The 129,927-nt window shown below is 41.5% G+C and overlaps 1 protein-coding gene across 1 annotated transcript; it reads right to left on the reverse strand.

The window, feature by feature from the left end:
* Nucleotides 1–7,495: 7,495 nt before the first annotated feature.
* LANCL2 (LanC like glutathione S-transferase 2) lies at nucleotides 7,496–66,228 on the reverse strand. The gene is made up of 9 exons (XM_075827063.1): nucleotides 64,963–66,228; nucleotides 57,275–57,392; nucleotides 56,074–56,281; nucleotides 47,356–47,503; nucleotides 46,689–46,835; nucleotides 45,929–46,111; nucleotides 41,396–41,572; nucleotides 10,005–10,077; nucleotides 7,496–9,462 (listed from the first exon to the last, which is right to left on the reverse strand). The coding sequence occupies exons 1-9, from the start codon at nucleotides 65,149–65,151 to the stop codon at nucleotides 9,386–9,388; spliced, it is 1,320 nt and encodes a 439-aa protein (XP_075683178.1). The 5' UTR covers nucleotides 65,152–66,228; the 3' UTR covers nucleotides 7,496–9,385.
* Nucleotides 66,229–129,927: the final 63,699 nt, after the last annotated feature.

A 129,927-nucleotide genomic window follows, 5' to 3' on the forward strand; every position in this document is an offset into this window, starting at 1 on the left:
TAGGGAAAGACAAGTGGCAAAGCGCAAAACCACTCCTCCTTACCAACAAGGGAAGAAACCCAAGAACTTGGAGGTAATCAACCTGTCCTCGAATGCCCTCTCTGACACACAGTGTGACCTATTGAGTAAGGGACTTACGTTTTCTCCAAGTAACCCTTTCAAATTCTTGCAGCAGTGAAAGACCTGTATTTATTTTCCCGTAAACGGATTCTGAAAAAGCAACACAGAATGGGAGAAGTAGATGTGGGATTAAACAGTTAGATGGAAAGAGAGGCTTTGAAGGCTTTTGATGACCTTCTACAGGAACACATTTTTACTGAACCAGGTAGGTTTCCAACATCAGTGATACCCAGATCAACGAAGTTCCGACCCTTGTCTGTATACCCAAAAGTGGAGATTTTTACAAAATTGGTGGTGAATGACTTTAAACAGATCTCCATAAATAAACGAGGGGATAACCGGACAGCAGCCCAACGTGTAGCCCTGAGAGAGTTAAAATCTTACAATGATGTAGTTTAGAAAGCTGCAGACAACGGAGAGAACGTCGTGATCTGGCCAATAGACAAACACGAAAGGGAAGCCTTTCGTCAATTGAGAGACAAAGAAACATACAGTAAATTGACACATAATCCAGTGGGCTTGTTTTCAACAGCTATTAAGGATCCTATATATAGCTCACGCGAAAGGGATAATTTCGAAAAAAGTTCTGGATGGTTTGATTGTTCAGTACCCTAAGATCCCAACATTAGATTTTCTCCTTAAGGTCCACAAAAGCTTGTTCGACCCTCCAGGATGCCCTATGTGTATGTGTGGACTGTGTATGCCAGTCTGTAAATTCATTGACTATTATCTGAAACCCATGGTTGAATGTGTACCCCCCTTTGCGAAGGACACAACAGATGTGTTAACAAGAATAGATGGAATTTCTCTGGATCCCATGATTCTAGTCACGGCTGATGTAGAATCTCTCTATACCAGTATTCAACATATAGATGGTATCAATGTGGTTCGTCTCTTCCTGGGGATGAACAACTGGGACAGCCAAATACGTGAACTTGTATTGGACTTACTGCAATACATTTTGACCCATAATCACTTTGTTACATAGTTTGTACGGTTGAAAAAAGACACATGTCCATCAAGTTCAACCAAGGGAGGGAAAGGGGAAGTAAAAAATTTGGGAGCTAATATTTTTTTGTTCTAGGAAATGATCTAAGCCTTTTTTAAAGCCATCTACTGTCCCTGCTGTGACCAGCTCCTGCGGTAGACTATTCCATAAATTCACCGTTCCCACAGTAAAGAAGGCTTGTCGCCTCTGCAGGTTGAACCTTTCTTTTTCGAGACGGAGGGAGTGCCCCCTTGTTTTTTGAGGGGGTTTTACATGGAACAGGATTTCACCATATTTTTTGTATGTGCCATTCATATATTTATATAAGTTAATCATGTCCCCCCTTAGTTGTCTTTTTTCAAGGCTAAATAGGTTTAGTTCTTTTAATCTTTCCTCATAACTTAGATTCTCCATGCCCCTTATTAGCTTCGTTGTTGTTCTTTGTATTTTTTCCAACTCCAGGGCATCCTTTCTATGAACTGGAGCCCAGAACTGGACTGCATATTCTAGATGAGGCCTCACTAATGCTTTGTAAAGTGGTAATATTACATCCCTGTCCCGCGAGTCCATGCCTCTTTTAATACACGACAATATCTTGCTGGCCTTTGAAGCAGCTGATTGACATTGCATGCTGTTATTTAGTTTATGATTTACAAGTACACCCAGATCCTTCTCAACAAGTGAATCCCCAAGTGTAGCTCCCCCTAGGACATATGATGCCTGCAGGTTGTTCGTACCCAGGTGCATAACTTTACATTTATCTACATTAAACTTCATCTGCCAAGTGGACGCCCAAACACTCAGTTTGTTTAAATCCGCTTGCAATTCACGAACATCTTCCATAGACTGAACTATATTACATAGCTTGGTGTCATCTGCAAAAATAGAAATAGTGCTATTAATCCCATCCTCTATATCATTAATAAATTAGTTGAATAATAGTGGTCCCAGCACTGAACCCTGGGGTACACCACTTATTACCGGGGACCATTCAGAATAGGAATCATTGACCACAACTCTCTGGATACGGTCCTTGAGCCAATTCTCAATCCAATTACAAACTATACTTTCTAAACCTATAGTCCTTAATTTACCCATTAGACGTCTATGGGGGACAGTGCCAAATGCCTTTGCAAAGTCCAAAAACACTATATCCACAGCGGCCCCTCTGTCTAGGCTTGTGCTCACCTCTTCATGAAAACAAATCAGGTTGGTTTGACAGCTTCTGTCCTTAGTAAAACCGTGCTGACTGTCACTTATAATACTATTTGTCACATAATTCTGTATATAGTCCCTCAATAGCCCCTCAAACATTTTCCCCTCAATTGATGTTAAGCTTACTGGTCTATAATTACCCGGCGAAGACCTAGAGCTCTTTTTGAAAATAGGCACCACATTTGCCCTGCGCTAGTCCTTTGGCACTATACTAGTCACGAGAGACTCTCAAAATATTATGAAGAGCGGGACAGAAATAACTTAACTAAGCTCCTTAAAACTCCAGGGTGTAACCCCTCTTGTCCCGGGGCCTTGTGTATGTTTATTTTATTTAATTTAGCTTGCACCATATCTACATTCATCCAATTCAGTATATCAACTGATACATTAACAGCACTGGCAGCGGCTACATCAGCTGCTCTTTCTTCTGTTGTATATACAGAGCGGAAAAACCCATTTAGTAACTCTGCCTTCTCTTGATCCCCTGTGACCAACTCCCCATTACCACTATCTAGGGGTCCTACATGTTCAGACCTTGGCTTTTTGGGGATTTGTTTTACTATCCTTGGCCACCTGCCTTTCATTTTGTATTTTTGCTGATTTTATTACATTTTTACAGATTTTATTAAGCTCTTTATATTTTACAAAGGCTACAGCTGTACCCTCAGATTTGTATTTTTCAAAAGCCCTTTTTTTGTCATGTATTGCTCTTTTTACAGAAGGTGTAAGCAATGTGGGGTTTAATGTTAGTCGTTTATACTTGTTACCTATAGGAATACATTTTGCAGTATAATTACTCAAAGTAGATTTGAAAATCTTCTATTTATCATTTGTACCATTATTTTACATTAGTTCTTCCCAGTCTATATCCTGAATTGCAGCCCTCTTCTTGGGGAAATTGGCCTTCTTAAAATTAAGTGTTTTTGCCCTCCCAGCCTGTGTTTGTTTTTTACAGTATAGGTAAAATGTAACTATATTGTGATCACTGTTACCGAGGTTTTCACGAACATTGACATTCCCAACAAGCTCTGCATTATTAGAAATGACCAGATCCAACAGAGCTTCACCTCTAGTTGGGTCTTCCACAAACTGGCCCATAAAATTTTCCTGCAACAGGTTGAGGAAATGTCTCCCCTTTGCAGTTGAAGCTGAACCATGACACCAATTAATATCCTGGTAATTAAAATCTCCCATTATCACTACAGTACCCGGCTGTGCAGCCCGCTCCATCTGTTTATATAGCTGACCTTCCATCTCCTCAGTTATATTGGGGGGGGGGGGGGGGTCTATAGATTACACCAAAAAGTAATTTTTTCAGTGTTTACCTCCCTTTCTAGTTCCACCCACAAGGTTTCAACCTCCTCACAGTATTCACCCTCTAATGTCTCATTCACACTCGCCTTCTTATCGCTTCTCACATACAGACATACACCACCGCCTTTCCTATTTGTCCTGTCTTTCCGAAAAAGTGTAAAGCCCTGTAGATTTACAGCCCAGTCATGAGAAGAGTCCAGCCATGTTTCAGCAACACCAACTATATCTATATTTTCTTCCAGTACCAACGCCTCCAGCTCCCCCATTTTGCCTGCTAGACTTCATGCATTTGTGAACATACACTTTAACTTGCCTTTAAATGTTTGACTTTTAGTATCAGAAATGTGATTATTTGACAACATTTGGGCTTTTTTATTTTCACTGCTGTTTTGTAACAAAAGGATCTCCTTGAGTTTAAGGACGTATTTTATCTACAAAAGCAAGGCACTGCCATGGGGCAATGTGCACGACATCTTATGCAAACCTGTTTCTCTGTCTGTGGGGAGGCAGGTTTTTCATGGCGATGGCACCTGACCATGTGCAGTGCTGGCTGAGATATATTGATGATTTATTGATCCCAATCTAGGGATCTGGAAGAGAAATATTTAGTGAGGGGATATAGCCGCAGATGTATCAAACAAGGTTACAGACGGGCAAAGACCACCGTACGTAAATCACTACTGCATACATCGGAATGTAAAAAAATGGGTAGATAACACAATTAAGTTAATTTCCACATTTAACAATCAGTTGCAGTCAATGCGGTCCATATTAAATAGACACTGGCCCATACTACAAATGGAATCTACCATGGCAACAAGTTTATACCAAATCCCTCTAATGACAGCTAGGAGAAGCAGGAATCTCAAAGACATGTTGGTTAAAAGCTACTATGTACCCAAATAACAGAACCCCTTTTCCTCCAGTGGTGTAACTTGGGGTTGTATCCTCTGTGGTGATTGTGTTTCATGTGCCAACATAATCCGTACAACCATCTTTGGGTCAATGGAGTGATCGGCGGCAAGTCAAAATCCAGCATTATATATCTTGTAGTACCACCTTTGTGATATATTATGCAATCTGGGGCTGTTCAAAAGTATATGTTGGTCTAACATCTAGACAACTACGCATCAGAATCAGGGAACATGTGCAGGACATCACTGATGCAAAGGAGATTGACGATTTAACCCTACTTAAAACAATCCCAAAACATTTTAAACTGTATCACGGATGTGATCCAAGAACCTTCAAGCCATGGGGGATTGATAGGGTGCACTGTGGTGTCAAAGGATGAGATGTGAGGAAGTTGTTGGCACAGAGGGAGTGTAAATGGATAATAACACTTGGTACAATGGCTCCCACTAGCTTTAGTGAAAAATTAAGTTTTGCTTTATGTTAGGAAATGCCTGTTCCCTTAATATTACCATGACTACAGTTCTGGCTTCTGGGTGTCTGTTTTACCTTGAGCCTATCTCTTTTGTCGGTCCTTCTGACAGAAGTGGATTAGTATTTAATCCCACCTTCATCCACTTCTCCCTTGCTTGTGATTCTCCCATCTTCTGATCAAGTTCCTGACATTTCCTGACTTCTGGACCTCGTGAATACTGACCTCGGCTTGTCTCTCATTTACCCTCTGCTTACCGATTCTGATTATCTGCTCCCGGCTGGTTCTCGCCTTTGCTTTGCCCGATTACCCCTTGCTCTAGTTTTGGACTTTCAGTTAACTCTCTGGCTGTCTAGTTTCCGGCTCAGGTTTGCCTGCATTGCACCTCTAATCCATCACAGTACTCTGCTAAGATAACTTGGGCTCTAAGCAGCAAAGACCATCCCACCTTGCGGTCGGCTCTGGCGAACACCTTAGAGTAGCCTTAGACTGTCGATCATAGTAGTTGTTAGGTTTTATGTGCACGCCCTCTCCTAACAGACTCCAGCAGCATTTGGAAAAACGCTCAAACTTGCATTTCCATAACACTTCATTTTTGTAGTCTCTCTGCCATTCTTTTAATTATTTTTTTCAATGTGTTTGTGCTAATTTTTTGTTTGTGTTCAGTTTGTATTTTTAGATTCCCTTATATTACCTTATTGATTTAATGACGCTTGACTCTGTATTTTAATAAACAAATATCTTATCTTTATTCGGTGACGTGGGACCTGTTTAGGGATGCGTTGATAATCCTGGCATCCTCTTTATCCTATTTTCGTATTCTCTAATGAATATATTTGCATCCTTCACATTCGTCTGGGGTTTGCGCATGTGCTGTGAACTGTGTTGCAGAGTATCCGCTCTGGTTGTCAACTCGGACCCTCTGTGCCGTCTCCCCAGGCACGTCCCTGGGGAGCTGTGCATGCTCGATAGCGTTTGACAGCCTGGGATGGTATTCTCGCGCTACTTCGGGTCACGTGCATGCGCCGTTGACCGGACGTAACACTGGCCCAAATCATACCACCTGATTCATACAGCGCCGTATTTAAAAGGTGACATGAACACTCCCTCAGTACCCCTTGATAATGCCAATAAGCAAAACACGTCGGAGCGCTTCCTGGGCATACAGATTATACCTCATCAAAGGGTATGGCACTTTGTCTTTGATACCTCATGGGACTATTTCTTTTTTTAATTAGGGGTTGAGATCTTTTGCCATCTAATACTACAAACCTGTTAAGTATATGTAGTGAAATAAACCATATTATATTTTTGCTAGCCATTGACGTGCAGCTAACATCACCCCCCCCCCCCCCCACTCCACTCTTTCCTCTGTGGATTTACAAAGGTTCTCTGTGCACTGTTTGCAAATACGGTTTCTGCAGAACCTCTTCCCGTACAGCTATCTTTTGCACTAAGCACTTTTTTTGCTTGATTTTTAAACGTCCCAGACTAGGTACCCTATATCCGTTTGACTATGCAATTGATATCATATTCTCTGATTACTGCGATATACCTCTGTAATGGATATAAAACGTTGTGAAATTGATGTCCCTAAGGGTATGTTCACACGCTGAGAGGCAGTTACGTGTGAAAAGACAGACTGTTAACAGCTGCCTCGTTTCACACGTAAAAGCTCCTCCTCGTAATTTACGAGGCGTCTGAGACGCTCTGAGACGCTCGTAAACCTTGAGCCGTGCTTCATTGATTTCAATGAAGAATGGCTCAAATTACGTGGCAAAGAAGTGCCCTGCACTTCTTTGCCGAGGCAGTAAATTTACGCGTCGTCGTTTGACAGCTGTCAAACGACGACGCGTAAATAACAGGTCGTCTGCACAGTACGTCGGCAAACCCATTCAAATGAATGGGCAGATGTTTGCCGACGTATTGCAGCCCTATTTTCAGACGTAAAACGAGGCATAATACGCCTCGTATACGTCTGAAATTTGGCCGTGTGAACATACCCTTATCTGTGTAGCTCATATACAGTTAATCTTGTTTGGATCTTCTGTATATTTTATATTTCCCATTCTTTGTAATTCAATAAAATTAAGATTTTCTATTTTTTCATACTAATCATAGTGCATGACTCCTTGTTCTCTTTTGTATACATATGTCGTCCATTAATTGCTATTTGAATTATAAAGTATAGTCTCTACACTTTTCAATAGTTAAAAAAAATACAGCACAAAAGTATTGAAAAGGAAAACCTTATCATATGTCGGCCCATTATAGGGTATGGGTACGTATAGTTTATCGGACGTAAATGGCTAACATATACCCCATCCGTGGTGTGAACATAGCCTAACTGTTACTCCCACATCAACTGTGAATTTTTTTTTTTTTTTAGAGTTTCACTCCGAATATAATACAATTATTAATATAAGCACATTTAAGTGTGTTGGTGCAGAAGATTTGAATTTAAAGTCACAGGCAATAGCTGTCAGCTTTTTATATTTTGACCACAGCATTAAAGGTCACATACATAAAAACACAGAACACGTGAACATGTAAAAGACAGTGTTGCAGGTAATTAACTGCTAACATTTTAGATATGTGCCAAGCACCACAGATGCACGCATATTATACAAAAAGCAAAACACCAATCCCAACCAGCAAAAGCCATGGAGTTTGATAATGACTTGCAATGGATTTTCATGATTTCAGAGTTAAACTCTCAAATTAGAGCCAAAGGGAGTGCTGGGAACCCTTCATTGAAAGCATCAAAGCGGGTACCAACTCAAGCATCCCTAAATATCTTATCTTCTGAGAAGTCTAAATCAGAAGACATGAAAATTTCTCCACTATATTTTGTACATGTAGTCACCACACACTTGATCTCTGTCAAGTCACGTTTAATGCAAGTAAAATTCATCTGTAAAGTTTTGTGTACATCCCAAGTAGCTCAAATACATACATCCTCAAATCAAGCAGCAGGGTTCAATCCTTAGGCTCCAGACTAACACAAGCCACTTACACTAGGAGCTGCAGATTACAGAATTTCCAGCAAACACGCACATGAAGACAAAGCCCTCTTTCTATCCTAGCTCAGTACAAATGGTGCAGGCCGTGACATCCTCCGAGTAATTATTTTCACGACAGTGTGTTAGGGAGGCTGGAAAAATCCAATAAATCATTTGATCAATTATCTATGTTGTGCTTCACAACAAAATGTTCTGAAATTCTGTAATAAACGGAATAAAATAGAATAAAAGACGCCTCTTTTCCCAGACACAGCAAATGCACATGCAAATCATGTAAAGAAATGCTCGCAGATGGGATTTTTAGACCTTCTTTATGTGTTTTATGTATGTCAGAACATTATAATCCATATGCAGAGAGCTGGAACTACCACCAACAATATTGAATGGAGATTTCTACCAACCGCTTATGGAAAGCCTTTGATTTTAATGGCTTCTCATACCCTTGTAAGGACATCACAACATGATGATTGGAGATTATTGGAAGTTCATGGCATGGGAGGGATGGGGTAGTCACTGGTTGTGTAATCTCCTGTATTAAAAATACTTTATTTTTTTTTTTTACAAATGGTCTCCACACACTTTGGGCAGCAAAACAACACTCCGTATGTCCCCATGGGCATAATACACGGTGGGTGTCATGTATAAATCTGATGAAATTAAGAGGCATTGTTAATCCCTGCCCATAACACATGCAGGTGGTCCTTACATACACATATACATGTATTTTTCACACCATATCATTCTTCCATCATGACCCATTCAACACAAATGAATTTTGCTAGCTCTGTTTGTTGTAGAGTTTTCAGAAACCCGCATAGCAAATGTTATATTATACAGTTGTGGGGAAATGTGGACTACTTTATTTTCTTGCTTGCATATGTTTAGTTCTGATATTTTTTTCGTACGTTTAACAATGGTGCATCATATTACAAAGCACATGGTAATTCAATAGATCAAAAGAAAAATATACAGGCAATAAAAATAAGCTGCAACCCAAAAAGAAAATACTTGTCTTAATAGCAAGTGGATCACCCAGAGCATCCTAAAAAGGGTCAACAAATGTTACCAAAATTTCCAGCACCAAAAAGTAATAACAAATAACTAAGCATCTCCCGGTTTCAACAAGCATACAACAATATAACAGGGTAAATGACATAATTCAGGATAGCCCGTTATTTTGCAGTGGTGTCTTCAGAAGACACTGTGACTGCTCTTCTGTAAAATGTGTGGCAAGTCTAGGTTGGCAAGATGAGGTGGAGGTGCCAATTGTAACAAGTCTGAGCTCTTCATCTTCTCAAACTGCCGACACATCATTCCACTCCATAGTCTCCGGCCAGCCAATCAAAGTTCAAATGCCGGAAAGCGTGAAGTCTCTGGTGTCATCATGTCTGACAAGAAATGAACCGTGCCAGCCATTCCTGCAGAAAGGTAGAGGAACTCTAATGAAAATTTTGTTTAACGCAGGTATGTACGTGCATACATTATCTATATACACATACACACACACACACACACACACACACACACACACACACACACACACACACACACTGTATATGCACACAATTTTATTTTTAGTATTTAATAGAAATAAAACGTATTCTATGTTACGTTGCTTATCTAAGGCTCTGTTCACATCTGCCTGTTTACAACAGAAATTACAATGCAATGGCAGATCCGTTGTATGAAAAAGACCAACAGTGGCAGATGGACCTAATACACTTATAATATAGTCAACGAAGTCCATTGTAGTGTCTGTAATTGTGACAGAAAGAATAGTGCCAGCAGCAATGATGCCATCAACGCCAAACAGAGCCTCTAACACAGATGGGAACAGAATTTCATGGTACACAACATAGAACGGCAGAGCTACAGAGTTTCTACTGGCCTTTCACCATCTCATTTTCACAGAACAGACAACATCTAACCCATTAAGTCTGCACACTGCTGAATGGGTTACCTTCAAAGAGAGAGTAGGGTCTATCGGGGATCCGGCATCCATGTGTACCATAATCCAAACACCATTCTGCAAACTAATAAGAAAACGCAAATGTAGATATTAGTGTGAATAAGGAGGATACAAATTAGCACGGTCTGTCCAAATACAGCACTGGTGTTCTTAAATTCAATTATAATACATCTATATTTTAGCTATCAATTGGAACTCATGTCAAGGAACTGGGGTGGAGGCATTTAAATATTTTCTTCTCTGTTCCTGTAGATAATATATACTACACATTTGTGAGAGAAGGTGAACTTTCACCTTTAAACATCTTCTGAGATCACAGAGATGTGTCAGAAGAAGTCGGGATGGTGAGAGACTGTGCCCTGCGTCCCCCACCAATCACAAGGACATTGCAAATCCTAACGCAGTGAATGGGAGATTCGGACAACAAACATGGAGATCCAAAGATCAAACAAGGGGCACACTGATAGGAGAAACGCTATGGCCCCTTTGTTCCTAAAGATCGGTGGGGATAACAGGGCAGTCTTTTGTATCTCCCATTAAAAGTGGCATTGTGTTTAAAAGGGGTTGTCCCATAACAAATCCAGGTGATATGCTATACTAGGGCATATAGATGTCAATGAAAGGATGTTATGATGGAAGAAACCATTGTTACTTTCAGGAGCCTCCTTAACCCCTTAGTGACCAGCCTATTTTAGGCCTTAAGCAATTTTTTATGTTTTTCCATCATCTCATTCAAAGAGCTCTAACTTTTTTATTTTTCCATCGACATAGCTGTATAAGGACTTGTTTTTTGTGGGACAAGATGTATTTTTTAATAGCACATTTTTGGGGTACATATAATTTATTGATGAAGTTTTATTAACTTTTTGGTGGGGTAATGGAAAAAAACCAGAAATTTGTACATTATTTTTTGCGTCTTAGATTTCCGCCATTTACCGTGCGGTATAAATAACATAATAGCTTTATTCAGCGGGTCGTTACGATTGCGACTATACCAAATTTATATGGTTTTCTTATGTTTTACTTCTTTTACACAGTAAAAACACTTTTTCCTCCAAAATTATTTGTTTTTGTGTCGCCATATTTTAACCCATTAATGACGCAGCCTAGTTTGGGCCTTAACCCCTTCCCGCCATTTCACGTACAGTTACGTCATGGGAGATGGCCTTTTCCCGCATCTCCACGTAACTGTACGTGAAGGAGATGAAGCTGGCTCAGGAGCTGAGCCAGCGACATCACCGCCGGGTGACAGCTGTATGTTACAGCTGGCACCCTGAGGTATCAGCCAGGACCGGAGCTAGCCGACCGATTAACCCCTCACATGCTGCGTTCAATAGAGATCGCAGCATGTGAGGAGTTTATAGCCAACGGCGCACCAGCAACGTGATCGCTGGGTTGCCGGTGGCTGCAAAGGCGATCGGAGGGCTAATACTTACCTCCCGGTCCGTCAGTAACGGAATCCTCCTATGCCCCGTAGTTGGTCGGGGCCCAGGAGGCTTCCGGTACCATCGGCAAGATGGCGCCGGCTCAGCTTCCGGCTCAGAAGCGGAGCCGGCGTCATCAGCAGTGGGTGTCTGCTGTATGTTACAGCGGACACCCCGATCTATCGGCAGGAACCGTAGCTAGCTCCGATTCCTGCCATTAACCCCTTCAATGCAGCAATTCAATGCAATCGCTGCATCAAAGTGCCTTACATGTACCCCCACATTATAAACGGAAACACCAGTAAGACTCCAAACAAAACTACTACAAGCAAAAAGCCAAATGGCGCTACCTCCCTTCTGAACCCTACAGTGTGCCCAAACAGCAGTTTACTTCCACATATATGGCATCGCCATACCCGGGAGAACTCTTTTAACAATTTTTGGGGTGTGTGTCTCCAGTGGCACAAGCTGGGCGCCACATATTGGCATATCTATTGAAAAACCATTTTCACTCTGCAACATCGCGTGCACACCAATTTCTGCCAATCACCTGTGGGGTTAATATGCTCACTACACCCCTAAGTGAATACCTTGAGGGGTGTAGTTTCCAAAATGGGGTCACTTCTGGGGGGGATCCACTGTTTTGGTCCCACAGGGACTTTGCAAATGCGACATAGCGACCAGAAACCATCCAGCAAAATCTGTACTCCAAAAGCCAAATGGCGATCCTTCCCTTCTGAGCCCTACTCTGTGCCTAAACAGCAGTTTATGACCACATATGTGGTATTGCCGTACACAGGAGAAGTTGCTTTACAAGTGTTGGGGTGCTTTTTTTCATTTATTTGTTGAGAATATGAAACATTTTCAGCTAAAACTACGTCTTATTGAAGAAAAAGGATATTTTTTATTTTCACTGCCCAATTCTAATAAAATCTATGAAACACCTGTGGGGTCAAATTGCTCACTACACCCCTAGATGAATTCCTCAAGGGGTGTAGTTTCGTGAATCGAGTCACTTTTGGGGAGTTTCCACTGTACTGGTACCGTAGGAGCTTTGCAAAAGTGACATTATGTCAAGAAACCAATCCAGCAAAATCTGTGCTCTAAAAGCCAAACGGCACTCCTTCTCTTCTGATCCTTGCCGTATGCCCAAACAGCAGTTTATGACCACAAATGGGGTATTGTCGTACACAGGAGAAGTTGCTTTACAAATGTTGGGGTTCTTTTATTCCTTTATTTGTTGAGAAAATGAAAAATGTTGAGCTAAAGCAACGTCTTATTGGAAAAAAAGGATTTTTTTTTATCTTCACTGCCCAATTCTAATAAAATCTATGAAACCCCTGTGGGTTCAAAATGCTCACTACACCCCTAGATGGATTCTTCAAGGGGTGTAGTTTCCTAAATGGAGTCACTTTTTTGGTGTTTTCACTGTTTTGGTCCCTTAGGGGCTTTGCAAATGCGACGTGGTCTCCGCAAATTTGAGCTCCAAAAGCCAAATGGCGCTCTTTCCCTTCTAAGCTCCGCCGTGTGTCCAAACAGCCGTTTATGACCACATGCGGGGTATTGTTTTACTCGGGAGAAATTGCTTTACAAAAGTAGTGGTGCATTTTCTCCTTTTAGTCCTTGTGGAAATTAGAAAAAATTAGCTAAACCTACATTTTCTTTGAAAGAATGTAGATTTTAATTTTCACGGCCTACTTCCAATAATTTCTGCAAAAAACCTGCGGGGTCAAAATGCTCACTATACCCCTAGATAATTTCCTCAAGGGGTATAGTTTCCAAAATGGGGTCACTTTTGGGGAAAATCCTCTAGGTGTTCCTTTGTTTCTGAGGCCTGAGCTTCAGTCAATAAGTGCACTAGGGCCACATGTGGGGTATTTCTAAAAACTGCAGAATCTGGGCAATAGATATTGAGTGCGTTTCTCTGGTAAAACTTTCTGTGTTACAAAAAAAGATGAAAAATGAATTTCTGAAAAAAAAAAGAAATGTGAACATTTCACATCTACTTTGCCTTAATTCCTGTGAAACATCTAAAGGGTTAAGAAACTTTCTAAATGCTGTTTTGAATACTTTGAGGGGTGAAGTTTTTAAAATGGGGTGACTTATCGAGGGTTTCTAATATATAAGGCCCTAAAATCCACTTCACAAATGAACTAGCCCCTGTAAAAATAGCCTTTTGAAATTTTCTTGAAAATGTGAGAAATTGCTGCTAAAGTTCTAAGCTTTGTGATGTCATAGAAAAATAAAAGGATGTTCAAAAAACGATGCCAATCTAAAGTAGTCATATGGGTGATGTTAATTAGCAACAATTTTTTGTGGTATTACTATCTGTCTTACAAGCAGATACATATAAATTTAGAAAAATGCTAATTTTTGCAATTTTTCGCTAAATTTTGGTGTTTTTCACAATTAAATACTGGATGTATCGAGCAAATTTTGCCAGTAACATAAAATGCAATGTGTCACGAGAAAACCATCTCAGAATCGCTTGGATAGGTGAAAGCATTCCGAAGTTATTACCACATAAAGTGAAACATGTCAGATTTGAAAAAAATTGGCTGTGTCCTGAAGGCCAAAACAGGCGGTGTCTTGAAGAGGTTAAGGCTCAGAGCCCATTTTTCAAATCTGACATGTGTCAATTTATGTCAGGGATATCAAACTCAGCCGGGTAAGTGGGCCACATATAGAAAAAATGGGAAGTTGACAGGCCGCATTACTTTTAAATTTGATATAATACAAAATTATTGTTAATCAATTAGTTATTTAAACTACTATGATAATACTACATTACTATAACAATACCGCTAGGTTTAGAGAATTCTCCACGTACTTATTTCAACAATCTAGTTTTCCAGTTTAAGTGTCGCTAAATGCAGTCCGGCGGCTCAGTTGGCAGTGTTTGGCAGACACACATGTCAAGATTGGGCAGCCCCTTTTTATATAGTGCCACAGAGTTCTCTGTAGATAATGCCACAGTGCCCTCTGTAGATAATGCCACAGTGCCCTCTGTAGATAATGCCAGTGCCCTCTGTAGATAATGCCACAGTGCCCTCTGTAGGTACTGCCACAGTGCCCTCTGTAGGTACTGCCACAGTGCCCTCTGTAGGTACTGCCACAGTGCCTTCTGTAGATAATGCAACAGACCCCTAGATAATGCCACCAGTGTCCTCTGTAGATAATGCCACAGTGCCCTCTGTAGGTACTGCCACAGTGCCCTCTAGGTACTGCCACAGTGCCCTCTAGGTACTGCCACAGTGCCCTCTGTATCTGCTTGTAGGACAGATAGTAATACCACAGAAAATAGTGACTAATTCACATTTCCCATATGTCTACTATATGTTGGAATTATTTTTTGAACATGCTTTTATTTTTCTAGGACGTTACAAGTCTTAGAACATGAGCAGCAATTTCTCATATTTTAAAGAAAATTTCAAAAGCCTTTTTTTTTTTTAGGTACCAGTTAAGTTCTGAAGTGGCTTTGAGGGGCCTAAACATTAGAAACCTCCCATAAATCACCATATTTTCAAAACTAGAATCCTCAAAGTATTCAAAACAGCATTTATAACGTTTCTTAACCCTTTAGGCATTTCACAGGAATTTAAAGCAAAGTAGAGGTGAAATTTACAAATTTCATTTTTTATGCAGAAAATCATTTTTATTCCATTTTTCTCTGTAAAACAGAAAGTTTAACATTAGAAACGCAACTCAATATTTATTGCCCAGATTCTGCAGTTTTTAGAAATATCCCACATGTGGCCCCAGTGTGGTAATGGACTGAAGCACCGACCTCCGAAGCAAAGCCTCCTTTTTATTCGATTATATTTTAGGCACCATGTCAGGTTTGAAGAGGTCTTGTGGTGCCAAAACAGTAGAAACCCGCCAAAAGTGACCCCAATTGCGAAACTACACCCCTCAAGGAATTTATCGAGGGGTATGGTAAGCATTTAGACCCCACAGTTTTTTTGCTGCAATTTGTGGAATTAGGCTGTGAAATTGAAAATCACATATTTTTCTGATAAAAGGAATAAAGGAAAAAAAGCACCCTAACATTTGAAAAGCAATTTCACCCGATTACGGCAATACCCCATATGTAGTCATAAACTGCTGGGCTCAGAAAGGGTGGAGCACTATTTGGCATGTAGATCTTGCTGGATTGGTTTCTGGACGCCATGACGCATTTACTGAGCTTCTGAGGTACCAGTACAGGGGAAACCCCTTAAAAGTGACCCCATTTTGGAAACTAGACCCCTTGAGGAATTTATTGTAGTTTTCATGGGGTGCATGCGACTTTCTGATCAGTTTTTATTCTATTTTCTATAAGGCGTGGTGACTAAAAAAACATAATTTCTTCTATTGTTTTTTTATTCCTTTTTTTTACAGCGTTCACTGTGCGCTATATATGACATATTCACTTCATTCTGCGGGGTGATACGATTACGGCGATACCCTATGTTTCGAGTTTTTTTTCTATGTCTTATGGCATTTGCACAATAAAATACTTTTAATAAAGAATTATTTACTTTTTGTGTTGCAATATTCTAAGAGACATAACTTTTTATTTTTCCCAACAAGAAAGCTGTGTTAGTTTAGGCCGTTATGGACGCGGTGATACCAATTATGTATAGTTTACTTATTATTTTTTTAAATAATAAAGGACTGATAAGGGAAAAATGGGGAATTTTACTTTTAATCTTTTTTTTTGTCCCACTGGAGGACTTGAAGGCAGAAGGCCCTGATCGCAATTTTAATACACTGCACTACATGTGTAGTGCAGTGTATTAGAGCTGTCAGCTACTCACTGACAGCAAGCATAGTGGGTCCTGACTTTGTCAGGACCCACTAGGCTCCTGTAGATGGCATAGCCGGAGGCCATTCTTAGGCCTCCGGTTGCCAGAGCAACCATCAGCGCCCGAGATCATTCATGTCCAATTGTACTCAGCACAGCGTGATCTTGCGAAATCACACTGTGCGGTCACATACACCCACATTAACTTTACTGAAGTGTCTTGAGAGTGAATAGACATCACCTCCAGCCAGGACGCGATGTCCATTCACACTCCCGACACTTCGGTAAAGTTTGTGTGGGACTTAATCGCTGCACAGCATGATCTCACGAGATCATGCTGTGAATGAGTGCATCCTGACAGTAAACTTTACCGAAGTGTCGGGAGTGTGAATAGACATTGCGTCCTGGCTGGAGGTGATGTCTATTCACTCTCAAGACACTTCAGTAAAGTTAATGTGTGTGTATGTGACAGCACAGCGAGATCACGCCGTGCTGAGTACAAATGGACATGGATGGAGAGAAGCGTATGATGCGGACTGGTCAGCGTCATACACTTCTCTTCACAACACCCACTTGGTCAAAAGTTAAAAAACGCCCAGTTGGGCATTAAGAAAGTAATTAGCATAGATCTAAAATTGCTCATAACTTGGTCAAAAATTATAGTTTTTTAAAAAAAAAAAACACTTATTACCTATATTACAGCGCCGGTCAGATTATGTAGGAGATAGGGCACTTATAATGTGGCGACAGAGCCTATTTAAATAACGTAATAGCTTTATAGTTTGGGTCGTTACAGACGCGGCAATACCAAATATGTGTAATATTTTCATTTTTTTTCCATAATAAAGCATTTTGTAAGGGAAAAAGTGTGTTTTTAATTTTTTTTACTTGCGATTTTTATTTATTATAAAGTTTATTAAGCTTTTTGATAACTTTTTTATTGATCGCTTTTATAATACACTGCAATACTTCTGTACTGCAGCGTGTTATTGCCTGTCAGTATAAAATGGACAGGCATCTGTTAGGCCATGCCTCTGGCATGGACCAGCAGGCATCCACTACAGGCAGACCTTCGGAACCCTTCGATTACATTGCACGGTGCTGGTGGGGTGAGAGAGGGAGCACCCACCCTCCAAAACCACTTAGATGTGGTGCTCGCTATTGAGCGCCACATCTAAGGGGTTAAACAGGTGGCATCGATGTTGATATCAATCCCGCCCGCTAAAGCAGCTATCTTTAGACCGCCCAACACCCGATCTACCCGGCAAGGGATACTCGTGCTTGACTTATGTCACAGCGCTGTGAAAAGGAGGCGCTCTGGCATAAGTACCCTTAACGCCTGCCGTGAAAAGGCATATTGGCGGTCGTTAAGGAGTTAAACTATTCCTCCCCTCTCATGTTTTATTGCATAACCACAATGAATCACTGTTAATACCTTGAAACTAACCAACAGAAAATCTGTGTCATAAAAGTCTATATAAATCTACAGAGATACAATCTTGTTACCCATAAGACATGATAAAATGACAAAGGAGATTTTTTTTGTCCTGTATTTTTCTTTGTTCTGTGAATAAACAAAAAAAAAAAAATACCCCCAAAAAACCAGATAGGACTTCTATACATTTAGAACTTATGTAAAGCTCTTCACAGCTTTCAAAAGGCAAAGAATAAAAAAAAAGTGATCAAGCAGATGTGAAACGCATGTTAAATACCCGACAAAAAAACAAACAATACACACAACAGAAACGATCCATAAATCCCCACCCCAACTGGTTCTCCATCATCAAATTATTCATGTGCTTTTTTATGATGCCTGTTCTTTGAAGTGACAGCACCTGAAGGAATATAGCTTGCATTTTTAATAGCATGGTGAGAATAGGTCAATGTACCTCAATTTCACAAACTGGCTACTAAAGCGGGAATGTTTAGACCTAAACGCACCATGAAAGATCGGAATTTCCCCAGAGAGTTATTTCCTTGACAATAAAATTTATTGTATGAGCTTTCATATCCAATTTACATCTGCCAGACAGCCATGAAGCTCCTCAGAGCAGCAGTACATTTAGATACTCATTAGAAGTTTGGGAATCAGTGTACTCTAAATACCAAAAAAACACAGGTCAAATATACAGGGGTCTATAGAATCATACAAAAAAAAAATAGCTATCTCTTTTTATGCGTTGGGGTTTCTAAAATTAAAATCAGGAAATGGCTGTCATTAAATCTCCCATTACGGTTGTCACCCGGCTTTCCCTGATTCCTGAATGGCAAATTTGAAAGGCATCGATATAAGAAAGCTTAACTAGGAAGATTTGCTCTACAGAAATGCTCTAAACATCTAACAGTAGATTTTATAGACTCTTTGGAAAACATTGCGAATGTCTTTTTACCTTTTAAATTTGATTGTTGTGACAACCTTCAAGATGTATTTGCATGTACGCAATAATGATATCAACAATAGGGAAAAAAAAGCTTAACCCCTTAATGACCAGCCTATTTTAGACCTTAATGACCAGGCCATTTTTTATGTATTTTTACGTCGCATTCCAAGAGCTATAACCTTTTTATTTTTGCGTCGACATAGCCGTATAAGGTCTTGTTTTTTGCGGGACAAGTTGTATTTTTTAATAGCACCATTTTGGGGGACATATTATTTATTGATTAACTTTTATTAACTTTTTTTTGGGGGGGGAATAGAAAAAAACCTGAAATTTTGCCACTCTTTTTCGTGTCTTAAATCAACGGCGTTTACCGTGTGATATAAATAACACAATAACTTTATTCAGCGGGTTGTTACGATTGCAACGATACCAAATTTATATAGTTTTTGTATGTTTTACTACTTTTACACAGTAAAAACGCATTTTTTTCAAAATTGTGTTTTTGTGTCTCCATATTTGAAGAGCCGTAACGTTTTTATTTTTTAATAGATTTATAGTCGGGGTCGTTACGGACGCGGCGATACCAAACATGTGTAACTTTTTTACTTTATTTTGGTGTTTTAATAGTAAAGCAGTTTGTAAGGGGAAAAGCTGGGTTTTTCATTTTTTTTCAAATTTATTTTATTAAACTTTTTTTTCACTTTTTTACTAGTCCCACTAGGGGACTATAATATGCGATTCTCCGATCGCTATTATAATACACTGCAATACTTTTGTATTGCAGTGTATTACTGCCTGTCCGTTTAAAACGGACAGGCATCTGCTAGGTCATGCCTCCGGCATGATCTAGCAGGCATTCGCTCCAGGCAGACCTGGGGGCCTTTATTAGGCCCCCTGCTGCCATTAAAGACACAGACACTCGGCGATCTTCTCGCCGGGTGTCGGTGGGAGAGAGAGGGAGCTCCCTCCATCTCTCCAAAACCACTCAGATGCGGTGCACGCTATTGCGCACAGCATCTGAAGGGTTAAACAGGTGATATCGATACTAATATCGATCTCACCCGGCAGAGCAGGGACGCTCCCAGCCCTCAGCTGCCTCTAGCAGCTGAGAGCAGGGAGATTTGACGCTCCCTGCTCTGTTTACTTTATCCTGATGCAGTGCCGTAAAAAGGCATATGCATCAGAATAAAGCCCGTTAGTGGCCGCCGTTAAAAGGCGTATTGGCGGTCACTAACGGGTTAAAGTGAATGTACACTATATGGCCAAAAGTATGTGGACACCCGCACATCACAACTAAATGAGCTTGTTGGACATTCCATTCCAAAACCATGCACGTTAATATGGAGTTGGGCCCCCTATTAAGGCTATAACAGCCTCCACTCTTCTGGCAAGGTTTTCTTACAAGATTTTGGAGTGTGTCAGTGGAAATTTGTGTGTATTTATCCAAAAGAGCATTGGTGAGGTCAGACACGAGAAGGTCTGACCATTATCCCTCCTCCACCAAATATTACAGTAGGCATTATGTATTCCGGTAGGTAGGGTTCTCCTAGCATCCGCTAAACCCAGATTCCAGACTGCCAGACGGTGAAACGTGATACATTATTCCACAGAACACCTTTTTACTGCTCCAGATTTCAGTGGAGGAGTGATTTAAACCACTCCAGTCTACGTTTGGAATTGTGCATGGTAATCTTAGACTTGTGTGCAGCGACCATGCAAATTAATTTCATAAAGAACCCGACGCACAGTTCTTGTGCCTATTTTACTTCCAGGAGTAGTTTGGTACTCTGTAGTGAGTAAAGCAACAGAGAATAAGTGATTTTTTTACACGCCGTGCACTTCAGCACTCAGTGGCCTCGCTCTGTGAGTAAGTGCGGTCCAAAGCTTTATGGCCGAGCCGTTGTTACTCCTAGGCGCTTCCACTTCACAATAAGCTGAGCTCTTCAGTGAGACCCATAATCTTAGCCTATGGAGATTACATGGCTGTGTGCTTGATTTCATGCACCTGTTTGCTATGGATGTGGCTGAAACACCTGAGCTCAATCATTAGGATTCTAATTATTATTATAAATTAATTTTCCAGAACAGGTTTGAAAATGAACCCCTTCATGACCAGGCCTTTTTGGGCATTAATGACCAAGCACTATTTTTTTTCACCGTCACATTTCTAAGAGTCATAACTTTTGTATTTTTCCGTACATAGCCTTTTCCAGAATTTTTTATTGCGTTTTAAATTTACGCAATTCACTATGCGGCATAAATAACATGTCACCTTTATTCTATGGGTCGGTACGATTGCGGTGATACTAAATACGTATTTTTTTATGTTTTACTAAGTTTACACACTTAAAACACTTTAAAGGAAGCGAAAAAAAAATTTTTTATATAAATTTGCTTTTAGTGTGTTATTAAAATACATTTTATTTATTTGTGTTTTTGTGTTTTACTTTTTTCTTTTACTTCACTATGGGGGCTGCCATTTTTTTTTTCATCTCTGTATGTGTAGATTAACGACACATACAGAGATGGAATACGGCACATACATCCCCATAAAGAATGCGAACGGGAGCCGTTCCATTCACTATAGTGTACGCAGTCTGTGTGGGAGCGGAGCATGCGCCGCTCCCACAAAGTCCAAAAGGAAGGTCTTCGGCCGAGCGACATCCGGTGCCATTTTCATGTGGACTGGAAGCCGCGGCCGGACAGTAAGGGTATGTGCACACGGTAGCAGGCTTTTACGTCTGAAAAGACAGACTGTTTTCAGGAGAAAACAGCTGCCTCGTTTCAGACGTAAATGCTCCTCCTCGCATTTTGCGAGGCTTCTCTGACAGCCGTAAATTTTGAGCTGTGCTTCATTGAGTTCAATGAAGAACGGCTCAAAGTACGTCTGAAAGAAGTGTCCTGCACTTCTTTTGACGAGGCTGTATTTTTACGCGTCGTCGTTTGACAGCTGTCAAACGATGACGCGTAAATGACAGGTTGTCTGCACAGTACGTCGGCAAACCCATTCAAATGAATGGGCAGATATTTGCCGACGTATTGTAGCCCTATATTCAGACGTAAAACGAGGCATAAAACGCCTCGTTTACGTCTGAAAATAGGTCGTGTGAACCCAGCCTAAGATGACTACTTCCGGTCGCGGCTTCCGGACATATGTTCATAAGCAAGGACTAGGAGCGGAGGGAGTGGCAGCGGCAGGAGCAGGTAAGTTATGTTTGTGCATGTTCGTGTTTTACTGTGTGATTACCACTGTATGTAAGCCTACTACACTGTGCATCCGCTCCAAAAATGGCGGCACACAATGTAGGAGGTTTGAACATTCAACCCCCTCCTTTCTCCTGGCACTCGCCAGGAGAAACGAGGGGGATTGTTTGAGCACACTAGAGCGAGTGTGTCTTCTCCAATTTTGCAGCATAAAGCAATGAGGTTGCTTTACCACATGCCAATGCTGCAATTTTGGGAATTGCTCCCTCTAGTGACCAGCACATGGAAATGTTACAAATTAGAATCTAATTTATAATATTTCCTGACTTGTGAAAAAATTAAAAAAAAATTAGAACAATGTGTAATCATGTATATACTAACTGTTTAAGAAAAAAGGAAAAAAAAATTCTAGTGACACATTCCCTTTAACCACTTCCGGACCACCCATTGACTATTAACGTCCGGGCGGTCCTTAATTAACTCTGCAAGGCCGTTCTAGAAGATCCTGCAGAGATAGCCTGTTTGACGTTCTTTAGCGGAATTCAGCTCCATGATACAGATGTCTCTAGAAAGCGGATATCACGGAGCTCTGCCCAGAGACCAATCAGTGAGGTCCCTGGGCATGTGATCATTGTGACAATGGTCACAATGATCACTATACTTTCCCCATCATCGCGGCACCCACGCCCCCCTCGCAGCAATCCCCCGCCCATCTTCACGACACCCCGCCCCCCTCGCTGCACCCCTCTCCCCTCCCCCTCGCGGCACCCCCTCTAACTTCTCCCTCTCCTGGCAGGCTGTCAGGAGAGGGAGAACAGTGTATAATACAAATAAATAAAACAATAAATATATTTCTATCTATCTAACTATCTACCTCATATCTATCCATCATATCTATCGCTCTAGCTATCTATGTAATATCTATCTTTCTCATATCTATCTATCAGATAGATAGATAGAGATAGATAGATATGAGAGAGAGATAGATATGACAATTAGTAGATATACACACTATCTAATATCTATCTATCTATCTATCTATCTATCTATCTATCTATCTATCTATCTATCTATCTATCTATCTAATAGATACATACACACAGATAGATAGAAAGATAGATCTAGATTGTGATTTATTTATTTTTTGTGTTATACAAATAAAGATTATTATTATTATTTCTATCTACCTATCCCTTTATCTATATCTTTCATATCATATGTATAGATGTATTGTACATTTTTAGGGTGGGGCTACATGGCGACTTTGGCCGCGACACTGGTCGCATACACAAAGATCACTATGGAACCAGCTTTGGAAAATTTGCTCTCCAAAAGCCAATTTGCGCACCATTCATTGTAAGCTCCGCCTTGCGCCCAGCGTGTATGAAATGTACACATATTTGTTATTGTTGAAGTCGGCAGAAGTTGCCAAGTATGTATTCAGGTGTGTTAACCCAGTAGCATGCATCAGAGGTAAAAATAAGGTCACCTGAATTCACATATTTGGGAAAAAAATACCAGTTTTAATTTTTTCCATTAAAGTCAATGAATTATCTGGAAAAAAATAGAGGGCTAATATCTTTTATATGTCTCAAAACTAATACCTTGAGGAGTCTAATTTAACCCCTTAATGACCAGCCTATTTTAGACCTTAATGACTAGGCTATTTTTTACGTTTTTCCATCGTCGCATTCCAAGAGCTATAACTCTTTTATTTTTGCGTCGACATAGCTGTATAAGGTCTTGTTTTTTGCGGGACAAGTTGTATTTTTTAATAGCACCATTTTGAGGTACATATTATTGATTGACTTTTATTAACTTTTTTTGGGGGGGGGATAGAAAAAAATCTGAAATTTTGCCACTCTTTTGCGTCCTAAATCTACGCCGTTTACTGTGTGGTATAAATAACACAATACGTTTATTCAGCGGATTGTTACGATTGCAACGATACCAAATTTGTATAGTTTTTGTATGTTTTACTACTTTTACACAGTAAAAACGCTTTTTTTTCAAAATTATTTGTTTTTGGGTCTCCATATTTGAAGAGCCGTAACGTTTTTATTTTTTCGCTGATGCAGTTGTATGAGGGCTTTTTTTTTGCGGGAAGACTTGTAGTTTTTATTGGTACCATTTTGGAGTAGATGCGACTTTTTGATCACTTTTTAATAACATTTTTTTTAAAGTCAGGATTCACAGAAAACAGCAATTTTTCCGTAGTTTTTTATTTCATTTTTTACGGCGTTCACCGTGCGGGTTAAGTAATGTAATAGCTTTATAGTCGGGGTCGTTACGGACGCGGCAATACTAAATATGTGTACATTTTTAACTTTATTTTGTTTTTTTAATACTAAAGCAGTTTGTAAGGGGAAAAAGTGGGTTTTTCATTTTTTTTTCACTTTTTTTTTTAATGAACTTTATTAAACTTTTTTTTTAACTTTTTTACTAGTCCCACTAGGGGACTTCACTATGCGACCCTCCGATCGCTATTATAATACACTGCAATACTTTTGTATTGCAGTGTATTACTGCCTGTCCGTGTAAAACGGACAGGCATCTGCTAGGTCATGCCTGCGGCATGATCTGGCAGGCAGTCGCTCCAGGCAGATCTGGGGGCCTTTATCAGGCCCCCGGCTGCCATTGCAGACACAGACACTCGACGATCTTATCGCCGGGTGTCGGTGGGAGAGAGAGGGAGTTCCCTCCCTCCAAAACCACTCAGATGCGGTGCACGCTATTGAGCACCGCATCTGAGGGGTTAAACGGGTGAGATCGATACTTCTATCGATCTCACCCGGCAGAGCAGGGACGCCCCCAGCACTCAGCTGCCTCTGTCAGATGAGAGCAGGGATATTTGACAGCTCCCGGCTCTGTTTACTTATTCCGATGCCGCGACGTAAAAAGTCTATGGCATCGGAATAAGGCCCGTTAGTGACCGACGTAAAAAGACTATGGGCCGGTCACCATCTGTAATGGTTGTATGGTGTCAGCAAACCAGCTTTGGAAAATTTGGTCTCCAAAAGCCAGTTTGCGCACCATTCATTGTAAATCCCACACAAACGTTACCAAAGTGTCAGGATTGTGAATAGACATCCCGTCCTGGCTGGAAGCGATGTCTATTCACTGTCAGGACACTTCAGTAACGTTAATGTGTGTGTATGTGACTGCACATAGTGAACAACGCAGGATCACTATGTGCTGAGTAAATGAATGGAGAGAAGAGTATGACGCTGATTGGTCACGGATTGGTCAGCGTCATACACTCCTCTGTACAACGCCCACTTGGTCAAAAGTAAAAACACGCCCAGTTGGGCATTAAGAAAGTCATTACCATAAAGCTAAAATCGATCATAACTTGGTGAAAATAGATAGTTTTTCTAAATAAAAAACACTGCTGTTACCTACATTATAGCGCCAATCTCATTATGTAAGAGATAGGGCACTTATAATGTGGTGACAGAGCCTCTTTAAAGACGGCAGAAGTTGCCAAATATGCATTTAGGTGTGTTTACCCAGTGGCATGCACCAGATGTAAAAAAAATTAAAAAAAATTTACATATGTACATTTTTTTTTCTATTTATTTCCCTTATTTCCTTTTACATTTTTTAAAAAGTAAAATAGATCTATTATTTTTTTTATACAATATGGAAGCCCAATATGTTCTGAGAAAAACAAGACCAAATACATGTAGATTGGAAGCGTAATAGAAGAACAATTTGCTTTTAAATTGGCACATGGCTAAAACTTGAACATGTGGGGGTAAAGCCTCTGATCAAAAAGGGGTTAAAAAACAAAAAATTATTTGTTTTGGCATCGCTGAATTTCAAGAGACGTAACCTTTTTATTTCTCGGTCTATGTAGCCATATGTGGGCTTGTTCTTTATGGGACAAAGTTTTGTTTTCATCGCTACTATTTTGGTGTACATGGGGCTTATTGATTAACTTTTATTAGATTTTTTTTGGGGGGGGAATGGAAAAAAAAAAAAAAAAGGAATTTGTTTTTTGTTTTTTGCCATTTTTTTGTACGCCGTTCACTCAACTGGTTTAATCAGTGTGTTAACTTGATTGTTCGAGTCATTACGATTGTGGCGATACCATATATGTGTGTTTTTTATTTATTTTTTACACTTTTACTAAATAAAACCACATTTTTTATGGAAAAAAAGCTTAATTTTATTTTTACTGTCATTTTTTTCACAAATTTAAAAAACCGTTAAATAATAATTTTTTTTTAAGTCCCAGTAGGGGACTTCACAATGCAGTCTTCTGATCGCAGATAAAATGCTTTGGCATACTTGATATACCAAAGCATTATTGCCTGTCAGTGTAAAACTGACAGGCAATCTGTTAGGCCGTGCCTTATATGGTTAAAGTGTAGCTAAACGTTTGGACAAACTTCTGACATGCCATAGAGACATGTCGGAAGTTTGGATTGGTGGGGGTTCGAGAACTGAGACCCCCACCAATCTCTAGAACGAAGCAGCTGAAGTGCTCGTGTGAGTGCTCAGCTGCTTCGTGTCTGTTCGGCTTTTTCCGGAAAGCATATGTATCGGTGTACGGGCTCATAGACTTTCTATTGAGTCCGTACACAATACATTTATTTACGGAAATAGCCGGACACGAAGCGGCTGAGCGCTCACACGAACGCTTTAGCTGCTTCGTTCTAGCAGTTGATGCGGGTCTCAGTGCTCGGAACCCCACCAATCAAAACTTCTGACATGTCTCTATGACATGTCAGAAGTTTGTCAAAGGTTTAGCTACACTTTAACTGCACATGAACATACACACACCTGCTTCAACAGACTAGCTTATTACATTGGATTCCATGTACCCATGATCCCCAAGATGAATTTAGCATCAACCATTTACAAAGAGGTAGTGGTTTTACCATTGTCAGTTCAAGAACTCTATGGGACTTAGCAAAACTTTAATACTTTATTCTTTAATCATACAGATATTGTTACAATATTACTCACTGCAGCTAACAACAGAGGCTGTGATGCATAGACGGATTATAACCAGGGCAATCTGGGCAACTGCCCAGGGTTTAAGGATCCCAGGCAGGGCTGTGGAGTTGGTAAGCAAAACTACCGACTCTAACTCCTCTATTTTTTCTCTGTACGACTCCTTTATAAATGGCTCATGTAAAATAAGCCCAGTTGCCTGTTCGCTGTGTATAAAATGTATGTGTGGTTGGTAATGTTGTAAGAAAAGAGAAAGTAGTATGCACTCCATCTATATATATGTCCTGAAAATCAGGTGCAAGTCTGAATGGGAATAAAAGAAACATCTAAAGAGTGTTAACTGTATATGCTATATAGAAATAATACGGTCATCCAGTTCTCCCTAGAAGTTCGGAGATGACTGCAGGCATGCTCAGTAAGGGCCATTTTAACCATAGGGAAAACAGTGCACCTGCATCGGACCCCTTCTGGCAGCACCATTCTCAACTGTTTGTGTCCTCTATGAAGACACAGTTTTCCATGCTGCCAGGATAAGAGTGAGGAGGAGCACAACGCCAGCAGAGCAGTTTGGTTAGGTGCCGTGGAGGAAGGGGGGGGGTATATAGGAGAAGGCAAGAGGTCTGCACGGAAGAGTGGGAGACGGTGTAATATGTGCAGGACACTATAGCACAGCCCTTGGTGCCTATAAGAGCCCTAATCATAATCTTTCCCATGTCTCTCCAATGCTTCCTTCAGTGTCTAGTATCCAGCCCCCCGCAAAACCTACTTGTCCCTGAGGCTTCATTGTTTTCACCAGGAATTGTGCCGTGGCATATATACTTTCCTATGAGAGTCATTAACAGCACATGCAAGTGCCGGGACCACTAAGCACCATCATGAGGTGTCACTAGCAAAGCCACCCAAAAAAAGGCTGTGCTGGCGATGTCAGAATCCGCCCAGTGGTGCCCACGCACATTGTTACTAACGTCAATAGAAAAGGATAAAAAATGGGCCATGGCATATATCCTGCTGTAATCCAACCACACTGACTCCTGGGCCAATTGCAGCTCCTCCCCTGCATTATGCCTGGGGGAAAAGTAGGTTTTCGGGAGGGGGGGTGGGCTGGATACCGGGTAGGATTCGGGCAACAGAAGTGCTTGTCTGGCTGACCTTGCTGCCACGTGTAGAGGAAATTTGTTTGTAGTTTTTTTTATGGCAAATCGAATATCTTAGACTGAGAGTGATACAATATGTTGTTCTAAACCACACTGGAGCTACCTGTTATCTGTGAGGAAAGAAATCAAAACCTACGTTTCACTGTCTGGATGTTTGTTAAGAAAACTTTTGATGCCTCCAACAATAATCCCCTTTACTTTAACTTATTATACATGTACGGTCTTATTATGTTTTGGACTGTTTTACAATCCTTGCCTTTGATTAATTTTCTGATGAACTTTATGACCATAACACGTATTTTACAGACTACTAGACACACTTTTTATTCTAAGAACTGAGCTGTAATCTTCTGGTGCGTCTAATAGTCTAAATGCAGGCAGTTACCTGTGTATGAAGAAGCTGGAGACTGAACATCATGATTTAACCCCTTTAGGACACAGCCTGTTTTGGCCTTGTGGACACAGATGATTTTTTCAAATCTGACTTGTGTCACTTTATGTGGTAATAACTCCGGAATGCTTTTACCTATCCAAGCGATTCTGAGATTGTTTTCTCGTGACATATTGTACTTTATGTTAGTGAAAAAATTTGGTCGATAAATTCTATATTTATTTGTGAAAAACTTAAAATTTTAGCAAAAATTTGCAAAAATTTGCATTTTTCTAAATTTAAATGTATTTGCTTGTGAAACAGATAGTAATACCACACAAAATAGTTACTAGTTAACATCCCCCATATGTCTACTTTATGTTTGCATCATTTTTTTTCACGTACTTTTATTTTTCTAGGACGTTACGAGGCTTAGAACTTTAGCAGCAATTTCTCATATTTTCAATAAAATTTCAAAAGGCTATTTTTTCAGGGACCAGTTCAGTTCTGAAGTGGCTTTGAGGGCCTTATATATTAGAAAGTCCCCATAAATCACACAATTTTGAAAACTGCACCCCTCAAGGTATTCAAAACCACATTCAGAAAGTATTTTAACCCTTTAGGCGTTTCACAGGAATTAAGGCAAAGTAGAGGTGAAATTTACGAATTTCATTTTTTTTGCCAAAGTTCATTTGTAATAAAAAAAAATCTGTAACACAGAAGGTTTTACCAGAGAAACGCAACTCAATATTTATTGCCCAGATTCTGCAGATTTTAGAAATATCCAACATGTGGCCCTAGTGCGGTAATGGACTGAAATACCGGCCTCAGAAGCAATGGAGCACCTAGTGGATTTTGGGGCCTCCTTTTTTTAGGAATATATTTTAGGCACCATGTCAGGTTTGAGGAGGTCTTGTGGTACCTAAACAGTCGAAACCCCCCCAAAGTGACCCCATTTTGGAAACTACACCCCTCAAGGCATTTTTCTAGGGGTATAGTTAGCATATTCACCCCACAGTTTTTTTGCAGAATTTAGTGGAATTAGTCTGTGAAGATGAAAATCACCTATTTTTCTGTGGAAACATAGAATTTTTTCATTTTTACAAGGAATAAAGGAGAAAAAGCCGCCCAACATTTGTAAACCAATTTCTCCCGATTACGGCAATACTCCATATGTGGTCGTAAACTGATGTTTGGACCCACAGCAAGGCTCAGAAGGGAGGGAGCGCCTTTTGAATTTTGGAGCGCAGATTTTGCTGGATTGGTTTTCAGTGCCATGTCGGGTTTGCAACGCCCCGGAGGGACCAAAACAGTGGAAACCCCCCAAAAGTGACCCCATTTTGGAATCTACACCCCTCAAGGAATTTTTCTAGGGGTATAGTGAGCATTTTGGCCCCTCAGGATCTTTTTTAGAGCTAAGGTGACCAAAAAACAGCGATTTTGGCGCTTTAAATTCTTTATTTATTACAGCGTTCACCGTGCGCTATAAATTACGTTTTACTTTATTCTGCCGGTCGGTACGATTATGGCGATACCATATGTGTATAGATTTTTTTAAGTTTTGCACCGTTTGCACAATAAAATTAAGTTTCTATAAAATAATTTATTTTCTGGGACACGCTATTTTGAGCCGTAACGTTTTTATTTTTTAGTCAAAAAAGCTGTGGGAGGTCTTGTTTTTTGCGGGACGGGTTGTAGTTTTTATTGGTACCATTTTGGGGTAAATGCGACTTTTTGATCACTTTTTATTCTCTATCTTGGGAGGGGTGGTGACCAAAAAAACAGTTTTCCGTTTATTTTGTTTGCGGCGTTCACCGTGTGGAAAAATTAACATGATAGTTTCATAGATTGGGTCGTTACGAACGCGGCGATACCAAATATGTGTACTTTTTTTTAACGTTTTCATTTTTTCCCTATAATAAATGACTTATTATAGGAAAACAAAACCTTTTATTTTGACACTTTTATAAAACATTTTTATTAACTTTTTACACTTTATATTTTTGTTTATTAACTTTTTTTTTAACTTTTTACACTTTCTTTTTTTGACCTGCAGCTTTGATCGCTGCTAGAATACATTACACTACCTAGGTAGTGTAACATATTCCAACTGTCAGTGTGACGTCACAGTCACTCTGACAGTTGGTCTACGAGGATCAGCAGAGGCTGATCCTCATAGGCTGACATACATGGCAGACTTGGGGGCCGTTGTCTGGCCCCCGGGTGCCATCACAAGCATCAGAAGCCCCCACGATTGCATGGGGGCTGCTGATGCGCTACAAACCCGCTACATGCGGAGATCGCAATCGAGCCCCGCATGTAACGGGTTAATTGCCGAAATCAGCGGCGATGAGCCGCTGATCGGAAACACTGGAGAGTGTCAGCTGTCGGGGACAGCTGATCTCCAAGTTCCCGATGCACACTGTCGCCGACAGTGTGCATCGGGAACGGCACAGTGACTTTCTGTCACTCTGACAGGAAGCCTATCAGGACCAGCCGAAGGTTGGTCCTGATGGGCTTCCGTCCATGGCAGACCCGGAAGCCATTGTTTGGCTTCCGTTTGCCATACTAACTATCGGCAGACCCCGCGATTTCGGACGTGGGTCTGCCGATATGTTAGAAACCCCTAAAATTCGGCGATTGCACCCGATCGCCGAATTTAAGGGGTTAATGCGCCGAAATCAGCGGCAAAGGACCGCTGGCCGGCAAGAGGGGAGTGTCAGCTGTCGGCGACAGCTGACCTCCCAATTCCCGGTGCACACTGTCGCCGACAGTGTGCACCGGGATTAACTCAGTAACTGTACGTCCTCGTGCGGGAAGTAACCTCCTGCAACGACGGACAGTTACGTCCTGGTGCGGATAGGGGTTAAAGGTCCTTGCAGTGCACTGTTATGGAAGCATAAAGTATCTGTGTGTTATCTGCTCACTGAACTGCCATATCTTACACACAGAATTCTGTCAAATCTGACTGCTCATTAAGCAAACACCACAAACATTTGTACACACAGCACAGTAAATCTATGCAGGTACTAATCTGCACGGACCTTCTAGCCTCACAAACAAACTTGAAGAAGTGACCTGAGCATATTCATCACCGTTAACCCCTGTCTCTCCACACCTCTGATATAGCTGCTGAGTTTATTAGAGGATGAGGGCACCATTGCTTCCAATATATTGTACCACTGTGGCTGGCATTGTAGTGGGGTACTTTATCTGCACCATATCGCCTATTACCCATAGGAAATGTACAGTAAGAAAAATAAAGAATTCTCCTCTATTATGCTTCAAATTATGGGTGCGTCTTATGGTCCAGTGCGTCCTATAGTAAAAAAAATACAGTAATTTATATGTTCTATGTAATGTATAAATATGTGAATTGTACGGATTTGCCTGGATTGTTAAGATTTGTCTGGGTATGTGACGGTACTTATGTGCAGCATCACCTGATTGAAATTGTGTTCTTTTTTTTTTTACTTATTTGGATTTAATAATGATATGAATACATTTTACTTACCCAATTGAGTGCCAGTTTTCTTTCCCTTCTTCCCATCATTCAACTGCTTTCTCACCTTTTTATACACTCCTCAACATTGAAATTGCAACACCAAGAAGGGCAAACCGTAAGGTTATACAAAGCAAGGAAGTAGCAGATGTCACTAAGATCTGCAAACGATCAAATTTTCAAGCACCCAGCTCTAATCTGTGGCATGTAGAAGGAGTATGAAAGGCAGATTCAAAGCAAAATTTTTAAGCCACATGAAACCTCAATAATAGGATCAAGTGGTGTGGGATAATTGTGCGATGCATCCTGTTCGGCGACGTGCCAGTTATCGCCACTTGTCGCAAACTGAGAGGGACAGAATATTTGAACTGAGAGACCTTGGTTTATTACTCCGGCTGATCTCTATGCACCTAGGCCGAGATCTCAGAACGGTTCAATGTTGCATGCCCCGGAGGTTGGGAGAACAACAACGAACGAGAATGACAGAGATCATCTGATTGGATGAATGGCCCGTAGTGATTCATTCTGTGCTGCAAGTGAAATTGGACATCACATCCCCAGCCTAGGGCGGCAACACGGGTCAACACATACCAGAAGGCGTTTTCATGACATTGGGCTACGAGCCAGACGTCCAACTACAGGTGTTTCATTGACCACACACCACCGCTCTTAACCCTTTCACGCCGCAGCCCTTTTTCAGATTTTCATTTTCGTTTTTCCCTCCCCACCTTCCAAAGGCCATAACGCCTTTATTTTTCCGTCGATATAGTACTATGAGGGCTTGATTTTTGCGGGACAAGTTGTAGTTTTTCGTAGCACCATTTATTTTGCCGTATAATGTACTAGGAAACGGGAAAAAAATTATTTGTGGGGTAGAAAATGAAAAAAACAGTGATTCCGCCATGGTTTTTTGCGTGCCATTTTTACGGAATTCACTCTACAATTAAAACAACATATTCATTTTATTCTATGGGTCAATACGATTACGCCGATACCAAATATATATAGCTTTTTCTATATTTTACTACTTTTACAAGTAAAAACCTAAGTGTAAAAAAGAAAATGTATTTTGTTTCGCCAAATTCCGAGAGCCGTAACGTCTTTATTTTTCCGTCGATTAAGTGGTTAAGGGCTTATTTTTTGCGGGATAAGCTGTAGTTTTTAATAATACCATTTTGGTGTAAATGTGACGGTTTGATCACTTTTTATTTCATTTTTTGTGGGAGATTAGGTGAACAAAAAATAGAGATTCTGGCGTTTACAATTTTTTTTTTTACGGCGTTCACCCTGCGGGTTAAATAATGATATATTGTGATAGTTCAGACTTTTACGGACGCGGCGATGCCAATTATGTTTATTTATTTAATTTTTTACTATGCTCTAGGGGGAAAATGGGAAAAGGGGGGTTTTTTGAACTTTCAATATTTATTTTTTTTTACACAAAAAAAGCAACTTTATTTAACTCATTTTTAAAAAATTTTATTAGTCCCCCTAGGGGACTTCAACCAGCGATCGTTAGATCGCTTGCACGATATACTGCAATACTAATGTATTTCAGTATATCGTGATTCTGACAGTCTCCTATGAAGCCCTGCCGGAGGCAGAGCTTCATAGGAGTACCAAGATGGCGGACCTGGGGGACTTCGTCAGACCCCCAGGCAGCCATGTGAACCAACGGCTCCCCCCGATCTCGCCGCGGGGGGGGCCGTTGAGACGTTACAGGGGGTCACCCCCGTTTTTAGTCATTTAAATGCTGCGATCTCTATTGAACGCGGCATTTAACGGGTTAAACAAGCGGGATCGCGCTAAACCACGATCCTGCTCGTAACCCGGAAGTGTCGGCTGTAACACACAGCCGACACACTCGCTTTATGAAGCGGACTCAGCCCGTGAGCCCGCTCCATATTCCCTCACCCGGAGTGCGCCGTATATATACGGCGGATGTCGGGAAGGGGTTAAAGGCTATCATGGTGCACAGCAAGACGGCAATGAAGACTGGAATGGAGGTCTGTCCTCTTCAGCGATGAGTCCTGCTTTTGTCTCAGGCACAATGATAGCCAGGGATTGGTCTAGAGACCACAGGGGTAACGACATGAAGAGGCCTTCACAAAGGAGTGTCACACCGGTCCGACTCCTGGGATTATGATGTAGGGTGGCATAATGTATGGTAGTTGGACCCCTCTAGTTTTCATTTCAGGTACACTAACAGTTCGGTGTTACATTGATTTGGTCATGGGACAGCCATTTCTCCAAATTGTCCCAGAAGCCATTTTTCAACAGGACAATGCCAGGACGCATGTTGCTTGTGCTACTGTGAGCAGCTTGCGTGGCCTAAATGTGCTGCCATGGCCTGCAGCGTCTCCGGACATGTCGCCCATCGAGCACATCTGGGGTGTCATTGGTTGGCAATCTTGATGATCTGGTGCTCAAGTGCATTCAGCGTGGCATAACATTCCTCAGACAACCATTAAATACCCTCATTGATAGCACGCCAAGGCATGTAAGTGCGTGTATTTCTGGGCGTGGCACTCATATTCTGTACTGAATAAATCAAGATGTTTGGAATATTTTGTTTCCATTTTTTATCATTTGCATATCATTAACATGTCTATCGATCCTGTGATTTCCACAATCCCAATACTTTTCCTTCTTGGTGTTGCAATTTCAATGTTGATGAGTGTATTAACCTTGCTGCCACATGCGCTCCTATGCCTGCACTTCAATACAGGGCATTCACACCTGAATTAAAGACCAAATTAGCCCATGAGCTCCCTGGACTATAAGAAGGGCTCTGCCCCTTCCTGCATTTCCTGAGCGTTGTTGTCATTACCTTAGTTTGTCTCTGCAAATGGTCTCCTAAGTGTCTTCCAGTTCCCAGTGCTCCCGTTCCTGCTACTTGTCACCTGTATTCCGAGTTATCCTGGTTCAAGTGCCATATTGAGTTGGAGTCGTGCTGCACTGAGTACTACGCCTGTCCTGCTACACCACGTCTGCCTGCTGCCTAAGTCCCATCCGAGCCTGTCTTGCTACTGTCTGAAGCTACCACAGGTACACCTATACGAACTATAGACTTTGACCTGTGTCCTGTTGGCCAGCTGCCATACCGTTAAGGCGGTATGGCCTAGTGGGTCCGCGCAGCCAACGTGACAAAAACACAGTGCTTTGAGCCAATAAGAGCCTGCCTGATGTAGAATACTGCAGCCACAAGGCCGTCCTTCTCTCTTTGCCTTTATAATTGAAACATTCATGCCCTGTAGTGACAGTGAAGTACGATACCTGATCGGCCTTCCCCCCTTTCTGCCTCAAAGGCTAAGCAAATAATATAATTAATAAGTCAATTAATTTAAAACAGAGTTGTGCCACATATGAGACCCGCCAAATTCAATAGCCCTTGCACCATAAACCTTTACCCCCTGCCACCTCCCCGTGCACTACCGCCTTTGTCTTTTCAAGTTTTTTCCTCAACTGGGTCACAAACTAAGGCCCTATCTCCTACATAATCTGTGCTGTCCCATACTCCCACATTAACTTTACCGAAGTGTCTTGGAGTGAATAGACATCGCCACCAGCCAGGATGCGATGTCTATTCCCACAGCTGACACTTCGGTAAAGTTTCTGTGGGACTTACTTACACAGCACACCGTGATCTCGCAAAATCACGCTGTGCTGTCATTCACTGCGTGATCTTGCAAGATCACGTTGTGTTGTGATTAAGTCCCACAGAAACTTTACCGAAGTGTTGGGAGTGTGAATAGACATCGCATCCTGGCTGAAAGCGAGGTCCAATCACTCTCAGGACACTTCGGTAAGGTTAATGTGGGAGTATGTGACTGCGATTACAGCTAAAAATGAATGGAGAGAAGTGTATGACGCTGATTGGTCAGCATCATACACTTCTCTTTACAACTTGTTCTTCACAAATTGCATAATAGGGGATGTGGCACCCTTGAAATTGACAGTGAGATGGAAAGGGAGACCCTATCAGCATTAGAATAACTGCTATGGGAACAGAGAACTGCAATAAGTAAGTTTGCTATGTCGGCCTTACCTAAATCCACAAGGTTTCCACCCTTGTCACTGTGTCCCCAGGTGGAAATATTCACCAAACTGGTAGTAGATGACCTCAAACAAATACCTAAGTTTGGATATAGGGATAATCTCACAGTCCCTCAGAGACAAGCCTTGAGAGAATTACAATCTTTTGAGGATGTGGTCATCAAAGCCGCAGACAAGGGGGGTAACATTGTGGTATGGCAGACAGAGAAATATGAAAAAGTGGCATTTAGACAATTAAGAGATAAGCAGACTTATGCCAAACTTACATTTAACCCTATATCTAAATTCTCTTTGGAACTGAAGGAGATTCTGAATAGGGCCTTGGACAAAGGGATCATCACTAAGAAGATTTTTGAGGGATTAATGACAAAGAATTCCAAAATACCTACAATCTATTTCCTGCCAAAAATTCATAAAAACATGATGGAACCCCCTGGACGTCCCATTGTGTCAGGTATGGGAGGTCTATGTGCAGCTACATGTAAATTTATAGATCACTATCTAAAGCCGTTGGTAACAGAACTGCCATCACATGTAAATGACACAACGGATGTCCTGGGGAGAATTGACGGGATTCAGATTGAACCCGACATGTACCTTGTAACCGCGGATATTGAAAGCCTATATACATGAATAAGACATGGGGATGGTCTGGAGGCGGTCCGCTTCTTCCTGGGGACTAGCAACTGGGATGACGAATTATGCGAACTTATTGTAGAATTACTGCAGTATGTTTTGAGCCACAACATCTTTGTATTCAAGGATAACTTTTATCTGCAGACCCAAGGCACTGCCATGGGTGCGGCGTGTGCGCCATCCTATGCGAACCTGTTTCTCGGTTTTTGGGAGAGGCAGGTTTTCCATGGGGTTGGCGCATGCGCCACTGACCATGTGCAGTGCTGGCTCCGCTACATTGACGACATACTGTTTGTGTGGCAGGGCTCGGAGTGCGAGCTGAGGAACTTTATGCAGCAACTCAATATAAATCAAGTGAATGTCAAACTGACTTATTCATTTCATACCTCCAAGATTGAGTTTTTGGATTTATCAATATTTAAAGATGCATGTGGTTTTCTTCAGACGGACGTCTACCGCAAGTCAACCTCCGTCAACTCACTGCTGCATGCATCCTCCTCTCACACTCCATCTACTGTCAAAGCCATCCCAGTTGGTCAATTCCTCAGAATGAGGCGGATCTGCTCCACTGACCATCTTTTCAAACAACAATCTGAGGACCTCAGAGACAGATTCGAAAATAGGGGTACAGCAAAAGGTCCATTAAGGCAGGATATCGGAGAGCCAAAAAGACCCCTCGTGCTAATCTCCTGAGTAGCAAAACCCCTGAAGTGGGAAAACAGCTGTTAGGTTCATCTCCACCTACAACAGTAGATGGGATGAATAAAGGACTATCTTAGGACGACACTGGCCATTTTAAGGTCCGAACCCACCTTGGCTCTTTGCCTCAGTGATAAACCAACAATGACGGCCAGGCGGAGTAGGAATCTCCGTGATATCTTGGTCAAAAGTCACTATACCCCTAAAAAGGTTAACTTTTTCGGATCTCAGGGGCAAAGAAAAGGGTGCTATCCATGTGGCAACTGTGTTGCGTGCCCTAAAATTAGTAGAACAAATAAGTTTGAATCAGTTGATGGCACCAAATCCTTTGAGATTAAAGACTACATATCGTGTAGTAATACACATGTAGTTTACTATGCTGTATGTGGATGCCCAAAGATCTATATAGGCCTGACATCGAGGGAATTACGTATACGCACTAGAGAACATGTGCGGGACATTATTGGAGCAGGGGCTATTGATGACCCTATAGAACTTAAAACTATACCCAGACATTTCAAAATGTTTCATGGGTGCAACCCAAGATCCCTCAAAATCTGGGGGATTGAACGTATACGTTGCGGCATCAGGGGGGGGTAATGTGAAGAAGGTCTTGGCACAGAAGGAATGTAGGTGGATTGTGCAATTAGGATCCATGGCACCGGCCGGACTTAATGAAAAATTAAGCTTCGTACCCTTCTTATGAGGACGCTGGAACCACCTGACTATCATTAGAATATACTTTTATTAAATTTTAAATTGTGGATTGTTTGTGTGTCTAGTTTTTAACTATTATTTTTTTAGTAGGTATGTGACATATCGGTTGATCTAGTGAAGCACCTGTGTACCCCTAAATAAACCCCTCAAAGTTCGACGATTCTCTACGTTGCGGACCTTGATGTAGAGCTCATATATCCGGGACTTCACCTATGTAATTTTTTTGCGATTTTACCCCTATACGTGTCTGCATGAGCACTTTAATGTCGCCTGGTTTTTTACAGACGACCTTTCATGAGTGTTACCCAACAGTAACAGTCTCTTATATATTTTTTTTGCACTGTTACGAAATGTTTGTTATGTCTGTATGCTTTAATTTGGAGATTTATGTATCTCCCGTATTCATGTTCTTATTATCAATATTTTATGTGATATTGTTATGCCCGTAATGATATATTACACAATATGTATTTTCTCACAAAATCACTGCACTATAGTGTACACAATTATAAGTGTATCTTATAAGTATATTAGGTCATTTGGCGTAATTGCCATCTCAATAAACAAAATGTTTTTCTTTCCTTTTCTGTCAAACACTGTATTATGAGGGTAATGTCTCTTTTTGAGACTTGTCACTGTTTTTGTTTAAAAATGACTTTTTAACCCTATATATACACAAACATTAGAGTCATTACTAGATATTATAAAGATGCCACATTACATTTTACTTACTCACATCTGGTCTGCGCTGTCCAATGGGGTGCGCGCTCGTGACGTACGCGGCCGGGACTGGGACTGGCCACGCCCGAACCTCCGATGCGGTGCGCATGTCCGGATCTCTTGGTAAGCGTCGAGAATCCGGATGTGCGCCGCAGCACTGGAGGACGGAAGTGGGGCCTGCCACACTTCCGGTTGCGCCGTCGGATGCGCGCCATGCACCCTTGGACGGGGTAGAATCTACTTAGAACACACCTGGGCCACACATAGATGGGGTATATATAGGGTGCCCACTGGATAGACACACTACACCCCCTTGAGGAAGCGGACATTCGCGAAACGCGCGTCGGGGCGCACACAGTGATCATCAGGAAACACTTAAGGACACTCTATGGGTAAGAATATCCTGTTTTTCCCTGAAGTTTCTGGGTATGGTTTATGTCTATCTTCCCAGTACACTACACTTTTTTTTTTTGGACCATTTCTGTCCTCTACTAGCACTAATACGTGTACTGAGTGAAATTTTCCATATTTCATACCAGTGATATTCTTACTGCAACCCATACGAAAAAGGGTTCACCATTTATAACTCTGGTTTCCCTGATGTATCTCTATGTCGATTACTTATTCAGTTTCTCTTGTCATATATATCTTTTTAAATGTTTGTTGTTTTGCATATTTAAATAAAGCATTTTTTGATACTTTTTGACATATATTGGCTTTAGACTCTGTTTCTTCTGTATTAACATATCTATTATAGAGTTGCCTTAATATTACAAATGGGAGGATGTTCTTTGGAACAATACCTAGCCCAGTAAATTTGTTTGCTTCTGGAGGCTATTAATTATAATCACTTCTCTTTACAACGCCCAGTTGGTAAAAAGGTAAAAAACGCCCAGTTGTCTATTAAGAAACTAATTAGCATAAATCTAAAATTGCTCATAACTTGCTAAAAAAAAATGATCATTTTTCAAAATAAAAACCACTTATCTACATTACAGCGCCGATCAGATTATGTAGGAGATAGGGCACTTATAATCTGGTGACAGAGCCTCTTTAAGCCCTGCAGGAAGCAATGTAAAAAGACAGAGAAAACAAAAGAGAAAAAAAACATAATAATTGGTATCACCAGGTCCGTAAAAGTCTAAAATATATCATTATTTAATCCGCATGGTAAACGCTTTAAAAAAAAAAAAAAATATGGCAAATTTGCTACTTTTTGGTCACCTGGTCTCCCCCAAAAATGAAATAAAACGTGATCAAAAAGTCTAATGTGCCAAAAAATTTTACCAGTAAAAACTACAGCTCGCCCCGCAAAAAAACAAGCCCTTACACTGCTCAATCGACAGAAAAATAGGTTCTCAGAATATGGCGACACAAAACAATAATTTTTTTTTTTTTTTAATAATTTTTTGTAAAAGTAGTAAAACATTAAAAAAAATATATATAAATTTGGTATCGCCGTAATCATATTGACCCACAGAATATAGTGAACATGTCTCAAATAAAAAAAAACAATGGAGGAATCACAGTTTTTTTCCCATTCCACCCCACAAAGAATTTTTTGCAGTTTCCCAGTACATTATATGGTACAGTAAATGGTGCCTGAAAAATGTCATTCCCGCAAAAAACAAGCCCTCATATGGCTATATCGATGAAAAAATTAAACAGTTATCGCTTTTGGAAGGTGAGGTGGAAAAACCAAAGATGGAAATACTGAAAAATTGTTGCAGCGGCAAGGGGTTAACTAAGTGTGTGGATGCCTATATAAAGTGAGTGTGCATATATGTGAGTGCATGCATGTAGTGAGTGTGCATGGAAACATGCATTTATAGAGTGAGTGTATCTATGTGTGTGTGCCAGTATGTAGTGAGTGTATATATCTGTGTATCCCTATATGTAGTAAATGTACATATGTGTGCATTCGTGTATATAGTGAGTCTATAGTATGGGAGAGTGTATGGTATCTTTAAGTCCTGTGTATCTAATGAAGAGAAATGTTTTAAATTCAGGTTGCGTTTTCTGGGCCCTGTATGGTTGTATTATTTGGGCTCTTTATAGAAGTGTTTATTCAGCATTGCATTGCAGCATTGTTTGAGCACTGTATGATGATATTATTTCAGGACTCTTTGGGAATGATATTTAGACCCTTTTTGGAGGTAAATCCTGTATAGCGCTGTTATGTTGGCATTGTAATGCAGTAATATTTGGCACCATTTTTTTTCAAATTGTATGAGCAGTAATAACTGTACATTGTAAGGCACTATTATGTGCGAAGTGTGACGATCCTAAAAAAAATGTTTAGGTGTGCTGCGCACCTTTCAGTAAGTCCCCACTGGTGGCCCTTGGTTCTCACAGATCAAGTTTATGAATGAACCCATGTGTACATACTGTATGAATTTATGTAGGGAGTGTGCATCTTCTGTATGTAGTAATACACATATATGGATTGTGTGAATGAATATACTTAATGCGAGTTTGCGTATGTTTACATATGCAATTATACGGATTCTGTGGGAAGGCATTTTAAAATTCTGGTCTGAAGGGGGTCCAAATGGCCCAGGGCCCAAGGTACCCTTAATAAGCCCCTGTTGTGAGGTGACAATGGGCATATTCACATAAAGCAGTAACGGGGTGGCAGAGAGTTGCACCTTTACAGTATTGTCGAAAAAACACATGTAAATACATTCCTTTTTTCTCAGTTTTGCCGTGCTGGGGGTCACATCATATAATAGAAAAATAATACCTACCACTGACACCATAAGTCCCCTTACCTTGCAGGCTCTGTACAGATACTTCTTGTCTTGGGTATGGTGGTAGAGCGATAAGAAGGCATATCCATTCCCTGAAGTTCCATGACAGATGCCATATCCCTTTCTTAGAAGGCCTCTCTGCCAAATAACATCACTGCAATCCACAGCATCTTTTAAATACTTATCTTCTTTGAATAGCTTTGAAAAAATAATAAAATAGTAAATGTATACACTTTAGAAAAAGGGGAAAAAAACGAATTCCAAAACCCGTAGGATGGCAGAATTCATACATCACAGATTTTGCCATGAATTTAAATAAATCCACAGCTTCTCCTGAATTCTTCACAGACTTTTTTTTTTCCACTTTTGAAAAGATCATCCACATGTATTATCTCATCCGCATGTATTATCTCATCCGCATGTATTATATCATCCGCATGTATTATCTCATCCGCATGTATTATCTCATCCGCATGTATTATCTCATCCGCATGTATTATCTCATCCGCCTGTATTATCTCATCCGCATGTATTATCTCATCCGCAAGTATTATATCATCCGCATGTATTATCTCATCCGCCTGTATTATCTCATCCGCCTGTATTATCTCATCCGCATGTATTATCTCATCCGCATGTATTATCTCATCCGCATGTATTATCTCATCCGCATGTATTATCTCATCCGCATGTATTATCTCATCCGCATGTATTATCTCATCCGCATGTATTATCTCATCCGCATGTATTATCTCATCCGCCTGTATTATATCATCCGCCTGTATTATCTCATCCGCCTGTATTATCTCATCCCCATGTATTATATCATCCGCCTGTATTATCTCATCCGCCTGTATTAGATCATCCGCCTGTATTAGATCATCCGCCTGTATTATCTCATCCGCATGTATTATCTCATCCGCATGTATTATCTCATCCGCATGTATTATATCATCCGCATGTATTATATCATCCGCATGTATTATCTCATCCGCATGTATTATCTCATCCGCATGTATTATCTCATCCGCATGTATTATCTCATCCGCATGTATTATCTCATCCGCATGTATTATCTCATCCGCATGTATTATCTCATCCGCATGTATTATCTCATCCGCATGTATTATCTCATCCGCATGTATTATCTCATCCGCATGTATTATCTCATCCGCATGTATTATCTCATCCGCATGTATTATCTCATCCGCAAGTATTATCTCATCCGCATGTATTATCTCATCCGCATGTATTATCTCATCCGCATGTATTATCTCATCCGCATGTATTATCTCATCCGCATGTATTATCTCATCCGCATGTATTATCTCATCCGCATGTATTATCTCATCCGCATGTATTATCTCATCCGCATGTATTATCTCATCCGCATGTATTATCTCATCCGCATGTATTATCTCATCCGCATGTATTATCTCATCCGCATGTATTATATCATCCGCATGTATTATCTCATCCGCATGTATTATCTCATCCGCATGTATTATCTCATCCGCATGTATTATCTCATCCGCATGTATTATCTCATCCGCATGTATTATCTCATCCGCATGTATTATCTCATCCGCCTGTATTATCTCATCCGCATGTATTATCTCATCCGCAAGTATTATCTCATCCGCATGTATTATCTCATCCGCATGTATTATATCATCCGCATGTATTATCTCATCCGCATGTATTATATCATCCGCATGTATTATATCATCCGCATGTATTATCTCATCCGCATGTATTATCTCATCCGCATGTATTATCTCATCCGCATGTATTATCTCATCCGCATGTATTATCTCATCCGCATGTATTATCTCATCCGCATGTATTATCTCATCCGCATGTATTATCTCATCCGCATGTATTATCTCATCCGCATGTATTATCTCATCCGCATGTATTATCTCATCCGCATGTATTATATCATCCGCATGTATTATCTCATCCGCATGTATTATCTCATCCGCATGTATTATCTCATCCGCATGTATTATCTCATCCGCATGTATTATCTCATCCGCATGTATTATCTCATCCGCATGTATTATCTCATCCGCATGTATTATCTCATCCGCATGTATTATCTCATCCGCATGTATTATCTCATCCGCATGTATTATATCATCCGCATGTATTATATCATCCGCCTGTATTATCTCATCCGCCTGTATTATCTCATCCCCATGTATTATATCATCCGCATGTATTATCTCATCCGCATGTATTATCTCATCCGCATGTATTATCTCATCCGCAAGTATTATCTCATCCGCATGTATTATCTCATCCGCATGTATTATCTCATCCGCATGTATTATCTCATCCGCATGTATTATCTCATCCGCATGTATTATATCATCCGCATGTATTATATCATCCGCATGTATTATCTCATCCGCATGTATTATCTCATCCGCATGTATTATCTCATCCGCATGTATTATCTCATCCGCATGTATTATCTCATCCGCATGTATTATATCATCCGCATGTATTATATCATCCGCATGTATTATCTCATCCGCCTGTATTATCTCATCCGCATGTATTATCTCATCCGCATGTATTATCTCATCCGCATGTATTATCTCATCCGCATGTATTATATCATCCGCATGTATTATCTCATCCGCATGTATTATCTCATCCGCATGTATTATCTCATCCGCAAGTATTATCTCATCCGCATGTATTATCTCATCCGCATGTATTATCTCATCCGCATGTATTATCTCATCCGCATGTATTATCTCATCCGCATGTATTATCTCATCCGCATGTATTAGTCCACACTGTAAATCTGCAACAAATGTGCCACAGCTGAACTCTCCCTTAGTGTTACTATTCTTCAATATCTATCTATCTATCTATCTATCTATCTATCTATCTATCTATCTATCTAGTTTGCAAGATGAACACCATATGATACCTATATTTTAAATATGATAAAATGCTGTAAAACCATGGTAAGAAAAAGGACACAAATATTTAGCAAACAATTTTGGGGTAAGTCTTAATGCAGCACCATAGCAAAAACAAACAAACAAACAAACAAACAAACATATTTACACAAAGCTGGCATAAACCATAGTCTTAGCAAAAAGCCAAGAACGTTTTGCTAGGACTTTCCTAGAACTACTTGTATTTGCTTCTGACTGTAGTCTTAAGAGTTCTCAGAGATTAAAACAGGGACGTTTACACTGGAAACCCTGTGGGAGGATAACCAGGCAAAAAAAAAAAAAAAAGAAAAAGATGAAGAGTGGGTGTATTCAAGTAAACAGGAAAGTATGAGTGCTTTAACCCCTTAGTGACTACCCAAAGTGTTTTGATGTTGTGTGGTAAGGCTCCTTATAGTCTGGTGTGCCAATGAACATATGATCCATTTTAACCACTTCGGGCTTCTCCATCGCTGTATAGACCGTGCTCTTCTCGGTCATTTTTCCCCACATACTCCAGAATTAGGCTGGGTTCACACGACTTATTTTCAGATGTAAACGAGGCGTATTATGCCTCGTTTTACGTCTGAAAATAGGGCTACAATACGTCGGCAAACATCTGCCCATTCATTTGAATGGGTTTGCCGACGTACTGTGCAGACGACCTGTAATTTACGCATCGTCGTTTGACAGCTGTCAAACGACGACGCGTAAATTAACTGCCTCGGCAAGGAAGTGCAGGACACTTCTTTGCAACGTAATTCGAGCCGTTCTTCATTGAAGTCAATGAAGAGCAGCTCAAGATTACGGGCGTCAAAGACGCCTTGCATAATGCGAGGAGGAGCTTTTACGTCTGAAACGAGGCAGCTGTTTTCTCCTGAAAACAGTCTGCCTTTTCAGACGTAAAGGCCACTTCTCGTGTGCACATACTCTAAAACTCTATACGCTAACAAAATTGAAAATACAGAGTCATATAGTTTTTTTTTCTCTCATCTATTTCAGTCTACCTCAGACATTCCAGTAGAAAATTTGCTGTACTGTTTTTGGTGCATAGGATGTGATTCTCTGCATCCCCCTCATCTAATGTAAAGTATATAGGATCATCTGCCTATCCATCTAAATTGCAAGACTGTTTTCATGCGTGCAGCGCGGTTTATATAGGTGTCATAAGAATTTTGATTTGTAGTACACATGTACATGTGGGTTTCCACTACTCAGAATAAAGCTATCTTCAGGTTATGGATACCGCACCAGACGTTTAAAGGTAGGTGACCTGGGCCAATGCCTAGAATGAAGGGACGTTGACACTTGTGCTAAAGGACCGTGGCCCCTTTATCCTTGGCAATGGTGGGAGTCTTGGTGGCTGGATCCCCAATAATCAGACAATACCATCAATGCTTATGGTAGGAAAACATATTTAAACTTCCCACTGGAAAATGGCTTGATTTTAGTTGAACCCTAAGCAATAAATAATGTGTCGCTAGATGTGTACACATTGAAGTCTGCCTGCCTTTTACATAGCAACATTTTGAAGTATACAAATATATGAAGATTTACTACACACAAACCAAAGTACCCCAAAATAAAGGCTCAGGTATACCTTGTGAGCCAGAAGAAGCAGGTGTATAACTCCTGGTGCTCCATGGCACCAATGTACCAACCGATCTGTTTCATTGCTTAAAGATGACGGATAATTGCCAGACCTGAACTTCTTGTGGCGTACGTAGTCAATACTTGGCTTCACAAGCTCAGTCAATATTTCTTGGTCTACTTTTGCTAACGGCTGAAGAAAAAAAATAAAACACAACTTAATACTAAATTACATAATGCAGCATTTGTGTGTACATCCAAACAAATCATGGATTTCTATAGATGGGAAAAATAGGAAATGGATATTTAGCGAATGGCTAATAATTTCAGACGAGCTGCTGAAACTCAATATTTTAATATCCTGGAGCTAAAGGGTGAATTCCCCAATAACAGAATAAGAAGTCCCACTTCAAACCAAATACACACTAAGACGATGAAGTCAACCGAACATGACAATTTTGTCGGGATTGGCTGGCATTTGTTTATAGGGGCCTGCTTACTGCATCTCCCCCCCACAACAGATGTCAGTGCAAAGTAGTATTAGACACGTTGGATTTCAACATACCCAATCCTTTGTTACCATGGGAGATAACCCGCTACCAGAGTGGTCTGTCTGCAGCATATTCCCCTCTCCCCATTGAAATAAAGGTGCCCACTTGGCTGAATTGAGAAACATAGCTGCGGGCTGAAAGCATTTGTGGCCAGCTTTAGCAAAGATAACCAATTAAGATATTCCTCTGACTAAATCACCTCACCTACATACGGTTTACCTGCATGAGCATGTAATAGATCCCAGCCAATCCATGGGCTGCTCCCACATACTGCTTCTTGTGCCACTGATACAGCAGTGGACAGCGTTCCGTCTTGTGCTCTTCTTTGGACAAATTCTTCCCAGATTCTATGATGGCATCTACAAGCTATTGACAGATAAAAATACATATATAAGCCCTTCCTTGTCTTACCAAGTATAGAGAGAACACCATTTGGGCAAGCTTTCATTTATTTAGAACTGTACAGTAGTGGGACATTATCTCCAGGTATTTCAGATATTTGACAGGTATGGTTATATTTCTCTATAGTGTCCGACAGTACTTCTCCTCCAGCTGGTTTAAGTCATCTCATTCTACAATATGCTTTTTTGTAATCGGACAGAAGGCTCAGCCACTGCTGATAACCTTGGAATTACATAAGGTAGTGACAGGGGGTTATAAAGCTGCTTTCACATCCCTGTTAATAAACCATCACTATGAAGGGGGATTAAAGCACAGGAACAGTGGCCAGTTTACAGAAATTCAATTCATTTTTATTCTTCTGTGACCTTTCTGTTATCCCATATGATCTTGCATTGTAAATCAAATGTTTTTGAAAGGTCAGGCAACAATTCAGATCAATTAATTAAAATGAAAAATTCTACGTCAATGTTTGATAAATACTAACCTCTTTGATTGTAGATTGAGGCACAGAGTCGGGTCCAATCTCAGCATTTAGATAGAGTAATGCATAGAGATAACCAGCCCTTCCATATAGCAATTCATCCGGGAGCTCTGAGTCCGTGCTGACCACCCCTCGATGCAATGCCAATAACCTAAATTTAAAAAATTACAAAAAAAAGAAAATAATACTACAAAATCTGTATAACCAGCCTCTTCATTATTATTATTATAAACAAAATATACTTGAACTTTTAACATCCCTTCTACTTATGGGCAAAAACTGGATAATGTTGATACTTTTGGTGAAAAAAAAAAAAGAAGAACATTACAAAAATGAAGCCTTTATTAACTGACCATGAAAAAAAAACTTTCGGGTCACAGAGGACAACGAGGCAGGAAAATCCTTATTTCAATACTGAATCTCAAATCTGTGATCTTGACTACAGTAGCTCCTACACAGGAGGTATACCCATCGTTTGTTATTTATCATAAATCTATTTTTCTACTTTATTACCCCAGTGTGTCATTTGTTGCATAGCATCATGTATACTACCGTTAGTAATGTACAAGAGCAAACGTCTGTGATTTTATAACTCTGTTGGGAGTTGGGCAAGTGTACTGTGTTTTTCCTAGAGATGGGTTCATCTTCCAAAACCTCACTGATCTGTCATATATATATATATACACACACACACACACACACACACACACACACACACACACATACATACATACATACACACACTTTCCGACTAGATATGCTCACTGAAGAGTCACATTTTACACACAGATTTCAGTAAAGTGTAACTGTTCCATGTGAAAATAACTGACATTTGTATACATAGTATAGAAAATCTGTGCAGTGTCTGCTCTGCCAGGACCATTCCCCCCCCCCCCCCCCCCCCCGCCATGCTTATAACAGAAGCAGCCAAGACTCCTCTTCTATGTGGTTCTCTGTAGCTGCAATGTGATGGGGCACTGTGGCTGCAATGTGATGGGGCACTGTGGCTGCAATGTGATGGGGCACTGTGGCTGCACTGTGATGGGGCACTGTAGCTGCAATGTGATGGGGCACTGTAGCTGCAATGTGATGGGGCACTGTAGCTGCAATGTGATGGGGCACTGTGGCTGCAATGTGATGGGGCACTGTGGCTGCAATGTGATGGGGCACTGTGGCTGCAATGTGATGGGGCACTGTGGCTGCAATGTGATGGGGCACTGTAGCTGCAATGTGATGGGGCACTGTAGCTGCAATGTGATGGGGCACTGTAGCTGCAATGTGATGAGGTATTCTGGCTTTCATACATTACTGTTCCATATAAACTGAATATTGTCCAGGTATATAGTTTAGGTAGAAGATGTCAAGAAATTAAAGACCGGGTCAGGACTGAGATTAGTTCTATGTGCCAGACCCACCACTAATCTGACTAATTCATGTGTGATTAAACTATTATAGTGGTATTATTCCTACCTGAGACATTCTATATAAATCAATGGGCTCTAGGGTGGTTTAAATGTATGTGCCGGGTCAAGAGTGAGAGGGTCTCTCCACTCTAGTTAACAGAGAGGCAGTCACACCCACTAGTAACAGCAAAAATAATCTAATATGTTAAAACTGGGTACAGGAGAGGTAATGGAATTATAAACAGTTATTTAAAGGAGTTGCTCTCATTGGACAACTGCTTACCACATGTCCTATTAGGTATATGGAGGTAGTAGATGAGGAGTTCCTCAATCAGGACCATCTTAGTCAGAGCAGGGAGATCTCTCGCTTTGGAGAACCTGTTGTAAACATAGACAGCACTGCGTTTGCTGTAATGCTTCATTACACCTGCAGCTGTAAGCTAGGTCAAGGACACCGGGTGATCAAAGTGGTCAATTCCCTTAATAACTACAAACTGTTTTAGGTCTAAATTGGCTTCAGCGGTCACATGCCATGTGCATGTAAACAACCAACGGGACTGCCGCCGGAGCGACAACGCTGGATCGCAGGGACAAGGATGTTTAGGGAGAAATTGCTTTTTTGTTTTACTTATTTCATTTGCAGCCCCTAACAAAATATTTTCACCACCCGGATAACCACTTTAGGAGCAGGCTCATTTTCTTGTTTTTACCTCTCATTTTAGAGCAGTCATAACTTTTCTCCATTTGCCTTGTTTATTATCTTTTTTGGGGAAAAAAAATTTAGGCAGCAAATATAAGTACACAAACATGATTTATTGTAGTTATATTTTGTGAAAAAAAATCCTACGTTTTTGTCTTTTTTTTTAGTACAGCATTCATCCAACCCAAAAAATGATTTAATGTACTGTATTTTGTATTTATTGCAAGGTTTTTATGATTATAAAAATAGCAAACAAATGTATTATCATAGTGATGTAGTCCTTACAAAGCTTATTACTGAGAAAAATTTTACATTTTAGACTACTTAGTATGCCATAACATAAGCGAATATCGGGGGCATGGGGCATAGTAACAAATTCCCAAACATCAAGCAAAATTTTAACAGACAGACCTGGATACTCTCTAGGACCCACGACTGCCAGTTTATGTAGAAAACCCACTGTTTATTATTATCATTTGATAATAAAGGATTAAGGCCCTATTCCCATCACAATTTTGCCCTTCGTTTAATTTATACGCTAGGAAAAGCTCCTGACGTATACGTTATACGTAGGCTGTGGCAGATGCCTAACAGTGGCACCCGTTACCCATAGACTATTATGGTATACGTTAAACATATACGTCATGAACTCTCATGACGTATAAGTTAAGCGGAGCCCATAAAGTGTATAGGTGATGGATGGCATTGTTAGGCACCCATCACCCATATACTATTATGGCATCCATTTAACCTATTCGTCATGAAAAGTTACTAAATAGCTCATGAGGTATACATTAAACGGATGCCATACAATGGCATACATCACTCAAATGCTCCCAAATAAAGAGAAACAACATATATATGGAATAGCGTAATCTACTACACTATTCCATACCTCAAAATAAGGATAACCGAGTTGTACCAGCCTGACAAATGGCAAAAGGACACTCTTGGTAATGGGGACCTATGAACGTGTTTAGCGGGTACGTCAGGAGCTTCCCTGGCATACACGCTAAACGTACATCACAAACCTTACCCCTCTTTATTGTAATACACTGCCGTTCCTTGATTCTGAGGATTGGTGAGATTCCCAGCAGTCGGACCCTTACGATCTGTAAGCGATGGCATATTCTAGCGATATGCCATTCCAGACTACAATGGGAGAAATCACCTTAAAAAACAGACTTTATGGAAGTACATCTCCATTTCAAAACCTTGTAAAGTCCCCCCAAAAAAAAGAAAAGAAGGGAAAACATGTGCAGTGTAAGTTTCTTTAACCCACTATATACAGGACATAGATGAGATAGGTTTAAGAAGTTCCTGTTCTACTGACATGGCCCAGTTTTTAGTCAATCACATATCAAGCATATTAACCCCTTGCGTACCTTCGCCGTAATAGTACGTCGCTGGCCACTTATTCCAGCGTACCTTCGACGTACTATTACGGCGCAGGAATAAACTGTCACTATGTGAAATCACATAGTGACAGAACAGCGGCGGCAGCTGTCATTGACAGCTAACCGTCTCTGCTACCGGCCTGGGGACCAATTAGCAGTCCCCAATGCCGGCGATTGCTGTGATTGGTCAGTCTCTGAAGACTGACCAATCACAGGCCGTCTGTGACGTCGTCTGCAGGAGAAAGCTCCTGTCACTTTCTCTGATCTCCTCACTTCTGTGAGATACGTGAGGAGATCAGAGAAAGCGGTGTAAAAAAACAAAACACTATTTTTATTAACCCCTTCCCGAAAATGGGCGTATAGTAACCCCCTGAGGATGAAGCGGGCACAGGAGCTGTGCTCGCTCCATCTTCATCGGATGTCGGCTGTAATATACAGCCGACATCCCACTGCAACTACAGCGATCACTGTCCTCTCCGATCGCTGTAGTTTAACCCCTTAAATGCCGCTGTCAATAGCGACAGCAGCATTTAAGTGATTGATACAGAGAGAGGGGGCTCCCTCTGCACCCCATTGCCCCCCGCGCAAAAAATCGCGGGGTTCTGATGGTTGCAATGGCAACCAGGAAGCCTAGCAACGGCTTCCTGGTTGCCAGGTACGGGAGCCTATTAGGTCCTGCCCAAGGCAGGACGTAATAGGCTCAACTGTCAGTTGTAAAGTGACAGTTACAATACACTGCACTACATCAGTACATACAGAAGTAGTGCAGTGTATTGTGCAGGGGATCAGAAGATCAGATCTTCCAGTCCCCTAGTATGTGTAAAATAAAAAGTGAAAAAAAGTAAAAAAAAAGTTTTAGATAAATAAATACACATTTACCGTAATAAAAACAATAATCGCCTTGTTTCCCTGATCAAGCCGTTTATAATTAGAAAAAAAATGAAAAAAAAGACAAAAACTAGACATAATAGGTATCGCCGCGTTCGTATCGGCCTGACCTAAAAAAATATCATATTATTGATCCCGCACGGTGAACACCGTAAAAAAAATACCATAAAAAACAATGGCAGAATTTCCTTTTTTGGTCACGTTGTTTCCAAAAAAATGGAATAAAAAGTGATCAAAAAGTCGCGAGTAGCCAAACATGGTACCAATAAAAAACTACAGTGTGTCACGCAAAAAATGTATGTACTCCGCACAGATTACATATGCCCCCACATTATAAACTGAAACACCAGTAAAACACTAAACAAAACTACTACCAAGCAAAATCTGCGCTCCAAAAGCCAAATGGCGCTCCTTCTGGGCCTGGCAGTGTGCCCAAACAGCGGTTTATGACCACATATGGGGTATTACCGTACTCTGGAGAACCGCTTAACAATTTATGGGGCGTATGTCTCCAGTGGTACAAGCTGGGCCCAACGCATTGGGCACTGAAATAGCATATATGTGGAAAATGTCAATTTTCAATCTGCAACATCCACTGTGCACTAATTTCTGCAAAACCTTTGGGGGTCAAAATGCTCACTACACTTCTAGATGAATTCCTTGAGGGGTGTAGTTTCCTAAATGGGGTCACTTCTCGGGAGTTTTCACTGTACTGGTACCTCAGCGCAATGCAACATGGCGTCAAAAACAAATTTTGTAAAATCTCCACTCCAAAAACAAAATTGCACTTTTTCCGTTTAGACCCTTGCCGTGTGTCCAAATAGCCGTTTACAACCACATATGGGGTATTTCCGTAATCAGGAGAAATTGTGTAACACATTTTGGGGTGTCTTTTCTCCTGTATTCCTTGTGGAAATGAAAAATTCTGAGCTAAATCTACAGGTTATTGGAAAAAAAAATGTTTTCATTTTCACGGACCAATTCTAATAAAATCTATAAAAAACACCTGAGGGCTCAAAATGCTCACTACACCTCTAATTTAATTCTTTCAGGGGTATAGTCTCCAAATTGGGATCACATCTGGGGAATTTCTACTGTACTGGTACTTCAGGGACTCTGCAAATGCGACATGGCCCCCAGAAACCAATTCAGCAAAATCTGAGCTGCAAAATCCAAATGGTGCTCCGTCCCTTCTGAGCCCTGCCGTGGGTCCAAACAGCAGTTTATTACCACATATGGGGTATTGCCGTAATCAGGAGAAATTTCTTTACAAATGTTGAGGTGCTTTTTCTCCTTTATTCCTTATAAAAATTAGAAAATTCAGTGTTTTTTTCCAAAAAAAAGTCTCTTTTCATCTTCACAGACTAATTCCAATAAATTCAGCAAAAAACCTGTGGGGTCAAAATGATAACTATACCACTAGAAAAATTCCTTGAGGGGTATAGTTTCCAAAATGGAGTCACTTTTGGGGGGATTCCACTGTTTAGGTCCCTCCAGGGCGTTGCAAACGTGACACGGCACTGAAAACCATTCCAGTAAAATCAGAGCTCCAAAATCCAAATGGGGGTCCTTCCCTTCTGAGCCCTGCTGTGGGTCCAAACAGCAGTTTATTACCACATATGGGGTATTTCCGTAATCGCGAGAAATTGCTTTACAAATGTTGGGGTGCTTTCTCTCCTTTATTTCTTGCAAAAATTAGAAATTTTTACGTTTTTCCAGAAAAAAAAGTAGATTTTCATTTTCACAGACTAACTCCAGAAAATATAGCAAAATACCTGTGGGGTCAAAATGCTAACTATACCCCTAGATAAATTCCCTGAGGGGTGTAGTTTAAAAAATGGGGGTCACTTTTGGGGGTTTCCACTGTTTTGGCACCACAAGACCTCTTCAAACCTGACATGGTGCCTAAAATATATTCTGAAAAAAGGAGGCCCCAAAATCCAAGAGGTGCTCCTTTGCTTCTGAGGTCTGTGTTTCAGTCCATTAGCGCACTAGGGCCACATGTTGGATATTTCTAAAAACTGCAGAATCTGGGCAATAAATATTGAGTTGCGTTTCTCAGGTAAAATCTTCTGTGGTACAGAAGAAAATGTATTACATATGAATTTTGTAAAAAAAAATGAAATTTGAAAATTTCAGCTCTACTTTCCTTCAATTCCTGTAAAACGCCTAAAGGGTTGAAACACTTTCTGAATGCTGTTTTGGATACTTTGAGGGGTGCAGTTTTCAAAATGGGGTGTTTTATGGGGGTTTCTAATATATAGGGCACTCAAAACCACTTCAGAACTGAACTCGTCCCTGAAAAAAATCGCTTTTTGAAATTTTCTTAAAAATATGAGAAATTGCTGCTAAAGTTCTAAGCCTTGTAACGTCCTCGAAAAATAAAAGGATGTTCAAAAAACGATGCAAACATAAAGTAGACATATGGGAGATGTTAATTAGTAACTATTTTGTGTGGTATTACCATCTGTTTTACAAGCAGATGCATTAAAAATTGGAAAAATCATAATTTCTTCATATTTTCGCTAAATGTTGGTGTTTTTCACAAATAAGCAATGAATTTATCGACCAAATTTTTGCACTAAACTAAAGTACAATATGTCACGAGAAAACAATCTCAGAATCAATTGGATAGGTAAAAGCATTCCGGAGTTATTACCACATAAAGTGATACATGTCAGATTTGAAAAAATGGGTCTGGTCCTCAAGGCCAAAATGAGCTGGGTACTCAAGGGGTTAAAGGGGTTGGACATTAAAAGAAAAACATGTCTGCTTTCTTCCAAAATCAGCACCAAACCGGTCCATCGGTTGTATGGTATCGCAGCTCAGTCTCATTCACTTCAATGGAGCTAAGCTGCAATACCATAAACAACAGGGGCGTAACTAGGAAAGACTGGGCCCCATAGCAAACTTTTGACTGGGGCCCCCCTCCCCTGGGTGTCACACAATCCCCCCCTTGTAGATAGTGCCTTTTTTACAGCCCGCCCTGTAGATAACGCCATACAGCCCTCTCTGTAGATAGCGCCATACAGCCCCCCCTGTAGTACCAGAATATGAAAAAGCAAACCCAGATTTACTAGTATTAAAGTAGAAATAATAAGTAAAAAAAATCCCAATCATATTCTTTAGACAATTAAATAGTGAAGACTAAGGCCTCATTCACACGGCCACACCTGTAATCACGGGCCGTGATTGTGGGCACGGCCGGCCACGGACAGCCACGGCCCGTAAAAAGCAAAATATAGGACATGTCCTATCTTTTGTGGAACACTTCTACGGCACGGACACCTATCTGTAGAGATACGGAAAGGTGTCCGCGGCCAATGGAAACAAATGGGTCCGTAATTGCGGAGCGTATTACGGTCCTCAATTATGGAAAATTTTTACGGTCGTGTGTATGGGGCCTAAGAGTGGTCCAGCTCCAGGTGCCACATATAACCAGAAAGTCTTTACATGGCAGATTCTGAAATCTCTCTTCCCACAGGGACATGGTGTTCTTTTGAATATAAGCCTCCTTTGCCATGTTACCCAATATTAGATCTTTTAAAGGACTTGCCTTAATTTAACGAATGGTTTGCATTAAGAAAATAAATGGGATGTCCATGAAGTTTACTGCATTTCCAAGAAAAGGAATCACTTGGGAAATTAACGCATTTAGAAGAATAATTAGAACCACCAACAAAAAACAAGTTCAGTCACTTACGATTACCGAATAGACCAAAACAGTTTTATCATAGGCAAAGCAGCGTACTGTGAACGAGCAGTCTTGCTCTAGTCATCAGATGATGCTAAATTGAGGATCCCTCTGCCTTTTTTTTATTTAGCTCATCATTTCTATATAATTTCTGAGTCCTTCAATAAGTGTCACAAGTCTATTAGCCCCCCATATTTCTGCAATTGGTAGGGGGGGTGTGTGTCAACTTCTGAAAGGTTTCTGTGCTTTATTAGTATACTTATAAAACCAAATGTACAAGTGAAATGTTACGTTTGCATGGCTATATCTGTAAGACCATATCGAAGCAAAACAAGCATATGCAAACAAAAAAAAAACATCTTTAGTGACCACAAAGTGTATTGTGAGAATTGACAAGCACATAAACATTATGAGCTGAACAGCACAACTTGCATAGTTATCAATCTAAATCTCTGAATCAGTCCGTCACTGGCTAATGTGCTTGTATCAGCTGGATTTGCTATGGAAATAAAATGATGCCTTATTGATTAACACAAATTAGCTTGATATTGAAGAATAGGCAAATCTAAATTTCTGATTTTAAAATGAACTTAAATGTTAGCCTTAGTTTGTATTTTACTCATCTCCATATGCCCTTACTTTGTTATACAATCCTTGGATTCAGCTTGATTTTGCAGTTTGTGATGGACAACAGCACCTACAGCAAGAGGCCCAGCATCCCCGCACAGGAATGTGACTCTTCGCCCATTCAGGTTTCGAAGAATTCTTTTCACATAATCGAGAGACCTGTGCAAATGGGCCTGGTCTTCAGTGACACGATACAGCTGCAGGTAGAGCAGGGCTATGCCTACAAGGGAACAGCAAGGAACAGAGCTTCTTATATGTACTGTGGTCCCCATCTGTCATGATGTACATTAAATTATATATAATTTGCACAGTACTGTGCAAAAGTTTGAGGCAGTTTTTTTAAATCAATTAACAAAATACAAAGTGAATAAACAAAAGAGAAATCTAAATCAAATCCATATTTAGTGTGACCACCCTTTGTCTTCAAAATAGCATCAATTCTTCTAGGTACACTTGCACAAAGTCATGGATTCTGTCAGATTAGTCAGATGTATGGTTAACCAATTAAACTTTTGCACAGTAATGTAAATGAGGGTAGCCTTACTGATAGGGACATGAAGAGTGAAGTGAAAAGAGAACCAGGATATGCTGATTTAAAGGGTTCTTCAAGTGTTTTTACATTAAAAGGTGTTTTCCAGTCCTGAGAAACTGATAGCGTATCCTTGGGATAGGCCATCAATTTGCGATCAGTCGGGGTCCGACTTCTGGCACCCCCCTCTGATGAGCTGATTTGAAGGGGTCGCAGCGCTCGTATGAATGCTGCTTCCCCTTAATTTCCTTTACTGATCACACTGTGAATCGCCGAAACACTTGCAGCGGCGTTTCATAGTATTACAGTCTTCATCCCTTAAAGTGAATGGAAGAAGGCTGTAACACTGTAAACCGCCGCTACAAGTGTGTCAGCGATTCACAGGGTGAGCGATAAAGGAAATGAAGATTACATTCAACTCAGTCCTGCTATTTGAATGTGCTGAGCTGCAGTACCAGACACAGCTGCATGCGCCTGGATGTCGTTGTGTACTGAACACACATTTACAGCCTATCCTAAGCAAGAACATTTAATCTCCAAACTTTTCTTTTTTTTCTTTAAATACACATGGCACAATATGTGTTCTACCAACACATAAGCGCCTCTATATATGCAGGACAAACAAAACCTTCAAGGCGGCTAGCATGCGTATCCAGTGTAGTATACCTAAAGCCTAAGACCCACCTGTATATCCAGTATAAGTAGAGCAGTCATGTGGATCGGCAGTCTTTAGACCTTCCTCCATTTGTTGTAACAGGTCACTTGTTTTGGTCTGAAGGCGTCTTGAAAAGCGTCCTGTTATCTATAAGAAGGTATGATATACAGGGTTTTAATAACAAGACTTGTCCGAAAGTATCACACTTACCCTTTATTAGCGTCACTCAAGGATATGATATACGTCATAATAAATGTAAAAAAAGTTCCACCATATGCTGAACACACAAATACTGCGTTATACTGTACACACAAATAAACATGGCTATATACCGTACACACAAATAACGCCACCAAATACTGTACACACAATATATACAAACATCTAAACTTATAATAGGCAGCACTGTACATTTTATACATTAACTTCAAGCATGGGACTGGGACCACTGAATAGTATCAATCAGAGGTCGCAATAATGCCTCAGGCACTGCCACTCTCAGTCTCATGTGTATTTCTACGTGTGAGACTAAGGCTGGGTTCACACGACCTATTTTCAGACGTAAACGAGGCGTATTATGCCTCATTTTACGCCGGAAAATAGGGCTACAATACGTCGGCAAACATCTGCCCATTCATTTGAATGGGTTTGCCGACGTACTGTGCAGGACACTTCTTTCAGACGTAATTGGAGCCGTTCTTCATTGAACTCAATGAAGCACAGCTCAAAATTTACGGCTGTCAGAGAAGCCTCGCAAAATGCGAGGAGGAGCTTTTACGGCTGAAACGAGGCAGCTGGTTTCTCCTGAAAACAGTCTGTCATTTCAGACGTAAAACCTGCTACCGTGTGCACATACCCTAACCGTCACCAGGCCAGTAAACCAATGAGTGGCTGACTTGGTGACGTGTATTGCTGCAGCCCGGCGATCTCGGCACCCACGCGGGCTGTTACAGCTCTGCTAAGGGGAACTTGCTGGCCTGCACTCCCAGATCCTTACCTCCACCTCGGAAGTGATAGTATAGCCATGTATTACATACAGCACCTAGAGTAGTAGGTTACCTATTCCGTACACCTGTCTGCTCCACGTATCCCACCGTATACAATGTATATATACACCACTGACACCTGTCTAGGGCAGATGCTGCCAGGATGAGCGTTAGATCTGCTAGGAGGATGAGGCCCCACTCTGCAATGTTCTTCCTCAATGTCTCCCGCTGTGGGCCTCTTACCTTGCCCTTATGTTCCAGCTAGCCAACCTCCTCCCACCGCAGTGGCAGTTTTCGTGAGGGATCACACAGCTGTGCCTAGCCCTCAGTCCCAGCGCTTACCTATTATACATTTCTATAGTAGTCTTCGCTGCTCAGAGGGAGCATGGGGCCGCTGAGCAACTTTAGTATAACTGAGAAGTCAATTGAAGCCGCTCAGCAGTCCCGCGCTGACGGCTCAAGACTATAGTTAGGCCCTGTTCGCAAAGAGTATTTTGCAGGCAGAAATTTTATTTTTCAAAAATCGACCTCAGAAATCCTTTAGGAGTTATGAACTTAGATGTGATGGATAACAGGTGGATCCTGCGTGTCACAGACTTGCAGGAAACAATGTCACTGAACCCGTCAGGTCCGAAGGATATAGAGACTACAGAGCAGCTAAGCAGTGTTTGTAACGTTGCACCAAAGACACTGACTAACCTTTTTGTTAAAAAAATAAATAAAATTGCTTTTCCACAGGATATGTCATAAATGTCAGATAGATGAGGGTCTTACCTCTGGGACCCGCACCTATCTCTAGAACGGGGTCCCTAAACCCCATTCTACTGCTCTGTGTTGTGCTTGAAGTGTGTGATTTCCAACCATGAATTACGCTGTGCTACGCTGTTTCCTAAGTCCTCGCATGCTCGGCTGTTTCCGTAACTGCCATTCACTACTCTGGGAGTTACGGAAACAGCGTAGCTCAGCGAGCTACGCTGTTTCCATAATACATGGTCGGAAATCACATGCTTCACCCGTAAGACAGAGCAGTAGAACGGTGTTTAGGGGCCCCGTTCCAGAGATAGGAGCGGGTCCCAGATGTGAGACCCGCATCTATCTGACATTTATGACATATCCTGTGGGTATGTCATAAATGTCCCTAATGGGAAAACCCCTTTAGTGTATTCTTACTCACTATTATCATTCTTCTCAATAAATAAATTGTTCATTCTAAATACGGGCAAGATACAAATCTCCTGTCCTGACAGCAGGGCATGCAGATGATGCAGTTTATTTCTGGGGAGAGAAAGCTACAAGGGTAGAATATCTTTGGGGACGGTTTCATTTCACAGATGCTCTTCCTTGGAATCCTATCGATCAGTTAGGCTGATAATGCCAGGATAAAAGCCTCACAGACTTGACAACATGAAGATAAAGCACTGAATGTTGTTATTTAAGACATATTCCCTTTCTAAGGCCCAGTTCACACAGTTTTTTTTGGCGCTGATTTTGAAGTGGAAATAGGTTCCGAATCAGCACCAAAAAACGCTAGAAATCGCCCCCCCATTGATTTTAGCCGCTCACAAGAATAACAAGCAGTCTTTTTTTTGCGACGGTCCACATGCATTTTAATAAAATCACCAAAACTAAAGAGAGAAAAATCTGGGAAAAAAAATAAAAATAACACCTAATATAAAATAGGTATGACCTAAAAAATGACTTTACCCTGAAACCTTAGATATTTCCTGATTGAAGAGAACCTGAAGAATATAAAAGTCCTACCTAGTAATAAACACCTTCATTCAACTTTTGCAAAAATTCTATGAAAGTTTGTGTTTGTGTAAAAAGCTTACTAAAGCAGACCCCAAAAAAAATTCCAAAACGTAGGGTTAGCATATACCACACGTCTAACCAGACACTTAGTCATAACCACGTCAATGCAACTTTTTAACAAACAGAAATAATTAATTTAAAAAGAAAAAAAACAAAAACTTGACTGGAGCAGAATGTCAGGAACTCTATTGTGCAGGGAAAAACAGTGAAGGCGGAACATGAAGATTAAGGGTATGTTCACACAGTGTTTTCAGGCGTATTTCGGTGCGTTTACGCCTCAAAAAATGCCTGAAAAAAACGGAAGCTGAACGCCTACAAACATCTGCCCATTGAAATCAATGGGAAAAACAGCATCTAGTTCATATGCCCCAAACGATGCTCCGTAAAAAGAAGTAGCACGTCACCTCTTGAGGCGTTTTTTGGAGCTGATTTTCCATTGAACACTATGAAAAACGCCTCAAAAAAGCCTCAAAAGAAGCCTGAAAATAAGCCTTAAAGGCCCTGTTCACACGGAGTTTTTTGACAAGTTTTTTGGGGCAGAAACCACAGCAAAAAACTCCTCAAAAACCGCCCGAAAATGCCTCCCATTGATTTCAATGGGAGGCAGACGAGTTTTTTTACCACGAGTAAAAAAAAACTCGTCGTGGTAAAAAGAAGCTCGACGAGTGTTTTGACGAGTTTTTGTCAAACCACTGTGCAAAAACCTACTGGAGCAGTTTTTGCAGGAGGAATTTTCCTCTGTGTGAACACAAAGGGTATGCTCACACCCAGCATTTTCAGACGTAATTCGGGCGTTTTACGCCTCGAATTACGCCTGAAAAACGGCTCCATTACGCCTACAAACATCTGCCCATTGCTCGCAATGGGATTTACGGTGTTCTGTTCCAATGAGCCTTAATTTTACGCGTCGCTGTCAAAATACGGCGCGTAAAAAACATTTTTGGAGCCGTTTTTCATTGACTCCATTGAAAAACAGCACCAATAACGTCCGTAAAAAACGCAGCGAAAAATGCGAGTTGCTACAAAAACGTCTGAAAATCAGGAGCTGTTTTCGCGTGAAAACAGCTCCGTATTTTCAGACGTTTTTGGTCACTGCGTGTGAACATACCCTCAGACTGGGTTCACACAGAGTTTTTTGCAGGAGGAAATTCTGCCTCAAAATTCAGTTTGGAATCATAGGAACATATTGAATTTAAAAAAAGAAAAAGCCCCCCGACATGTTTCACCACCGACGTGGCGTCCTCAGGGGAAAATGGGGCTAATTAGAAACATGTTGAGGGGGAGGGGGCTTTTTCTTTTTTTAAATCTAATGTGTTGCGATGATTCTAAGTCACTTTTCAAGTGGACTGCAGCCGCGAATCTTAGTTGTTTCATAAAGGTAGTGCGGCCATCAGAGATGGTGGTTTGACTCTGCACTCAGACGGTACAGACTACAGAGTATTATCAGTATCATTGTATGGAGACTTTTCAGTTCACATTGCGCTTTTAATCTTCATTTGTATGCTTATAGTTATTCATAATAAGTTATACGTCACAATACTAGTAAGCATTCAATTGGTATCTGAGAAACAAGGCCTGATCTTTTTGCCTTTGGCGATATTGATGTGTTTTTGTGGTTACCTCAGCTCACCAGATACCTGGGTCCTCTCCTTGTTTTTTTGTATACTAGCGCTCTGCTCTGGGACTCCGGCTCTGGGGTCAAATAAAGTTTTGTTTTACCATTATGTCAGAGAGAGTTGCTTGGTACAGCACTGATATGTTGCAGGTTTATCGTTAGCTCTCACTGATCTATTGAGAGCAGTAAAATGGCAACGGAGATTGTTTATAGCTGGGTGTAGTAGGCGTGAGGAGTCCCTGCTGCCGGCGCATTGCGTGCTGGGACACAACCATTCCGGCAGGTTTCCGTTTTAACACCAGAATCAATAGCGAAAACTGGAAACCTGCCGGAATGGTGACGAACGGAAACCATTAGCGATGTTTCCGTCACCATTGCTATTAATGGTGACTGAAAGGAAGCTGTGGTTTCACTTTTCGTTGCGTGGTTCACCCGACGGAAACCTCCGATTAAACCCCGGAACGGAAAGCGAACGCTGATGTGAACAGGCCCTAAGAGACACACTGCCAATATGAATACAGATGGCATAGTCTCCAGGGTAACTAGAATAATGCTTCTAGTGGGCGATTAGGTCATTGGTATATAAGCTAATTTCAATGTTCCTCACAAGGATATATGACCAACATGCATGCCCTTAGAGATCTTCATCTGCCAGCGCTATTTATATAAATGCCATATTGTCAGGTCTAAAAGCACTTCAATTTGAGCGATAACATAATAATATTGGAATTACAAGAGAATGAGGAAAATTTAACAAAATTGGTATACAGGAAAAGTAGAGTAGTTGCCATAGCAACCAATCAGGCGCAAGCTCTCATTTCACACAGGCCTTTTTGAAAAAGAAGCAATTGTATTGGTTGCTATGGGCAACTACTTCACTATTCTTTTGCACCAGTTGTCATAAATCTTTTCCAGTGAGTAAATTTATGCAACTGACAACTGTATTGTATTTGTAAAAAAATTAACACTAAAAAGATATACCGACAGTCTGATGAATGTCAAAATAACACACTTGGCATCTGATGGACACATACGGTAGGGGTTTATGGTTCCATTGGAGGTATGCGGCAGAGGCATAGCGTGGCATACATTTTTCTTCAATAGGACCCTATGGGCGATATATTTCTCTGTATGTCTATACAGCCGGTTACCTCACAGCCTTCCGTTGGAGGTATACGTGGGGAAATCCTCCTAACCTGGTGTGAACAGAGCCTTAGTTTGATATTTTTCAGCCATTAAAAATCAAAATAATAAATCAAAACACAGGAAATAATGAGAAATTTAAAAATGTCAGACAGTGTCCATTTAAAGGGGTTGTCTCACTATGGCAGCCCCTGCTCGAAAAAAATAAAAAATAAGCTGACGTAGCGATCATCTGATCACTAAGTGACTGGCTTCTGGAACCTCGGATAATAAGCAGATATTTCTGGGGGAAGATTGATTTAGCCACAGGGGAAATGTAGTATTAGGCCTTATTTACACAAACGTGTTCCACGTCCGTGAAACGCGCGTGAAAATCACGCGCGTCGCACGAACCTATGTAAGTCAATGGGGCCATTCAGACATTCCGTGAAACTCACAGCACGTCCTATACTTTAGCGTTTTTTGCGCATCACGCACCCATTGAAGTGAATGGGTGTGTGAAAATCACGCGCACGCAGACGCACTTCCGTGTGCTGCGCATGATTCGCGCAAAAGTTGTTCACAAAATGAAGGGAAAAATAAAACCACCTCCTTCATTTCATTTTCTAAACCTCAAAACCGCGTGTCATAAGGATGGCATATGCGCGAAAATCACGCAGCCACGCACCAAACACTCATGACACACTGAACTGCAACGCACAAAAACGCAGCATTTTTTGCGTGCGCAAAACGCACACGTTCGTGTAAATAAGGCCTAACACGCAGGACAAATGAACAGACGGCCATGTAATACAGTCCCGCAGACGAGGAGCCAATCTTACTTAGCGGCTTTGGGATAACAGTGGGGGCTCAGAGCAGGGACTCCCTTTCTATGACATCCATATGTAAAAATACAAGCAAAACACAATTATTTTGGGTTTTTTTAAAATCGTGTTTTGGTCATTATTACAGGAGTTTACTCGGGATATTAACCCCCATGATCAGCAGAAAACAAGGGACTACGGTGCTGGCTGGAGCATTGCAATCCATGTACTATAGCATTGCCCACGTGGCTGTGGCTAGTACTGCAGCTCAGCCTCACTCAATTTTGCCTTTTTACAAATCAGTGTTCAGTTTTAGCACAGGTTGGGTGACATGGGGGCTCCGGTATCATCATTTTTTTTAATGTACACTTTATAAATGACTTCTGGTAGGGCTCCTTTATCTGACCTTGAGATACATAATTCATATCCAGAGCTGCATTCAGAATTCTGCAAACATTTCCTAGTAACCCCTGGTGGCTCAGTATCTGTTTACAGCTTACTCAAATGAAAAAAATTCTAGAAAATACTTGTTGGAAGTATGAAATGTGTAGGGAAGGCGAAAGTAGGCCTCGTTCTTCGTGATAATTGTACATTGCTACATTGGTCCAGTAGCAGCACAGAACACTGTCACCCATTCGACATGCTGAATTCTGCTGGTTACTGCTTGGAATCAGTCAGCGGTGTGTTGACAGATAAACCTCACGGTTTAGTTTGGCTGATATAATGTAATACACTCTTTTGGTGTAGTTAGAGTCTAGAGATATGCATTGTGGGGGATTTATTGTTTACTCCAGGCGTTGTACAGTAGTCTGAATCTGAAAAACGACACTTAAAAGAGTGCGTTACATTATATCAGCTGGACTAAATCCTGCGGTGAATCTGTCAGCACGATGCTGACAGATTCCAAGCAGTAACCAGCAGAATTCAGCGTGTCAAGTGGGCAACGGTGTTCTGTACTGGTGCCAGGCGTGTCACTTTTTTGTGACGGTATAGTTATCTAAATGAATGCAAAGAATTCTAATAATTGAGGGTACATGACAAGATTTGACCACACAGACCGGTCTGCACAATAGTACAAAAGGATATGAATACCACACACCGTGAAAGTTTCCATAACTCCTTTTCATTTCAGTGTGTAGCCCACCAAACTGCAGCGACCACGAGGGGGCGCTAGATGTATTCTTTCTGTAGATGAGGGGCGGAGCTACTGTGATAACAGCCCCGAGCCAGAGAAACCCTCAGGTGGTAGTGCCCACGTAGCAGGGCACCTGTGATATACACATTATACATAGCAGGTACGTATACATAGCAAGCTCTACCGTGTACAATGTTACTGGTGGTGCTGCAGATAAGCCTACCTTTCCATCTCTGTCAAAGGGCAGGTCCAGATCCCCCTCCTCAGCCGCGGCGGCTTCTTCTCCCTCCCCCTGCTCTACCGTTTCAGGGGGAGGCCGGTAGTCCGGGTAGTGGTTATTAAAGGAGCGTTCTTCCATCTCCGCCTCCCCGCCGAACTGCAGCTTGAGCCGTTTAGACATGCTCTCTCCCATCTCCCCAACCGAGAGCCGGTAGGGACAAAACACCCCGCCAATTACCGCAACGCGTCCCGGCGCTGGCTGAGCCGTGTGTCCAGAGTCTACACTGTCACTCACAGTGTCACCCTCCGCTCCTCCTCCCTGTCACCACACACAGCGCTGCTCACACCCGCAGGGTACAATGCCACATGTAAACCCTGGCATCTATGCTGTAACACACATGCCACTGAAATCAATGTGCGGGTTACACGAAGTAGAACGAATCGGTAATATACTGCTGAACTGTCTGCATATGGCAGATAGTGGGACACTCAGCAGGTGTGTTAGGGGCAGACTACGTTTCTATACTATATGTATAGTGCAATGATATTAATTCTATGGACGTATCATGACAATCGTGATATGTGTATGACAAGGTGAAGGGAGTGCTACATTGTGGTGACGAAGCACAAATCTCCCCCAGCAGCCACACTGCACACAACAGGCACCATCCATACATTCACCTATACCCGGCCAGCACATCGGGGATAGGACACAACCTGCCACAATTATCAGATATCCAGCTCCATTCATCCATCAAAGTTCTTCATCCTCAGATCCTTATTAAAGATCCATCCCGTAATCTGAACCCTACAGATCATCATATCCCTGTTGTGATTCTGAGGTTAAATCTGTATAGGGAACCCCAATGTAGAGATTACACAGCAGGGTTCCTGATATATATATTCAATGCAGAAGAAAATGCCAATGTCAGTGATGTCCAGCCTTCATCCAGCAGCATAGTAATGGCAGAGATTCTCCATCGCCCTCATTCATGAATTCACCTGGCACTGAGGAGGGTAAGACCCTGCAGATACTTTCCCAAATACCCTGGAAAAGCAGTTCTGTAATCCACTCACAGGCTTTGTCTTTGGAGGGGAAGTGTTGAATTTGTGTTCCCTCCCTGTGATCCACAGATGAGTAAGTGGGTAGGACAGGCTTGGGGGAGGAGGAGGGTTGCTGCCACACACTGTGCACAATTCTCACCCATGGCAGCATTCAGCAGACTGTCAGATCCATCAGCAGCCACACAACAGGCACATGGCAGATGCTGCTCCTGTAATATTTCTCATTTGCTGTATTGTTTTCATCCTTCTACGTCTCTAAATGATGGGTGGCGTGAGATCTCACAAGTACAGTAATGGGATTACAGCAGGTCTGCTGGAGCTCTCAATACAAAGGCTTCTTTTGGCAGAGCGGTAAGAGGCGCAGATGCTTATGGCAATACACAGTGAATAAAGATGTGACAATAGGGCACAAGCTAATAGAAGCGGGAAATGCGTCCAGATGTTGCTTTTTGGTAAATTAAAATAAAATTCTTTAAGGAATTAATCATATCCTGGTGTTTAGAGAATTATATCAAACCCAATATTGTCCCATGAGGGTTAAGAATCACTTTAACAACAGGCACCTAGGTCAAGAAACCCGGGTCTTGCTAATAAATGGGAAAAGGAAGCAACTGGTAGTTCCCTTCGCTTCATGAACCAACTCCTTGAGAATGTGAGATCCAACCTAATAGTTCTTGGTGCTAAACTCAAAGAACAAATAGATGTCACTCAAAAATTTAAGGGTGACCCTGATTTCTCTACTAAAGAGAACCAAATACAGAATACTCTGGAACATCATCTCAAGGAACGTAAACATAAACAGTTTACCAGAGATCTGCAAGATTTCAAAGATAACAAGCTTTATCTCTTTCTAGGGGATAAAACCCTGAGAGGGGACAAGGAGTTGGATCTCTCATCCACAGAGACAGATCTATCTGACCAAGAGGGATCTGGTAAAATGCAGCGCGTTAGGGAGAGGGGAAGAGGTAGAGGCCGGTATAGGGATATGAGGCAACAAACCCAACGACCTAGTTTTTTAGATCAAGGTTACTCTCTGAGGAATCTCAACAACCTCACCCCGAACAGCAGTTTACTTTAAAGACCCAAATGGTTAACCTGTCTGATAGAACTCTCTCAATCCATCTGAGAGTAGTATTCTGGAAAAGGGACTTTCCTTTGTACCTACTTCTGATATTTAAGTGTTTAGCTGGGTTAAGGACCTCAACCTATTTGCCCGACGTTTATGTTGGCATAAGTTTTTCCAACTGCAAGAGAAAAGGGAAGCCCTTGATTTCGGTGTACCAAGGGATATGGTGGCGGATGTTAGACTTATGGAGGGGCTTAGTGAGGGCTTCGGTGATCTGAGGGGCTGTGGCCGCTTTACATCCTTAACCCCTTAGTGACCACCAATACGCCTTTTCACGTTGGTCACTAAGGGGCCTTAGGCTAGGCTGACGCCTTTTCATGTTAGCCTAGTCTAAGTCCTGCACGGGTGTCCTGTGTAGGCTGGAGTCGGGGCTCTGCTGTCTGGTGACAGCTGGGCTCCTGCTCCAACACCCGCGATCGAAGTTTACTTTGATCACGGCCGTTTAACCTGTTAAATGCCGCCGTCAATAGCGACCGCGGCATTTATCTTGTTTACAGAGGGAGTGCGCTCCCTCTGTCACCCATCTGCGGCCCGCAAATGCAATCGCGGGTCTCCGATGAGGTGTTATGGCAGCCGGGGGCTTGATAAAAGCCCCAGGTCTGCCCTAGACATATGCCTATTAGGACGCGCCGGAGGCAGGTCCTAATAGATTGCCTGTCAGATTTACACTGACAGGCAATAATGCTCTGGTATACGAAGTATACCAAAGCATTATAGCATCGATCTGAAGATCGCACAGTAAAGTCCCCTAGTGGGACTAATAAAATAAGTCATAAATGTGAAATAAAGATTAATAATAAAAATGACAGTAAAAAAAAACAAAAAAAAACATTTTTTTCTATAAAAAGTGGTTTCATTTAGTAAAAAAATAAATAAAAGTACACATATATGGTATCGCCGCGACCCTAATGACTCGCAAAAAACAATGGCGAAATTGCAATTTTTTTCCATTGCCCCCCAAAAAAGTCATAATAAAAATAAATCAATAAGTCCCATGCACCCCAAAACAGTACCAATCAAAACTATGTCTCGTCCCGCAAAAAACAAGCCCAATAAAATCACTACATTGATGGAAAAATAAAAAAGTTACGGCTCTTGGAAAGCAACGATGCAAAAACAAATAATTTTAGTTCAAAAGTGTTTCTATTGTGCAAAAGTCGTAAAACATAAAAAACCTCTACATATGTGGTATCGCCGTATTCGTACCGACCCATAGAATAAAGGTTACATGTTCTTTACGCCGCACAGTGAACGGCGTCAATTTAAAAACGCATAGAACAATGGTGGAATTTCAGTTTTTTTTTTTATAATCCCCCCCAAAAAAGTTAATAAAAGTTAATTAAAAAATTATATGTACCCAAAAATGGTGCTATTAAAAAGTACAACTAATCCCGCAAAAAACAAGTCCTCATACAGCTATGTAGACGAAAAAATAAAAAAGTTATAGCTCTTTGAATGCGACTATAGAAAAACGAATAAAATAGCTTGGTCATTAGGGCCTAAAATGGGCTAAGGGGTTAAACAATAGGAGTACTAAAATGCTGCCTCAGGGGCATGATGTATTTATTAAAATGGTATCAGATGAGCTTATTAACCCCAATTGTGGAAGTACCATACGTAATTGCAACAAAAAGGAAATTATGGCATTATGCACTTTTGAAGAGGATAAGTCCATTACCATAAAGCCCTCGTATAAGGGGGGTAATGTAATTATGAACACCATAAAATATCAAGGGATGTGTGACAGATAGAGATAGAGATGGATAGGAGACCCTAATATGTACTCCCGCAGCTAAATTTAGGAAAGAACTTAAAGACATCTTGGAAGAGGCAAAGAGTACTCAGCTTATTGACTCGGCTGAGCTTGACTATGTTCTCCCTGGTGCCCCGCTTATGGCAACCTTATATTCCCTCCCTAAGATCCATAAGGGAGTTAACCCACTCAAAGGTAGACCCATAGTATCAGGAAATGACAGTCTCTGTCAAAATATTGGAGTCTATTTGGATAAAGTACTTTGCCCCCTTGTAACAGCATTGCCATCATATGTGCGAGGTACAACAGACCTCCTTAAATGACTGGAGGGTCTCTCCCTTGAGAAAGGGATGTGGTTGGCAAACATTGATGTAGAAGCTTTATACTCCTCTATTCCACACGACATGGGTCTACGGGCGGTGGAATTCTTTCCTAGAACTAGGGGGTTGCAGTATCGTGCCCATAGTGATATCCTATTGAAACTCCTGAGGTTTCTATTGACGAGGAATTACCTTTTGTTCAATAACAAGTTTTACCACCAGCTCAGGGGCACTGTGATGGGGAACCCATGTGCCCCCATGTATGCCAACCTTCTCATGGGCTGGTGGGAGGAGACTATGGTCTTTGGTGATGAAGCTATACCGCTTATTGACAAGGTTGAAATATGGGGAAGATACATTGATGACATTTTCGTCATCTGACGTGGCACCAGGGAAGACTTTGCTGAGTTTGTCAGCAGCCTCAACAGGAATATTATAGGTCTTAAATTCACCTCTGAGATTGATGTACACTTGTTACCTTTCTTGGATGTACTCATTCACACCTCCAATGAGGGCGTACTGCGGACGGAGCACTATAGGAAACCAACGGCCACTAATTCCCTTTTCAGATGGGAGAGTAACCATCCCCTCCCCCTAAAACGTGGTATTCCAAGAGGACAATATCGGAGAAGCTGCTCATCAAACAGTGGTTTATACGCCAAGCAAATGACCTAAGATCCTGCTTTAGGGAGAGGCTATCCTGATGACGTACATAGACCGGCATTTCAGATGGCACTCTCCAGAAAGCAGAATGATTTACTTATTCCTAAGGAAAAAACTGAGCAGGGAAGTGACATGGTTTCTATGGCAACCGGAGCCCCAAAAAAGGCCTCCGGTCTGCCATTTATGGGAGGCGATTAGGTCCTGCCAGAGACAGGACCTAATATGCCCCCTGTCAGTGTGAGACTGACCGGTATAACACCCTGCAATACTTATGTATTATAACAACGATCCAACTATTGGATCTTCAAGTCCCTAGTGGGACTAAAAAAAATAAAAAAGTTACAAAAAAATGTACAAAAATGAAAAAGTAAAAGTTCAAAATAATAAAATGATTAAACTATGCATAATTGGTATCGCCACATCCATAACGGCCTGAACTATAAAAATATAATGTAATTTATCCTACACGGTGACCGCCATAAAAAAATTATTAAAAAACGATACCAGAATCGCTATTTTTAGTCACTTCAGCTTCCAAAAAATTGAATAAATAGAAATCAAAAGTCGCATGTACCCAAAAATGGTATCAATAAGAACTACAGTTTGTTCCGCATAAAACAAGCCCTCACACAGCTTTTTTGACGGAAAAATAAAAAAGTTGTGGCTCTTAGGGTATGTGCACACGATGAGAGGCTTTTACGGCTGAAATGACAGACTGTTTTCAGGAGAAAACAGATGCCTCGTTTCAGCCGTAAATGCTCCTCCTCGTATTATGCGAGGCGTCTATGACGCTCGTAAATCTTGAGCTGCTCTTCATTGAGTTCAATGAAGAACGGCTCAAATTACGTTGCAAAGAAGTGCCCTGCACTTCTTTGCCGAGCCAGTCAATTTACGCGTCGTCGTTTGACAGCTGTCAAACGACGACGCGTAAATTACAGGTCGTCTGCACAGTACGTCGGCAAACCCATTCAAATGAATGGGCAGATGTTTGCCGACGTATTGTAGCCCTATTTTCAGGCGTAAATCGAGGCATAATACGCCTCGTTTACGCCTGAAAATAGGTCGTGTGAACCCAGCCTTAGAATATGGCGACACAAAAACGAAATAATTTTTTTAAAACCGTGATTTTAACGTGCAAACACTGTGAAACATAAAAAAAACCTATGTACATATGGTATCGCCGTAATCGCATCGACCCACAGAATAAATTAAATATGTAAATTATAATGCACGGTGAACACCGTAAAAAAAAAAAAAAACAATAAAAAACAATAGAAGTTTTCACAGCCTAATTACACTAAATTCAGCAAAAAAACTTTGGGATCAAAATGCTTTTTGGGGGTGTAGTTTCCCAAATGGGGTCACTTCTGGGGGGTGTCCACTGTTTTGTTCCCTCAGGGGCTTTGCAGATGTAACATGACACCCGAAAACCAATCCAGCAAACTTGAGCTCCAAAAACCAAATAGCGCTCCTTCCCTTCTGAGCCCTGCCGTGTGTCCAAACAGCAGATTTTTATTTTTACGGACTAATTCCACTAAATTCAGCAAAAAAACCTGTGGGGTTAAAATGCTTACTATACCCCTTGATAAATCCTTGAGGGGTGTAGTTTGCCAAATGGTGTCTTTTGGGGGGTGTTTCCACTGTTTTTGGCCCCACAAGACCTTTTTAAACCTGACATGGTGCCTAAAATATATTCTAATAAAAAGGAGGCCCCAAAATCCTCTAGGTTCTCCTTTGCTTCTGAGGCCTTTTGCTTTAGTCCATCAGCACACTAGGGCCACATGTGGGATATTTCTAAAAACTGCAGAATCTGGGCAATAAATATTGAGTTGCGTTTCTCTGGTAAAACCTTCTGTGTTACAGGAAAATATGGATTTTCTGACAACAAAAAAAGACATTTGTAAATTTCCCCTCTACTTTGCTTAAATTCCTGTGAAACACCTAAAGGGTTACAAAACTTTCTAAATGCTGTTTTGAAAACTTTAAGGGGTACAGTTTTTTGAATTGTATGACTTATGGGGGTTTCCAATATATAAGGCCCTTAAAGCCACTTCAGAACTGAACTGGTACCTATAAAAATAGGTTTTGGAAATTTTCTTCAAAATATGAGAAATCGCTGCTAAAGTTCTAAGCCTTGTAACATCCTAGAAAAAAAAAAAGGATGTTCAAAAAACAATTCCAACATCAAGTAGACCTATGGGAAATGTTAATTAGTAAATATTTTGTGTAGTATTGCTGTCTGTTTTACAAGCAGATACATTTAAATTTAGAAAAATTATAATTTTTGCACATTTTCTCTAAAGTTTGGTGTTTTTCACAACAAATACTGAATTTATTGATCACATTTTTCCACTAACATAAAGTACAATATGTCACGAGAAAGAAGTCTCAGAATCGCTTGGCTAGGTAAGAGCATTCCCAAGTTATTACCACATAAAGTGACACGTCAGTTTTGAAAAAATCGGCTGCATCCACAAGGCCAAAACAGGCTCAGTCCTGAAGGGGTAAAAGGATAGATTGGTTCATAGCCATCTCTCCCCTAATACCAAAGGCACATGGTTGGATAAAAAAATTAAAGGTTGTTTTAGGTGCAGTGAATGCATAGCTTGTGAATTTATGACATGCTAAAAACTTCACTAGTTCGGTTAATAATAAGAACTTTTTTATCAATGAATTCATCAACTGGTGTAATCTATAAAGCAATCTGTACATGTCAAATGGAGTACGTAGGCAAGACCATCCGTGAGTTCGGTAGAAGAATTGGGGACCACGGTGATAACAAACATAAAAGGGACACGTCCATCTCCAAGCATGTTAACACTGAACATAATGGGGACAATACCGGCCTAAGGTTTATAGGTATTGATCTCGTGCCCCCATCAAACAGAGGGAGAAACTGTGACAAAAAAGTTTTGCAAAGGGAAACGGAGTGGATTTTTAAACTGGGGGCAGATCAATTTTGGCTGCTTTTTATAATGCCCCCCCGCTTCTCCGCTTCTCTTTTTTTTTAAATGCGTCCACTATGTCAATTCTCACATGGAGTAATCTGTTTACATGGGGCTCAGATATGTAGTGGTTCTAGCACACATCTGCTACGCTACTTTGGGGAAATGGGGGCGTGCCAGTGTACCTGGACGATCTCCCTGCTCCCTACATCAGTGCCTCTTCCGTTATGTGAATGCATATACTCTCTTTTCGTTTTGCATTCTGACCTATAGCTGTTCATTTATCCAATTTTTAGATATACACTACCATTCAAAAGTTTGGGGTCACCCAGACAATTTTGTGTTTTCCATGAAAACTCACACTTATATTTATCAAATGAGTTGCAAAATGACTAGAAAATATAGTCAAGACATTGGCAAGGTTAGAAATAATGATTTTTATTTCGAATAATAATTTTCTCCTTCAAACTTTGCTTTCATCAAAGAATGCTCCATTTGCAGCAATTACAGCATTGCAGACCTTTGGCATTCTAGCTCTTAATTTGCTCAGGTAATCGGGAGAAATTTCACCCCATTCTTCCAGAAGCCCCTCCCACAAGTTGGATTGGCTTGATGGGCACTTCTTGCGTACCATACGGTCAAGCTGCTCACACAACAGCTCTATGGGGTTGAGATCTGGTGACTGCGCTGGCCACTCCATTACTGATAGAATACCAGCTGCCTGCTTCTTCCCTAAATAGTTCTTGCATAATTTGGAGGTGTGCTTTGGGTCATTGTCCTGTTGTAGGATGAAATTGGCTCCAATCATGCGATGTCCACAGGGTATGGCATGGCGTTGCAAAATGGAGTGATAGCCTTCCTTATTCAAAATCCCTTTTACCTTGTACAAATCTCCCACTTTACCAGCACCAAAGCAACCCCAGACCATCACATTACCTCCACCGTGCTTGACAGATGGCGTCAGGCACTCTTCCAGCATCTTTTCAGTTGTTCTGCGTCTCCCAAATGTTCTTCTGTGTGATCCAAACACCTCAAACTTCGATTCGTCTGTCCATAACACTTTTTTCCAATCTTCCTCTGTCCAATGTCTGTGTGTTTTTGCCCATATTAATCTTTTCCTTTTATTAGCCAGTCTCAGATATGGCTTTTTCTTTGCCACTCTGCTCTGAAGGCCAGCATCCCGTTGTCGCCTCTTCACTGTAGTCGTTGACACTGGCGTTTTGCGGGTACTATTTAATGAAGCTGCCAGTTGAGGACCTGTGAGGCGTCTATTTCTCAAACTAGAGACTCTAATGTACATGTCTTGTTGCTCAGTTGTGCAGCGGGGCCTCCCACTTCTCTTTCTACTCTGGTTAGAGCCTGTTTGTGCTGTCCTCTGAAGGGAGTAGTACACACCATTGTAGGAAATCTTCAGTTTCTTGGCAATTTCTCGCATAGAATAGCCTTCATTTCTAAGAACAAGAATAGACTGTCGAGTTTCACATGAAAGCTCTCTTTTTCTAGCCATTTTGAGAGTTTAATCGAACCCACAAATGTAATGCTCCAGATTCTCAACTAGCTCAAAGGAAGGTCACTTTTATAGCTCCTCTAAACAGCAAAACTGTTTACAGCGGTGCTAACATAATTGCACAAGGGTTTTCAAGTGTTTTCTAATCATCGATTAGCCTTCTCACACAGTTAGCAAACACAATGTACCATTAGAACACTGGAGTGATGGTTGCTGGAAATGGGCCTCTATACACCTATGTAGATATTGCATTAAAAACCAGACGTTTGCAGCTAGAATAGTCATTTAGCACATTAACAATGTATAGAGTGTATTTCTGATTAATTTAATGTTATCTTCATTGAAAAAAAACTGTGATTTTCTTGCAAAAATAAGGACATTTCTAAGTGACCCTAAACTTTTGAATGGTAGTGTATGTTCCTTGTTCCGCTTTCCCACTGCTATTTCCTAGCCAGCCCACTAATAGTTATTTTGTCCTGTAACACATACGCTTGCTGTGTGCAATGCATTTGTGTTTTTTGTGTAGCACCATTACAACGATGTCAGGTGCGTAGCTCCGCCCATGTCCACGTCTGATGTCAGGCGTTGTAGGGCGTGGGCACTAGTTTCCCTCCTCCCTCCCTCTGCTGTACATCTATGGACACTGAGGTTGAGGTGGAGTTGAGGGATATAAGTGGGATAGACAGATGGTGCCACTGAGTGCACATTTTTTAATGATTTAGTACTGCCTGTCACTACAGGAGTCAGAAATTGCTTGCTGGACTGTGGCTTTCTGGGAACTTGGTTAGCTTTTCGTGTCCTCTGGGACTTAGGTTCCACTGAATCCTGGCACATTACACCGTGTTCCAAATTATTATGCACATTAGATTTAAGTGTCATAAACATTTAATCATTAGTTTTTCAATTAAACTCATGGATGGTATTGTGTCTTAGGGCTCTTTGGATCATTGTAACCAATCTCAGACACCTGTGATAATTAGTTTGCCAGGTGTGCCCAATCAAAGGAAAACTACTTAAGAAGGACGTTCCACATTATTAAGCAGGCCACAAGTTTCAAGCAATATGGGAAAGAAAAAGGATCTCTCTGCTGCCGAAAAGCGTGAAATAGTGCAATACCTTGGACAAGGTATGAAAACATTGGATATTTCAAGAAAACTTAGTCGTGATCATCGTACTGTGAAAAGATTTGTGGCTGATTCAGAGCAGAGACGGGTTCGTTCAGATAAAGGCATAATGGGGAAGGTTTCTGCCAGACAAATTAATAGGATTAGGAGAGCAGCTGCTAAAATGCCATTGCAAAGCAGCAAACAGGTATTTGAAGCCGCTGGTGCCTCTGGAGTCCCGCGAATCTCAAAGTGTAGGATCCTCCAGAGGTTTGCAAGTGTGCATAAAGCTATTATTCGGCCACCCCTAAACAATCCTCACAAGCAGAAACGGTTGCAGTGGGCTCAGAAATACATGAAGACTAATTTTCAAACCGTGTTGTTTACTGATGAGTGCCGTGTAACCCTGGAAGGTTCAGATGGATGGAATAGTGGATGGTTGGTGAATGGCCACCATGTCCCAACAAGGCTGCGACGTCAGCAAGGAGGTGGCGGAGTCATGTTTTGGGCTGGAATCATAGGGAGAGAGCTGGTAGGCCCCTTTAGGGTCCCCGACGGTGTGAAAATGACCTCTGCAAAGTACGTAGAGTTTATGACTGACCACTTTCTTCCGTGGTACAAAAAGAAGAACCGTGCCTTCCGTAGCAAAATGATCTTCATGCATGACAATGCACCATCTCTGTAAAGGATTTGCCTGACACAGCTTCTGTTTTGACACCCGTGGTTAATCAGCCTGCATCTGTTCCTAGATTTGCTAGAGTGACTCGATCTGCTACCTCTCAGGCTGGTAGGCTGAGGAGTGGGAGAGCCTATCGCAGCCTGGCCAGACGGTTCTAGCTCCCGCCCTTGGTCTACTTATACCTTCATTTGCTGCTTGTCCTTTGCCTGTGATTCTCTAGCTTCCTGGCTCTGCTGTTTCTGCTGTTACCATTGACCTCTGCTTCATATTGACCCTGACTAGACTGACTATTCTCCTGCTCTGCATTTGTTACCTCGTACACTCCTGGTTTGACTCGGCTCGTACACTACTCTGTTGCTCACGGTGTTGCCGTGGGCAACTGCCCTTCTTCCCTTGCTTCTGTGTACCCTTGTCTTGTTTTGTCTGTCGTGCACATATTGAGCGTAGGGACCGTCGCCCTGTTGTACGCCGTCACCTAGGACGGGCTGTGCAAGTAGGCAGGGACTGAGTGGCGGGTAGATTAGGGCTCACCTTTCTGTCTCCCTATCCTGACATTACAATCTCATCCTGCAAAGAATACCTCTGTGTCATTGGCTGCTATGGGCATAAAAGGAGAGAAACTCATGGTGTGGCCCCCATGGTCCACTGACCTCAACCCTATTGAGAACCTTTGGAGCATCCTCAAGCAAAATATCTATGAGGGTGGGAGGCAGTTCACATCAAAACAGAAGCTCTGGGAGGCTATTCTGACATCCTGCAAAGATATTCAAGCAGAAACTGTCTAAATACTCACAAATTCAATGGATGCAAGAATTGTGAAGGTGATATCAAAGAACGGGTCCTATGTTAACATGTAACTTGGCCTGTTAAGTTTTTTTTTATTGAAAGAGCTTTTGATTTCTGTAAATATGACCTCCTGATGCTGCAAATTCAACAAATTACCATTTTAGTTCTCTTTACAACCTTTAAAATGTTTTGATCTCTGTTGTTCATAATAATTTGAAAGAGTGCATTTTGAGTTTTTTACTTCTAAAAAAAATCTGTTATCATTAGGAGATTCGTTCAATAAAATTCGCATTATACTCCAACGGTTGATGGCTTGAAGATTATACTGACTGTCATTTGCATCGACTATTTAGGAAAATCAGTGAAAAATAACATTTGCATAATAATTTGGAACGCGGTATAAAATAAAAATTTACTGGCATCACCGCTCTTTTCCGCTTCTCCCCTCCCGGTCCCCTCAGGCTCCATCGGTTTGCTGCGGCTCATACAAGGTCCTGATGGCGAGCAGCGTCTGAGCCTTAAATGTGACAAAGCACTCAACATCCTGAGTGCTGCATGACATACAGTGTCCTGACGCTGCCTTGCGTTAGGGGCTTGTATGAGCCACAGCATGCTGAGGGGACCCGGAGGGGAGGAGCGGTGAGGTGCTAATTTTATTTTTTTTTTTAACTGTACGATCGGGAAGAAGGGGGATGTTAAATCGGGGAACAAGCTTTTTTTTTATGACCTATGGCAAATCCAGCTCATGTGAACTTGACCTTACTCTAGTGGCTCAGTGGATTAATGGATAACATGGTGTATGGTTGGTGTATGGAGACTAGTGGAGAGAGGGTCACGCACGCGGTTAAGCAGAATGGAGAGAGCTACGTGCACGCGAAACCCTCTCTCCACTGGTCTCTGCCTGGATTCTGCAAGCCAGTTCTCGATATAGGTGCAAGTCCCACATCTATCAGACATTTTTGGCATTTTCTGTGGATGTGCCATAAATGTCTAAGATGAAAAACTCATATAAGTTATATGGTCTACAGAGCGCTTGTGTAGCACTGGTGTCTATCACTATATGGTCACTATGTGGTGGTAATATTGGTCGTTGGTTTACTACACACGTTTTATTACACAATTAAGAGTCGTCACATTATTTCTATATGGCTGAAGGGTGGGTCCCAAGAATTATTTCTTCTGGTGGGCCCAAAGTACTCCAGTTCGACAATGCATACATGTGTCTATGCCCATGACCCTTCCATGAGAAAATACTGTGTTTGCCCCAACAGCATACCGACTGTATATATAAACCTCCATATGTGGCCATATTATGTCTCTGTAGCACACAGAACTAGTATTGCATTTAGTTTTGTTAATATTTTGCATTTGCTGCAAGAAAGCTGCTGAATTTCCATACTGCAAAATAAAGACAGGTTGCTCTTTGCTGGACTTTTATAAGCTGTCGCCTTACCTCTTAGCCACTAAGACCGCTGTGTTTATGACCATTTTCTGCTAACTCCTTACAATTTCCAGTCATATGACAAAGTAAGGACACCCCATGTCAGGTTAGAACTTTTTGCTTATACCCTTAGCACCTTTTGATGGTGGCTGTGATCAATAGTGGCATCACAAGGAGGTCTCTTCAGTAGCTGATAGTCAGCCGTCGCAAATGATCGAGTGTGATCTCCTGTTAGGGCATACCTGAGGATATGTCTATGGGTGCAATCACATGTGGCAGATGTTCATTGCATCATAAAAAAAAAGTCCCCTCCTGGAAACACAAAAAAATAAAACAAAGTTTAAAAAAATAATTAATTCCAAAAAGAGATATGCACAATAAAAAACATAAAGAATAAACATGATTTAACTCCTTCGTGCACCTTGGCGTAAATGCAAGTCCAGGTGATCAGTATCTTTGCGCACCTGGGCGTGCAGTTACGTCCGCGCTTTAACAGTTGACCACCGTGCGGCGCTACACTGCAGCGGTGGTTAACTGTGCAGGGTGTCTGCTCCCTGTTGCCGATCAGCGGCCCATCGCCACTGTTTTTGGCAGTTAACCCCTTAGATACAGCGGTCAATTGCGATCGCGGCATTTAAGGGGTTTAGAGCTCATCGGCAGCCCCCACATGCAATTTCATGGGCTGCAGATGGTTGTCATGGCAACCGGAGGCCAGACAATGGTCTCCGGGCTGCCATGTACTAAAGGCTATGAGGACCAGTCGGAGGCTGGTCCTTAAAGACTTCCTGTCAGTGACTGTCACATCACAATGACAGTTGGAATACATTACACTACATAGGTATTCTTTTATTCTAGGAAAAAAAATGAAAACGTTAAAAAAAGTACACACATATGACCACATATGGGATATTGCCGTACTCATGAGAAATTGCTTTACAAATGTTGGGCGGCTTTTTCTCCTTTATCCCTTGTGAAAATGAAAAATTTCAACATTTTATTGGAAATAATTTTGATATTCATTTTTGTGGCCTAATTCTAATAAATTCTAAATGCTCACTATACCCCTCGATAGATTCCTTAAGTGGTGTAGTTTCCCAAATGGGGTCACTTTTGGGGGGTTTCCACTGTTTTGTTCCCTCCAATTCATTACAATTGCGACATGGCACTGAAAACTATTCCAGCCAAATCAGCGCTCCAAAATCCAAATGATGCTCCTTCTCTTCTGAGTCCTGTAGTGGGTCCAAATAGCAGTTTATTACCACATATGGGGTATTGTCGTAATTGGGAGAAATTGCTTTACAAATGTTGGGTGTTTTTTCTTCTTTATTCCTTGTAAAAATGAAAAATGTCTTCGTTTTTTCAGGAAAAAAAAGTTGATTTTCATCTTCACAGACTAATTCCAATGAATTCTGCAAAAAATGCTAACTATACACCTAGATAAATTCCTTGAGGGGTGTAGTTTCCAAAATGGGGTCACTTTTGGGGGGGTTTCCACTGTTTTGGCACCACAAGACCTCTTCGAACCTGATATGGTGCCTAAAATATATTCTAATAATAAGGCTGGATTCACACGAGCACATTACGTCCGTAATGGACGGAACGTATTTCGACCGCTAATCCCGGACCGAACACACTGCAGGGAGCCGGGCTCCTAGCATCATAGTTATGTACGATGCTAGGAGTCCCTGTCTCGCTGCAGGACAACTGTCCCGTGCTGTAATCATATTTTCAGTACGGGACAGCTATCCTGCAGCGAGGCTCTCCAGGAGAGCCTTCTGTAAAAATGTGGAGATTGATCTGTCCTTCTCCTCGGCCTTCCATCCTGAAACTAATGGCCAAACTGAGAGGACTAATCAGTCTCTAGAACAATATTTAAGGTGTTTTATCTCTGACTGTCAATATGATTGGGTCTCCTTCATTCCCCTCGCCGAATTTTCCCTTAATAAACGGGTCAGTAACTCGTCAGGGGTCTCCCCCTTTTTCTGTAATTTTGGGTTTAATCCACGTTTCTCCTCCGTTTCACCTGGTAGTTCCAATAATCCCGAGGTAGAGGTCGTTCATCGGGAACTGTGCACTGTCTGGGCCCAGGTTCAGAAGAACCTAGAGGCATCCTAGAGCATACAAAAGACTCAGGCAGATAGAAGACGTTCTGCTAACCCCTTGTTTGTGGTCGGGGATCTGGTGTGGCTATCTTCTAAAAATTTGCGCCTTAAAGTCCCGTCCAAGAAGTTTGCTCCCCGGTTTATAGGGCCGTACAAGGTCATTGAAGTCATTAACCCCGTCCGACTGGAGTTGCCCCCGTCTTTTTGAGTACACGACGTGTTTCATGCCTCCCTCCTTAAACGCTGCTCCCCGTCCTTGGCTCCCTCGAGGAAACCTCCGGTCCCTGTTCTCACTCCTGAGGGGGTAGAATTCGAGGTGGCCAAGATTGTGGACAGCAGTATGGTCCAAGGCTCCCTCCAGTACCTGGTCCATTGGAGAGGATACGGGCCTGAGGAGAGGACTTGGGTACCCGCCCGGGATGTTCACGCTGGGGTATTGCTCAGGAGGTTCCACCTTCGTTTCCCCAATAAGCCAGGTCAACCTAGAAAGGGTCTGGTGGCCCCTCATAAAAGGGGGGTACTGTAAAGGATCTGCCAGACACAGCTTCTGTGTCGACGCCCGTGGGTAATCAGTCTGCACCTGCTCCTATGTCTGTGAGACTGACTCCATCTTCCACCACTCAGGATGGCAGGCTTAGGAGTGGGAGAGCCTATCACAGTCTGGCCAGACTGAGCTAGCTCCCGCCCACTGTCTATTTATACCTGCCTTTCCTGTTCCTCCTTTGCCTGTCATTCTGCTCTGCTTGTTTCCTGGCTCTGCTGCTGCTGCTTGAACTACTGATCCTCTGCTTGTTATTGACCTTGGCTTTCTGACCACTCTCCTGCTCAGCGTTTTGTACTTCGTGCACTTACTGAGCGTAGGGACCGTCGGCCAGTTGTACCCCGTCGCCTAGGACGGGTCGTTGCAAGTATGCAGGGACTGAATGGCGGGTAGATTAGGGCTCACCTGTCTGTCTCCCTACCCCATCATTACAGTATGTTTACATGGTTAACAAAATACTGCTGAAAATACAGAGCTGTTTTCAAGTGAAAACAGCTCCTGATATTCATTCATTTTTTAGTCAAACAAGCGTTTTTCGCTGCTTTTTTACGGCCGTTTTTAGACCTGTTTTTCTATTAAGTCATTGAAAAATGGCTCCAAAAACTTCTCAAGAAGTGACTTGCACTTCTTTTTATGGGGCGTCTTTTTACGTGCCGTTATTTGAAAATGACACGTGTTTTGAAAAAACGCACTGTCGGAACAGAACACCCGTATTTCCCATTTAAATCAATGGGCAGATGTTTGTAGGCGTTCTGCTTCCAATTTTTCGGGACGTTTACGGTGTTTTTCACAAATAAATATTGAATTTATCGACCAAATTTTTTCACTAACATAAAGTACAATATGTCACGAGAAAACAATCTCAGAATTTGAATTAGTTGGATAGGTAAGAGCATTCCCAAGGTATTACCACATAAAGTGACACATGTCAGATTTGAAAAAATCAGCTTCGTCCTCAATGCCAAAACAGGCTCAGTCCTGAAGGGGTTAAAAAAACACAAAACAAAACTTGATTTTATTAAATAATTGTAGTAGAACATAAAAAAAATTATAATAGATCCTATTAAGGTTTTATGCACAGAACCGTGTTTTTCTGCAGTGTACTAGCTGCATTTTTTTGTGAATAGCACACTAACCCATTACTTTCTATATTTCCATACACACATTAGTGTTTTTTGTTCCGTTCCGCAAATTATAGAACATGTCATATTCCAGTCCGGCCTGTGCCACTATTCAAGTATATGGGTCCGCAAAAATAACGAAAACATCCGAAAATTTCAAAAGGCTATTTTTTTAGGGACCAGTTCAGTTCTGAAGTTACTTTGAGTGCCTTCTATATTAGAAAGTCCCCATAAATCACCCAATGGGCAGATGTTTGTAGGCGTTTTGCTTCCAGTTTTTCGGTACATTTACGGCCTGAAAAACGGCCAAAAATATTTGCAAATTCTCTAAATTTTGGTGTTTTTCACAAATAAATATTGAATTTATCGACTAAATTTTTTCACTAACATAAAGTACAATATGTCAGGAGAATACAATCTCAATCGCTTGGATAGGTCAAAGCATTCCCAAGTTATTACCACATAAAGTGACACATGTCAGATTTGAAAAAAACGGCTTCGTCCTCAAGCCCAAAACAAGCTCCGTCCTGAAGGGGTTAAAAAAACACAAAACAAATCCTGTTTTTATTAAATAATTTGTAATAGAACATAACATTTTTATAATAGATCCTATTAAGGTTTTATGTACATGACAATGTTTTTCTTCAGTGTACTAGCTGCGTTTTTTTGTGAATAGCAACTTCATTTCTATATTTTCATACACACATTGGTGATTTTTGTTCCGTTCCGCAAATTATAGAACATGTCATATTCCTGTCCGGCCTGTGCCACTATTCAAGTATATGGATCCGCAAAAATAACGGACCGCTCATGGAAGCCATCCATGTGCTGTCCGCATGATGCATATATCTAGCAAGGAAACACCTGGGAAATCTGATCACAAGACCTTACTATGCTTGTGGACCACGAAATACGGATTCCACACGGAAATAACACTGCCGTTATATACGAACATACGGAACGATTGCGAAAGCAGCTCTTAGGCTTTACGGACACCAGGATCCGTAGTTTGCGGCATGCGCAAAGTCAATGGTCATGTGCATCAGATACATTACAATCAATATAATAAAATTAAGGGGTTATCTGGGGACCAAAATTTGCATTGCAATAATATATTTATGTGAAACGAAGTAACTTACTAATGTACTTTAATTTAAAATTCTGTTCTAAATATATATCTAATAATAATGGTGATGCTCCGACACAGCACCACGTGACTGAGGCCTCGCTTCATTTGCTGTTCATGAACATTACCGCAAGAGGCTGTCACACTGCCTATTGTTTGAGTCCCGAGCAGAGCATCAGCTAGTGCTTTGCTCGGGACTCCAGCACTGCTCCTAACATCCATATTTTGTCAATTCAGGGGTCTCCTATCACTGGAGTTCCCGAGCAGAGCATCAGCTGATGCTCTGCCTTGAGACTCCAGCACTTCTGCAAATGTCACTGTCCATATGGACAATGACATCGGCAGCAGTACTGGAGTCCCCAAGCAGAGCATCAGCTGATGCTCTGCTTGGAAACTCCTGCGATAAGAAACCCCTGAAGTCAATGACCATATATGGACAGTGACATCGGGAGCAGGGCTGGAGTCCCCAGGCAGAGCATCAGCTGATTCTTTGCTTGGAGACAGAGCATCAGCTGATGCTTTGCTTGGGGACTCCAGTACTGCTGCTGAAGTCATTGTCCATATATGGACAGTGATGTTGGCAGAAGTGCTGGAGTCCCCAGATAACCGCTTTAAGGTGTTTGAAGAGCTATTGAATAAAAAAATAAAACTCAACTGTTATGCACATTCTGCTTAACCCCTTCAGGACTGAGCCTGTTTTGGCCTTCAGGACGAAGCCGATTTTTCAAATCTGACATGTGTCACTTTATGTGGTAATAACTCCGGAATGCTTTTACCTATCCAAACGATTCTGAGATTGTTTTCTCGTGACATATTGTACTTTATGTTAGTGAAAAAATTTGGTTGATAAATTCTATATTTATTTGTAAAAAACACTAAGATTTGGAGAAAATTTGCAAAAATTAGCATTTTTCGAAATTTAAATGTATCTGCTTGTAAAACAGATAGTAATACCACACAAAATAGTTATTAGTTAACATTTCCCATATGTCTACTTTAGTTTGGCATCGTTTTTTGAACATTCTTTTATTTTTCTAGGACGTTACAAGACTTAGAACTTTAGCAGCGTTTTCTCATATTTTCAAGAAAATTTCAAAAGGCGAGTTTTGCAAGGACCAGTTCAGTTCTGAAGTGGCTTTGAGGGCCTTATATATTAGAAAGTCCCCATAAATCACCCCATTTTGAAAACTGCACCCCTCAAAGTATTCAAAACAGCATTCAGAAAGTGTATTAATCCTTTAGGCGTTTCACAGGAATTAAAGCAAAGTAGAGGTGAAAGTTAAAAATTTCATTTTTTTTTTTACAAAATTCATTTGCCCAGATTCTGCCGTTTTTAGAAATACCCCACATGTGGCCCTAGTGCGCTAATTTACTGAAATACAGGCCTCAGAAGCAAAGGAGCACCTAGTGGATTTTGGGGCCTCCTTTTTTTTAGCATATATTTTAGGTACCATGTCAGGTTTGAAGAGGTCTTGTGGGGCCAAAACAACAAAAGACCCCCAAAAGTGACCTCATTTTGGAAACTACACCCCTCAGGGAACTTATCTAGGGGTATAGTTAGCATTTTGATCCCACAGATTTTTTGCTAAATTTATTTGAATTCGTTTGTGAAGATGAAAATCTACTTTTTTTCTGAAAAAACGTAGAAATTTTTAATTTTTTCAAGGAATAAAAGAGAAAAAACACCCCAACATATGTAAAGCAATTTCTCCTGATTATAGCAATACCCCATATGTGGTAATAGTTTGGACCCACAGCAGGACTGATGGGAAGGAGCACCATTTGGATTTTGAAATTCTGATTTTGCTGGAATAGTTTTCAGTGCCGTGTTGCGTTTGAAATGCACTGGAAACCCCCGGAAAGTGACCCCATTTTGGAAACTACACTCATCAAGGAATTTTTCTGGGGGTAAAGTTAGCATTTTGACCCCACGGTTGTTTTGCAGAATTCATTGGAATTATTCTGTAAAGGTAAAAATCGTTAATTTTTACAAGGAATAAAGGAGAAAAAGCACCCCAACATTTGTAAAACAATTTCTCCCGATTACGGAACTATGCCATATGTGGTAATAAACTGCTTTCTGGACCCACAGCAAGGCTTAGAAGGGAAGGAGCGCTATTTGGCTATTGGAGCTCAAATTTAGCTGAAATGGTTTTTGGGTGCCATGTCGCATTTGCAAAGCCCCCGAGGGACCAAAACAGTGGAAACCCCCCAAAAGTGGAAATTAGAACCACTTCTATCTATCTAGGGATATAGTGGGCATTTAGACCCCACAAGTCTTTTGCAGGATTTATTAGATTTATTAGAATTAGGCCGTGAAAATTAATATCAACATTTCTTCCACTAAAATGTTGCATTTTTTCTATTTCACAAAGGATAAAGGGGGAATAAGCTGCCCAACATTTGTAAAGCAATTTCTTCCAAGTACGGCAATACCCCACGTGTGGTCATAAATGGTTTTTCATTAGAAAGTAATTAACCCTTTCTGGACTGATCCATTTTTTTATTTTCCTTTTTAGTTTTTTCCTCCCCGCGTTCCAAGAGCCACAACTTTTTTATTTTTCAGTCAATAGAGCGGTATGAGGGCTTATTTATTGAGGGACGAGCGGTCGTTTTTATTGGTACATACAACTTTTTGAGCACTTTTTATTAAATTTTTAGGTAGAGCCAAGGTGACCAAGAAAACAGCGATTTTGCCATTTTAAATTCTTTATTTTTCACGTGAGACGCTCCATACATCACCCCCCACACTAAGACATGCTATGTCGTGGTACGCGCAGGGGTTAATGTGCAGAGGATGGTGCGGAGTGAAAATTAAAATTTTCCACTCATATGCCATTTTAGTGCACTACATGTTATGCCCAGTTTGTGCCACTGAAGACAAATATCTCATAAAATATTTACCGGGTTCTCCCGGGTATGGCGATGCCATATCTGTGGACGTAAACTGGTGTTTAGGCACGCTGCAGGGCTCAGAAGGGAGGGACGCCATTTGGCTTTTGGGGCGCAGATGTAGCTTGGTAGTTGTTCTGTTTGGGGTTTTACTGGTGTTTCAGTTTATAATGTGGGGGCATATGTTATCTGTGCGGGGTACATCAGGGTATAACAAGAGGGTATAATAATGCAGTAAATAAATAATAATCCACAGATGTGGGGCCGGTGTCGCACTGATAAATGGCACCCGATCTTATCTGCTTTTGGACACTGCACATTTTGCATCGCTATATTCTGGGAGCCAGAACGGTTTTATTTTTTCTCCACCAGAGCTGTGTGAGGGTTTATTCTTTGCGGGACAATCTGTAGCTTTTCATTGGTACCATTTTGGGGTACCAGAAATTTTTTTGATCACTTTTTATTCAATTTTTTGGCAAGCAAGGTGACCAAAAACCATCAATTCTGACAATGTTTTTTATTCGTTTTTTTATGGCCTTCACCCTGGGCTATAAATGACCATTTTACTTTATTCTGCGGGTCGATACGATTGCGGCGATACCAGATGTATATAATTTTTTTATGTTTTGCAGCGTTTGTGCAATAAAATCACTTATTTATAAAATAAATAATCTTTTGTGTCACCATATTCTGAGAGCGATAACTTTTTTATTTTTCAGTCAAAAAAGCGGTGTAAGGGCTTGTTTTTTGCGGGACGGGATGTAGTTTGTATCGGTACCATTTTGGCGTACATGCGACTTTTTGATCTCTTTTTATTGTATATTTTGGGAGGGTTGGTAACCAAAAATTGTGATTTGGGCACTGTTTTTCGTTTATTTTTTTCGCAGTGTTCACCATGCGGGAAAAATAATATTACAGTTTTATAGTTGGGGTCGTTACGAACGCGGTGATACCAAATATGTGTACTTTTTTTAACGTGTTCATTTTTTTCCTATAATAAAAGACTTATAGGAAAAAAAGCATTCTTTGTTTATGTCACTTCTAACTTTTATTTTTACACTTTTTAAAAACATTTTTATCTTTTTTTTACTTTTTTTACTTGTCCCACTAGGGGACACTTAGACTTGCAGCTCTGATCGCTGCTGGAACACATTACACTACACACGTAGTGTAATGTGTTCTAACTGTCATTGTGACGTGACAGTCACCGACAGGAAGCATCGGAGGACCGGCCAGAGGCTGATCCTCCGAGGCTTCCGTACATGGCAACCCGGAGGTCATTGTCTGGCCTCTGGTTGCCATGATAAGGATCGCTAGCCCCCGCAAATGCATGTGGGGGTCTGCCGATCCGCTGTAAACCTCTTCAATGTGGTGATCGCAATCGACCACCGCATCGAAGGGGTTAATTGCCGATTTCAGCGGCGACAGGCCGCTGATCGGCAATGGGGAGAGCAGGGCAGACGCCCTGCACAGTTAACCGCCGCTGCGGTGTAGCGCCGCGCGGCGGTTAACTTTTAAAGCGCGGACGTAACTGCACGCCCAGGTGTTCGAAGTTACTGCTCACCTGGACGTGCATTTACGCCAAGGTGCGGGAAGGGGTTAAAAAAATTAAACACTGTTTATTATGTACCAAAAAATATTACCAAAAAAATTCCCACCCCCTATATATATTAAAGGGGTTGTCCAGGAAAAAAAAAAATCTAAAAAGTGTCCCCCAGCCTTGATTTTCCTTCCCTAATACCCCCTATTAAACTTCTAACTAGTTTCTGTTTGAGTTCCATCGTCACTGCTGCTCTTTCTGTTTGTTTACATCCCTTGCTGTTTGTTTACATCCCTTACTGTCTGTTTCCTGTCTTGTAACCCACCATACCCATGATCCCCTGCTGCATCTTAGGAGACAGTTGCATCCCCCCCTTCCTCCAAAGCATCTCAGCTATTTGCACACTGCCACGTCCCTCTATGGTCACAGGTCCTTCCCTGCTCTAATTACAAATTCCAGGCAGACAGCTCCCTCCCTGCACACTGTCTGAGGCCGGATTTACGCGAGCGCATGCCTTTTGCGTGCGCAAAAAAACGTGGAGTTTTGCGCATGCAAAAGGTACATAACAGCTCCGTGTGTCAGCAGCGTATGATGCGTGGCTACGTGATTTTCGCGCAGCCGCCATCATTATGACACTCTGTATGTTTGTAAACAGAAAAGCACGTGGTGCTTTTCTGTTTTCATTCATACTTTTCACTGCAGTTGGGCGAATCACAGGCGTCACACGGAAGTGCTTCCGTGTGCTGCGCGTGATTTGCACGCACCCATTGACTTCAATGGGTGTGTGATGCGCGAACAACGCACACATAACGGACATGTCGTGAGTTTTGCGCAGCGGACATACGCTGCGTGAAACCCACGGACAGTCTGCACGGCCCCATAGACTAACATAGCACACGATCAGCACACGGACGAGATTCACCATCGTGTGAATGGGGCCTTAGGCACGATTTACACAAGCGTGAATCACGTCCGTGTGCTGTTGGTAGAAAAAACGCACAACACACGCGACCCATTTATTTCAATGGGGCTGTTCACACATGCGTGACTTTTCACGCAGCGAGTGTCCGCTGCGTGAAACATACTGCTTGTCCTCTATTGGTGCGTTATTATGCACCTACACTCAGATTGAAGTCAATGCGTGCGTGAAAACCACGCACCGCACACGCGTGTTAGGTGTGTGATTTACGCATCAATTCAGTGGAAAAAAGAAGAAAAAAATGGGCTGGCTTTGTGAGTGCGTGAATAACGCATGACAATCGAAAAGCACACTGATGCATAACGCACACACACGGACGGGATTGACGCAAGTTTTTCACGTGTGGAAATTACACACGCTCGTGTGCATGAAGCCTTACTAATGGACGATTGTCAGACAGTAGCCATTAATAATGCACTAGTAATACATTTTGAAACAAATGAGAAGGACATAGAAAAAATATTGTAATGAAATAAAATAACACACACAACACAGGTTAACGATTTTATTCAAAATAAAAAAGGTGTCATTGAAGTAGTCCTTGAACCTGATGTAGTACCAAGGACCCAACCTGTAAAAAACACATAATAACAACTAAGAAAAAAAAAAACGAGGGATGCTTAGATACACTGCTCATGTGTGATACTGTCTGTTAGACCACGTATCTAAGCCTACCACAAGGTAGCCTTAGATACATTACCCAAGCAGACAGTGTCACACATGGGCCATGTATCTAAGACTACCACATGTTAGGCTTAAATACAGGGCCCCAAAACACTAATCTTATACAGGAATAAAAAGAATGTCATCTGGTGTCCTGTATCTAAGCCTACAATGTGTTATGCTTACATACCGGGTCCATGTGTGATACTGTTTGTTAGACCCTGTATCTAAGCCTAACAATGTAGGCTTAGATACAGGACCCCCAGAAGATCTTATACAGTATACTATTATAGGCTCTGCTCCGGGACTCTGTGGAATCGCCTGACATCGGAGCAGAGCCTATACTAGCGTAGTGCGGCTCTTCCTTGGGCCTGCTCGATCCTAGGGAGCAACGGTGTCCCGCGGGCCGCAGATAACAGCCTCAAGGGCTGCATGCGGCCCGTGCGCTGCGTGTTATATAATCCCTTATCAAAGCCTACTATGTGTAGGCTTTGGCAGCGTAAGAACTAAAAGTACAGATGCTGCCACTGTACCTCGTAGACTGGGCTAGTCCTACGCAGGTGCCGTCCTTTTTCACTGTGAACACGCATAGGCGCGCTCACAGTGAAAAGCTACATAGGCTGAGCGGGCACTAAGCAACCAGCATCCGCAGAAACGACATGTCACCAGTGACGTGTCGTATCCCATCCGAGGTCTCTCTGGGGCGAGACCATGTGATCGGGATACGACACGACAGTGAAGGAAGATGAAAAAGTGACGTCAGAAGTCATGTGATCCGAAGAAAAGAGCAGCCAGAGAGGAGAACAGAAGCAAGATTGCACAGGTAAGTATATTATTCAACTGTAAATATGTGCATTGTGGGTTTAAATTTACTGTAAAAATATATCTCGGACAACCCCTTTAACACAGTCAAGTCACATTATTATGACCACCTCCTAGTTTCGACGTCTGCAGCGCGCAGCCCATGAAGGAAGTGATGTGTCGTGGGCTGGCTTGGTGGGTATATAAGGTGTGCGATAGGCTGTCTGAACACAAATCACTCGTTGTTGCCATGGGTAAAAGGGGCAATTTATCATTGTTGCAAAAAGGGATGATTATTGGCTTTTGGGCCAAGGGTGGCAGTATTTCTCAAACAGCGCAGTTTATGAACTGTTCGTGTGCTGCTGTGGTGAAAGTGAATTGTGAGTCGACAAATGGCGTTATTGGGAATAACCGTCGTGGAAACTGCGAAGCTCCACGTGCCATTGTTGTGAGAGGTGAATGTCGGCTACGAAGGTGCGCGAGGGCCGAACAACATGCTGCAGTGGAGCAGCTCACCGTGAAGATCAACCAGGGTGGCTACCAGATGTGTCTCTAAAACAACAGTTCAGCAAACCATACTGCGTATCGGGCTCTGAAGCAGACTGATAGTCACTGCTCCTATCCTGACAAAAGTTCATCAGAAAAAAAGCTTCAATTTGCACGGCAGTATCGGAATTGGACCACTAATGATTGGCAAAGGGTTGCCTTCTCCGGTGAGTCACGTTTTCTGCTTCTGTGAACGGATGGACGTTGGTGCATCAGGCAAGAAACATCAGAGAACAAACACCCTGCAACCATTGCTGGAATTACACAAGCTGGTGGTGGCAGCGTTATGGTCTGGGGAATTTTTTCATGGTATTCTCTGGGTCCTCTCATCCATGTGGAAGGCACTCTGAACCGATTTGGATATGAATCCATAGTTGCAGATCATGTCCCCCCTATCATGCTGTTTGTCTTCCCTGGGGCAGACGGAATCTTCCAGCAAGACAATGTGACGTGTCACACTGCTAGAAATGTCCGACAGAGGTTGGAAGAGCATGACCAAGACTTCCAAGTACTTCCCTGGCCCCCTAATTCGCCAGACTTTAACCCAATTAAGCATCTGTGGGACCACCTCGATCGTCTTGTTCGCTCTATGGATCCTCCCCCACGCACCCTCCAGCAAATGTGGGATGCACTGCAGTCAGCGTGGCTCCAAATACCTGAGACAACCTACCAGCACCTTATTGAGTCACTCCCAGCCCGTCTCTTCTGCACATGGCGTTTACTTTGGATATTAGCTGGTGGTCATAACAATGTGACTCGACTGTATGTGTGTGTGTATATATATATTTATGTGTGTGTGTGTGTGTGTATATATATATATATATATATATATATATATATATATATTTCACTTATTAAAGACACTGTTATTTATACAACATATTATATACATAGCCGTCTGTATATAGAAGAGTTTGGACATGTAACTATAAGCAGGATCATATCTATATGGCTTCTTTTATACACCCCCTTTGTGACATCACAGAAGGTATTATGACATTATCACAGTTTGTCTACACCATTCTGCTTGACAGAGGATCGATTACTTTTGCGGTTTCTTCCAAGCTGTAAATCATGGTAAGTACCAAGGAACATTTTGTCCTATAGAACCCCCTGACGCTAACTTCCTTAGATCTATATGTCCCAGATTAGTAAACACAGGAATAAAATGTTATGGTTTAGATTTACACCTCTCACATACACAGCTGCACCTTTCCCCACCAATCCCTAGTGTTCTTATTTATACAGGGAAATATTGATTATAATTTCAGTAACAAAACATTTGCCCCATAAATCCAGAAACACTGATTTGATTTGAGTATATAGGAATCAGATGTAAAAATGTGGTCTGATTTATGTTTATAGCAACTCCTAAATTCCACATTTGTTCATCGTTGCTCCTCCTGCTATGTCTGATCACTGCATTTAAACAGCAAGCTACAAAATTGTCATGGCAAGGGATATTTATTTATGGTTGTTGCGCTGACATCTTGTGGTCAATATGGAATTATTTTATGAATTGTTATTTGCATGTACATATGATGTACAAGAGTTATGTCACTTTCTGAATAAATTGCTTCTTTATGTATCTGACAGGTATAACCGGTAAAGCATTTATTTTTAATACATCTATTGATAACTTTTTGGCCAATGTCCCCTTCCAAATGTTGAAGAGCTGATTTTTCTTTTTTTAATAGATTTTCACAATATACTATAATCGTGTAAACATCTACATCAATGAATGCTTACTTCGCTGGCTTCTGGATATAACAATTTTTAGGATTAGTCTTGTTAGTATTAGGCATCATTTACGACGCGCGTGCTTTTCACGCGTGTTGTACGCACCTATATTACTCTATGGGGCAGTGCAGACAGTCCGTGGGTTTTGCTCAGCGTGAGTGCGCTGCGTAAAACTCGCGACATGTTCTATATTTCAGCGTTTTTCGTCAATGGGTGCGTGAAAACCACGCAGGTCGCACGGAAGCACTTCCGTGCGAACTGCGTGATTCGCGCATCAGCTGTCAAACTCTGAATGTAAACAGAAAAGCACCACGTGCTTTTCTGTTTACAAACATCCAAACAGAGTGTCATAATGATGGCGGCTGCGCGAAAATCATGCAGCCGCGCATCATACACTGATGACACACGCAGCTGTTAAGTGCATTTTGCGCACGCAAAACGCCGTGTTTTTTGCGTGTGCAAAACGCACACGCTCGTGTAAATCAGGCCTTATTATAATTTATTTTATTTCCATTACTTATAAGGCAGAGCAGTGATATGTACCACCAATGTCTAATGTTCCGTTCCACGTTCTTATGAGAATACAACAGATATCATCATGTGTATCTAAACCATAATATTCTGTTACACAGAAGATCTGTGAATTGTCTTCCTAGCCTGTGAGTGATGGTAACATGGGATAGTTTATTATTTAGAATATTATGAACATATTTTATTTAATCCGATTAAGAGTTTTATGGTCTCTTTAACAAGAAAGACGTTGAAGAAGGAGTGGTGGAAATCAATGAAATACCCCCCCCCCCCCTCCCAAGGACCGTGGGATTTATTCCTGAACTTGTAAGGGTATGTTTACACACTTAACAAAAAACGTCTGAAAATACGGAGCTGTTTTCAAGGGAAAACAGCCTCTGATTTTCAGACGTTTTTTAAGCATCGAGCGTTTTTTACGGCCGTTTTTAGAGTCGTTTTTCTATTGAGTCAATGAAAAACGGATGAAGAAGTGACATGCATGTCTTTTTAAACGCCGTTTTTTCAAAATGAAGCGTAAAATAACGCCCCGTTGGAACAGAACGCCGTATTTCAATGGGCATATGTTTAGGTGTTCTGCTTCCGATTTTTCAGACGTTTTTCGGGATGTTTATGGCCTATATACAATCAGGGCAGTACTACTGGTACTGCCATCAGGGGCCTGGCCACAATGATAGAAAAAAAAGGGGCCTGTCCTCTTCTCAGCTGCTTTACACGTTTGAATGAGCGCTCCAGCGTTTGTAACTTGGAGAAAGGAACGGACCCTGCACTGGGGCCCTGAGACGACTTAGGGAAGGGGAAGATGCAGCATGAGAAGCAGAAGCTTCCACCAGACACGTCCTTCTCTACACAGCCGACTGGACCTGCAGGCTGGTGAGTCCGTCGTCGTCCCCGTCCCCCCCCCCCCCCCACCTCTCCATCCTGGTTCCCATTCCTCCTATCCCCACTTGTAGAATATATAAAGTACAGTATGTTAAAATGTTTTTTTAGTTTCCCTAGCGTTTTTTTACCGCGATTCCGAAACTTGCATAAAAAAAGGATGCAGAGTATGAAAAAATAGTGCTATTAGGCTATATTGTCATAGTGCGGTCAAATTACGCTTTTGCCGCGATTTTGCAAAAATTTTAGCAAAAAAATGGGATTTGACCGCACTGTCTAACTAGACTAAGGCCGTGATATATGGAGCGTGTATTGGCCGTATTTCCAAAGCTGACCACAATTCAGGGAGCCGGACTCCTAGCATCATAATTATCAATGATGTTAGGAGTCACTGCCTCTACACGGGAATAATGTCCGATACTGTAATCATGTTTTCAGTACAGGACCGGGGACAGTATTCCCACGGGGAGGCAGGGACTCCTAGCATCATAGATAACTGTGATGCTAGAAGCCCGGCTCCCCTAACTGTGGTTGGTCCTGGACATATGGCCGACACATGATCCGTATATCACAGACCGAACAGGGACGTCTGAATAAGGCCACTTGTCTCCTATTTTTGGTGCGGATTGCGCACTGAAAATTCACTACAATTACAATATAAGGAAGTATTCAGACGAACGTGTGCGAAATCAGCCGTGGATAACGACCATTTTTCATGGCCGTTTTGAACCCGTGAGGTAACCCATTTTCACTTGATATAGACTTGAGTCTATTTAGGGATCCGTGAAAATGGACAAAAATAGGATATATTTTTACAGGCCCTTCACACGTTCCGTTAAAACAACGACCGTGTAAATAGCCCCTTATAAATACATGCAGCCACGTGATGGCCGTTAAAAAAAAGTCTTTTATTAATCAGCTGCATGCCTATTATGTTGCAGAATTGTAACGTATTTCATTTCAGGTGTTGGGACTTTAACTGAGAATATTTCTGGCTGGGTGGAAAATCTTCTAAAGCCCTTGGTGAGGTGCACACCCAGTTATGTTCCGGGCACCACAGACGTCCTCTGCAAACTCTCAGCCCTAGGTCCACTACCAGAGGGAACAATATTGGCAACTATGGATGTGGAATCTTTATATTCTAACATCCCCCATGAGGATGGCATAGCCGCATGCCAACACTTTCTTCAAAAGAACAATCTAGCGACAGAGCCAGCCCTACAACTCATCAGGTTCGTACTCCATCACAATTATTTTTTATTTGACAAAGACATATATCTGCAATGTATGGGAAGCGCTATGGGTAGCAAAATGTCACCACAATATGCTAACCTGTTCATGGCCAAACTAGAGGAAGAGTTTTTATCAACCTGCGCAACTAAACCTCTAGCATATTTCCGGTACATTGATGACCTGCTGATAATCTGGACAGGCTCTGAACATGAACTGCTTTCTTTCCATAAAAACTTCAACAAGTTCCATCCTACCATCAAACTCACTCTCAACTACTCTACATCTCAAATACATTTTCTGGACATGACCATATACATGAGAGACAATACCATACAAACAACAATCTACCATAAACCTACAGGCCGTCCAGCATATCTGAGATGGAACAGCTTCCGTCCGAGACACATAAAGAAATCCATAATCTACAGCCAGGCTGTAATGGCAGGAAGGAGGTGAAGGGAACAAGTGAGCCCTAATCTACCCACCGCCCTGTCCCTGCCTACTTGCAACGACCCGCCCTAGGCGACGGGGTACAACTTGGCGGCGGTCCCTACGCTGTCTAAGTGCAAGGGAGTACAAACAGGGAACAGGCAAGGGAATACAGTAGCCCACGGAACGCCGCGAGGAAACGGAGCGGTGAATGAGCCAGTCAGGATCAGGAAGTAGTGGAGTATACAAACGGGAGCACGGAGCAGAAGCAAGCCAGGGGCAGAGCAACGCAGGATAAACGGAACAGAAGCACGGCAGAAGCAGGCTGGAGCAAGGCAGCAGTGGGGCCAGGAATCCAAGAAGAATAACAAGCAAGGAGGAAGAGAAAACGGCAGGTATAAATGGACAGGGGGCGGAGCTAACTCTGACTGACCAGGCCGCGATAGGCTCTCCCACTCCTGAGCCTGCCACCCTGATTGGTGGGAGCAGGTGTCAGTCTCAGAGGTCTGGCCTCAGGTGTCGACTGATTAATCCTGGGAGTATACCCAGACGCAGTGCCTGGCAGATCCTTTACACAGGCTCTGCGATACATACGGATCTGTTCAGACTGTGAAGACACAAAACAACACCTGCTATCACTGAGGAATACATTCTTACAACAGGGATACCATCCAAGGATTATAGATGATCAGATCTACAGAGCAACAAGAATTCCAAGGACGTAGTGCCTGGCAGATCCTTTACAGTACTCCCCCTTTTATGAGGGGCCACCGGACCCTTACTAAGAGGACCCGGTTTAGTGGGGAAGAGAAGGTGGAACCTCCTTATCAATACCCCAGCGTGAACATCTCGAGCAGGTACCCAAGTCCTCTCCTCCTGCCCGTATCCTCTCCAATGGACCAGGTACTGGAGGGAGCCCTGGATCATCCTACTGTCCACAATCTTGGCCACCTCGAATTCCACCCCCTCAGGGGTGAGAACGGGAACAGGAGGTTTCCTCGAGGGGGACCAGGACGGGGAGCAGCGTTTCAGGAGGGAGGCATGGAAGACGTCCTGTATGCGAAAGGATGGGGGCAGCTCCAGATGGAAGGATACAGGGTTGAGGACTTCAATGACCTTATAAGGTCCAATAAATCGGGGAGCAAACTTCCTGGACGGGACCTTAAGGCGCAAGTTCCTCGACGACAACCACACCAGATCCCCGACGACAAACCGGGGGTTAGCAGAACGTCTACAATCAGCCTGAATCTTTTGTACGCTCTGGGACGCCTCTAGGTTCTTCTGAACCTGGGCCCAGACTGTGCACAGCTCCCGATGAACGTCCTCTACCTCGGGATTATTGGAACAACCAGGGGAAACGGAGGAGAACCTAGGATTAAACCCGAAATTACAGAAAAACGGGGAGACCCCTGACGAGTTACTGACCCGGTTATTCAGGGAAAATTCGGCGAGGGGAAGGAATGAGACCCAATCAAATTGACAGTCAGAAATGAAACACCTTAAATATTGTTCCAGGGATTGGTTAGTCCTTTCCGTTTGGCCATTAGTTTCGGGATGGAAGGCGGAGGAGAAGGATAGATCAATCTCCAACTTTTTACAAAAAGCTCTCCAAAATAAGGAAACAAATTGTACCCCTCTGTCCGAAACTATATTGACTGGGGCCCCATGGAGACGCAGAATGTGTTTCACAAACAAAGAAGCTAACGTCTTGGCGTTAGGTAGTTTCTTAAGGGGCACAAAGTGGCACATCTTGCTGAAGCGGTCTACTACCACCCACACCACCGACTTGCCCTGAGATGGAGGCAAATCGGTGATAAAATCCATGGAGATATGGGTCCAAGGTCTCTGGGGAATGGGCAAGGAACGTAGTAAGCCCGCAGGTCGGGACCTAGGGGTCTTGGACCTAGCACAGACCTCACAAGCGGCGACGTAAGCCCTAACGTCTTTAGGCAACCCAGGCCGCCAATAGTTTCTGGTAATGAGGAGTTTAGTACCCAAGATGCCAGGATGACCAGATAGAGCGGAGTCATGGTTTTCCCTGAGTACCCTTAGCCGGTATTGCAGGGGGACAAACAGTTTGTCCCCAGGGAGGTTCCCGGGAGCTGAACCTTGATCAGCCGCGATGTCAGAGGCTAAGTCAGAATCAGTGGCAGAAACAATTATACCAGGGGGTAAAATACAAGCAGGATCCTTCTCAGAAGGAGGATTAGCCATGAAACTACGTGACAGTGCATCAGCCTTAATATTTTTGGACCCAGCCCTATAGGTAACCAAGAAATTAAATCTGGTAAAGAACAGTGCCCAACGAGTTTGTCTAGAATTAAGCCTCCGGGCAGATTCTAGGAAAACCAGATTCTTGTGGTCAGTAAGGACCGTTACCTGGTGTCTGGCCCCCTCCAAGAAGTGACGCCACTCTTCAAAAGCCCATTTAATGGCTAAAAGTTTGCGGTTGCCAATATCATAGTTACACTCCGTGGGCGAAAACTTCGTAGAGAAGTAAGCACAGGGGCGGAGATGGGTGAGGGAGCTGGTACCCTGGGACAAGACGGCCCCCACTCCCACCTCGGACGCGTCAACCTCCACAATAAATGGCTCCCTTTGGTTGGGCTGAACCAGCACGGGGGCCGAGATAAAGCACTTCTTGAGGGTCTCAGAAGCCTGGACGGCCTCAGGGGGCCAATGGAGGACATCAGCACCCTTGCGAGTGAGGTCCGTAAGAGGCTTAGCGACGACCGAGAAGTTGGCAATAAATCTCCTGTAATAGTTAGCGAACCCCAAAAAACACTGTAGCGCCTTCAGGGAGGCAGGTTGGACCCATTCCGCCACAGCCTGAACCTTGGCAGGGTCCATGCGGAATTCATGAGGAGTGAGGATTTGACCTAAAAATGGTATCTCCTGTACCCCAAACACACATTTTTCGGTCTTCGCAAACAGATTATTTTCCCGAAGGACCTGGAGGACCTTCCTGACATGCTCCACGTGCGAGGACCAGTCCTTGGAAAACACCAGTATGTCATCAAGGTACACTACAAGAAAATTACCCAGGTAATCTCTCAGAATTTCATTAATAAAATTCTGGAAGACGGCAGGGGCATTACACAACCCAAAGGGCATGACTAGGTATTCGAAATGACCTTCGGGCGTGTTGAACGCAGTTTTCCACTCATCCCCCTCTTTGATGCGGATAAGGTTATATGCCCCCCGTAGATCGAACTTAGAGAACCATTGGGCCCCCTGAACCTGATTAAAAAGGAAGGGGATACTGGTTCCTTACTGTGACCTTATTCAAGTTCCGATAATCAATGCACGGCCTAAGCCCACCATCCTTCTTCCCCACGAAGAAGACGCCAGCACCTACAGGAGAAGTCGGAGGGCGAATGAAACCCTTGGCCAGGCATTCTTGGATATACTCCCTCATAGCTTTACGTTCAGGACATGAAAGATTAAATATCCTCCCCTTAGGAAGCTTGGCACCAGGCACCAAATCTATGGCGCAATCGTAATCTCTATGAGGGGGCAACACCTCGGAGGCCTCCTTAGAAAACACATCAGCGAAGTCCTGAACAAACTCAGGAAGCGTGTTTACCTCCTCCCGGGGAGAAATAGAGTTAACCGAAAGACATGACATCAGGCAATCACTACCCCATTTGGTGAGATCCCCAGTATTCCAATCAAACGTGGGATTATGCAGCTGCAACCAGGGAAGACCTAATACCAGATCGGACGATAATCCCTGCATCACCAGTACAGAGCACTGCTCCAAATGCATGGAGCCAACACGGAGTTCAAAAACAGGAGTATGCTGAGTAAAATAACCATTAGCAAGGGGGGGAGTGGAGTCGATACCCACTACCGGGATAGGATAAGGTAAATCAATAAAAGGCATTTTTAGAGACATAGCAAATTCCACAGACATGATATTAGCAGATGAGCCCGAATCCACGAAGGCACTGCCAGTGGCAGACCGGCCAGCAAACGAGACCTGAAAGGGAAGCAAAATCTTATTGCGTTTAGTATTAACGGGAAATACCTGTGCGCCCTAGTGACCTCCCCGATGATCACTTAGGCGCGGAAGTTTTCCGGCTGCTTATTCTTGCGCCTGGGACAGGTGTTCAGTAGATGCTTGTCGTCCCCACAATAGAAGCAGAGACCATTCTTCCTGCGAAACTCTCTACGTTGTCGAGGGGACATGGAGGCCCCGAGTTGCATAGGTACCTCCGAGTCCTCCGTGGAAGAGCGAGGAGACGGGACCTCGGGGGGAATCGCAGGGCAGTCAGAGGGGAAAACATTGAAACGTTCAAGCTGACGTTCCCTGAGACGTCGGTCAAGTCGTACTGCTAGGGCCATAACCTGGTCTAGGGAGTCAGAAGAGGGGTAGCTAACCAGCTGATCCTTCAGGGCGTCAGATAATCCTAACCTAAACTGGCACTTTAGGGCCGGGTCGTTCCACCGAGAAGCTACACACCACTTTCTAAAATCAGAACAGTATTCCTCAACAGGTCTCCCACCCTGACGTAAGGTCACCAGCTGACTCTCGGCTAAGGCAGTCCTGTCAGTCTCGTCGTAAATGAGACCGAGGGCAGAGAAAAACCGATCAACGGAGGAAAGTTCAGGGGCGTCAGGAGCCAAGGAGAAGGCCCACTCTTGGGGCCCTTCCTGGAGTCGGGATATAATGATACCCACCCGCTGGTTCTCGGAACCTGAGGAGTGAGGTCTTAGGCGGAAATAAAGTCTGCAACTCTCCCGGAAGGAGAGAAAAGTCTTACGGTCCCCTGAGAACCGGTCAGGTAACTTGAGGTTGGGTTCTAAAGGTGAGGTGAGGGGTACTACAAAGGCAGCGTCAGACTGATTGACCCTCTGAGCCAGGGCCTGGACCTGTAGGGAGAGGCCCTGCATCTGCTGGGTCAGGGTCTCAAGGGGGTCCATGATAGCGTGAGCGTAGAACAAATGATAGACTAGGTAAGGGCTTGTTATTATGTAATGGCAGGAAGGAGGTGAAGGGAACAAGTGAGCCCTAATCTACCCACCGCCCTGTCCCTGCCTACTTGCAACGACCCGCCCTAGGCGACGGGGTACAACTTGGCGGCGGTCCCTACGCTGTCTAAGTGCAAGGGAGTACAAACAGGGAACAGGCAAGGGAATACAGTAGCCCACGGAACGCCGCGAGGAAACGGAGCGGTGAATGAGCCAGTCAGGATCAGGAAGTAGTGGAGTATACAAACGGGAGCACGGAGCAGAAGCAAGCCAGGGGCAGAGCAACGCAGGATAAACGGAACTGAAGCAAGGCAGAAGCACGGCAGAAGCAGGCTGGAGCAAGGCAGCAGTGGGGCCAGGAATCCAAGAAGAATAACAAGCAAGGAGGAAGAGAAAACGGCAGGTATAAATGGACAGGGGGCGGAGCTAACTCTGACTGACCAGGCCGCGATAGGCTCTCCCACTCCTGAGCCTGCCACCCTGATTGGTGGGAGCAGGTGTCTGTCTCAGAGGTCTGGCCTCAGGTGTCGACTGGTTAATCCTGGGAGTATACCCAGACGCAGTGCCTGGCAGATCCTTTACACAGGCTCTGCGATACATACGGATCTGTTCAGACTGTGAAGACACAAAACAACACCTGCTATCACTGAGGAATGCATTCTTACAACAGGGATACCATCCAAGGATTATAGATGATCAGATCTACAGAGCAACAAGAATTCCAAGGAGCAATCTTCTGGAGTACAAAAAGAAGGAAGACAACAGCAGAGTGCCCTTAGTGGTCCTATACAACCCCCAAATGAACATCTTGAGGAAAATTGCTGCTGATCTCCAACCTATATTTAACAAAGACAATAAACTGAAGGAAATATTCCCAGATTTACCACTCCTTGCCTACAAACAGCCACCAAACCTAAGGAATCTCCTCGTCAGAAGTGCCCTCTCAGCACCATCAGAGACTGGCACTTTTCCTTGCCACAGTAGAAAATGCAAGACCTGTACCAACATCTGGTCATCAAACACCATCCAGATACCAAACACGCAGCAGGACTATAAAATCACTGGCACGTTCTCCTGTACATCCTCCAATGTAGTGTACATGATCCTGTGTACAAGGTGCATCAATAAAGGAATCTACATTGGAGAAACAATACAAAAACTACAAACCAGGATGAATCTTCACAGACATACAATAAAACAGGAGGTGGATACACCCGTGGGAAAACACTTCTCTGGACCAGACCACAGTTTGGCAGATTTAAAGGTACTCATTCTGAAGGGTCATTTTAAAAACAACAGAGAAAGAAAAATTTGGGAATTCAAGATGATGATAAAATTCCAGTCATTGACACAAGGCCTCAATCTAACACCAGGATTTATGAGCCACTACATGGACACACTGTCAAGTCCCCCATCAGACTGACTCCAGATGCATTAACTCCTAAGTCATCACCCCTATAACCTCAGTTTTATTGCCCCGGCTTATCTTAATGATGTATCACCTCATGTACTAATTGTCTTTGTGTAACATCTAAATGTTGTGCTTTTTTCTAAGTCATTCATTTGTAAACTGCCTGAAGTAGGGGCCTCTGTGCTCTGAAAGCTTGCATATAGAACTTTTATGGTTAGCCAATAAAGGTATCATACCTATTATACTTTTGTCTTTTTTGACACAAAAGTATTTAACATTTCATATCCTTTACAATGTAAACGGTTAATTTGCTTTAACCCCTTCCCTCTTTAGCCACTTTTGACCTTCCTGACCGAGCCTTATTTTTCAAATCTGACATGTTTCACTTTATGTGGTAATAACTCCGGAATGCTTTTACCTATCCAAGCGATTCTGAGATTGTTTTCTCGTGACACATTGGACTTTATGTTACTGGCAAAATTTGCTAGATATGTTCAGTATTTAATTGTGAAAAACACCAAGACAGGCAGTTATAATACACAAAATTGTTGCTAATTAACATCCCCCATATGTCTACATTAGATTGGCATCGTTTTTTGAACATCCTTTTAATTTTCTAGGACGTTACAAGGCTTTGAACTTTAGCAGCAATTTCTGACATTTTCAAGAAAATTTCAAAAGGCTATTTTTACAGGGGCCAGTTCAGTTGTGAAGTGGCTTTGAGGTCCTTATATATTAGAAACCCCCAAAAAGTCACCCCATTTTAAAAACTTCACCCCTCAAATTATTCAAAACAGCATTTAGAAAATTTCTTAACCCTTTATACTTTTCACAGGAATTAAAGCAAAGTAGAGGTGAAATTTACACATTTCATATTTTTTTGCAGAAATTAATTTTTAATCCAATTTTCTTTATAACACAGAAAGTTTTACCAGAGAAATGCAACTCAATATTTATTGCCCAGGTTCTGCAGTTTTAGGAAATTTCCCACATGTGGCCCTAGCGTGCTACTGGACTGAAGCTCCGGCCTCAGAAGCAAAGGAGCACCTAGTGGATTTTGGGGCCTTATTTTTATTACAATATATTTTAGGCACCATGTCAGGTTTGAAGGGCTCTTGCGGTGCCAAAACAGTGGAAATCCCCCAAAAGTGACCCCATTTGGGAAACTACACACCTCAAGGAAATTATCTAGACGTGTAGTGAGCATTTTGACCGCACAGGTTTTTTACAGAATTTATTGGAATTAGGCCGTGAAAATTAATATCTACATTTTTTCAAAGAAAATGTAGGTTTAGCATTTTTTTTTCTCATTTCCACAAGGACTAAAGGAGAAAAAGCACCACCAAATTTGTAAAGTAATTTCTCCCTAGTAAAACAATACCCCACATGTGGTAATAAACGGCTGTTTGGACACACAGCAGGGCTTAGAAGACATGGAGCACCATTTGGTTTTTGGAGTTCACATTTAGCAGGAATGGTTTGCGGAGGCCATGTCACATTTACAAAGCCCCTGAAGGGACAAAACAGTGGAAACCCCCCACAAGTGACCCCATTTTGGAAACCACCCATTGAGGAAATTATCTAGGGGTATAGTGAGCATTTTGACCGCACAGGTTTCTTACAGAAATTATTGGAAGTAGGCCCGGAAAATAAAAATCTACATTTTTTCAAAGAAAATGTAGGCTTAGCTAATTTTTCCTCATTTCCACAAGGACTGAAGGAGAAAAAGCACCGCAAAATTTGTAAAGCAATTTCTGCCGAGTAAAACAAAACCCCACATGTGGTAATAAACGGCTGTTTGGACACATGGCAGGGCTTAGAAGGGATGGAGCACCATTTGGCTTTTGGAGTTCACATTTAGCAGGAATGGTTTGTGGAGGCCATGTCACATTTACAAAGCCCCTGAGGGGACAAAACAATGAAAACCCCCCACAAGTGACCCCATTTTGGAATCTACACCATTGAGGAAATTATCTAGGGGTATAGTGAGCGTTTTGACCCCACACGTTTTTTGCAGAAATTATTGGAAGTAGGCCCTTAAAATAAAAATCTACATTTTTTTCAAAGAAAATGTAGGTTTAGCTAATTTTTTCTCATTTCCACAAGGACTGAAGGAGAAAAAGCACCGCAAAATTTGTAAAGCAATTTCTCCTGAGTAAAACAATACCCCACATGAATATGTCATCTATAGCGCACGGTGAATGCCGGAAAAAAAAAGAGTAAAAAAAACGTCAGAATTACTTGTTTTTGGTCACCTTGCTTTCCAAAAAATTTAATAAAAAGTAATAAAAAAAATCGCATGTACCCCAAAATTGTAGTAATGAAAACTACAGATTGTCCCGCAACAAATAAGCCCTCACACTGCTCCGGTGGAGATAAATGAAAGAAGTTCTGGCTCTCTCAGAATATGGCGACACAAAATGTGCAGAGTGTTCCAAAAGCAGATAAGATTGGGCACCATTTATCAGAGTGACACCGGCCAGGTAAACAAAATTGGAAAAAGAGGCAGCACTCATAAAGTCGTATCAAATGGAATAAATGTATTCACCCATCAGTGAAAAGAGGTTACAACGTTTCAGCTGCTCCATGCAGCCTTTATCAAGCAAGCCTTTGACAGTCTTTGCTTGACAAAGGCGGCATGGAGCAGCTGAAACGTTGTAACCTTTTTTCTCTGATGGGTGAATACATTTCTGAAGGGGTTAAAGGCTTGGAACACATATGAATAATATAGTGATAAGGTTGAAAAAAGACACAGGTCATTCAATTCAACCTATAATCCATCTATTGATCCAGATGCCAATTTTCCTTATTAGGGGAAAAATATCTCCCTGACTCAAAATATGGCAATCAGATTAAATCCCTGGATCAACGTCCCATCTCCAGAATCTAGTACCCATAACCTGTAATATTGTTTTTAAGAAAGGCATTAAGAACTTTCTCAATCAACGATCACAACATCCTATGGCAGAGAGTGCCATAGTCTGTGTTGATGGTGAAACCCTTCCTCCTTTACACATAGAGGATGTCCCCTTGTGATGGCTACAGGCCTAGGTGTAAAAAGATCATTAGAAAGATCTCTGTACTGTCCAATTATATATTTGTACATTGTAATTGTAACATCTGCGGCCCGTCGGGACTGCTTACTCCTCGACAGCCGCAGCCATGGACTTGTGAGCACTGGCCCGCATCTCCTCCCCAGGAGACGCCAGTGCTCACTTCCGCTCCGCTCTGCTGTGTCCCGTAGGGTGCGCGCGCACGCTCGTGCCAGGCCTTAAAGGGCCAATTCGCACACATGTAAAACATCACTAATTAGACAATGATCACCCTGGACTATAAGAAGGGCTCTGCCCTTTTAATCCTTGCCTGAGCATTGTTTGTATTTCTCTGTTAGTCTTGCAAATGGTCCCTTAGTCGTATCCTGTTCCCGTGCCCTGCTACCTGTATCCTGTATCCCGTGCTGTATTTGTTCATGTGCCATCTCTAGTTTTGGAGTCGTGTTGTGCCGTCTACTACGCCTGCTGACTTACACCACGTCTGGTGTAGCCCTTCTTTGCACCCGTTCTAATTCAGCCATGTCCTTCTTATACACAGGTTCTTAAAGTTGTGAACAATATTCCATGTCTGACTAGTAATTTGTATAGAGGCGAAACTATATTCTTGTCATGAGCATCTATGCCTCTTTTGATGCATACCATGATTCTATTTGCCTTGGGAGCAACTGCCTGGCACTGGTTGGTAAAGGTAAATTTACTGTCCATCAACTTTCCCAAGACTTTTTTCAGTAGCAGTTTTATCCAGTACTTTACTGCCAAATTGTCGAATGTATTTTCTCTGCCCAAGTGCATAACCTTACATTTATCCACATTAACCCTTTCAGGAGCAAGGGTCCTCGATGCCTCAATGACCAGCCCCATTTTTCAAAATCTGACGTGTCATTTTATGTGGTAATAACTCTGGAATGCTTTTGCCTATCCAAGCGATTCAGAGATTCTTTTCTCGTGATATATTGTACTTTTTTGTTAGTGGAAAAATGTGGTCAATAAATTCATAGCTTATTTGTGAAAAACGCCAAAATTGTAAGAAAATTTGCAAAAATTATAATTTTTCTAATTTTAAATGTATCTACTTGTAAAACAGATAGTAATACCACACAAAATTGTTGCTAATTAACTTCCCCCATATGTCTACTTTATATTTGCATTGTTTTTTGAACATTATTTAATTTTTCTAGGACGTTACAAGGCTTAGAACTTTAGCAGCAATTTCTCACATTTTCAAGAAAATTATTTTGTCAAGGACCAGTTCAGTTCTGAAGTGGCTTTGAGGGTCTTATATACTAGATAGACCCCCATAGATCACCCCATTTTAAAAACTGCACCCCTCAAAGTATTCAAAACAGCATTCAGAAAGTTTCTTAACCCTTTAGGCGTTTCACAGGAATTAAAGCAAAGTAGAAATGAAATTTACAAATGTATTTTTTTTTGTCGAAATTCATTTGTAATAAAAAAAATTCTGTAACACAGAAGGTTTTACCAGAGAAACGCAACTCAATATTTATTGCCCAGATTCTGCAGTTTTTAGAGATATCACACGTGGCTCTAGTGTGATAATGGACTGAAGCACCGGCCTCCGAAGCAAAGGAGCACCTAGAGGATTTTGGGGTCTCCTGTTTTTAGAATATATTTTAGGAACCATGACAGGTTTGAAGAGGTCTTATGGTGCCAAAACAGTGGAATCTCCCCAAAAGTGGTTTGGGAAACTACACACTTCAAGGAATTTATCTAGGGGTATAGCTAGCATCTTGACTTTGCTATATTTATTGGAATATGTCTGTGAAAATGAAAATCTACTTTTTTTCTGAAAAAATATAATGTAATTTTTACAAGGAATAAAGAATAAAAAGCACCCCAAAACTTGTAAAGCTATTTCTCCCGATTACGGCAATACAACATATGTGGTAATAAACTGCTGTTTGGACCCACGGCAGAGCTCAGAAGGGAGGAAGCACCATTTGGCTTTTGTAGCGCATATTTTGCTTGGTAATAGTTCTGTTTGGGGTTTTGCTGGTATTTCAGTTTATAATGTGGGGGTACATGTAAGCTGGGCAGAGTACATCAGGGCATTATAAGAGGGTATAATAATGAGGTAAATAAATAATTCATAGATATGTGGCCGGTGTCGCACTGATAAATGGCACCCGATCTTATCCGCTTTTGGACACTCTTCACAATTTCTGCCGCTATATTTTGAGCGGCAGAACTTTTTTTTTATTTTTTCTCCACCGGAGCCGTGCGAGGGCTTATTTGTTACGTTACAATCTGTAGTTTTCATTGGTACCATATTAGGGTACATGTGATTTTTTGATCAATTTTTATTCGATTTTATGACAAGCGAAGTGACAAAAAAAACATACATTTTGACAATGTTTTTGTCCTTTTTTTTTTTTACAGTGCTCACCATGCGCTATAAATGACATTTTACTTTATTCTGCAGGTCGGTACGATTACGGCGATACCATATGTATATCGTTTTTTTAATGTTTTGTGGCGTTTGCGCAATAAAATCACTTTTCTATAAATTATTTATTTTTTGTGTCACCATATTCTGAGAGCCGTAATTTTTTTTCTTTTTCAGTCAAAAAAGCTGTGTAAGGGCTTGATTTTTTGTGGGATGGTTTGTAGTTTTTATTGGTATTATTTTGGGGTACATGCACATTTTTGATCACTTTTTATTCTATATTTTGGGAGGGGTGATGACAAAAAAATAGTGATGCTAGTATTGTTTTTTAATTATTTTTTGCGGTGTTCACCGTGCGGGAAAAATAATATTATAGTTTTATAGTTGGGGGCGTTACGAACGCGGTGATACCAAATATGTGTACTGTTTTAACGTTTTATATTTTTTCCTATAATAAAAGACTTATAGGAAAAAAAGTGTTTTTTGTTTTTGTAACTTATAACTTGTTTTTACACTTTTATAAAACATTTTTTTTACTTGAAGACCTGCAGCACTGATGGCTGCTATAACACATTACCTAGGTAGTGTAACGTGTTATAAACTGTCAGTGTGACGCTGACAGTCACACTGACAGGAAGCCTATGAGGACCAGCTGGTCCCCATAGGCTTCCGTGAATGGCAGACCGTAGGCTGTTGTATGGCCTCCGGTTTTGCCATGCAACTGACAGCAGCACCCGCAATCGGTCCTCGGGAAAGTTTGTTGTAGCAACAAACTTTCCCTGCGATCACATGATCGAGACCTGAACCAATCAGGTCCCGGTCATGTCTCCGGGACCAGAGGCAGGGGATAACAGCGCGATCCGGGTGTCACCGCTACTCTGAGACACCCAGATCGCGCTTGTAACACTGTGAGCGCAATTTAGCAACCCACTAAGCCTTGAGTTCCATCCAGCTCCAAATTAGCTTTTAAAAATCTATTTATGAATACGAGCAGCTCGGAGGAGCAAATACACACAGACACGTTACTGTATGGAAATTCTTCTACTTTATTCTTATCAGCAGCGGATATTTGTAGTCAGACAATAACAAATGACAATAACAAATTAGTCAGAAAGTTTAGATATAGTTCCACAACTTAATTGGTTCTTAGAGGGGCCGTTCCCTCATGTTACCTATTATTGCTGCGTAGTGTTTTGCACACAGCACTATGATTCTCCATGTTACCTATTATTGCTGCGTAGTGTTTTGCACACGGCACTTACTGCCTTAAAGTACCAGAGCACCTACCTTCTAATATAACTAACTTGTACAAGGACATAAGAATATGAGTATATAAGGTATACAGTAGGTATAAAACACTTTGGAAAAATACATTTTCTTTCACATTTCCCACCTTTTGTGATTTTATAGGTCTGGTAATCATTACCTGCCTCTAATTTCACAACAACCTGTCACTTCTTTCCAGAGGACTCGCTGTGAAAACTCTCCGTATCTTATAAAACATATAACAATTAAAACAAGTCATAATGACAAAGACAATCATAATACATATTAGTGGTTGGAATAAGTAGCTTAATACTGAACTGGCAGTCGGTGAAAAACCTGTAAATATATCATACCAGTGATGAGCCGTGTCATGTTATGTCATGATCCTAAATGTCGCAGCGTTTTCCCACTTATAACAGCATTCATTTTGACTGTTTGTAGTGTAACATTATGTCTCCTAACCATCTCTTTTACCTCTTCTTCGACTCTTAGAACTTTATTCAACTCATCTAAGGGGAGATTAATATTAGGTGTTGGCAATGGGTCCGGTACCCATACTGTGCTTACAATCTCATCCAAATACGGGAGAAATACAATAGTCTGGTTCTTCCATTCTATATGACTAACATTAAATATACATCCGGAAAAGGGTACCTGTAATAAAAAGGTTTTAGTGTGTTGGGGTCATCAGTAACCATACATACACTCTGTGGTTTTATCTCTATATACAAGAATGTTCTTGTAAGATGGGGGAGGCATTCCCACAAGCATATTTGCCTCCCTCCCATCTCACTCCCTGTGCCTTCCCTGCAAGCTTCGTATGGGAGCCAAGGTCAAATATAATGACTAAGAAACATACGAAATCAACATTAATATACTCAGTTCATGACAAACGCGTTGTACTGGCTCCGGCTGCGCCTGCCGCATCTCAGTGATGGAGTTCATCATGTTAAAATCTTTTAGTTCATGTTTACTGGCACTTGCTGGGGACCCCCAACCCTTATCAATTGTTAAAATAAATGCTAATCTGGTGATATCATCGACGTAATATAAAAGTTGTTCTAAGTAAATACAATAATAATGACAGGCCTTTAACCCCTACCCGCACCAGGACGTAACTGTACGTCGTTGCGGGAAGTTACTTCCCGCACGAGGACGTACAGTTACTGAGTTAATCCCGGTACACATTGTCGGCGACAGTGTGCACCGGGAACCAGGAGGTCAGCTGTCGCCGACAGCTGACACTCCCCTCTTGCCGGCCAGCGGTCCTTTGCCGCTGATTTCGGCGCATTAACCCCTTAAATTCGGCGATCGGGTGCAATCGCCGAATTTTAGGGGTTTCTAACATATCGGCAGACCCCCGTCCGAAATCGCGGGGTCTGCCGATAGTTAGTATGGCAAACGGAAGCCAAACAATGGCTTCCGGGTCTGCCACGGACAGAAGCCCATCAGGACCAACCTTCGGCTGGTCCTGATAGGCTTCCTGTCAGAGTGACAGAAAGTCACTGTGCCGTTCCCGATGCACACTGTCGGCGACAGTGTGCATCGGGAACTTGGAGATCAGCTGTCCCCGACAGCTGACACTCACCAGTGTTGCCGATCAGCGGCTCATCGCCGCTGATTTCGGCAATTAACCCGTTACATGCGGGGCTCGATTGCGATCTCCGCATGTAGCGGGTTTGTAGCGCATCAGCAGCCCCCATGCAATCGTGGGGGCTTCTGATGCTTGTGATGGCACCCGTGGGCCAGACAACGGCCCCCAAGTCTGCCATGTATGTCAGCCTTTGAGGATCAGCCTCTGCTGATCCTCGTAGACCAACTGTCAGAGTGACTGTGACGTCACACTGACAGTTGGAATACATTACACTACCTAGGTAGTGAAATGTATTCCAGCAGCGATCAGAGCTGCAGGTCAAAAAAAGAAAGTGTAAAAAGTAATAGAAAAGTTAATAAACAAAAATATAAAGTGTAAAAAGTAAAAAAAAGTTAATAAAAATGTTTTATAAAAGTGTAAAAATAAAAGGTTTTGTTTTCCTATAATAAGTCATTTATTATAGGGAAAAAATGAAAACGTTAAAAAAAAGTACACATATTTGGTATCGCCGCGTTCGTAATGGCCCAATCTATGAAACTATAATGTTAATTTTTCCGCACGGTGAACGCCGCAAACAAAATAAACGGAAAACTGTCAGCATCGCTATTTTTTGGTCACCACCCCTCCCAAGATATAGAATAAAAAGTGATCAAAAAGTCGCATTTACCCCAAAATGGTACCAATAAAAACTACAACCCGTCCCGCAAAAAACAAGACCTCCCTCAGCTTTTTTGACGAAAAAATAAAAAAGTTACGGCTCAGAATAGCGTGTCCCAGAAAATAAATTATTTTATAGAAACTTAATTTTATTGTGCAAACGCTGCAAAACGTAAAAAAAACTATACACATATGGTATCGGCGTAATCGTACCGACCGGCAGAATAAATTAAAACGTAATTTATTGCGCACGGTGAACGCTGTAATAAATAAAGAATTTAAAGCGCCAAAATCGCTGTTTTTTGGTCACCCTAGCTCTAAAAAAGATCCTGAGGGGCCAAAATGATCACTATACCACTAGAAAAATTCCTTGAGGGGTGTAGATTCCAAAATGGGGTCACTTTTGGCGGGTTTCCACTGTTTTGGTCCCTCCGGGGCGTTGCAAACCCGACATGGCACTGAAAACCAATCCAGCAAAATCTGCGCTCCAAAATCCAAAAGGCGCTCCCTCCCTTCTGAGCCCTGCTGTGGGTCCAAACATCAGTTTACGACCACATATGGGGTATTGCCGTAATCGGGAGAAATTGCTTTACAAATTTTGGGGTGCTTTTTCTCCTTTATTCCTTGTAAAAATGAAAAAATTCTATGTTTCCACAGAAAAATAGGTGATTTTCATCTTCACAGACTAATTCCACTAAATTCTGCAAAAAAACTGTGGGGTCAAAATTCTAACTATACCCCTAGAAAAATGCCTTGAGGGGTGTAGTTTCCAAAATGGGGTCACTTTGGGGGGGTTTCGGCTGTTTAGGTACCACAAGACCTCCTCAAACCTGACATGGTGCCTAAAATATATTCCTAAAAAAAGGAGGCCCCGAAATCCACTAGCTGCTCCTTTGCTTCTGCGGCCTGTGTTTCAGTCCATTAGGACACTAGGGCCACATGTTGGATATTTCTAAAATCTGCAGAATCTGGGCAATAAATATTGAGCTGCGTTTCTCTGGTAAAACCTTCTGTGCTACAGATTTTTTTTTATTACAAATGAATTTCGGCAAAAAAAATGAAATTTGTAAATTTCACCTCTACTTTGCCTTAATTCCTGTGAAACGCCTAAAGGGTTAAAATATTTTCTGAATGTGGTTTTGAATACCTTGAGGGGTACAGTTTTCAAAATGGGGGGATTTATGGGGACTTTCTAATATATAAGGCCCTCAAAGCCACTTCAGAACTGAACTGGTCCCTGAAAAAATGGCCTATTGAAATTTTATTGAAAATATGAGAAATTGCTGCTAAAGTTCTAAGCCTCGTAACGTCCTAGAAAAATAAAAGTACGTGAAAAAAAATGATGCAAACATAAAGTAGACATATAGGGGATGTTAACTAGTAACTATTTTGTGTGGTATTACTATCTGTTTCACAAGCAAATACATTTAAATTTAGAAAAATGCTAATTTTTGCAAATTTTTGCTAAAATTTGAAGTTTTTCACAAATAAATATTGAATTTATCGACCAAATGTTTTCACTAACATAAAGTACAATATGTCACGAGAAAACAATCTCAGAATCGCTTGGATAGGTAAAAACATTCCGGAGTTATTACCACATAAAGTGACACATGTCAGATTTGAAAAAATAGGCTGTGTCCACAAGGCCAAAACAGGCTGTGTCCTAAAGGGGTTAAACAAAATCAAACACACACCTTTATATAAGAAAAACTTCTCTGTTACAATGGACAGGGCACCTAGAAAATGTGTAGTTACTGGGTACATTTTATTTACACTTGGTGTTAGACTTTTCAGCAGGATTTGTACCTTGTTTTGAGCTGATTACCTGGAACATCTCCAACTCGCAAAAATATACACAGATTCCACATGTTTATCTGACCAATGTCGCAAACCAATTTCTCTTACTCTAATTTGTATTGCCTAGGAAGGCCCTCTCAAGGTCTGTTCTCTTCGTGGGACGCGGGTATGATAAGGTTGGCATCGGTGCCAGGACTGTTCTGTAGGCAAATCAAACAGCTCTAACAGAATTTAGCAGCATCAGCTGTAAAGCCTGGGACATACCAATTAGATCTTACCACATCGATCCTTGCAGTCTTGGGGCATATGTGAGGTCAAACACCATCAATGCAAGTGCCATCAAGAGTGCCTTGGGTGCTACCGGTTTACCTTCCTTTATCCGTCCACATTCTGTTAGAATCTGGTTCTCACGCCTTCCGCTCCCAGTTGGACTCTTCCCATGGAGAACAATCTTTTTCATTGTATAATCATTAATTGATCTTAATCAAATAATTAATTAATTTGAAGAAAAACATCAACAAATGACATCTTTACATTAAATGTTCACATTGAGCAATAACTAGAAGTGATACATGCAAACTCATTTTTCTTCTTTATATATATATATATATATATATATATATATATATATATATATATATATATATATACATATATATATACTGCACAGAATTTTCTGCTCTAAAATTTTCCTTTCACAAGAGCAACAAAAATAAATAAATAAAAGTGTTTTCAAATGGGAGTATTCCGCTTCTGTACCTTTTATCTGACGCATGCCTCCAATAGTCCAATGCTGAGGCTGGTCTAGAGCTTTACATAAAACTTAACCTCAGTATTTAATATTCCCACAACACTTCTTGAATACAGTTATTAAACAAACTAACTTTGGGATAACATCTGGAGAACTGCTGATATCTTATTGTACAAACACCAGTTCAATACTTGGGATAAAAACGATTCCCCTGTCACTACACACAACGTCTGCAGTGGGGAAGGTACTGGCCGGGCTTCAGGCCACCCTGAGAACAGGTCTACCTACACACACGAGCACCTTTTCATACACTTCTACCTCGAGTAGTTGTATGTTCTGCAGTCGCTGGGATGGGTAATCTGGCCGGGCTGCACTTTTCACCAGGTACCTTTGCTGTTTTACCTATGTCGTGCCGTGCGCACATCATGCCGGCTGCTACAAACCTAGCGGTGGCATTATTGTATCCAGGGACAAACCAATTTACTGATACCTGGCTGCACATACTCTTGTTGTCAGTTCTGTCTTCTCTTGCTCTCTCAATTGGCTTACCCGATGATCCAATAAAGTTCCTACTACCAATGAGCTCATAATTGTGGGCGATGCCAAAAGCGTACCTAGAGTCAGTTTAAATGTCGGCCGTCTTACCTTTTGCAGGTTACAGCCTCAGCGAGCACCTGCAGCTCCGCTCCTTGAGATAAATAAACAAGAAGGTGAGAGTGTTTTCCGGACGATTTACCTGGTGCCTCGTATCCTGTCTTGTACATACTGTATATGATCAAGTATCTCTATATTACAAATTTACATTGGAAACCCATGTCACATATAGATAGAACATTTCAAAAGGATGGAGTTTTATTTTTCCACATTCATCTGATGATCCAGGACACTTGTAAATCCCACCCCACCAAGTCCTGTAAATACCTGATTAATACAAAAACAAACAAAATATGTTACTGAAATCTGGCATAAAATAAACAATGTTCAGACAAATATTTATTTTTTTGTTTTGTCTTCTCCCCATCTAAATCTGTAAAGACTCATCTGTGAGGGACCTCGGCTTCCTGTGTATATTTGCTGGAGGGGGATGGTCTCTTACACAATACCTCATATTGGGTGGAGACTACAGCACAGCATACACGGTGCCATATTTACCGTTCTGGAAGGATCTGGAATAATCTATACAGAAAAACCTCAAAATGTAGGTGACTGTCATACCCATTTAATCTGGATTACTCATTGGGGTCTCATACACATTTTGTAGAACTCCTAGAACCAAATTTATTAATTCAAAACAAAATAGAACACAAAACAAAACAAAATTGTACCTGATCAGTAATGTTGCAGGGTGTTCAAAACGACATATCTCAACATAATAAGGTTGGGCCCTCTATCTGGGGGGCACTAGTTTGGCCCCCTGTAATACACAATAGCCTGGAACACAAATTACTTTCTCTTGACAAAAAAATACATTTTATCTTTAAAATGACTTTCAACCATTTACCTGTAAAACATCTCACATTTTCAAAAATAACATTTAGGCCGCACTATAGCACGGGCCTCATGTGTGAAAACAAAAACAAAACAATTGTTATTCGTTATTCAATAAAACAGAAAATAATATATCTGGTAATATTAATTACTGCAAACCAATAAACTGTATATAAAAATAGGGAACAGTGGGGGTACATAAATTTTCAAGATCCCGTGTCTCATAATATCTGTATTTTAATTCATTTGAATTAATATCAAAACATTCCAACATTAAATCTTATCACATCATAACACATAAATATGCAGCGTAACTTTTATCTTTTTGCAGACAGATCCAAACGGCTGTAATATTTTTCTCACTTGGTGTAGTTACGGACAACAGCGCATGCGCAAAGATAAGAAACATTCCTCTATGAAGAGGAACTGATTTTAACCCCATACACAAATCACTAACATTTTTAGACATTACTGCTGTTAAAGATAAGAACATACAATATAGATCTGCTTTATTGTGGCCACTAGTTTCAATTTTTAGACATGTTATATTACACACATCACACAGATGTCGTATCACACCCGTTCACATTACACTCCCCCCGTTCTGACCCACATTAGTCACTGCAATGTACCTGGCTGCTCTGTTTTCTTCACTCTTCCTATCAAAATTTACACCTTTTTCCAAATTGTTCTTTCTCACATCAACTTACTTGTAACCACCTGTAATGACCTACTTTGTAATTTTATGCCTTGTCCTGGCCATCCACCGTCCCTTTCTCAACATTCCACAAACCATTCTATTTATCACATGCAAACAACCATCTTACGGCTGCCAGCCTCTTCAAAAAATTTTTTACAGTGTGTTATTTTGCCTTCACATACTTTACAATTAAAGAACCTCCATTGAATCAAACAGGAGTTGGTCACATTCATTTCAAACATCTACAAACCCCTCACTGCCAGGATATAGCTTTTGGTACTACAATCCTTTCATTTCAAATACTTGTGAGTTACAACTTTTCTCCGGCATGCGCTACGTCACTGCATTCCAAAGGGGGAGGTCTTACATTTCTTAAAAATTTTTCTGGTTAACAATGTAATTGCTGGCAAAAATTCTCTCATGTCTTTCATATCAACAGTTCAAGATCACGTACGCACCTGCAATCTTTCATCACACAAAAAGTTTCAACATACCTTTTTGGATCCATCTTTCATACCACTGCTGGATAAAGTGGCAGCTAAATTTTGAGGCTTACGCAAAACATGTGTGAATGGTGTAAGAATAAGCTCCTTACCTGCCGCGTTTTTTTTTGTAATTCACAGATGCAAAGCCAGACCTCTCTATCAGACCAGCAAACTCCCGGGTTTGTTTGTTTTTTTCCCAGCACCATTACTGTCGTGGAAGTCAATGGCTCAAAATATATTTTAGACCGAAATTTAGATGAGTCCAACAGATACGCACGCTCATGCTTTTTTTTTTCCCCTCTGCTCTAGTAAATAGGTTACACAACTAAAATTGTTCTGGGTCTCTTTCACCCCAGAATCTTCAGTCACTGATAGACAATCACTTTCTGTCTATTTTCTACAGTTACCGCAAACAACTAAACTAAAATTGTTTTGGGTCTCTTTCACCCCAGAATCTTCAGTCACTGATAGACAATCACTTTCTGTCTTCTATTTTCTACAGTTACCGGCAAACAACTTCTAATACTACTACTCTGGGTCTCTTTCACCCCAAAATCTTCGGTCACTGATAGACAATCACTTTCTGTCTATTTTATACAGTTACCGGCAAACAACTTCTAATACTACTACTCTGGACAGAGATTTACATGTTTTATGGGTATCCTAACAAAGCAATCCCCCTATAGCATGCTCAATGCCGCTACCCATTCGACATTCACACAAACTGAGATGGAAGTCAGGCACTTAGTTTCTAAGGGAGTACAGGGTTCTGGAACTGCGGCTTCATACACTACTCCCTAAGCTGGAAGGTGGGGAGCCTTAGTCATCCGAAAATAGGGAAGGGCAGACGGGGAAATGCAGAGCAAAATATAAGAATCAAATCTTCTTACATTATTCTGCAGCTTTTGGTCTACACATTCCCGTCCGGTCTCCTCTGCCTGGTTCGGGTGGTCTCAGGGTCCTAGTGCCGCTGTCCCTGTTCGGGCGCCATAAACTGTGAGCGCAATTTAGCAATCCACTATGCCTTGAGTTCCATCCAGCTCCAAATTAGCTTTTAAAACTCAATTTATGAATACGAGCAGCTCGGAGGAGCAAATACACACAGACACGTTACTGTATGGAAATGCTTCTTCTTTATTCTTATCAGCAGCGGATATTTGTAGTCAGACAATAACAAATTAGTCAGAAAGTTTAGATATAGTTCCACAACTTAATTGGTTCTTAGAGGGGCCGTTCCCTCATGTTACCTATTATTGCTGCGTAGTGTTTTGTACACGGCACTATGATTCTCCATGTTACCTATTATTGCTGCGTAGTGTTTTGCACACGGCACTACTGCCTTAAAGTCCCAGAGCACCTACCTTCTAATATAACTAACTTGTACAAGGACATAAGGATATGAGTATATAAGGCATACAGTAGGTATAAAACATTTTGGAAAAATACATTTCCTTTCACAAACACCCACTGTGAATTCACGTCGGCGCTGCACAGAGCCCAGCAAGCTCCGACATGAATTTACAGTGGACGGTCAGGAAGCGGTTAATGACGGTGATCATATTCTCTGCAGCCGAACCAATCGGTTCGGCTGTCAGAGAACAGATTGCTGGGGAGCCGCAGACACTGATACAGCCAGCGTCCGAGCACTTTTCACAGCGCTATGCCGGCTGGAACAGTGATCTGTATATTCACGCCCCGGCTGCACGGGGTATGTGCGAAAAGGACGTGAATATACAGATTGTCGGCATGAAAGGGTTAATCTTAATTTGCCATTTCTCTGCCCAAGCCTCCAGCTTCTTTAAATTCCTCTGTAGTATTACATTATCCTCCTCTGCGCTGATTACTTTACAGAGCTAAGTATCATCAGCAAATACTGAAATTATACTCTGTAAACCCTCTACCCGGTCATTGAAGTCCACAGCCTTACCCAGGTCCAGGCTATAACTTACCTCCTCCAAGAAGCTAATCAGATTAGTTTGGCAGGACCGATCCCTCATAAAACAATGCTGATGTTGCATTATAAGTTGAGATACTCGAGAATAGCATATGTTAGAAAACCCTCAAATATTATTCCCACAATGGAGCTTAAATTTACAGGTATATAGTTTCCTGGCTTACTTTTTGACCCCTTTTTGAATATTAACTCCACATTTGCTATGCACCAGTCCTGTGGAACAGACCCTGTCATGATAGAATCCTTAAATATTGGAAATAAGGGTCTGTCTATCATGGTACTTGATTCCCGCAGAACGCGGGGGTGTACAACATACGAACCATGTGATTTGTCTATATTAGTGGTTTTAAAACAGCGCTTACCTTATCTCTAATCATGTCATCTAACATTGGATTTTCATGTGTAAATACAGTAGAGAAAAAGGTGTTTAACTCCTTCCCGACATTTGACGTATCCATACACCAAAGTCGGGTAGGGGAAGTATGGTACGGGCTCACGGAGTGGGGGTGTATATTACAGCCGACACTTCAGAGTAAAGCGCGATCCCGCTCGCTTAACTCGTTAAATGCCGCGGTCAATAGCAACCGTGGTGTTTAAATTGTTAGAAAGAGGGGGGCGACCCCCTCTAACAGCTCATCGCACCCCCCCCCCCGCAATGCAATCACGGGGTGGCGATGGTTGCTATGGCTGCCTGGGGGCCTAATGCAGGCCCCCAGGTCTTTGTGCTCTTATTAAGCACTGCCTCCATCAGAATCACGATATATTGCAATACATTAGTACTGCAGTATATAGTGCAAGCGATCTAACGATCGCTGGTTGAAGTCCCCTAGGGAGACTAATAAAAAAAGTAAAAATTAGTAAGATAAAGTTGTTTTTTTATGTAATTTTTTTTTTAATTAACCCCTTAGTGACCACTAATACGCTTTTTTACGTCGGTCACTAATGGGCTTTAGGCTAGGCGTCAGCCTAGTCTAAGTCCTGCACGGGTCTCCCGTGCAGGCAGGAGCCGGGGCTCTGCTGTCTGATGACAGCTGAGCTCCTGCTCCAACGCCCGCGATCGAAGTTTACTTCGATCGCGGCCGTTTAACCCGTTAAATGCCGCCGTCAATAGCGACCACGGCATTTAACTTTGTTTACAGAGGGAGTGCGCTCCCTCTGTCACCCATCGGCGGCCCGCGAATGAAATCGCGGGTCTCCGATGGGGTGTCATGGCAGCCGGGGGCCTGATAAAAGCCCCCAGGTCTGCCCTGGACATATTCCTGTTAGGACGCGCCGGAGGACGATCGGAACATCGCACAGTAAAGTCCCCTAGTGGGACTAATAAAATAAGTAATCAAAGTGAAATAAATATTATTAATAAAAAGTACAGTAAAAAAATAAATAAAACCATTTTTTTCCATAAAAAGTGGTTTTATTTAGTAAAAGTGTAAAAAAAAAAAAAAGTACACATATGTGGTATCGCCGCGACCGTAATGACTCCATTAATAAAGTTAATATGTAATTTAAACCGCAAAGTGAACACCGTAAAAAAAAAAACGCAAAAAAACATGGCGAAATTGCTATTTTTTTCCATTGCCCCCCAAAAAAGTCATAATAAAAATGAATCAATAAGTCCCACGCACCCCAAAACAGTACCATTCAAAACTACGTCTTGTCCCGCAGAAAACAAGCCCAAAAAATCACTACATCGATGGAAAAATAAAAAAATTACGGCTCTTGGAATGCGGCGATGCAAAAGCAAATAATTTTAGTTCAAAAGTGTTTTTATTGTGCAAAAGTCGTAAAACATAAAAAAACCTCTACACATGTGGTATCGCCGTAATCGTACCGACCCATAGAATAAAGGTAACATGTTAATTACGTCGCACAGTGAACGGCGTCAATTTAAAAACGCATAGAACAATGGCGGAATTTCAGTTTTTTTTTATAATCCCCCCAAAAAGGTTAATAAAAGTTAATATAAAAATTATATGTACCCAAAAATGGTGCCATTAAAAAGCACAACTAATCCCGCAAAAAACAAGTCCTCATACAGCTATGTAGACGAAAAAATAAGAACGTTATAGCTCTTTGAATGCGACTATAGAAAAACGAATAAAATAGCTTGGTCATTAGGGCCTAAAATAGGCTGGTCACTAAGGGGTTAAAAGTTAAAAAAAAGAAACTTTTCCCATTTTCCCCCTAGAGCATAGTAAAAAAAATAAAAATAAACATAATTGGTATCGCCGCATCCGTAAAAGTCTGGACTATTACAATATATAATTATTTAACCCACACGGTGTACGCCGTAAAAAAAAAAAATGTAAACGCCAGAATCGCTCTTTTTTCGTCACCTAATCTCGCACAAAAAATTAAATAAAAAGTGATCAAAACGTCGCCTGAACCACAAAATTGTATCATTAAACTACAGCTTATCTCGCAAACAATAAGCCTTCATACCACTTAATCGACGGAAAATTAAAAAAGTTGTGGCTCTCTGAATTTGGCGACACAAAATAAATTTTATTTTTTACACTTAGGTTTTTACTTGTAAAAGTAGTAAAATATAGAAAAAACTATATATATTTGGTATCGCCGTTATCGTATTGACCCACAGAATAAAGTTAACATGTTGTTTTAACTGCACAGTGAATTCCGTAAAAACTAAGCGCAAAAGACAATGGAGGAATCTCTGTTGTTTTTATTTTTTACCCCACAAATAATTTTTTTCCCGTTTCCTAGTACATTATATGGCAAAATAAATGGTGCCTCGAAAAACTACAACTCGTCCCGCAAAAATCAAGCCTTCATAGGACTATATCAACTAAAATATAAGCTATGGCTTTTGGAATGTGGAGAAAAACGAAAATGAAAATCTGAAAAATGGCTGCGGCGGGAAGGGGTTAATAGTTTGGCCTTTTCCTCATGCTTCACCATTGCACCCAGATTATTTTTGAGTGGGCAAACACTTTCAGTTTTAAGGCTGGGTTCACATTCCATCGCTTTCCGTCGGGGAAACCCCCTCAACGGAAAGGGAAACAGAAGCATTAGCTTCTGTTTGAATCAATATTGATCTCAAAGGTGACGCAAACTTTGCTAATTGTCACCGTTGTGAAAGGGTTCCGTTGTTTTGACGGAATCAATAGCACAGTCGACTGTGTGAGTTTATAAGTTTTAGCAATGTAATCCGCAGTGTACACCTAAACACAGCTTATATGTGAAAACTCTGGGAACAATTATATGTATGTATAAAAAAACATATATGCAAAAAAAGCACACAGAAAAACAAATTTAACACCCACCTTTTTTTTTTTTCTCATCTTCACATTCCAAGAGTTAGAACTTTTTTATTTTTCTGTTGACATAGCCGTATCTGGGCTTGTTTTTTGCAGGACGACCTGTATTTTTCAATGGAACCATTTTTGGGTGCATATTTTATATGGATTAACCTTTTAATAACGTTTTAAATTTACTCCGTTCACTATGTGGCATAAATAACATGTTAACTTTATTCTATGGGTGGGTACGATTACGGTGATACCACATATGTATAGTTTTTTTTATGTTTTACTACGTTTGCACAATAAAAAAACCTTTCAAACAAAAATTAATACATTTTTTTCATCACCACATTCCAAGAGCCGTAACTTTATTATTTTTTCATTGATGTAGCTATAAAAGGGCTTGTTTTTTTGCGGGACGAGGTCTAGTTTTCATCGCTACTTTTTTGGGGTACATGGGACTTACTACTTAATTTTTTTTAATGTTTTTTTGGGGAGGGAATAGAGAAATTTGCCATTGTTTTTTGTATTTTTTTTTTTGTACGGCGTTCACTATGCGGTTGAATTAATGTGTTAACTTTATTTTTTTGTGTCGTTACAATGGCGGCACTACCATATATGTGCATGTTTTAAGTTGTTTTTTTTACAATTTTATTCAAATCAATTTTTATGGGGAAAATTTTTTTTTCTTTTTACGGTTTACCTTTTTTAATTTTTTCAAACACATTATTTAAGTGTTCTTAATAATTTTTTTAGTCCCTCCAGGGTACTTCACCATTTGATCTTCTGATTATGCTTTGGTGTAATTGGTATACCAAAGCATTATTGCCTGTCAGTGAAAAACTGACAGGCAATCTATTAGGCCATGCCTTTGGCACGGCCTAATAGGCGTATAGCTAGGGCAGGCCTGGGAGCCTTTATTAGGGCCTTGGCTGCCATGGCAACCCGTCGGTGGCTGGTGATCGCGTTTGATGGCCGCTGATGGGTGACAGAGGGAGCCCGCTTCAAAAATTTACTGCGGCATTTAGGGGTTAAATGCCTGAGGTTGAAGGTTTCTTCAATCTCAGCTGTTGCAGTGGGAGCCCAGCTGTCAGTCACAGCCAGGGTCCCGCGGTGATCATGCAGGCACAGCTTCTGTGCCCACGCGATCATCATCAAGATCCAAACTACTGGAGCCTTTGTGGAAAAAAAACTTACAAAGAGGGGCAATTGTCTTTTCCTTTATATGCCTGTTACTCATCTGAGTCACAGTGCCAACCTGGATTGGACATATTTGTATGACAAATCCAAATCCCGTAAATATTTGTGAAATAACCTCACAAAGAAGGACAAATGTTTCTTCCCTTCTATGCCTGTGGCTCCGCTGAGTCACAGTGCCAACCTGGACGAAACATATTTGGACTATTTCAATTTCTGAGGTCTTTGTGGAAAAAAACTCACAAAGAAGGACAAATGTCTCTTCCCTTCTATGCCTGTGGCTCAGCTGAGTCACAGTGCCAACCTGGACTAAACATATTTGGACTAAATCTTCAAACTTCTGGAGTCTGTGAAAAAACTCACAAAGAAGGACAAATGTATCTTCCTTTCAAAGCCTGTGGCTCGGCTGAATCATAGTGCCAACCTGGACTAGACATGTTTGGACGATGGATCCAAATCCCGTAAATCTTTGGGAAATAACCTTACCAAGAAGGACAAATGTTTCTTCACGTCTGTGGCTCGGCTGAGTTAAAGTGCAAACCTGGACTGGACATATTTGGACTATAGATCCAAACTCCAGGAGTATGTGTAAAAACCCCACAAAGAATTACATATGTTTTTTCCTTTCTATACCTGTGGCTCGGCTGAGTCACAGTGCCATCCTGGACTGGACAGTTTTGGACTAAAGATTCAAACTCCCGCGGTCTTAGTGTAAAAATCTCACAAAGAGTGACAAAAGTCTTTACCTTTCTATGCCTGTGGCTTGCCTGAGTCATAGTGTTAACAACTTACATATCCTTGGACTATACATCCAAATCCCTAAAGTTTATATGAAATGACCATCTGAGACTGGACATATTTAGACTATAGATAGGAATATTCTGAGTCTAAGAAATCACCACACAAAGAATGACAATTGTCTCTTCCGTTCTGTACCTGTGGCTCGGCTGAGTCACAGGGCCAACCTGGACTGGATATATTTTGACTCTACATGCAAACTGTCAAAGTCTTTGGAAAAAAAACTGTTTGGGTTTAATTTTTACAGCGTTCACTTTGCAATAAAAATGACATGTTAACTTTATTCAGAGGGTCAATACGATTACGGCAATACCAAATTTATATAGTTTTTTTTAAAATATTTTACTACTTTTACAAGAGACATATTCTGAGAGCCAAAAAGTATTGTTTTTTGCCCTTCGATTAAGTGATGTGAGGGCTTAATGTTTGCATGGCAAATTGTAGTTTTTATTGGTACCATTTTGGGGTACAAGCAAGGTTTTGATTACTCTTTATTCCATTCTTTGTGGGAGATAAGGGGACCAAAAAATCGTGATTCTGGCATTTTTAGAAAAAATTTATTGCGTTCATCGTGCGGGTCAAATAATGTTACATTTTAATTTTTATAATTTTACCAATGCAGTGATATCAATTTATGTTTATTTTATTTTTTTTACAGTGCTTTAGGGGAAAAATGTTTTTTTTTGTAACTACATTTTTTTGTACTTAAAAAAAACGTTTATTTTACTCTCTTTATTAGTTCCCTAGGGGACTTGAACCAATCATTGGATCGCATGCACGATATACTGTAATACTAATGTATTGCAATATATTCAGATTCTGACAGTCTCCTATTAAGCAGGGCTTAATAGGAGTATAAAGATGGCAGACCCTGGGGACTCCATAAGGCCCCCAGGCTGCCATGACACCCCTTGGCATCCTGTAGTCATGGGGGGGGGGGTGATGGGCTGTCAGATGGGGCCTCCCCCTCTTTCTAACGGCTTAGATCCCCCGGTCGTGGCCGCTCATTACAGTGAAGTGTCGGCTGTATCATACATCTGCGTAGCCCATGAGCCTGCTCCACACTTCCCTTACCCGACTTTGACGTAAGTATATGTCGTGATATGTCGGGAAGGGTTAAGGACAAGGCTTATGGTGGCGATGTGGTCTTTATATAGCAGTATGGAAATTTAGCAGTTTTCTTGCAGCAAATGCGAAATCGTAACAAAACTAAACACGATACCAGTTCTGTGTGGTGCAGAGACATAATATGGCCACTTATGGAGGTTATTATATGCAGTTCGGTATGCTGTCGGGGCATATACAGTATTTTCTCATGGGGGGTCATGGGCATAGACACATGTATGTTCGCAGTCACACACAGATACACATACACGTGAACACATTTGCTTGACATGCTAAGTAACCTAATAACATAGTACATAAATAATGTTACCAAATTATTAACACATTAATATACCACATTGTACCCAAATAATCCTGCCAAATACTGTACACATATGTAGTGCTAGACAAATGTTGAAAAGTTTTGCACATAATCAGGTGTAAACTGAATAATAAATGTGGCCAACTGTCCTTAGAGGAATTATTCCTCTCATTTATACCCCTATCTGGATTTATATTTGCTTTATTACATCTACATATAGAGTCAATTAACCCCTCAGATGCTGCATTCAATAGAGATCGCAGCATGTGAGGAGTTTATAGCCACCGGCACCCCAGCAACGTGGTCGCTGGGTTGCCGGTGGCTGCAAAGGCGATCGGAGGGGTAATACTTACCTCCCGGTCCGCCAGTAACGGAATCCTCCTATGCCCCGTCGTCGGCGGGGCCCAGGAGGCTTCCGGTACCATCAGCAAGATGGCGCCGGCTCAGCTTCCGGTTCAGAAGCTGAGCCGGCGTCATCAGCAGTGAGTGTCCGCTGTATGTTACAGCGGACACCCCGATCTATCGCCAAAAACCAGAGCTAGCTCCGATTCCTGGCATTAACCCCTGCGATGCAGCGATCCATTGTGATCGCTGCATCCTAGAGGTTTGTAGCAAATCGGCAGCCTTGCCATGCGATGGCAAGGCTGGCGACTGTTACTATGGCAACAGGAGCCCTAACAATGGCTTCCTGTCTGCCATTATGTAAGCCAATTAGGCCTCGCCCGGAGGCAGAGCCTGATCGGCTTGCTGTCAGTGAACAACTGACAGTTCTAATACATTGCACTACATAGGTAGTGCAATGTATTACAACATCAAACAAACAGTTGGACCTTTAAGTCCCCTAGTTGGACTAAAGAAAAGTGTAAAATTTTTTTTTAAAAAAGTACAAATAAAAGTTGTAAAGAATACAATAAAAGTTTCAAATAATAACACAAAACACAATCGCCCTTTTTCCCTTATCAAGTCATTTATTATTGAAAAAAATAATAAAGCCATACATATTTGGTATCGCTGCGACCGTAACGACCTTAACTATGAAAATATTATGTTATTTATTCCACACAGTGAACGCCGTAAAAAAAATAACTAAAAAATACTGACATAATCGCTATTTTTTGGTCACTTTGTCTTCCAAAAATTTAAATAAAAAGTGATCAAAAAGTCGCAAGTGCCTAAAAATGGTACCTATAAAAACTATAACTCGTCTCGCTAAAAACAAGCCCTCATACAGCTCCGTCGACGAAAAATTGAAAACCGTTATGGCTCTCACAACTTGGCGACAGAAAAAATCCATTCTCTTTACAAAAGTTATTTTATTGTGCAAAAAGTTGTAAAACATAAAAAAGTGCTATAAATTAGGTATTACCGGAATCGGACTGACCCGCAGAATAAAGCTAACATGTAATTTATAATGCGTGGTGAACGCTGTATAAAAAGAACTAAAAAAATATGCCAGAATTGTTGTTTTTTGGTCACCTTGCCTCCCAAAAAAAAAAGGATAACAAGTAATTAAAAAGTCGCATGTACCCCAAAATGGTACCAATAAAAACTACAGCTCGTCCCGCAAATAAAAACAGCCCTCATACCACTACGTCTATGAAAAAATTAAATTAGTCAAGGCACCAATAAGCCAGGAAATAAAAATATGCACTTGTGCCGGCCCGAGGGGAACGTTTCTTCTGTTTCAAGTAGCGAATTATCAGGGGAACCAGGAAGGGGAGGGCCCAAACATATCTGCTGGAAGTGAGAGCGCCCATATTATACCAGGACAACACTTTCCTAGCAAAATTCCCCAAACTTCAAAGGTGCCGAGTGTGGACCAAAAGGGGAATAAGTAAAGACCATTTATTAGTGCGACACCGGCCTGTGCAGAAAGGATTGTGTCACAGCATAACACACATCTATGAATTATTTTATTGTTTTTTTTTACCCCACTATACCACCAGACTATGCCCCTTATATACTCCGCCCGCCTTACATGTACCCCCACATTATAAACGGAAACACCAGTAAGACTCAAAACAAAACTACTACAAGCAAAATCCACGCTCCAAAAGCCAAATGGCGCTACCTCCCTTCTGAACCCTACAGTGTGCCCAAACAGCAGTTTACTTCCACATATATGGCATCGCCATACCCGGGAGAACCCTTTTAACAATTTTTGGGGTGTGTGTCTCCAGTGGCACAAGCTGGGCGCCACATATTGGCATATCTATTAAAAAAACATTTTCACTCTGCAACATCGAGTGCACACCAATTTCTGCCAATCACCTGTGGGGTTAATATGCTTACTACACCTTGAGGGGTGTAGTTTCCAAAATGGGGGTCACTTCTGGGGGGTTTCCACTGTTTTGGTCCCACAGGGACTTTGCAAATGCAACTTAGCGACCAGAAACCAATCCAGCTAAATCTGTACTCCAAAAGCCAAATGGCACTCCTTCCCTTCTGAGCACTACTCTGTGCCCAAACAGCAGTTTATGACCACATATGTGGTATTGCCGTACACAGCAGAAGTTGCTTTACAAGTGTTGGGGTGCTTTTTTTCATTTATTTGTTGAGAATATGAAACATTTTCAGCTAAAACTACGTCTTATTGAAGAAAAAGGATTTTTTTTATTTTCACTGCCCAATTCTAATAAAATCTATGAAACACCTGTGGGGTCAAAATGCTCACTACAGCCCTAGATGAAGTCCTCAAGGGGTGTAGTTTCGTGAATCGAGTCACTTTTGGGGAGTTTCCACTGTACTGGTACCTTAGGAGCTTTGCAAAAGTGACATGGTGTCAAGAAACCAATCCAGAAAATCTGTGCTCCAAAAGCCAAATGGCGCTCCTTCTCTTCTGATCCTTGCCGTATGCCCAAACAGCAGTTTATGACCACAAATGGGGTATTGCCGTACTCCAGAGAAGTTGCTTTACAAATGTTGGGGTTCTTTTATTCCTTTATTTGTTGAGAAAATGAAAAATTTTGAGCTAAAGCTACGTCTTATTGGAAAAAAAGGATTTTTTTTATCTTCACTGCCCAATTCTAATAAAATCTATGAAACCCCTGTGTGTTCAAAATGCTCACTACACCCCTAGATGGATTCTTCAAGGGGTGTAGTTTCCTAAATGGAGTCACTTTTATGGTGTTTTCACTGTTTTGGTCCCTTAGGGGCTTTGCAAATGCGACGTGGTCGCCGCAAACCATTCCTGCTAAATTTGAGCTCCAAAAGCCAAATGGCGCTCTTTCCCTTCTAAGCTCCGCCGTGTGTCCAAACAGCCGTTTATGACCACATGCAGGGTATTGTTTTACTCGGGAGAAATTGCTTTACAAAAGTAGTGGTGCCTTTTCTCCTTTTAGTCCTTGTGGAAATTAGAAAAAATTAGCTAAACCTAAATTGTTTTTTGAAAGAATGTAGATCTTCATTTTCACGGCCTACTTCCAATAATTTCTGCAAAAAACCTGCGGGGTCAAAATGCTCACTATACCCCTAGATAATTTCCTCAAGGGGTATAGTTTCCAAAATGGGGTCACTTTTGGGGGATTGCCACTGTTTTGGTGCCGCAAGAGCCTTTCAGACCCGACATGCAGCATGAGGTGTTGTGTACAGCCCGGTGACGTAAAATAAAAGAGACGGGGTCTGAAAGATGAGAAGGACCAAACCAAGTCCTGATGATATCAGCAAAGTTCAAAGTAAGGACCAAAGACCTGAGTGAATCCATCAGCAGTATCAAGTGTTTTAATCAGAAGACAGGAGAAGAAGAGGACGATGATGTACAGGACTTGTCAATCTTTCAGACCCGACATGGAGCCTAAAATATTTTCTAATAAAAAGGAGGCCCCAAAATCCTCTAGGTGCTCCTTTGCTTCTGAGGTCTGTGCTTCAGTCAATAAGTGCACTAGGGCCTGTGAAGGATGATTTATTTGCTTATATTCTCTGTATGAAATTACATTGTGAATTATCAAGCAGGATGCCGAATTACTAAGATATGTATTATGTGAACGTGATGATAATGTTTAAATGATTTAGTTTAGTGCAGCAGCCATCTTGTCTGGAGTTCCCATCTTGGTTTTATTGTAGTGAATAGGAAAGTCATTGTTCCTTTAATACAAGTAATGTTGATTTCGTATGTTTTATCTTTGACCTTGGTTCCCATGCGAAGTTGGTAAGGAATGGACAGGGAGGGAGATGGGAGGGTGGCAAGTATGTGTGAGGGAAGGTCTCCCCCATCTCCACGAGAATATTCTGTCCAAAAGAGATTAGACACCTGCAAAACCTAATGTGTGAAGAATTATAATTATGTATCTGGGATGTATTTTATTGTATGCTTTTTACTGAATAACAAATATTGTTACATTGTTTCTGATTGGTTTACCTCAAGCCTACACCCCTTCTGAATTTCAGTTTAACACTTTGAGTCTGGTAATAAATCCTTCAGAGGAGTATTTTTTAACATATCAGCGTGTCTGTGTGTTTTCTTCTCCTCTCTCGATATATATCGGTGAAATATCCTAATTAGGATACTGACTAATGGGGTCTGGCCTTGAGAGTCTGTTTGGACTCGTATAAATTTCAGTCTAATATATTTTGAGCAATGGATTTCCACGACAGTAATGGTGCCGATAAAACCCAGGAAGATTGCACGTCTGATAAGCTGTCACTGGAGAGGTCTGGCTTTGCATCTGTGAATTACAAAAAACCGCGGTAGGTAAGGAGCTTATTCTTACACCATTCACACATGTATTGCGTAAGCCTTGGAATCTAGCTGTCAGACGTCACTTCTTTTGGACGAGGCTCCTTAGTCAGCAATGGGTTGAAAGATGGATCCAAAAAGGTATGTTGAAGCTTTTTGTGTGATGAAGGATTGCAGGTGTGTACGTGATCTTAAACTGTTGATATGAAAGACATGAGAGAATTTTTGCCAGCAATTACATTGTTAACCAGAAAAATTGTGAGAAGTGTAAGACCTCCGCCTTTGGAATTCAGTGACGTAGCGCATGGCGGAGAGAAGTCGTAACTCACATGTGAAGTATTTGAAATTAAAAGATTGTAGTCTGGACTGTGAGGAAAAAACAAAACTTCTGCTTGCTGCTCTGTTGTAGCGTAGTATTGTTGATGCTAGTATTGTTTTTTAATTATTTTTTGCGGTGTTCACCGTGCGGGAAAAATAATATTATAGTTTTATAGTTGGGGGCGTTACGAACGCGGTGATACCAAATATGTGTACTGTTTTAACGTTTTATATTTTTTCCTATAATAAA

Source organism: Rhinoderma darwinii, chromosome 5 (assembly GCF_050947455.1).
Source record: "Rhinoderma darwinii isolate aRhiDar2 chromosome 5, aRhiDar2.hap1, whole genome shotgun sequence".
NCBI lineage: Eukaryota > Metazoa > Chordata > Amphibia > Anura > Rhinodermatidae > Rhinoderma > Rhinoderma darwinii.

Bases quoted from the DNA above. Each gene is read 5' to 3' on its own strand.
- LANCL2 (XM_075827063.1), bottom strand. From the start codon at position 65,151: ATGGGAGAGAGCATGTCTAAACGGCTCAAGCTGCAGTTCGGCGGGGAG. The intron at 47,504-56,073 runs GTAAGGGCATAT...TTTTAAATTTAG, and splicing joins TCCAAGGATTGTATAACAAA to GTTATTGGCATTGCATCGAG. The intron at 46,836-47,355 runs GTTAGTATTTAT...ATCTGTCAATAG, and splicing joins CTCAATCTACAATCAAAGAG to CTTGTAGATGCCATCATAGA.